Consider the following 144,179-nt stretch of genomic DNA (forward strand, 5'->3'; position numbering starts at 1 on the left):
GTGTAGCATGAATTAAGGTTTTATGAAATACGGACTCATTGGTGGTATTGCGCATGCTCATGCATAGATAATTAGGAGAGGGACCGGTCACGTGAGAGGGTTTAACCAATAAAAGGGGAAAAGAGTCTGATTTTCATACGAGTCAGAGTTTCATACGACACCAGCACAGCTGCATTCTGCGCGACATCTCGCATTACGCGCGACATCTCGCATTACGCGCGACACGCCGCGCCAATCTCCATGTAAGGAGTTGTGTACGACATGGACACTACCATAATAAAGCTACATGGGTGTTTCGAAAAGCATGAAGTATCATTGTTGAAAAAAAAATCGTAGGAAATGTATGATTTTTGACTTGTTTTTACTTTTGGACGGGAGAGGACTAAGTTGCGTCAACGCTGGTTCATATATGGCGCTTGCCACAATAGAGATTTACCGCACTGGTCAATCACTCAGGATCTAATTCTACCTCCATGGTCCGTCGAAGGAAACCATATTAATGCAGAGCGAGGATTTTTTTTATACCAGTTGGTTTTGTCTCTTTTTGTAGAACACATGCGATACAGGTTGGACACAGTACACGGTGGCCGTGAATGCAATTTTCTCGGCTGGGCTGGTTGCGTGTATCGATACTGTTAATCCAAATTTCTTTTTGGTATACTCTTCGTAGGTTTTGCTTTTCATGTTTATTGGGGATTTTCAAAAATGTTTGATCAAAGCTTGATGAAATAGCACATACGCTACTGCAATAGTTTTGAAAAGGGCGAAAATAAATTACGCCTACTCATGGCCACCGTAGGCATTCTCATCCCGTAATATATGTGATCTACGTGAACAATCATTTATATTGATCCCGTGCAGCTGCTGTCGTTTGAGAAGGGTGGGTACTTTATTTTTCGCGATAAATAATGCTCGACTATTAAGCGATTCTGTAAATTACAGAATTTTAATTTCGATTTCAATACAATTTTATGTCTGCATCAATCTTAAGAATCCATTGCCAGCTATTTAGAATTCAGTGATCATGATATTGATGTTAATTGTCATTCACTCATTGTCGTCTGTTTTAAAATTTCTTCTCAATTTTCAGAAGTTTAGCAACTTTAGGCCTAGTACTGCTACTACTACTTAGGCCTAGTCTTAGTAGTCGTACTCGTGTCGACGCGAAGGCTACATGTATGCAGTTTGTTTGGCGATCGTGTAGTGTAGGGCCCGGTTCCTAGGGAACAAAATCCAATATTACTGACCAAACTACATGTACAGGTAGTTGGCGACATTTTATCTCAATAAACAGTTAGGCCTATGTCATTGATAATGATAGAAGGCAGGGTTTTGATTTTTGGGGGGAAATTTTGGGGTAAGACATGGTCATGGTAAGATGACGATGACTGCGCGGCGACAACACGCAACCCGAAAATAAAGATGGCAATCACAGCGCGATGTACCGTGAGCACGCACTGTGCGCTGAATCACAAGGTACAAACCGCGCAGGAAAATCGTGATTTTCCCCCCCCCCCCCAAAAAAAAAAACTCTTCAAAATTGCAAAACGGGTGTCCTTAGAATTGAGAAAAGTCTGCTTTTGATTGTAAAGGTGATTTTAATTTGAGCAATAAAAACATTTTTGACTCTAAATTTGATCAAAACAAAACAGGGGCCCTACACTACACGATCGCCGTTTTTCAGGGGTTTGTGTAGTTGAGGACGCCTCAGTTTTTTGTTTTTGAGAAAGTTTTGTCGCTCCCCCACCTCTGCATGCACCTCAGGTTCTCTTAATTATGTGTCTATTAATTGTTTCCCCCACCCCTCCCCTCCCGGGCTGCCCCACCAAAGACGTGGGGATTACCGATTGTCACTTTTTAAATGACAAAATCCCCACCCCTCGGGCAGAATTTAAGTGACAATCCCCGACCATGCCCCGACTTACATATGTGGAGTGCACTAGTGATTGCCTTTCCATCAGTACCCCAATGTTAACAATGTAATTTGAGTGACCAAAATCCCCACCCTGGGGCATGAAAAACGTGACCAAATCCCGACATTGGACCTGGGGTAGCGGGGGCGGGGGGGGGGGGGGGGGAACATTTGATAGGCACATTCTACGGACCCTAATTTGGTTAAGACGTCTATTAAAAATGTAAGGCCAAGTAAAAAAAAATCAGTCAGTTTCTCGTACAGGCTTTTTGACCAAAAAAATGAAGGAGTAGGCCCCTACTACACTTTAACATTTGGGTCTAACGTCTTTCCATTTTTTTTAACTGTTTTTCTGATCAATACTAACTTGTGTCCAAAGTCCAAACGAGCTGTAACCTTCCTACACGGGCCTAGCATGCCTAGGCACCGGCTTCAAATTTGTTGGAAACAATTAACCAGTTCGCATCGGAGGATGTGATATTAACACGCACCAGCTGTAACAAAAACAGTCTAGATTTCATAATCAGGAAAATTAGCATGTGTCGCTGTGTCCAGCATTAGTGACGGTAAGAATGTAGCATCCTGACGCCATTGTAGCAACTGACAAACTCCATAAACTATTCGCATTTTAAGTAATATTTTTGTTGACCTATTCTGCCAGGCTTGTACATCTAGAGTTGGTAATCTTCATGTTCGTACGTGAGTGATGTCTGACCGAAAAGCAGAGCTTGAACGCAAGAAGCTGCGGCTTCAGCAAATACGAGAGGAGAAGAAACGCAAAGAAGAAGAAAAAAAGAAGAAGGAGGTAAGAAACTAGAAACAAACTTTCATGCGTGAGGTACGAACTTCCATGCGCGAGGTAAGTACTTTCATGCGCGAGGTAAGATTTATCAGAAAAATTCTGTCAAAAATACTGTACTGAATTCAAACCCTTAGTACATGTAGATGATCCACACACAAATATACTTTTGCCGCCCTTGTCCCATAGCCCATCTTGGTGATTAGCGTGTGTTTACTTTTTCTATGTTTGTGTTTTGGCTGAAACAAAAATGGTTACTGAACATGTACATCAAGTCCAGCCCTCTTGACCCTACTTCCAGAACTGTAAGGCTTTTTACAACCTTACAGAAAGACCAATTGAAAGTGCTGCAGAAAAAAATTCAGCTAAATGCAACAAAGTGCACACATACTTTTCCACCTGATGCAGTGTTGCATCTGGCAGGGTTAGGGTCAAGATACTTCCAGAACTGTAAGGTTTTTTACAAAGGATTCTTAAAGACCAATTGAAAGTGATGTAGAAAAAAATTGTCGATTTTTTCCGACCTCCAATCTCTCCTGCCACCAAATGTTTGACCTCAATATTTCACAAGTATTATCTTGATGTGGATTAGTACCTTCTCTTGACCAACCACAGTGCGGCTTTCATTTCATCGTGTGAGGCACGAAAACCCTCTAGGAATGGAAGCCAAGCTGTAGTTGATCAAGAGAATTAAAGCGCCCTCAGTCGACGGCAAATGGTTACAGACGGCCGAGTTCGAGACTCCTACGATCCTGGTGAATGCAATTCTGGAAAATTTAACATTTTTGTTTGACATTTGAGGGATTTCAACCCACCCTAGAGGTACTAATCCACATCAAGATAATACTTGTGAAATATTTCGTGGCAGGAGAGATTGGAGGTCGGAAAAAATCGAGAATTTTTTTCTACATCACTTTCAATTGGTCTTTAAGAATCCTTTGTGAAAAACCTTACAGTTCTGGAAGTATCTTGACCCTAACCCTGCCAGACGCAACACTGCATCAGGTGGAAAAGTACGTGTGCACTTTGTTGCATTTAGCTATCAACACTAGTGCATTAACGAACGTCAAGTACTGAATCAATGAGAGCTAATCCCATTGAACCACAGATCCTCTACACAAGCATAAACGACTTATGTACAATGTGTACGAAACGGTTTGGTTAGATGCGTGATAACGGCCTGTGCGCATATAGAACATACAATGCGCGAGACTCGGCGCGCGCCCCCTTCATGAAACCCAATCACGCAAGACTTGACAGAAATTCAACTGCAGTTGCGTGCCAAGTCTAGTCTCGCTCGAGCGCATTGTTTGTTCTATATGTGCACAGGCCGTTATCACGCTTCTAACCAGAAGTTTTGGAAGTCGTTTATCCTTGTGTAGAGGATCCGTGATTGAACTATGCCACAGTTGTATCTTGCTGCATTCAGTGACCACAGACTCTGAGGCAGTTTAGCCTTGGGACTTTTGACTTGCTGGATCTTGCTACACTGGTCAGGCTTGTCACTTAAGCAAGTTTTGCTTGAGTTTGTTTCTGCATTCAATAGGGGACGTTGAACAATAGAGGACAATAGGGTCCCCAATTCCCAAAGGTCCCCAATTTGGCAATCGTTTACAAAACATATGGGAGGTCTTCTGTGTTTGGAATGTTCGGAAGGGTTTCTGGCCAAAATACCCTTGATGGTTAGGGTTTTAGAATATCTTAGAGCTGATAAGAAAATACATGTTAATTGTTGTATTGAATTTTCTTGTGCATTGTTGTTCTGTTGTTTTATTTTCACACAGAAAGAGCTGCAAAATCAGCAGTGGAATGCCACTTTAAATAAACTTGAGGTGGTAATTTTGTCTGAAGTTGTTGTCATGACCATGTAACGTGCTTTGTCCGATCCATTCCTGCTCAAACATCAGCCCATTTTGCTGTAGTACAAATATTGTCTCTGCAAAGTGCAAGCTAAACATTTTCCACACAATTTTAAAACGTACAGAAAATGTTCAAATGGTAGGTTCATACAAGTGAAATGTACAACAGGCTGTAATAGCAAATAATTGTAGGAGTAAAAACTTGCCCAAGATCAAACAATGTTTTAGGAATGTGCCATACATTGTAGGTAAATTTAAGTGTTGACAAAACTAAATGTATTGTCACACTGAAAAAGATACATCTACATGTATGTACATACATTTACACCTTCTAACATACACTTTTAGCTTTGGCTGAGCAGCTCAACAAATGGTCGTGTTTCTCCGTTAATTGGTTCGTTGGTTAGTTGGTTAGTAACAAACGTCACCAACAGCCTTGCATGGCTATAAATCACCTCGTCCCTCAGGCCCTTAATGGGTCTCCACTGACCGCCTACCAATATATGCAGTCCTGGAAAATTGGGTCATTGGGGTCCAAAACCTGATGTTTGTACTGAAAACACTACTCATACATGGCACAATCACGTCACACATGCATGAACACATTGGCCCGCAGCTTCAGAGATTATTTCGAGCTTGATTTGGTTTGTTGTAAGGGGCTTAAGGAGGGGAATTTTCAATGTTCCCCTCCCCACAGTATTTCCACTCATGATTCAGCTACTGGTACACGATTCAGTACACGTACCCTCTACCCACCTGCTGGCATCCATAATCAGTGCATAATTGGATTCTTCAGTATAACGAGTGTATCACAGGGTTCCTGCACAGTGATGCATTTTTAAGAGTTCAGAAAGATTCCCAGCAAAAATGCTGAGGGGAATGAGGGTTAAAGGAAATGTACAACATTTGCTTTAGCTGTAATTTTCAGAAATGGATGTAATTGGGAGGGTTATTATTTTATATCAAATATTGTTACACGACGTTTTGGGTTTGTAGATACTGGAAAAAAAACAAGAAAAACAATCATGATCTTGTAGTCTGGTTCCCTGGCCCCACTTAATATGAACTTGGGCAAGTTATAGACGTTGGGTAATTATCAGGTCAGGGAATCAGTCTGGCTGGCTTGTATCCGTTCACAGTTGTGTAATCAATTGCAAAGAAAACACGGACAAACTAAATATGATCAAGTTGGAACAGAATTGGAAAAAATAACAATTTGGAAGTTTTTGATAATTGCAAATGTTGTATATTCCCTTTAATAACATAGTGCTTTTATAGCGCTTTATACCAAAGTCTTAAAGTGCTTCATCATTACCCGTGTACATCAGACCACGAGACCAGCCTCCTACAGTAGCTCGAGATCAGTGATATCCGATCTCAATCCTCGCAGGTACCCTTTTCGAGATCAGTGATATCCGATCTCAATCCTCGCAGGTACCCTTTTCGAGATCAGTGATATCCGATCTCAATCCTCGCAGGTACCCTTTTCGAGATCAGTGATATCCGATCTCAATCCTCGCAGGTACCCTTTTGTACTCCTGGATGGAGTATATCGTAGTAAAATATCTTGCCCAAGAACACCATCACCATGTTCCCCTGTCGGGTTCAAACCTGCCTACCATCACACACATGAGTCAAACACAGTAACCATTGGACCACAGCGCTCCATTGCTAGGTTAATGCATTTGTGGTATTCTATGTTCTTTGTTTTGCCGTGGATTGCCAGGCTAATGATGCAACCAAGGCAGTAGCTGATGCAGCGGGGGCGGGTGATAAGAACCTGGAGAGGAAACGACAGGATGCAGACGCCCTCCTACAAGAGTTAGGCTTGCCTCAATCTGGTAAGTGCCACAGCTCGTCAAATCTTAGATGTTGGCTGCGGTTTGTTAGATAATCTCCCCATTCCATATTGGCTTTTGGTGTGCGTGGGAGGGGGGGGGGGTAGGATAAGGGGGATGTTTAGACAGAGCAATGGGCCAGAAACTTACAGGGTTTTGATTATATAACTGTTATTTCACATTCAAAGTTAAAGTACATGAGCATGTATCTGGTAATGTTTTGTTAATCTTATTTTTTATAGCTGGGTCGCCACCCTCACCTTCCAAATCATCTGTAAGTGATGGAGGAAGTCAGGACTCCAGTACACCAGATACGACACCATATATCGCCAGGTACTATGTTGTCCAGATTTGATATTATGCAACGATATTATGTCAAATTGTTCAAGTGCTGAATTCAAATCTTAATCATCATTTGGTTTGGAGTGACTCTAGCATGCCAGTCTGAAATGTGTGTTTTGGGTGGCATTGGTGGCTTGTGCGTAAAGCGCTCGCCTCTCACCAAGGTGACCACGGTTCGAATCCTGGCCGCGGATCGCATGTGAGTAGAGTTGTGTGTTGGTTCTCTCCTGTGCCACGAGGGTTTTTCTCCGGGCCCTCCGGTTTTCCTCCCTCCGGAAAAATCAAACACTTTCGATCTCAGGCTGTGCTCCGTGGTCATATATGGGTCGATGTGGCCGGCAGCCATAGGCGCCTTTACGTGCCAGCGGCCCGACAACGTTGTAGCCGCGTCCTTTGCAATTTAGCATTCCAGCTGCGAGTAAGGATGATTAGCCTCCCAACTTATTATTATTATTATTATTATTACATATTTTTCAAATAAACCTCGACGGGAAACTGACTAGGTACATTATAATTTGTTTTTAAAAAATTGAACAAAGAAATTGACTGAAGCGGGGTTTGCACCTGTGACCACCGGATATCCAGACCTATATTAGCGATAACCATTTTGTCAATGTCTTTGTTCAAGGAGTGCTAGTCAGAAGCCATGTAGCCAGGGACCATACCCAAAGTCATAATGCTAGCAACATTAGCAATGCTGCAAACCTAGGGGTTATAACAAACGGGGATCACTGAAAGAGAATACGGCTTTCTATTACGAATTTCTCAAATGAACCACAGAGAAACCAACTAAGTGCAATATCGAAAGTCTCAATTATCCCTTTGCAGTGCCAGCCCAAGACATAAGCTCAAACTGGGACGGTCCAAGCCTACCATCATGGGCTTCCCACCCAAGGAGGTAGTGACATACGCAAAGGAGACTCAGACACCGACAGAGACGCAGGACAAGGAAGGTGGGTACACATCCTAGCGGCTAGTTTCTCTGAAAATGCGAGCGTAAAGCCAATTTTGCAGCACAGAATGTTCACAACGAAAGTTGCCGGAATCGAATGTGTTTAACTAGTGAGAATTTGCAGTGTACTAGTGATGTCGAGTCCTTTACAGTTTCTCACATACTCCGACTCTGTGCCAAATTCAATGCTTGTATCATCAAAGGCACAATCCCATCACCTATCTGCCGTACTAAATGTTCCAATAATCTGCCACAAAAGCATCCCTGTGATTGGGCTTGTGATGGACTTGTGACTGGACAAATCTGGTACAGAATCACCGAACGCTCACACAACCGTAACGTGGTGGAAGCTTGGGCCAGCTGTGAATTATAACCTCCATGGAGCCTTGCTCTCTATGACTTGCAAAAATGTGTCCACCAGTTTAAGGGGCCTCTGTGAATGTGCAGTGATTTTTTTTGTGCCTCGTGATTGCTACTAAACAACCTTTTATCACTGATGGGTGAAATTTGGCGGCTGTTTGGACAAAACTGGTTTTTAACACTGTATTTAACACATATCTATTTATTTCCCAAGAAATTTGGGATGTGAAATTTTAATTCACAGGTTGTGGAATTTCTTCTAAAAATTTAAGCTGCCATTGCACTAAATACAATTAAAGCACAAGGCTTAAAAGCATCAAGTTTTCCTCAAAAGCTGCACCAGAAAAGCGGCACGCATATCTGAAGCTGCTACAAACGATACGCTGCAAAAAATATGCTTAAAAATGTGTGCATCCTTTGTTGCAAATGCCGAATGCCTAAAGTCTCAACAAAATATCTGAACTTTCTTAGATTTGTAAATACATCCACTATGCATGATGTCATTCCTACTATTATATCTGCCATTTGAAATTGTATTTGTTTACGGAAACAAAATGTGTGTGTGTGTGTGCGCACCTCTTTCTCTTCCAGTGTATATCATTAATTTTTGCGTCTCTGTGATTTTTCTTTGGATATCTCTTTTGTGGTCACCAATGCTATGCCCACACACTTGGCTTGCCACAGATCGATCAGACAGTGAAGGTATAATGGTCCAACTGGAATCGCATGATGCACTCTGCATGTTGTTGTAGTTGAATATGAGATTGTTGTGCGTGATGACACAAGTGATTCACTTTATTTCATTTTATTTTGTCCTTTTTTGGGACTGGGAAGAAGCTTGCTTCTAAAGTGTTACGATTGAAGGAAATTGGTGAATGAAGGTTTTTCAATTTGGTGCAAATTTTGATTTGGTTTTGGAGATGGAGTTTTGATTTGGTGATGGAGTTAATTTAATGAACTAAAATAGGACTTAACATTCAGTGCCTTTTTTTTTTTTTTAAGTGTGCAAAATATAAGGTTCAGAAATGCAATCCACTATTTAAGGATTCAAGATTTAAGGATTCAAAGAATTTGCCGCTTTTCACCTTTAGCTACCATAAGCTCAAAATAAAGGATAAATATACACTAATTCGTCAAACAATTGGAAGCCATTTTTTTTAGTGGTGGAACCATGTTTGCACGCATGCCACATGCGCTCTTAAAGACGAGGCACGCGCACACTTTGGTAATCCTATTGGTGGAAGGGGAGTGCGTGCGTACTACCTGAGCGCAGGCCTGGTTCCACCTCAAAAAAATGGCTTCTAATTTTGTTCGCCGAGTTAGTCCATACCATAGACATATAATAAAACCTAGACACGACATTATCTGCTTTTACGTTGTGAATTCTGTGAGCAAAACGGGCTGCGTCACGCGGCTTAATTACGCGATGCGCGAATGTAATGCATATGGCTTCGATTTACGCATACTTCATAAGTTATTCTATACGCGCAGCATTTTGCTCACAGGCGCAATAGCAAATGTCGTGTCTAGGTTTTATTATATGTCTATGGTCCATACAAACCTGGTTTTGCAGGATGTGGTTGAATACATGCACATAGGCTATGGCCCTGACCTATAGACACTGTGCATGATGGGGCTCTCTGACCACTCGTGAGAGCTTGCAAGGAGGATTGCATTGCAAAGAATACACATAATTAAGTTTATTCTCATAACCCTAACCCCTTGAGTGATGTACTAGGAACCGTCACCACTCTTGCAAAATCCAACACCATATGGTAAACTCAACACACAAACTGTTGGACTCTGATTATGGTGGCCTGCCTGACCCCATGTAAAGCATAATCAGTTTACCAAGTGCAGTACTCACTCCAACAGATTCCAACAAAACATGCAGTTGGATTTTGAAGGGTTGGGGGTGGTTAGGGTTAAATAAAAAAGTGAACTGGGGAGCATGATCTGCATGTTGGTTGATGCTTGTATGCATTTCAGAGTGAACTGAATGTTATCCTAGTGAACATCGAACGAGTTTTCATCCATCCGAGTTGGATTTGTCCATGATGTCAGATGATGCAGTATCATAGAGCTGTATTAAAGTACTAGAGCACTGACTTGATACACAAAGTGATGCCTGCTGGGCGCATCCATGTTTGTGCACAAACTATGGAAAACTCTAAATTTTGTAGGGCTTTTTGCATATCTGCATTTTTATTCTATACAGGTGCGTTATCGAAGCAGATACGCCCAAGACCGAAAAGCACAATCAGTAAATGAGCATTTCATTTTACTCTGCGCAAACAACGCAATGCGTGCGCGCATCCGCTGCAGATGTTTTTTTTACCGTGATGTGTTTTAACCGTCATGGCAATAAGTTGTTTGTGTATGTTGTTCTTGCGCGTTGCACTTAGAGTACACTTTCAAAATTCACTCCATCTATTTAAATTGTATTATTTTCTACAAACACGCACATGAGTTCAAAATGTCTGCGCGCAGGAAGGATTCAACGCAACTCCGAGTGCAAAAATGAGGAGTTAGCGCTCTAGTAATTTAATACAGCTCTATATGCTTTGAAATGCAGTATGCAGATTTGAAAAAAAGGCATTTGCAAAGGCATTTTTGTTCACATGCATTCCAGAGCACTTTGTATTCGTGTTTTCTTTTGAGTTAGAATGTGAGGCAAGTTGTCAGTTGTGAGGCAAGTTGTCATTAAATTGTCTGTGGCATGATTTATTCCATCCAAAGTGTGTTAAAGTGTTGGTGCTGGATGTATATAATTTGCTCATTTAGAATGATATCCAAGGATGCTGGTCACAATACGTCTCACAAGAAATTCTGTGAAGGAAATGCAAGATTCACGAAGCATTCTGGGTAGCTTACCAACATCATCAATGCGTGTGCATGGAATGCAAACATCACCTGCGCACAAAGAAGACTTGACCCTAGGGAGTTGGTCAAACGTAATAGGGACCGTTAGAAATGGTGTGCGTATGGGAGACGTATGCTCCTCGGAAAACAATAGCTGGTTATATCACCATTTTGCTGCAGTCATATCCTATACAAGCACCATTTCTAACGGTCCCTAATGTCTCAAGAGCTGAGAGAAATTAGAGGTTACCAGCCTCCGTTGATGCATCGGTGAGGACAAGCAAAGTTGTGTTTGCCATAACCTGAAATGCTTCCCTTCATTAAGCTGTTTATGAGTAATGGTGTATGTGTACAATCCCTATATATCCATTTAGCAGCATTCCCTCGACCTTTACCGTTCCCAAGTCTTCAAAATCCACCTGCAGATTTGTAGTGTTTTTTTTGTGGGATAGAGGATTTTTTTTGGGGGGGGGGAAGTTTTGAAAGAACATTGTAGCTGTCATAGATCTCCTTAAAGCTTCAAAGGGTTTTTTGTATGAAGTTTCATAAAGTCAAGGAATGAATTGTAATGATTGTAATGGTTTGTGTGACAGATGATGACGAGGAGATGCCATTGAGTCAAGCACCGGCCACGGTCACTCCGGTTCCTGAGGCACCACCAGCCGAAGAAGAGAAAGAAGAAGAACCAAAAGGTTTGAACACTTCAAACATTAACATATTCTGCGACTGTGACTCTACATTTCATGTTTTAACCAGTCCGCGTCGGAGCACTGGTTGTTTTGATACAAAGGCACGGCTGACGCTGTAATTGTCAGAAATGAACTATTTGAGGGGTTAGTATAATAGATCAAAATATTGTTACACTGACATGTTTGAAGTTTTGTGTTCGAAAATGCTTGAAAAACCAAGAAAAACACAACTGTTTATGTAGTCTGGTTCCCTGACTCCACTAAAGATAAAATGGATCAATTATAAATGTCGGAAAATTGTTAGATAAGGGAACCAGTCTAGCTGGCCTGCACTCGTTCATGAACATGTAACCAATAGCAAACAAAATTTGAACTGAACAAAAATTGTAAATTTGGAGCAGTAGTTGAAAAATAGTTAGGTTTTTCCACCGGTGGTCAGCCGACCACCGTTGGAAATGTATACAAAAATACCATTTTCTTGAAAATGACTCGACACCAGGTGCCATATTTTACAGGATGCTTTAGACTGTCATTTACCAACATCCTAGTAAGGTATTTCGTAAAAACTTGGTAGTTTTATTTTTCGATGTTTGCAAATGTTGTATATTCCCTTTAAGATTGCCTTGACTCGCCAGCAGGTGAGGTCTAAACATGCTAATCCCTTGTGCCTTTTGTACACACACACAAAGTCCTAGAGGTCTGTGGAGTCTGACCGTATGTATGTTGAACTTGAATTGGCCGTTAGGCACGGCCTGTTGTTGTACAATTTACGCTCCAGTGCCCACCTGGAGTATTGAAACATACCATATGAGGTTTCAGCAATAAAAAACCTATTTGAGCAGATTTCCAAATTTATTTTTTGAATGTTTTTTTTTTACTTTTACAGTACAAGAACTGACTGAGGAAGAGATTGATCAGATCCTGGCATCAGAGGAGTTCTTGAACTTCTTCAGTCAGAGCACCAAGGTGGTGGAGAGAGCGTTGACGGAAGACAAGAACATCTTCATTGACTACCGAGGCAAAGGGGACGAGGATGGCGAAGGGTAAGTGTCTGGACAAAATCCTTCAATCATCATTACTGAAGTGGCGCGACTTTCGTGCGCAAGCCACACAGGTGCGCGTGTAATTTGAAAACCCTATTGGTTGATGGAGCACTGATTGTGTATTTTTGCAGTGATCAGTGACCCAGCAGTCAGATGACGGGGATTTATTCAGGTGGTGTTTAAAACCGATTCAATAATGTTCCTTCTTTTGTTCACATGCCTCATGCACAAAACACATCTCTAATTGTGTGGATATCATTCCTGTATGGTATTTTCTTTTTTCTTCTTACAGGGACAAGGATGCAGGAGCCAAGTTATCTCTGAACTATCAGTTTTTTGATGAGCGTTGGTCTCGTCACCGCACCGTCACCTCACTGGATTGGTCATCTCAGGTACTGCCACGTTGCGCGATGTCACGCACAACACACCTGGGCTGATGTAGTGTGAATTTCGGACTATGACATACTGATTCACTGGTAGTATTGCGCATGTATACGTGAGGAACGTGAACATTCAACCAATGAGAAGTTAAAAGGCACCGGATTTCATGGGAGTCCAAATTTCATGTGACACTGGAAAAGTGTTTAAGACCAGCCAGCCGTGTCTTTAGCATCCCTTTAAGACCGGCCACTAGATGGCTCTCGACCAATAGGAATGGGTAAACTGTATTAGATATTTATGAATTCCCTCTCAAATATTATTTCCTTTGTAGTTCCCAGAGCTGGTGGTTGGATCCTACAACAACAATGAAGAATCTCCCCATGAACCCGATGGCGTGGCCCTTGTGTGGAACATGAAATTTAAGGAGGCTTCTCCAGAGTTTGTCTTCCACTTCCAGGTAAGAAATGCTGTCAAGAACTCCTCATCACCAGCCAGCCTACCCTGGCAAGCTAGGTGGCTGAGTGGTAAGACACCTGTACTAGTGAGCAGGACGTGGTGGGGTTGAGTCTCACCCGAGGTAGCTTACAAATTATGTTTTATTATTAATTATTATTGCTGGTAATGAAACCAAGGGTTCCTCAAAAGCATCCTAGGCACTGTAGACTGCAAGCCTGAAGAAACCTGTAGAGAGAAGACAGTGAGATGAAATTACAGTTTTAGAGGTGGGAGGAAAACCCCAGAAGAGTATTCTTGGGAAAACCCACGGAATCAATAAATCCAATCCACATGTGGTCTGGGCAGGAATCGAACCCGGATCACAGCTGTGGAAGGCGAAGACAGTAACCACTGCGCCAACCTGATCTCACAAGCCCACTGACAGCCCTGCTTCGCACTGACAGCACTGAGTATGCAGTGCTTAAGACATTTTGTAATAGAGCAACATGCAATGAAGGTTTTTCCTCAAATTCTCCTAAAAATCACCCTGTACATAAGCGGTTATTATTTGTAAAATAAGAGAAAAGGCCATGATTTTAGAATGACCACCACTCAATGCAACATTCCATAAGGGCCCGTCTCACCCACACCCAGGACGAGTTCTGGACAAGTTGCAGGTAGAATCATTCACTTGGTCCGAAAGAAGCTTGGCATTTGTCCTGGACATGTTCCGGGGACATTTTCATTAGCAACTGCTTGACTCACCAATACTGATAACTTCATTGCGGGAAGATTGCAGGAAAGTTGTTCAGAATACTGCAAGTTATACCCAATACAAAATGTCCGCAACTTGTCCAGAACTCGTCACGGATATGAATTGAGACGGGCCCTAATTGTACTGAAGTACTGTGGATGTTCATTCGATCATGTTAGTGTCTTTGTGTTCTGTCTGTAGTCTGCAGTGATGTCAGCGGCGTTCGCCCGTTTCCATCCAAACCTTGTGATTGGGGGAACTTACTCTGGTCAGATCGTCTTGTGGGATAACCGTAGCACCAAGCGCACTCCGGTCCAGCGGTCACCGCTATCAGCAGCTGCACATACAGTGAGTTCTATACCATGCTTTGTTTCTTGCTAACCCATTCTCTACTACAATGGCGGCGTCATCATCGTTGGGCTGCAATTTGCAGGCAACAACAATTTGAAAAACCAAATTTAAAAGCCAAAGTAAACATTCATCAAATCAATGGGAAAAATAGCGTACAATGATGTAAAATGAACACTGATTGTCACTGGACAGTTGCCATCTCCTTCCATGCGCTGTGATCACTGGCGAGGTGGGTTATCTGCCTTGTTCTTGTTGCTATACCCTACGAAAAACTTCACCAATCACAACAAGAAAATGCCCCACATTTATTGCATGGACATTCCTATAGTTAGGGATGAGAAGCCACACACTCCCATGGAATGCAACGCTAATCCGCTGAAATACAAGTGGGCAATTCCGATTCAAAATTACTAGCACCATAACCTCAAATGTGGTATCAAATTAAAGGGAACAACAATACCTTGTAAAAAATAATAGTTTTTCAGCTATTTTCTTTTTCTCAGAACTATAACTGTTTGACTAGAGTATGACTGGTTTTTATTGTGATCGTTTCGTCCACAGCACCCAGTGTACTGCGTGAATGTTGTGGGCACCCAGAATGCACACAACTTGATCAGCGTATCAACCGATGGCAAGATGTGTTCCTGGAGTCTGGATATGCTCTCACAACCTCAGGTACATCTCGTAAAAATAATAATCATGTGACTACGTGACGCTTAACACAAATATCTAAAAGGGCTTCACAATTATTACCCATGTTCATCAAGCTATGAGATCATTTTTAATGCAGCAGTTAAGATCAGTACAATGTCGTCTCTACAAGCAGGTACTTATTTATATTCCTGGATGCAGAGAGAGGCAATTGTAGTAAAGTGTCTTGCCCAAGAACACAAATATCACGATTCTCATGAGTTAACAGAAGGCTTCAGGATGGTTCCCCTAACAACATAACCTGCAATGGCATAGTTAGAAGTCGAGGAGCTAACCCTAGGGTATCAGTTAATAGTACTACGTACCGGATTGGAATATGCGCATCATGCGTCAGAAAGTTTACTAAAAGTACTTTTTTTTTACTACTCTTGGAACATAGACCAATAGGAGAAGTTCATTTGGCTCAAGAATATACATGAGTTGTAATAATAATATTGCTTGCACTACCAGTCTTGCCAAATCCAAAATAAATAGTCTACTTTCCATGCTTTTTCGAAAATTTCTGAAAACCTCCAACTATACATCAGTTCAACAAATGCATTTGTCTTTAACTCGTGCTTAATATAACACTGTCTTCAGTCTGTTCTTTTGGTGATTTTTTTTTTTTGGCGGTACAGGACAGTATGGAGCTACACTACAAACAGTCCAAGTCAGTGGCTGTGACTAGCATGACATTCCCCAGCAATGACGTCAATAACTTTGTGGTTGGCAGCGAGGATGGGTCTGTCTACACGGCATGCAGACACGGAAGGTAAGATAACGGGAAAATTCTTGCCTCGATTAACCATTTATTGAAGATGGCTTAAAGTAACTGTACCTATTTTTACATTTTTTTTCCCTCAACTTAAATTGAAATCTCCTCAATGCAAAGTTTCATCATGCCAGATACACATATATACTTAAGGGAAAATGAGTGTGTATGGCCATGAGAGGTTGGGACCCAACTTCTGATTTTCAAGTAAGGATACAAGTAGCCCTTCCAGTTCCAGGTCAAACAGATCAAGTCGTCGGGTGCCCGGCAGAAGGGCATATAAGCGTTCTGACTCAAAAATCATTTTTACGAAAATTGCATTGAAAGGTTCCATTGTTCCTCCGCGCGCATCATGAATCCAATGTTCTCCAACAGGTAATGTAAATCATACGAATTTTAAATTTGTCGCACGTATGAATCATAAAATTTGGAGCAACTTGTATTAATTTCTGACAAAAATGTTTGTATTTCATTAAAATAGGAGCAGTTTTTTTGGATATGACCTTTTGCTGGGAACATTTTGGTGATTGCGCGCTATTGCATAAGGGCATATGCACATATGCCCTTCTGCCGGGCACACGACGAAGTTGTAACTGATTCAAATAATTCAAAAAGATGATTAGACAGTTCTGAATATATAATGAAGAGGGAGCAAATGAACACACATACTTTTTCCGTAGTTGTGGGGTCTACACACGAGTTGTCCCATGGTACTATGGGGACCGAAGCACGCTATGGGGACAGCAGAAAGTCCCCATAACTCGGTCCTAATTTCCCTAACAATAAAAAAAACTTACCCATAACACGGTGATGGCCCGCCCATTCTTACTGATTCACTGCCCAATGGGTTTGCCTATATACATTTTGCCTGTTTTTGGTCATCCGAATGTTTCCAAATCTTATCAAAAGAAGTTGATATTTGTTATGTAAATGAAGCCATGACAACACATTTTAAAATATTGAATTTCACATTTAATCTTTGCATTATATTTTTAAGTTGGAAATCTTATACCCATCCCTTGTTGACAGTAGCCTTTTCATGTAGGTATTTTGTGATTGATTTTCTCCCACAGTAAGGCCGGTATTAACGAAGCATATGAGGCACACCAGGGTCCAGTGACAGGCATTGACTGCCATCACGTCCAAGGACAGTTGGACTTCTCTCATCTCTTCCTGTCCTCGTCGTTTGATTGGACCATCAAACTATGGAGCCTTAAAGTGAGTAGTCTGGAGTTGTTGTTGAACCCTCACAAGTCCATCACAAGGCCTCCAGTCCCAAGCCAAGTCACAAGCTATTCAAATGAACTGTGATGAAGGCATATTGCCTTGTTACTGTTCATCAGTCTTATGTCGGGCATTCTATAAAGGTGGAGTCCGCTTTTTGTCCTGTCCCTGTTACATCTGACATCCATGATTTTATAATAATGATGCTCTCCTTAAAGGGAATGTACATCATTGGTTTTTGCTGTAATTTTAAAAAATGAACTATTTGAGGGGTTAGTATAATAGATCAAATATTGTTACACTGACATGTTTGAAGTTTTGTGTTCAAAAATGCTGGAAAAACCAAGAAAAACAAAAAATGCTTAAGTAGTCTGGTTCCCTGACTTCACTAAAGATGAAATGGATCAATTTATAGATGCCGGAAAATTGTAAGGTAAGGAAACCAGTCTAGCTGGCCTGCACCCATTCATGATTTTGTAACCAATAGCAAACAAAATTTGGACTGAAAAAATATGGTAAATTTGGAGTAGTAGTTGAAAAATAGTTAGGTTTTTCCAACGCTGGTCGGCCAACCACCGTTGGAAATTGATACAAAATACAACTTTTCTTGAAAATGGCTTCACACCAGGTGCCATAATTTTACAGGATGCTTTAGACTGTCATTTACCAACATTCTAATAAGGTATTTCGTAAAAATTTGGTAGTTTTGTTTTTCGATGTTTGCAAATGTTGTATATTCCCTTTAACCCTAACTCCCTAGGCCTTTTTGCTAAGATGTAGCCTCAATCCTGCAAAATCCTCCAATTGGCCTCATGGAAAAATAGCATATAGCCTCAATCCTGCAAATTCCTCCATTATTTCCTGAATATGGTCTGTGGAGGGGTAAGCACTGCTTGAATCATGCAAAATACTGCAGCAGTGACTGTCGATATGTTGAGGCTTGGCCAGTGACATCCTGGAGCAGTACGGAGGATTTCAAGCATAAACCAGGCCTCTGTTTGTGCATGGCTGAGCAAAAACAACACAAGGTCTGGCCCAAGACCTTGACAAAATGCATCCTACGAAATCAATAACACACTTTTGCCATGTAACCGCAATCCTCCAAATTCCTCCACTTTGGCAAAGACGATTTTGAAGGATTTGGGGCGGTTAGGGTTAATGCAGTCGTCTTCCAAGTGTTCTTACGATTTAGCAAACTACCAACCCCCCAAAAAATAATAATAATTTGAAGTAATTCTTAATGATTCTTGAATAATAAATTACAAAGTACCAAGGTAACAGGGACAGGAAAAATGTCCCACTTTGGACCCTAGATTTAAAGAATGACCCATGTAGCCGTATGAGCTAGTCAATTGAAACTCAAGTCACTATTATGTCAAGTGAAATCAACATAAATCATCAGGCAATACAAATAAATTATAAGTAGTTTGGTTGCAGTACTGGCTTCAAGGTCAGACATGAAATGGCTAAGATCGAGTAAGCAAAAGGTTTTGGGTTCGAGTTCTCTCGAATAAACTTGTGAATTTTTTTTTGTGCAAACCGGACAACACTGAGTATGCAGGGTTCATAAAATACGTCGGTGAAGGGCAAAACAAAATATTGAATTTACATCACCCCGACGGAAATTCCATCTTATAACGAAATAAGAGCTAGCATTGAAACGCGGCTTTGGATAGAAAACTCTTGTTGTCAAAACAATTTGACTTAGACCATCCCTTTTTGTTGGTAAATACTTATTAACCCTAACAGAACTCAACCCATCAAACCCCAACGGCATGTTTTGTTGGAATCTGTCAGGATGGGTACAGTACCCCTAAACTGACAGTCTTTTACACTGGATTGGCACACCCCCAGAATCAAAGTCAGAAATATGCGTGCGCAGTTTCCCATATGGTTGGAATATGCCAGGATGGGTATGGTTCCTAGTAAACCATGCTGGGAAGTTAGGGTTAAAAAGGTCAGAAAATGTGTGATGTCCAACAGTAATTTTACCCTCGTCATCTTTAAGGTACACCACCTTTATTGTTTTTTGTTTTGATTTTTGTTCTCCGTAGCAATCCAAGCCACTGTACTCGTTTGAGGACAACAGTGACTACGTGTATGATGTGCAGTGGTCTCCGGTCCACCCTGCCTTGTTTGCCACCGTGGATGGGATGGGCAAGCTGGACCTGTGGAATCTCAATAATGAGACGGAGGTAAAACAAACATTCACTTTATTGTCATGTTAGGTAGAGTGCCATGGCCTTGTGGTCTGGAGCATTGAATTTGGTGGTCTGCGGGTAATTCTGCAGGCTGTGGGTTCGAGTCCAGCCTGGGGTCATAGTACGTGTGCCCTTGGGCAAGGCACTTTTGTCACTCATTGCTTCTCCCCACCCAGGAGTAAATGGGTACCTGTGAGGCTAGAGATGGTTATTGTTATTGTGATTGATTTTAGCTGCTTTGCGCCAAAATGGCAGCATCGGTCTGTATACATGTACTCCCCAAGGAGCTAAGATTGTCTTTGGAATGTTTCATTGGCCCATGCACTTTATAAATACATATTACTATTTTTCTATTTTTATTGATTATTAGTATTGTGAATATTAATGAATGTGAGAATGTCCCATATATGGTGAACATTATCCCTTAATTTCAAACTTAAGATATTCTTTGAACGTTATAAATTGTATTGAGGATATGCAGACGACGTCCCTGGAAAACTTAGTGTGTTGGCCAGTATAACCAAACACACTTTCTACATGTCTACAATCAGAAGACAATTGATAGCCGCGTGACTGCATTCCTCTTAAGCAATGAAACAAAAAACAACCAAAATGTATGACTTGTAGGTGTATGTATGATGGGGCGTGCCACCTAATCTTGTTATACCTCTGTCTTGAAAACTGTATTTTCATTGGCCTTGAACGATCATGTGTTGGGTTTATAAAAAGTCACGGCACACGGCCCTGTGGGATATCACGTATGTGATATCCCACAGGGAGTGTGCTATGACTTTGTACGTATGTTACGTACGGTGTGAAATGCTTGTATCGTTGGTACCCGCGCTGTTTCCACCATGTTTCACACATGAGTGGGAGCAGTGAACTAGCAGACAATCAGCTGTTTAGCAAGCAACATGCATGTGAGTTGACAATCAAAATCCAAAGAATCCAAGACAGAGGTATAACAAAACAATTATTGACTGCTGTGATGTGGGATATAACATTTTGAACACCCTCGGGGTGCATAGCACCCGAGGCGAATATGCGGCTCTCGGGTGTTCAAAACGTCATATCCCACATCACGGCAGTCAACAATTGTTAAATACTGCAGTAACGGCATTGTATTTTTGCAGAATATGTAATGGAATAATTAGATATAAAGCCCCCCAAAAATTGTCAGTCTCTGGTCAGCGCACGCGTCGATTTTAATCATGCTCTTCAATCCTTTTTTCCCAAAATTTTCCGCGTTAGCTCCAACAGCGCCCTCTATTGCTGCACCTCCTCAAATTTTTGTACCAAGGAGCACCAAGGAATCAGGCATGCAACTTTTCCTTGGATCAGCTGATTTCCTCTTTTTTGACCTCCCATGTGTGTCATTGAAAATAGAAAAACACTTTACAAAGTCTGGGAAAAATTTGAATTTCCTCTTTTTTGTGTGACCTTCCAGTTGCATGCCTGAGGAATGAGAAATTGTACCAAGGCAAATGATCGAGGGCACCAAGGCAAATTATGGAGGACACCAATGTACATGAGGACACAAAAAAGCAAAAATAGTACCCCACCTTGTCTGTACAATCCAAGCTTAAAAAAATAAAAGAAGAAAAAAAACCCCAAAAAACGCGTCGCCGCATCAATCCCGGAACTTTGGTCTGACCAGAGACCTAGTATTTTTTTTTTTTGGCCTAAGATCAATTGTTGTAACATCACGAGACTTGGTTCAGAAGTACAGGCTCATCAATCCAAGTTTTCGTCTTTATCATCCATCGTGATTTTTCTTTGATGATTTTCTTAATTTTGTTGTGTCGTTGACAGGTGCCAACGGCCAGTGTGACTCTGGACGGACAGCCTGCAGCAAACCGTGTGCGCTGGTCTCACAACGGCCAGCAGATAGCAGCCGGAGACGCGGAGGGCAGGGTCTTTGTCTACGATGTGGGGGAGGTAAGGCACCAGACATGACAATAAAGAACCAGTCTACTGCACGTAGAGGGCGCTCTGTTGTCTACGCATGAACGTGAAAAATGTGACGTGGGCAGGGCTTATGATCAAATACAGAGGGGTCCATTATCTCCATTTCTGTACAAATTAATTTTTTTTAATTTTTCAACTCACTTTATTTTTGACTGATTTATCACTACCTGAATTCATGAAATTCCTCAGAATGCTTTTTTTTTTGGTCCTAGGTCTTCTTTATAACTTCTATTGATGAGTTAAGATTGAGTCATTAAGGGTACACCCCAGTAAATAGGCCCAAAATCCGTTCGCCGAGCTCATGAGTAAAAGTTAAACACTCCAATTGTTTTATATTAGAGAGTTCCGAGAGCCATGGAATTGGGGAATTGAAGAGATATGGCAATGAACCTCTGGCCTGGACTTGGGGCTTCCAATTCTGAGCACTTTGGATGCAATTGGGTCCGAAAAGGACGCTATTTAGCCATGTTGTGGAGGGATCCTTTTTCAAAATGTCTGCTTTTCCAGTTTGGAAAGCACCATTTGTTTTAAGGATGGTGTTCTTCGGGTGAGAATTTCTCCCCAAAAAAGTCAATGGTCAACCCACCAAAACTTGAAAAGAAAAGGAAAGATGACATGTTGATGACAATTTGTCCGTCAGCCTGAACACCTGTTTTTATACTAGGGTTCACCCTTAAGCCCTGCCCCATGACGTTTTGACCAATCACAGCTGTGATTTTTTGTGTGTGAAAAGTCCAACTTTCATGCGCTGGCGCAAAACACACGCGGCTGGAACATGCAGAGCGGCAAATGGAGATCTACCCACAGGGTAGCACTGGGTGGAGCCCATTGGAATGGCTGTGACTCTTGTTGTGGTGTTTGTTGGTTCCAGAGGGCAGCGTGAAGTCCTCTTTGAACCTGACTGACTGACTGACTCCCCGTCAATGGTGAATTAGGCTTGCTTAACCCCTTTAAACTCAGCCCTAATTTGGAGGGTTTTTTTGACTGAGTTAAATTCTTGCACTCTTTTCAGTAGTATTTTTTATCATGTCTGGGTAACTTATGTACCATCTGAAAGTTTTTGAGCTAGGCAATAAAACATTTTGAATGAAAGATCCAAGATTTTAGTAGGAGTTTTCCCGGGCAGATCTCGGCAGGAATTAGGGCAAAAGAGGTGACAAAAGCGTACTTGAATTCATAAACGTCACAAGACAAATCGCAAAGCACGCACGGTATACAACAGAGGTCTGGCGTCTTTCTCACTTCACCTATGAAAACGTAACGTTCCCATACATAAGCAAACAACACCACTGGGTAGCCAGTCTATAAAGCTGAAAAATGGGATCAAACATGAGTCCAAAGTGGGCGGCAAACACAAAGTACAATATTTTGAAAATTTTGATTGCCGGCAATCAATTTTACACAGGGCTGAGTTGAAAGGGTTAAGTCTCACCTTGGCCCAAGAGTTTGAAACAGGATTTTCCGATAACTCTAACGAATGGGCAAAATACGGCCCATCGTGTAGACTAACATGCTTAAAAAGGTTTCCGCTAAACAGCCATTTTCAATCAATTGAATGGTGCACTCTGGGACAGCTTTACTAGGCTGGCCTCGTCCTGTTTCACAAAATGCCCTGTAGAAGACTTAGCACACTCCCGTGAGCAACCCATGTCCAATGCCTCAGTCCACAGGTACTGCTTTTAAGTTGGTTTCTACTAACCTATCAAACTAACAACAGTCGAGCATGTTTTCATAACACAGAGGTTTGACCTCAAAAATTGATGCTTTTATATTCTGTTCAATTGTTTTGAGAGCTACTGTGAGGTTTCTTTTTATTGATTGTGAATCCATTACACAAGCACCTGAACTACATTGTATGAGATTGTATTTATTAAGTATTCACTGAAGGATTCATACAAATTATTGAGTGCTCCTGTGGTTTTTGAGGTAGTCAAGATCATTTGTCATTTGTGCATTTTTTCCTTTGAAGCAACAAAAGTGTTCAAAATCAATTCAATTCAATCAGCATTTATATCCATAATGCCGCAACTTTTATAAAACAATGTAACAAAGTCAAGTAATAAATACTATCATTAAGATTATACATGTAGATCTTATGGATAAGAAAGAAAGGACAATAAATCAATAGGCAATTATGGAGGCATTTTCCGAAAGAAGGGTGCTTAACAACTAACCTGATGAAGTTTTAGCTCAGTGAATGCTGTATATTCCAAGAAAACAATATTGTAGGATCTTGGTTTGCCGAGTCATGATTTGAAATGTGCCAGCAATCAGCGTCTGGGACACATGTCACCCACTGAACCGAAGAATTATAGCAACCATGCGCCTGTGTGCATCGTGTCTACATTTGCGCGCACCCATTTACGGCTTCGCTGAATTGAAAATGAAAATTCCAAAAATGACAGCATGCCAGAAAGTATTTTTTTACAGGGAGGTTTAGTGCCGTTACTATCTTTAAACCAAGTATGCATTTCAACGATTATTTCCTCAGTTACTTTTTGGATAACTGCAAATGATATACTCTACCTTTAAAGAAAGTCACTAGATAAGTGTTTCTTGTTTTATTTTCCCCGACAGAGTCTTGCCACACCCAGACACGACGAGTGGTCTCGGTTTGTCCGCACGCTAGCTGACATCAAGGCAGTGACTGCAGACGCTGAGGAGGATGACCTATCTAGATAAATGGAATAGCCCAACTCATGAATATGCATGAGGCACAGTCAGCCAATGGCACTTTGCTTGCTTTTTAGGACAACGTATCCGATCAAGATAAATGAAATACCTATATGAATAATAATTGGAGTACCCTGTTAAGGCCTGTTTCACGAATAGATGCATAATAAATGGAATATCCCGGGTCATGAATATGCATAATGAATGCATACCCAGGCTCATAAATATGCATGAGATAATATCAGCCAATGACAATTGGCTGGCATTAGCACAATGGTTTACCCTACTGGGTAGGTTTTGAAAAAAAATGAAAGGCACAGCACAATGCACCAGGCATAAAAGTTTTACTTGGGTCAGCTAATTACTTCATTGTTTCCTTCCACATTCGTCATGAAAAAAAAAATAGAAACAAAACTTTAGAAAGTCTGGTGCAGCTAGAAATTTCCCAATTTGTTGATGCTCCTATGGACTATATGCCATTGGTTTTCATTAAATACAGAATATGCAAATTCGTGAAGTAATCCTCTATTCAATCATCCAGTTTTAAATTATTACATTTAATGTAGGTTTTCATCCATGTATGGCAATTGACCTATCGCTGTTTGCGAGTGTGCCACGCCCCTTAGACAACCCTATGAAACTTTTGTACGTTTAGTTTTGTTTTGTCTCAGAATTTGCGCGTTCTGCGTTCATTTGTACATCATGTAATTGGACAATATTTCACTAGCTGCATTGACGCGATTCTACCGCGATAGGTCAATTTAGATTAGTCCTGAATTATTTTTAACTATTATTTTCATAGCCTGTGGGTGATCTTATTTTTTTCGTCCCTCCACTTCAGGAAGAGACAAATTAGTGCTGTGATGGTAATCTAAGTAGAAGTCATTCAGTACAGATAACTGGCCAACTTTAGAATAGAGACTCGGACTTTGAACTACTTGTCCGCTTCTGCCCAAACAAGACAAGATCATGTAGTTGAATTCAATGGGTACTGTCGATCTTATCTGTCAAGTAGTTTGTTTGGATTGGATCTTGTTGAGCGGCCCTCCTGTTTGTTATACAGTCCTGTAATTTGTGGGTGAATTGGGTCATTGAGTCAACGCATCAGGAGTTAACTCTGTCACACGTCGTTATAAAAACAGGGAAACAAGATTAGGGTTTACCTGTTCAGCTGGTTTTGGAAAGTCTTGGTTTCGGTCATTATTTACACTCGGTGACTCGGTCAGTCAGGCAGGCAGTCAGTCGGTCTGTCTGAGGTCAGTCAGTGACTCAGTAAGAGGACACTAAGCTGGACCTTCGGTTCCATCAAAAACAACCTTAATTACAGTTATTTCTATGTATAGCGGTCACAGTAAATGTATTGACATGCTTCCGAATCTTGTATTAATTTGCAAGAAATTGCATGGAACATTCAATCCTTGCTGTCCAATTTGAAATATTTTCAAAATGACGGATGTCCTTGTGGCTGCTTAGTTTCACAAAACCGAAATTGAAGGAATAATGTAATTTATTTATATTATAGTGAATGTGTTTGATGAATAAATACAAACAAAAGCCAAAATTGTATGCATCATAATGATCGAAGTTGATGGTAACAAAAACAAAAAAATGATAACAATGAATCAAACTCGATAAGACAAGAGCAAAATATTTGTCGTGTGTACTGTCTGTGAAGTTTCTTATGCGCATGTGCTTCATCAAAATTAAAAAAAAAAATATTACTAAAAATTACTTAAAAGCCTTTGGGTGAAATTCTCTAACCAATTGTTGTCTCAAAATCCTGTCATATTTTGGTTTTCAATTATTTTTGGGTATGGTCCATAATTCTTGCCATTTATTTGGGTAAAAAGCACCTTATACATTTCATTTTTTAAATTTTTTGCAAAATGTATTAACACTCCAGTAAAGGTTGTGATAAGTTTCATGTGAGAAGTAATTTGTTTCTTCTTACAAAAAAAAAAAGTATGTTATGTAAAACACGGTCATTGTCATTTACAGATTCATAACTGTCTTTGCATTTGGGATTTGTTTAGAAATTTATTTTCTTGAATTTTCGTTAAATTATGGTAAATTGAAATGGCTAAATAGAATACATTAACTTTGACAACTTTTTTAAGTGTTGGGTCATTCCTACTGGTTTTATCTCAATTTTGGAAGACATTCAAGCCAGATTATTCATTAAATTTTGCATTGGCTGTAACATGCAGAAATACTGTCAACATTATATAAAACTCCTGGAAAATAATTGAAATTTATCATATACTTTTGGAGAAGTACACTTTTTTAAAATAGAAATGTTACTGAATAACAACAGTGGAATTACAAAAGGTTCAATTTATTTTTAATCATGGCTTAGATTTCATAGGATTCATTAGTTCATTATGGAGTTGATTTAAAGACCTTTGCATGCTGGTATTTATGGTTGTATATTTTAAGTTTTGGCAGTTCTATTAAATGTCCAAAGGAAACGCTGTTGTGTTTTCAGACGTATGTTTTATTGCTATTTGTCTCAATAGAGCCTTTGCGTTCTGCAACCCTCGCTGGGGTTTTTGTAATTTTTAATTCAGTATCAATACATGTACATGTGGTCTACCCATGTGTTTACATGTTAAAAGCGCAAGAATTATAAGATGGCTCTAACGCAAAAGATCTGTACGCCAGTCTTGTAAATTGATATTTGTCTTGCTTAGAATTTGACCGTGAGTGCTTTGTTCCATGGCAGAATATGTCACATTTTATCAAGGCTGTGATGACCTCAGAAAATAAATTTTGGAAATGTGACAGTTTGTTAAAAAAAAAATTAATTTTCATTATTCTGTCTCTTTCCACTTTTATGCTTTTCAAAATTTGTTTTTGTGTCGAGAACTGTATAATATCTTAAGATAATATATACCTAAACAAATTTATGCGGCTTGACATTGCAACTTAACAAATTCTTCTTCAGAGGCTAAATGACGAAGATGCAAGAAACAAACATGTAGGGACTCACCATGTTTGTTGCTTGTACCTTCGCCATTTAGCCTCTATGGAAGAACTTGTTAAGTTCTCAACGTCGGGCCGCATTCATTTTTTAGATTTGTATATTTCAGGTCAACCCACTCAGTAAGCAGTTTGCAGCAATCCTATTAATTTTCATAACTTAAACCTGAAATGTTTGTTGTTGAAGATAGCTGTATGCATTTCAGGCAACTGAGAACATTAAATGCAGTGATGTGATGAAAATGAGTGGTTAAAGGTAAGAGTATACAAATTAGCCTTTTTATATTTAAGTACGTTTAACCTGTCCCAAAAACCAGTGCAGTCATTAGACGGTCTCATGCTGTTTGCTTCAGTATTTTTCAAAGCTACTCGAGGTTTTTAGATGCAACTACTTCTTTTTACTTGGACTTTAAATCTGAAAGCCTTGTATGTTGTGACTCGGATTGGAGAAATTAAAGAAGGATTACGAGAATACTTTTTAGAAAATTTGGAATAGGGAGGAAAGTTTTGGAGTTAAATATCCTTTTTTTAAAGTTTACTCATAAGACCACTCGCATCCCTATGAATAGTGTTTCCAATCCGCCTAGTCAAACTGCCTCGATAAGGTTTCATAACTGTACAGTACTTCTGCTATTTTAAAGTTTCCGGACATTAGTTCCAGTACCCAAATTCTTGTTTCAACATTTTTGGGTGATTATCCTGCAATTACCGACAGTACTTTGTACCATTTGGGCGGTAATTTCCATTTTTTATCAGTCATCATGTCAATGATTAATCTACCTCCCAAGTTTTCTGTTGTGCGTTTTTACCCTCTTTTTTCAGCAAAGTGCTATCAGGGAAACTTTGTCCTCGGCCATTAGGGAGTACACCAGTGCCAGGCATCGCTAAACAAGGAAAGACAAAAGAAAAGAACCGAGCGAGCCAACTTGGTGCGGAAATTAGAATCACATCTGGGTTTTGCTGCCGGTGATGAGTGCCGTTTCCATATAGTGGGCTATTTCTGTGATGCTTTCTTGAGACGATGCTACGACTAAGTGTCATTTTGCTCCTGTGCACCATTGGTAAGTTCACAAATTGTAAAAATTACTCAGAATTATCTGAGGTTGGGTTTTTTTTTCTCAGGACGATACTAAAACTGCATGGGACATTCCGGCAAAACATTCTTGTACACAGAGCTGCCCAGCAGAAAATATTGCTTAGAAAATTTAATTGTGAAGTATAACTCAACCAGAAACAGTCACAGGAATTATACATAACAAGGCATTATTACTGGGAAACTGTTTTGCCTATTGCTACAAATATGTATGCATTTAAAATGTTTTAGGGAAAGAATGTTGCAACCCGACGCCACTTCAGCTGTTGTGTACAAGGTCTATGGAGAGTCAAGAAAATTGTCTAAGTGTTTCCTAACAAAATGGGAAATGTTTCTCAGTCCCAGATTCATGTCTTCTCATAATTTTTGCAATGAATGTACTTCATTGAGATGATATATGAAGAATATGAAGAGAAAAAAGTGGCATCAGGTTGCAACATTCTTTCCAATTATAGTTTGTGGAAATTTGTTTTCTTTCCGTAGGTCTTGCTGAACTTAAAGTTATTGACATTGTATTTTAGCCCCAAAATAGTCTTTGAATAAAAAAAGCAGCTGATGAGGACGGGAACTATAATATTTTTGAAGAACACTGCTTGAGCATTTTCTTTTTTTGGGAGGGGCAGGTGTTTTTTTTTTAATCTTTTAAATGTCTGGTCTCTCTATAAGACTTTCTTTGAGTTGCATTCAAACTACACAGAATAACATGTTAATACGTTGAAGATATGGGTTCTTTCTGCCTTTTCTCTCCAGTATACATTCACTTCTGTGGCAGAGTATCTTTTCAACTATTTCAAGATCATTTAAAAAAATAAAGAGAATTCAAAATCATTTCAAAAAGAATTCAAAATCATTTTCCTACATATGTGTTCTTGAAATTGGTCAACAGTGGCTAACTTAAAGGGAAAATACAACATTTGCAAACATCAAAAAATAAAACTACCAAATCATTTTGAAATACCTTGCTGGACTGTTAGTGAATGACAGTGTAAAGCATCCTGTAAAATCATGGCACTTGGTATACTGTCATTTTCAAGAAAAGTGATATTTTTGTATCAATTTCCAACGCTGATCAGTCGATCAGCGTTGGAAAAAACTGGCCTTTTTTCAAATACTGGCCCCAATTGACCATCGCACTTGTTTGCAATTGATTACAAACCTATGAACGGGTACGAGCCAGCTAGACTGGTTCCCTGACCTTACAATTCCCCAATGTATGTAAACTGCTCTGTTTCTTCTTATATGGAGTCAGGGAACCAGACTACAGGAAAATGATTGTTTTTCTTGGTTTTTATAGCATTTTCGAACCCAAAACCTCAAAAAAGTAAGTGTAACTATATTTGCTATAAATTTCCAACCCCCCAATTCCATCCATTTCTGAAAATTACAGCAAAAGCAAATGATGTATATTCCCTTAAAGCAAAAACTTAATTCATAATGTTAAATTGTTTTGGCTTTAAACCCTTGAAAATTAAAGTCGTTTTCCCAGTGCTCTTCAATAAATTCCACTTTATTCTTATTATAACTTTCAACTTGTATGTTTTATTCCAATAAAAAAATACTCCTTTTTTTCCCTTTTTTTTGAGGGGTCTGCAATCCTTGTGAGCAGACTGGTTCCCGGTCCGTAAATTATCAATACTGATTATGGGGCAGGAACCAGCCTACCCCGTGAGAACGGAACTATTGTCAGGCCGCAAGTAATGCCAAATTTGCAAAATACTTATTCAGTGACTATTAATGTGGGCCATGTTTGGGGGTCGATGGCTCATTTGAAAATGAATAACATATTGCTAAAGAAAATGCCAATTGAAAAAAGGAATCTAATTTTCATGATGAAACACGAAAAATACGACTTCAACGAATGCAACTTTAGAAATCTTACGATAAGATGAGTTGTAATTCTCTGTGGTTCTGTTTTCTTTATATTAAAGAACATCCACAAGTCTCGTGGCCACATTTGTGTTCTTGTTTGCAAACTTGGCCTGAGCAATCTAGGCGTGGATCTAATTGACTCGCCGAGGGAAAAGTCCAAGGGGTGTGACCACATAATCATAAAAAGTAAACAAAACCTTAGCCTCATTCAAAATATTGCACAAATAATTGATACAGCTGAATAATTTTGAAGTTTTTGTTTACTTTTGTACTGTAAGTGGTTAAGATTAGTGGTCTGTAAACCCATTTTGGTTGACTACAAGTATTCAGTTTCCTAATCAAGATCTAAAAATTAAAAAGAAATAAGACATGTTTTTAGGCCAAAAAAAAAATCTCCGGTTTCTGATATGCACGCGCGTCGCCGTAGCCATGCACATCGGCAAAATGAAAAAAAAAAAACCCGCCAAACTCACTGGTTTGACTGGAATCCTGCTGCTGCACAATTTTAACATGTTTTTAGACGGGGTTACGATCGAGTGTCTTTATGTGGCCTCTCTGGACTCCCATATATTTTGCACTAAATTTAGTCAGGCACCATTTGCAGTCATCAGCCGACATTTGAAGTAAAAAAAAGCTGCAAAAACTGCAAAAGATTAAATAGTTGAAAAAAAAAATTGAAAATGGTATATAAAGAAAGAAAAAAAAACCCATTGAACTAAAAACATTGATAGAATATCGAGCAATTTTCAAATTTTTCAAAATGGCCGCCATTGGCTGTTTTTGTCAACTACATGTTTTTGAGACTATATTTTTGTCAAAGAACAAATCTGTGATGGCCTTTTAGCCAAATATCTTTCTCATGACATACTCTGCAGACATGCAACTTTTCCTCGGATCAGCTGATTTCCTCTTTTTTTTACTTCCCATGTGTGCCATTCAAAATAGAAAAACACTGTACAAAGTCTGGGAAAGATTTGAATTTCCTCTTTTTTTGTGACTTCCCAGTTGCATGCCTGACTCTGACTGTGTGCCAAATGCCATGCTTGTATCATCAAAGGCACAATTCAATCACCTATCTGCCATACTATTCCATCAAATCACAGTGTCCATGTTTTGCCCAATGTTCTATCTGGGATTTCTGCTCCCAATCCCATTGCAACTGTTTTTTTCTTTTTTGGTCTTCTTTTTCACAAATATCCATCTTTTAATTGCAGTTCAGGTGCAGGGAACGTGCCTAGACGGTTACTCCCAATTCTCTGGTACATCAAAATGCTTTGCCTTGAAACCTACTGGGGCTGCACAAACCAGGGTAACATGGGATGAAGCATCCGCCCAGTGCGCCCTAGATGTGGGAGCCACTCTTGCCTCTATCCACAGTCTTAATGACCAAGGTAACATGTTGTGCTGTTTAGTGGACTTGTAATGCTCAGTTTCCTTAAATCCGTACACTATATTTGGGTCAAAAAATTAGAAAGGTAACCAATGTTTTAGTAATTACAAGGGAAATGATGTCTTGACTGCAATAACTACAATATTTATTAGACCACTTCAATAATGTACCTGTACTTACGGAGCATTTTTAATTATGTCAGGCATCAAGCAGAACAAATAAATCAGCATATTGTATGCTTTCGTAAAATGTGCTTGGGTGACAGCAATATTATCAGTGAAAGTACCCAGATTGTGGACAATATTACTTTTGATATTGTTCAGTGCGCCCTCATCCAGGCACTTTTGCTGGTTTCTGCAGGATTAAGAGCGTAGAAACTCACAGTTGTCAACCAGTCAACAGAGCGTATTATAACACCTCACCCACAGATTCTGTGTCTTGATTGGCCGAGAGCGAGTCACATGTTACTTTCTAATTTTGCTATCTTTCTGTGCACAGCCAAAAGTACTATGCGCATAGCAACCAAAGTACTATACCATTAGCAACCAAAGTACTATTTCCACGGCACGGTATTTGTGTGCAAATGCATGCTGGTGTGCGCATTGTGCGTAGCGCGGACGTATTATTCTAAAGAGAGCGTGCCGCAGACTTGGGTTCAAACATTTCGTGAAGGGGTAGTTTTTAAGAGAGAAATACATTTTCCACCAATTTTGTATTGAAATTGAAGTTTATTTCAACTGTGTTCAGATTTAAATAATTTAAAATATTAAAATCAAGCAGAATCTGTGGGTGAAGTGTTATAAAACAAATATTGAATGCTTTATCTCGTGGTGAAGTAAAACTAGCCTCCCTCGGTGATCCATGGACCATTCTATTTTCCCTCGGCTTCGCCTCGGGAAAATAGAATGGTCCATGGATCACCTCGGGAGGCTAGTTTTACTACACCACTCGAAGCATTCAATATTTGTATAATATTGCACTTGCTATGACAATACTGCACTCATCTTCGACTCGTGCAATATTGTCATAGCTCATGCAATATATTCTTGTTTTCACCTCAAAGCCATCCAATATTTAAAAAATATTTCAAGTATTTATATAACATTCATTGTAATGTTGTTAAGAGATAAGCAGGGTCCCCAAGGTCATGTAAAAATTCCTTGAAAATCCTAGAATTTTAAATCCATCCAGTAAAGTCTTGAAAAGCTCATTGAATTTTGTTATTTTACAAGGAGGCCTTGAAAGTTGGTATTCCAAGAAAAAAGTCTTGTACCAGTCAGAAACCCGCACGTGATCATGCATAATATTTGAGAAAGGCAGTATAAGCTTCCAGCTTGCATTGCAGTTTATTATACTTTCTCCTCCATGTACGTTTCTATCTTTCCATGGTCTGTGCACCAACTGTGGTCCTTTTCTGGTCTTGTGTCAAACTCGAAGGTAGTGAAAGGAAGTGGCATCCTAATGGGAGACTTTTGAGACGTTGGTGGCAGCAAACATACCGCTCCTTTTTCAGTTGTTTACGTCACGTTTAAGACAAAGCCCGCATGCTCAATGTGACGCAAACAATGGCAAAAGGACCGGTATGTTTGCTGCCACCCTCGTCTCAAAAGTCTCCCATTGTCTCAGTGTGAAGACTGGCTAGTGTGGTGTGTGAAGTGGTCATAGAAAGCCCTAATTTTGTCCTTGAAAGTGGTGATTTCTTTTTAAAAGATTTCAGTGGGAAGATAAAACAAAGTTATTTAACGTAACAAAATGAAGAGTAAAAGAATATCGATAAGATAAGAAATCGGCCATGCACTTAAAGGTACAGTCCATCATTTGTAATTTGTGCATTTTGTTCGTTTGAAGTAACAAAAGTTCTCAAAATCTAAAGAGGGTTCTGAACAAATTAACTAACCTGATGAAGTTTCAGCTCAGCTTCAGCTGTATATTTGGAGAAATACAACATTCTAAGAGCTCGCTTTCAAATCAGAAGTTGCTGAATCATGTTTTGAATTTGGCCTGAATTCAGTGTCCGAGACACGTTCACACTGAGCTGATGTCACGCACTGATCTGAAGAATTATAGCAAGGGCGCACGTGTGCATCATGTCAATGCTTGCACGTGCTTCGCCGAATAAAAGAAAATGAACTAACCGAAATTTCCAACGTTGGAAAGACCTTAAATTGTTGATTTCGTCAAAATGACAGCGTGCCATAAAGAATAATTTCACAGGGAGTTTAGTCCCCTTACTATCGTTCAACCTAATAATTATGTTTTTCAACAATAATTACTTCAGTTACTGCAAATGATGGACTGTAGCTTTCAGATTTGTGAATTTGTTGTTGGGTTGTTGCCAATCTCTGAACCGTGAAACCCTTCTCTACTGTTTGTAGTGTACCTGAATGTGTTTCTGAAGACTGCGTCTCAGTCTGATGGCGTATGGATGGGACTGAGTGACACAGCCGTTGATGGCGAATACAGATGGCCAGATGATACTAATACCTCTGGTTACAACAATTGGGATCTAAATCAACCAGACGATAATATACCTGCGGGGCAGCGGGTAAGCACTGTGTACATATTTCTGTGATATACTATAAATATTATTACCGGGAATGGGTCATTTGGGAGACATACCCATAGACTTGTGCAAAATTTTTCAAACTTAAATGTGCCCTAACCCACTATTTCCTTGTCCTTTTTCCACGCATTTCGGTATGCTTACTTATTAGACCACGAGCAACAAATATAACTTAATTGCGACACCAAAATTTTGCCTCTAAATGGGGGCTGTGACATTAGGGAGACAGTTATGTGTCTCCCTAATGACCGGTGTCTCCCTATTATTGAAGGAATTACAATAACGCGTCTCCCTAATGGTACATTTAGTAATATAATGAACACTATAGCGCTGGTATCTACCAGGTGAGACCCTCATGGCACATTACACAGTCACCTCTCGTTAGTACAAACACTGTTAATACAAATTCTGGTTATGGCAAACACAAAGCCTTGGTCCCGACTGTGCATTTATGTGCGCAATGAATGGGACCGATGCTCCTCTAAATACAGAATTCCTTCATTGTCATGCCATCGCCATGCTAAATTCAAAACGTACAATTCGGGCAATTCACAATGCAGTGCGCCACCAAGTGTTTGCCATGGAGTGACCATTTCTCAAATTTACAGTCAACACAACACACGGCCCATTTAAATGTGTGTCAGTAGACTACTTGAGCTAATTTGTTATAGATTGGGGCATAGCGTTTGGCTGCCTTACAAAAAACACCGTGTCGATAAAAAGAAAAGAAAAGGAAAACAGATACTCGAATCATACGCTTATGAAACTACTGACTGGAAAAACAGTTTCAAATAGCCTGCGCTGCGAATTTTTCAACCATTTCAATGAATTGGGAAAAATAAACTCTCCATGGCAAAATCTTGGTGGCGCACTGTATTTTGAATCGCCTCAATAAATTGAGTGTGGCATTGCAGTAGCTCGGTGTCCAGAATGGGCCTTGGGGTATTGATGTGACAGTGGCAGGCAAAACCTCAGGCAACACAGAACCTTCCTTTTTCTCATGCAGTGTGTTCGGCTAGTTCCTGATGATAGAACACCGGGTTTGTGGAAAACATTCCAATGTAATGTAGCAAGCACGCCCTATTTCCTCTGCGAAATAGCTCCTACAGGTATGTACAAAACAATAAAGATAACGTGTCTGCTAAGGGCCAGTTTGGCTGAGTTTTGGAAGGGAAGTGATTATTCTGTGTTGACCACTTAATGCCGGGATAATTTTTGTCGAAAATTAAAGCAAAATTTTCCAGCCAACTTCTGATGTCCAGGCAAATGCCACAAATACTGATTCGCAAAAGTCATTTCAACAGTATTTGTACGATATTTCTTGCCGAAACCGCAAAAAAGTTTCAATACTCCGGGTGTGCACTGGAGCGTCAATTGTACAATACGCCATGCACCACGGCCATTTCAAGTTCAGCACACATCCCGACTCCACAGACTTCATACACAGACTTCGTGTGAGTGTACAAAAGGCACAAGGGATTAGCATGGTTAGACGTCACCCGGAGGCCAGTCAAAGCCATCTTAGCGTCTTAACCAGTCGACCGTGCATGTGTATAAAAACAGCCTGTGCGTGTTTACGCACACCTCTGGCGTTAACTGGTTAAATAATATAAAGAGAAGAGAGAAGACATGCCAAAATAAATCATTTTTTAAACTTCCATTCTTATTTTCTGACTTCAGACAATACTGATCCGGTACAGCCATCATGTCCAGTAGATGGCAGTGATGCCGACTATTTTGTTTATGACGGGGCTTGCTTCAAAATCACCAGCAGCGGAATGTCATCAGCTGATGCTGAAGAAGCGTGCCGGGCAACCGGAACTAATGCACATCTGGCGACAGTGAGCAACGCGTATCATAACAATGCCATCCGTCTGTTGTTGCTGGGTGCGGGCGAAACAACGTCATGGATTGGGCTGAGGAGCACCCGAGGGGTAAGAATAGATATTCTGAAAGTCATGAGAGTGAAAGTTACGGTTAAATTCAATGGGAAGGCTCAAAGGGAGTGGATATGATGTGTATGAAAGGTACACCGCGCTTTGTGACCGCACACCAGAGTACACTGCAAAAAAACAATGTGTAACTTTAATTGGCTTGTTTATGCTTATAAGGCAAAACAAAAAGTCTTCGGTTTCTGGTATGGAGCTTGCCCCAAAAGTGGTGCAGCGACGTGGGTTTCTTTTCTTCTTCAAATGCCGGCTGATGTTGCAGATGACGTTTTGATCCCCCTAAAACTCTCAAAAATATCCTTCTGGGTGGAGCTTGAGGTGACCTCAGTAAGGCCATAAGACTTAAGAATTCTGCACCCACTTACGATCTCGACAGACACAAACATTCTTTGGGAAATTTGGATGGTCAAGACAAAAATCAGAGAAAATGGTAACGTCAGACCATACAGCGACATCGTGCATGTGCTGCCAGGCTGGTCATTTAGTCTGCACCCTTACATATTGCGCTAATTAAAAAGCGTTTATTACAGGTTCCAGATACACGACCATTACTCCCTCAGTCTGGCTCCCAGATGCACAATTACAAAATTATAATACCATCTGCAAATGGTGCCCTAAATTTAGTGCAAAATATACAGGAGCCCAGAGACGCCACATAAAGCTTATTCTCGATTGTAACCCCATCTAAAACATGTCAAACTTGTACAGCAGCAGGATTCTTAAATTTGCCGACGTGCATGGCTACAGCGATGCAATAGGGGTTAAGGCCAAGGATAAAGAGTAACTGCACAATTAAAAGATGTCAAAATTGACTCCATGGTTTTGTAGTTAGTTTAAAAAATAGTCAGACGGACACTTTTTGGGGGACATACTGCATAGGTGCAAACGGCATTTCAAAAACAAGTACCTCTGCCCTATTTAGTCTTGGTAAACTGGATTGCCTGAGGACACACGCTTCACAACCAATCAGTAGATGATTGAGGTGGATGCTCCGCACCCATGGTAACACCACTCCAGAGTCGTTCCAAGAGCAAACTGTTTGATTCTCCGCAAGTTTTCTTTGTTTTTGTTGTCCCCTACAGGCGTTCACCTGGATTGATAGATCTCAACTCGTCGTTTATACCAACTGGGCTGCAAGGGAACCTCAGCCTTCCGATACCAAATCCTGCGTTTCTACAGACGGTGACATGTGGACCACTGAGGATTGCGAAGGGAACATGACAGCCATCTGCTCCATCTCATTAGGTAGGATCCTGGTCACTGGACTTAAACGGACACTAGGTCCTGGAACAGCCCAATCGGGCTACAAAACGCGCTTTAAATGAGATGATGTTAATCGGAAATAACATTTAAAAGTAGGATATAAACATCCACACAACTATCCTTTCAAACTGGGCGTTTTTGTGTTATTTCTGTATAACTGAAGGAATTTCGGGGTCCACTTTTGCAACCCTATAAATTCGAGCTATTTGGGATGCTAGTTGTGATTTCATTCGTGATGTGTTCGCCTTTTGCGGACCTTGAAGAAACCATTTTTTTTTTTGCATTGGTGATTGGTCACAGCTGTTCCAGAGACACACAACATGTATATCGTATACTGAAAACAACACGAAAGACGTATTCGTTCTCCGTCATGTCCGATGTAAACAAGCAGGTTTTTTTTTTTTTTTTCTCGGGAGCAGTGAGGCATTAGGTTGGTTTCCTTTCAACCAGATGTATGAAATAGGCCAATAAACAATCCAAAACATAAAATTTTCAGGGATTTCAGGACCTAGTGCCCCTTTAAGCTTAGTTGAACCATTACCGGCAAATGTCTTTGCTCAGGTGCAGGCTTCACGCAGTGGAGCAGATTTCCTGACATACCTCAACAATTGCAATTTCAATGTGACCTTTGCCATTACCCTAAATAAAGTCCACTAAATTCTGTTGCATGAGTTATGAACCAGCCTGAAGAGTGACACATGTCGCCGTCTTAGAATGACTTCAATCGCCTCGAGTCACTGTCTGATATATTGACTGGACTCAATTGACCCAAGTCACCGCCTAAGAATGACTCAACTTGATTCGAGTCACTGCTTAAGAATGACACATTAAGAATGACACAACTCGACTCGAGTCACTGCCTGAGAATGACTCGCTCAAGTCTCTGTCTTAAAATGACTGGACTCAACTTGTTTCAAGTCACTGCTCAAGAATGACACAATTGACTTGAGTCACTGCCTAAAAATAACTCTACTCACTTGAGGCACGGCCTAAGAATGATCCAACTCGACTTGAGCCGCTGCCGTAGAATGAATTTACTCAACTCAACTGTAGTCAAAATGACTCGACTTGATAAGACAACCTACTTGACTCTGGTCACTGTCATAAAACGACTCGCTTTGACTTGAGTCACAAAATTTAGATACTCGTTACGACTATTTGCCTTAGAAAAACCTTAACTTAACCGACTCTGTGCTGTGCTTATAGGCCTACTGCTCACAGTTTCAGCGAAAAGGATAGAGGCTCTGTTATCAAAAAAAAAAAACCAGACTATATGAGAACGGGTACTTGTCTGATTCAATCTAACAGTTTCCATTACTAATTAGAAAACAATTGGAAAACTCTCCTATCTCAGATGAGGGCCCCGAACGTCCACAGGAAGGTGAATGCCCAGCAGGCTGGAGTTTCATAGGCCTCTATGAGTTTTGCGTCCAGTACGTCAGCGAAGGCATGAATTGGACGGCAGCACTGCAAGAATGCACCGCCAGGTACCCCTTCGCTTCCCTGTATGCTCCGCACAGGGAGATGCCAATCAACTGGGCTGAATACGAAATGGCCGTTGGTACAGAATTCTGGCTCGCAATGAGGAGAAATGAGGGTAAGCACAATCGGTTGCTCCGCCCATCGTCTGGAGACTGAGTGAAAGAAAGGGGGGGGGGGGGTCAGAAAACGTGAATGAACATTAAACATTCTCGGAAGAGAAATATGCTTCAGATATTTCCAGTGTTGAAGTCCTGTCTACCACAAGTCAATCGCAAGTTTGTACATAAACATATATATATGTATCATTTTTGTTGTAAAATTCCAAAATGAAAACTTCTCAAAACACAAACATTACCTGGACTTATATGTTTATGTATAGTCAGCCTCCTAGTACAGTCTCCCTACGATGAATAGAGCATACTGTGCGAAAGTTGTTAAAGAGGTTGTGGAATGCTCGAAAACATTTCCGTTATTTTTCGGGTATATGTAGCCTAAGGTGTGATGAAATAAAAACGACTATTGTGTCCGTCATGAAATGAGTACAAAAGGTACTTTTAAGAGCTGTTTTCAGGTCCTGTTTCGACCCGAACGTGCGATTTGTGTAAAAGTCGTCGTTGGGGGCAGCAAACAAAACATAGTAAATCGTAATAAACAGGACTCCCGATGCAGCGTAGTATAAACGAGTCCTGTTTATTTCGTCACGATTTACTATGCTTTGTTTGCTGCCCCCAACGACGACTGTTACACAAATCGCACATTCGGGTCGAAACAGGACCTGAAAAACAGCTCTCAAAAGTACCTTTTGTACTCATTTCATGACAGACACAATAGTCGTTTTTTTAAATTTTATCACACCTTAGGCTACATATACCCGAAAAAATGACCGAAATGTCTTCGAGCATTCCACAACCTCTTTAATGGTATTTCCTGGTTCTTTTCAGAACCTCACAAACTCACAAAAGGATGTGTCGCGTGATGTAACTGCAACTTTACTCATTGCTAACTTCACAGTACAAACCTCTTATCTCATAGAACCCATAGCAGTGGAAGTGCAGGTGACCGTTTTGTGCTTTCTTACGGGGAGTAAAAGTAGATTTAGAATAATAAAGCGGGCCTCGTCTTTGAATCTGAGAGGGCAGTGTTTAGATTTCAAATTATGTGAAAGTGGAAAACTACATTTTTCACTTAATTTCTTCATTTGAATAAAAGTGAGAAGAAAAAAAACACGGGGGAAAAAAATCTGAATGGGTAGGGTCCCCTTGCCCAACCCTCAGCTTAATACTTCAATTAGTTTGGTCACACATAACATGTGTGTTTACTTGGAGAACTAAATATGCATGTAGTGTGTGCCAGCATGGTGTTTTGTGTGCCGGTATTGTCTTCCAGCAGTGCCTTTTTTTTATAAATCTATAGAACTGCCATTAATCTTAAAATAACCACACCAGATGGAATTTTTTTCAAAGGGAGATTTTGTGCAAGAGCCTGTCAGAAGCAACTTACGACCTCCTGCTCATAGTAAAGAAACAAATTGGAAAGTCTGTCGCGAGCCAATATGGCCCAACATCATCAGGCCAGCGTTTATCTCTGGTTTTCTTGGCATAAAACAAGTGGGATATTTCTATTCCCCCCCCCCCCCCCCCCCGATGGGATGCCAGTCCATTGCAGGTTGCTCCCTACAGCTAATGTCAATACCCATTTGTACTCCTGGGTGGAGAGTGTTATGTGGTTCTTATCTAAGATTGAGGCTTGGAAAGACGACACATATCCAGTCAGGATTCTGACTAACAACTGTGTATTCTAGAACTCTCTTGCAACTGCAAGTCTGGTTAACATAGCAACAAACTCCAGAGGGCGCTATACAGTTTTAGTGGTTATGAGTAACTCCTACATATATCCCAGACAGAGAGAAGCGGCAGAGACAAGTAAGGGTAAAGTGGTGTGTCCAAGGACACAACATGTGACCAGCAGCATGAATTTGAGACCCTGACCTCTGATCATAAGTCACAAACCCTAACCACTAGGCCACACTCCCTAGTAATATGGGTGTCTTACTGTCTTCCACTCGACCTCTGAGCTTGTCGAGGTCGATTGGCTAATTTGAATCTAATATAGCAGCGGCAATAAGAAGTTGATGGTATGTTTCGTGTCTCCTCACCAGATGACAGGTATCAAATGGCTGATGGGAGTGCGATAGATTACGTTAACTGGGCAAACAATCAACCTTGTTGTTGGGATTCTAATCAGGACTGCGTTGTTGGAACTGTGCAAGCCTCGGATGCTCTCTTTGAGTGGTCAGGTCGTGACTGTGATCTCCAGAAACCCTTCTTCTGTGTATTTCCTTCAAGTGAGTGGCACTTTTATGTTTTGTCATGATTGTCAAATCGTAAAGACATGGTTATTTTGTTTTTTAATTGGTACTGCATTTAGCACTTAGCGCTGTGTACTGCATATTCAGGGTTTAAAATTGGAATATTGATAAGGAAACCTTGTGAAATTATGGCAGCTAGTGCTGTTGTCAAGTCCATCACAAGTCTGGTCACAAGTCAGGTCACAAGTCACGTCACAAGTCTGGTTACAAGTCAGATCACAAGTCCGGTCACAAGTCTGGTTACAAGTCAGGTCACAAGTCTTGGCACAAGTCCTGTCACAAGTCTGGTCATAAGTCCAGTCACAAGTCACGTCACAAGTCCTGTCACAAGTCCTGTCACAAGTCCAGTCACAAGTCCTGTCACAAGTCCTGTCACAAGTCAGGTCACAAGTCAGGTCACAAATACGGTCACAAGTCAGGTCACAAGTCAGGACACAAGTCCCGTCACAAGTCATGTCACAAGTCCAGTCACAATAACCCAAGATTTTTTTAGCGAGGACACTTATATGAAGTATTTACACGAAATGACTCTTAAGAGTCATTTTGTGTAAATACTTCATATAAGTGTCCACGCTAAAAAAAACGAGTTTTTTTTACACTTATATGAAGTATTTACACAAAATGACTTTTAAGAGTCATTTCGTGTAAATACTTCATATAAGTGTCCACGCTAAAAAAATCGTTGTTTTTTTTTTGGTACCTTGTGGGATGAAAGGACTTTGGGAGCAAGTAACCAAATTAGACTTTTTAAACCGATATTTTCCCCGATGATTTTACCGACAAAGCCAAGTTATTGGTTGGTGGTCACACCCCACCCTGAAACAATTCTTGGCACAAGTCCGGTCACAAGTCAGGACACAAGTCAGGACACAAGTCCTGTCACAAGTCCGGACACAAGTCAGGTCACAAGTCCGGTCACAAGTCTCGTCACAAGTCTTGTAACAAGTAACAAGGGATGAACAAATAACAAAGGAATGAGTTGTCACAGTTTATGTGAACAGCTACTGGATTGACTTTAGAATGGAAGGCTCGTGATTGACTGGTAGTGCACTTGTGGTGAATTTGACTACCCTACTAGAAAATCTGAAACACATTTTCCAGATTTTTCCCCTTGGGAGGATATTATTCATTCATCTGTACTTTTACTTTTCTTTGCCTCCACCCATTCTCTCCGCCCTCTCTTTTGCACCCCTCCCTGTAAACATTGTGATCTTGCAGTTACGGGCCCCCCACCATATGGCGAGTGCCAGGAGGGTTGGTTTAAGCTTGGCCAGAAATGCTACGGATATTTTCCCGAGGAAGTAACATTTGGCGAGGCCCGGAGTAACTGTGAGAGTAATGCCATCGGTGGACACCTTGCCGCTATCAGCTATGCGAGTCTACAGGGTTAGTTTGAGTGTGGTAGATGGGCTCTTTAAGTGGAGTTGGGAGGATGCCAGAAGTTGCAGTTAACAGGCAGGGCAGTCACTGTGTGGACCTCTGAACAAAAGATGTCCACACAGTGCAGGTGGTGGAGACGTTGTGTGGACTTGCCCAGGTCCACACAAGGTTGCTCTATCTCTGAAAAAAAAAAATGGTTTTAGAGGCATTTTTGGGCGAGGGTTATCCATCTCAAAATGAAGAGGATCACTTAAGGAAATCATGATGACAAATTTGGGGTTGAAAGAATGTTCATTGCGAGTAAATTGAGGTTTTTTTTTCCCTCGATTTTCTTAACTACACGAAACCAAAGGGATGTTCACACTGGGTATGTGATTGGTAAACATGGATGTGTAAACGTCACAATTTCACAATCTTCACAATGTTACTCAACCCAAGTACTCAATCTCCATGAGTACGAGTATAAGTACGAGAAGTAGTACTTTCCATGAGCATACTTCAATGGGTACGCGTGTTGTCAAGGGTTTTGTGCTGTCAAACTCAGCATATGACAAATGCAAAAGCCTCCCAAACGGTAAAATTGGTTCTTTTCCTGCGTGTACCTCTTCAACAAATTTAAAATTCCAGCAGGAAAACATTTGCATGAGTATGAGTACTAATATGAGTACTTTGTCGTGAGTACAAGTACGATAAGAGTACTGGTAACTTGTTTCTTACGAGTACGGGTACTAGTACATTCTCACGAGTACGAGTACAATAAGCCATTTGCAAATTAAAGTCGAGTAACATCAGGGGCCAATTTCACGGCGCTGCTAAGCACAAAAATTTGCTTAACACAAAACAAGTCTGGCTTGTAAAAGGTTATCAGCCAAAAGTCCATGTAGTCATGCTAGAAGTGAACAACAGCTGAATACTAATCACAAGCAATATACATCACATGGAGTTTTGGCTGGTACCTGCTTATATAAGCCAGTCTTGTTTTTGTGCTCAGCAAATTTTTGTGCTTAGCAGCGCCGTGAAATTGGACCCTGTACACTGACCTGCTCAAATGCTTGGCACATTTTCACTTTGAATTCTCCAGACCAAAGAGACTGTCACTATATCACGTGATTTCGGGGCGAGCCTTTTGCTAGCAACCCCCAGCTCTGGCATGGTCTGGTGTCTTTTGTGCCATTCTCACCCATCGTGAACAATGTATTGGTGCTGAGCATCTCTTACGTAACTATGGAAGAGCTTGCCCCAAATCATGTGATGTAGCAACAGTGTCTTTGGTCTGGAGAATTCAAAGTTAAAACGTGCCAAGCATCATGAGCAAGTCAGTGTACCAGATGTTATTCAAATTAATTTTAAGTCGCAAAGTGTATAGGCTATTCGCAAATGTCTTATTACATTCTCATGAGTACGAGTTCGAAAAAATGTTGATACTGATCTTTGTTTTCTCATTATTATTTGGTTGAAGATATGCTGGTCTACTTCATGAAAAGCTACGCCAAAAATGTCTGGATCGGCCTTTTGGATACCACCAACAACAAAGAATTCAAATGGACAAACGGAGACAGCGTACTGTTTACCAACTGGGCACCGGGCCAGCCAGATGGGTACTTGGACTTCTTTGATGAAACTGAGGTGAAAATAACAAAGTGTATGATTATTAGGGGAGGGGGTGCTGGTCTGCCATGGAGTGCAGTGGCCTCGTGCTCTGGTACATCGGAATTTGTGGCCTAGTGCGGGTAATTCTGCAGGTTGTGGGTTCGAGTCCAGCCTGGGTTTATGGTGCCTGTGCTTTTGGGCAAGGCACTTCGTCACTCGTTGCTTCTCCATACAAGTAAATGTATACCTGTGAGGGCAGAGATGGTCATTGTGATTGATTTTAGCTGCTTTGCCCTGAAATAGCAGCTTTTAGCTGCATTTACTCCCCAGGGAGCTGAGATTGTCTTTGGAATGTTTCATTGGCTCAATGAGCAGGGTAATAACAATGTAGCGCCTTGAGCACCAATTTTAATGTCTCCCTATTGTCTCCCTATTGTCACAGCCCCCTTTAGATGCAAAATTTTATTGTCGCAATTACATTATTTTTGTTGCTTGTGGTCTAATTAGTAAACATACCAAAATTTGTGGAAAAAGGACAAGGCAATATTGGGGTTGGGCTCATTTTAGTTTGAACAATTTTGTGCACAAGTCTATGGAAATGTCTCCCAAATGTCCAATCCAAGGTAATTATTATTAGTAGTAGTAGTATTACGGGAAATGGGTCATTTGGGAGACATCCCCATAGAATTGTGCACAAAATTTTTCAAACTTCAATGTGCCCTAACCCAATATTCCCTAACCCAATATTTTCCTCAAATTTTGGTATGTTCACTAATTAGACCACGAGCAACAAACTTAATCTAATTGCGACAGAAAAATGTTGCCTCTGAAGGGGGGCTGTGACATTAGGGAGACATGATAATGTCTCCCTAATGACCGATGTCTCCCATCGCGCGAAGAAATTACGATAACATGTTTCTTTAATGGTACCTTTACATGTATTATGATTATTATTTTTATTACTGTTGGTCTTGGTTAAAGACTGGCTTGGGATTTTTGTTTTCCTGATGGATGCGTTTTGGGGAACAAAAATCAATACTTAGTCTGGGACTAAGGCTAGCAGCTGGTATGTTCATGTGCACATTGTAGCTCCATCCGTGAAAGTATGACAATTATCACAAAAAGGGAACCAATGTGAAGAGTCGCAGTCTTTATTTGAATCCTCCGTGTAGTACAAGAATGACTGCGGGATGATGATGGCCGATCCAATCACACCTGGCTTATGGGACGACGTCAGCTGCGGAGGGACCAAGCTGCCTTACTTGTGCGAAAGCTACATCGGTGAGTTCAGTGTATTAAAACCCTCCTATGCAAACATACGTTCTGTGCCAAGTTGTCCTTTCAGTCAAAAATCAATCAGGTGACTGTTTTCAACAGTTAAGAGCTCCCAGCCTACATAAAGCCGGATTGACTGGCTGTGACTGTTTATGTAACTTGATACAGATATGCCTTGACTGTAGGTAATTGATAAGCCAGCTGTGCCTACCACTTGCCATTTTTTTTGTCTGTTGACTGAATTTGACTAGTCACAGTGCTTACTTGAAATATGATCTGACTGTTGGTGACTAGCCTGTGTAATGATTTTTATTTCCACATCTGGATTTGGGATGACAGGTCCTCAACCATAGTGCTTTTTATTACTCTTGTTTTCCCAATGCCCATCTAGATTGTGATATATTATACAAATATTGAATGCTTCGAGTGGTGTAGTAAAACTAGCCTCCCGAGGTGATCCATGGACATTCTCGCCGAGGGAAAATAGAATGCTCCATGGATCACCGAGGGAGGCTAGTTTTACTTCACCACGAGATAAAGCATTCAATATTTGTTTTATAACACTTCACCCACAGATTCTGCTTGATTTTAATATTTTAAATTATTTAAATCTGAACACTGTTGAAAAAAACTTCAATTTCAATACAAAATTGGTGGAAAATGTATTTCTCTCTTCCAAACTACCCCTTCACGAAATGTTTGAACCCAAGTCTGCGGCGCGCTCTCTTTGGAACAATACGCGCAACGCGCACACCAGCATCCCATTTGCACACAAATACCGCGCCGTGGAAATAGTACTTTGGTTGCTAATGGTATAGTACTTTGGTTGCTACGGGTATAGTACTTTTGGTCGTGCACAGAAAGATAGCAAAATTAGAAAGTAACATGTGACTCGCTCTCGGCCAATCAAGATACAGAATCTGTGGGTGAGGTGTTATAAATTTTTATATGGCTTGAATAAATAATAATAATAATAAGTTATTATTGTGACTCTCTTGTGTTCAGATCCTGTGATAGCCCCACAGCCGCCCCCAAACTCGTGCCCCCCGGGCTACATTGAAGATTTTTACGGGTCGTGTTACACCTTGTTGCCATTCAACCTGGAATACGACAACGCCTTGGCAGCGTGTCAGAGTAACGGATCTAGTCTGGCCTCCATTGCAGACGGATACGAGCAGGGTTTTTTGCAGTATGTCATGACAGTTTTCAGTGACATACCCACGTCTTTGTGGATTGGGATAAACGATAGAGATGTAAGTATACATTCGCATTGAAGGACCTTTCCTCCCCCCCCCCCCCCCCCTAAAAAAATTAAAATTATCCCAGTGCAGATTAGGCCAATCAACATTGATTCTTAGGTTTTCATCACTCAAATTGAAAAATTGGTTGGGAGGGGAATATATATTTTATATTTTATAAATTTCACTTGAATTGAGGGGACAACTTGGAAAACAGTCAGCTGTTAAATGACCTAGGCAGTGGCACACCCAAGGGGGGCTCTCTGAGTGCTTGAGCCTTCCCCCACCCCAGGTTGTCAATTTTTCTTTGGGGGGGGGGGTAAGTTTTTGTTTATTTGAGTGCCATGAGTTGACCTTGGTGATATGTATGTGGCCTATTGTCAAGTAGTATATTAGGGGTGTAAGTGGTGCCACCAACGTTAGAATAGTGTGCCCCCGAAAAAAAAAAACTTTCTTTTTCTGCGGCCAACAATTTTGGGCAACATATTTGGGAAAAAATTAGAGCCCCCCTGCAGCCAAATCCTGGGTGCGCCACTGGACCTAGGGTTTTTCGTCTAGAATCTCAAAAGGGTAATGAACCTCACAGTTTACAGCGGATTAGAGTTACTGTTAAATGGACACTAGGTCCTGGAACAGCCCAATTGGGCTACAGAACCCGCTTTGAACGAGATGATGATAATCGGATATAACATTTAAAAGTAGGATATAAACATCCACACAACTATCCTTTCAAAACTTGGCGTTTTTGTGTTATTCCTGTATTATGCATGCGAGAACGAATTTCGGGGTCCACTTTTGCAACCCCATAAATGCGAGCTGTTTGGATGCTAGTTGTGATATCATTCGTACGGGTAAAGTGTTCGCCTTTTGCGGATGTTGAAGAAACCACAATTGTTTGCATTGGTGATTTGTCATCGCATGCTGTCTCCGAGACACACAACGTGTATAGCGTACACTGAGAACGACACGAAAAACATATTCGTACTCCGTCATGTCCGACATAAACAAGCAGGGTTTTTTTGTCTTTTCTCGGGAACGTAAGGTTGGTCTTTTCTCGGGAACGTAAGGTTGGAACATTAGGTTGCTTGCCTTTTAACCAGATGTTTGAAATAGGCCAAGTAAACAATCCAAAACATAAAATTTTCGGGGATTTCAGGACCTAGTGCCCCTTTAACAAAAATGCAACAATGGCCTACCCTTGACAGATGTCAAACTTTGAACTTCAATACTTTGCGACCACGAGTTCTGTATGGTGCCTAGAGCATTGTCGTATCAATACCACATCGACTTGTCATTTTTCCCGACTATACGATGACGTACACGTTGTGCTCAGTATGCGTGTAAATCAGTGCGACTGTGCCTGTGGATTTGGCAAGAAACTTGTCTGGAACATACGCTTTTCTTTGAGGAAAAAAACACCCTTTCAGAAATATATCAACTATTGAAAAAATCTGGGCTGGATTGAAAATCAAGACGGCCGGTGATGAAAACCTAAAAAGATTGTTGATTGGCTTGAACAATCTTCCTATTCACGGAGCCAGGGGTGGGGGGGGGGGGGTGGGGCAGCCTGATTTTGCGTGATGAGTGACTAATCTCATGTCATATCTGCCAACATTTCTGGTGCAGATTGCTGCAAAGCTTTATTCAGCTCTCAGCTCTTGATCCTCCTGTTTAATTTTGTTAACACCTTTGCTAGTCCTCGACATAAGGAACAACTCCTGTATACATTTCTTGTGGAGCTGAAATGTCCCTGCTCGTTTCTAGTAAAGATGCAATCTTCCAAATGAGTCCGAAGCTGAGATTTTTGGGTTCATCTCGACCAATATTTTTTACTTCTGTTTTTCCTTTGATAAATTAGTCCATGTCTTTGTCAATCACAGGGTGACGGTGAATACACCAATACAGATGGGACTCCAGTCACCTATGTGAACTGGCTTGACACTAACTCACCGCAAGCCGGAATGTGTGTCGCTGCTCAGAAAGGCTCAAAGTGGTTGGAGAGTAATTGCACCGAAGGACGTGCGGCCATCTGCAAAATACCTGGTGAGGGTAGTGGCACTTGTTTGTCTTCTTTTTTTTCTTTTTTTTTATAAGCATGGTGGGCAACTTTTGAAGCTTGGCGGCAGCTTTTGAAGCTTGGCAGGTGCCTCAGAAAGCTTGGCAGGGCACCAGGTTATTTTTACAGGTTGGAGAACACAGGGTACATCTGAGGTTTTGTAAGCTAAATCACTTTGAAAGCAGTTCTAATTATTATTTGTGTCTGCGCTATGCTTGTTTATGGTGTAACTCAAAGGAAGACTGTGATAACGTAGATCCATGTTATAAAATTCATGGTGTGACTTACTAAAATCCAAAGTTTCTATGTAATAATTCCATCATTTTATGTCAAACCCATGTCTTTTCTTTCCCCTGTATAGCTGCACCTGTTACCCCTGCTCCTCGTGAAACACATTGCGATGAAGGCTGGATAAAATACGAAGGCGACGGCTTGTGTTATCTGATCAACACGTATCGCCTGCCCGACGATCTCACCGACACTGTTTTCGTCTCGTATGCCGACGCAAAGCGGCTGTGTAAGACCCAGGGGGCCACACTCGCGAGCATCCACACTGCTGCGCAGAATGACTGGCTGTATAAAGTGTCTCGTGTCACCTTGGGACAGAGAAACATCTGGATAGGCATGCATCGGTCGACTGAGGGTAGGTTCATGGTGGAGTAGGGATGTAGAACTTTTGCACTGAAGGGTAGGAGATGCGCTGAAGGGCACTGAAGGGTAGGAGATGTGACTGAAATCAGCCTTCCAGGGCTATTGCTAGGGCTATTTAAAGGAAGAGTATGTCATTTTTCATTTGTGCATTTTTTTCATTTGAAGCATTAAAAGTGCGAGAAAATCTATAGGAGTGTGCTTATAACAACTAACCTGATGAAAGTTTAGCTCAGTGAATGCTGTATATTCCGAGAAAAACAATATTCTAGGATCTCGATTTCAATTAAAAAGTTGCCTAGTCATTCTTTGAATTGCGACTGAAATCAGCGTCTGGGACATGATCTTATTGAACTGATTGCATCTACGTGATGTCGTGCACTGAACCAACAGATAATAGCAACCCTGCGCGTGTGTGCTTCATGTCAAGGCTTGCGCAGCCATTCGCGGCTTTGCCAAAATTAATAACGAATTACAAACAGAAATTTCCAAATAGTCCTTAGACACATTTTGGAAATGACATTCTTCGATTGTTTTCTGCAAAATGACAGCATGCCAGCAAGAATAATTTCACAGGGACTTTAGTGCCATTGCTATAAACCAAGTAAGCTTTTCAACAGTAATTCGGTCAGTTACTGTTTGGATCGCTGCAAATGATGGACTCTACCTTTAATTGAACTTCTTTGCGCAAGGGCACATTGGGCGTGTTTGAGTAGCTTCTCCAGGTCGACTCGGGTTAGCTATGAGAGCCGGACTAATCGAACGCCCAACCGCCCTCTTGTGATCCGCAAGCAAGTAAATACCAAAGGTCAACCAGTTACGTGACTTGTGGATGTGGACATCAGTAGGCATTTCACGGACCGTATCCAAACAGCTTACGTTTTCAACACGCTTTTGTTAAAAGCCACAGACATAAAAAGACATAAAGAGACCATTCTGGACAAAGCTGTCCAATTGTACCATCATTTTATGCAGTCACGGGGAAATGAGACAAACAGTTAGATGAAAAATAAAGTTGACTTCTGGTCCACTTACCCTCTCGACATTTTCACATTTTTCTCCCTGTCGAATCTTCCACAGTTTTGGTTGATTAATTTGGGCCATTTAAATTTACCTAGCTTTTTATCGGCATTCTGTTAATTAACCAGCTTACAGTTAAGACACCTGCACCAGCAATCAGTAGGTCTCGGGTTAGCATCCCACCAGAACATGAATGATTGTTTTTTAGATTGTCCAATGTTCCATATCATGGTTTTGTTTTGTTTTTGCCCGCTAATTCTTTTTGTGAATGATTTGCGTCTTTGTTATCAGGTATGTTACAATGGGACGACGGTTCTGTGGTGAACTATATATTCTGGGACGAAGGGGAGCCCAGCTCTGGTCAGGAGGGGACGGACTGCGTGTCATTATTCGCTGGGAATGACGGTGTAGGACCATGGAAGGACGAGAGGTGCTTCAAACTCAATGCCTTCATTTGTCAAAAGCCGGCCAGTAAGTCATGCTTTGCCCATAGATACTGTCAAATCTAGAGTGCCGTTTCTGGGGGGGGGGGGGGGGGGTCGGCTGCCTTTCTCAGGGGCCTGCTGGCAGCCTATTTTAATTTTGAGGGGTGGGTGAGTAGGTGAAACTAAGACAGCATAATGAAGGATGGCCCCAAAAAAATAACCAAAAAAAAAGACCAAAAGGCCTTGTGTTGTGTAATGCACGTTAAAGAACCCAGTAACGCTTGTCGCTAATGAGAAGGGGTTTTTAGTTTTGCTGACGTGCATGGCTACGGTGAGGCATGCGCATACCAGAAACCGGAGACTTCTTCTTTTTTTTGGCCCAACAGTCAGCAATTGATTTGTTTACATTGTGTCAATAATTCGAAAAGCAAAGTTTGTTTTTTACTGCTCAAGATATGATTTAAATTATTGCAGTATATAATATTAGATTGGTGTGATGCTCTGTGTCAGACGCTGTGTCAAACTCTGTGTTTCAAAATTGTTTACAAGTGCTCAAACTTTGACTTTTCAAGGAGACAAAACATATAGAGATCGACCACGGTCGATCAAAGGCGACACATGCCATTTCGCGGAGCACTTGTTACAAATTTAGATTGTAAACATTTCCGGCAATGACATTTCAACAGTTCACAAGACATGAGAAAACACTGAATTTGTTCCCTTTTTTAAATTGAATTTTTTTTTTTTTTTTTTTTTTTTTTTTACAGATGATGGACCTGAGCCACAATGTAAGTGTTACACATAAAATATTTCATTTGTCACAACATTTGCCTCGTTATTGTTGGGAGTGCAGACCCTTCAATATACAGTCGACTCTCGTTAGTACAAACTCTGTTAATACAAAATTCTGGTTATAACAAACATAAAGCCTTGGTCCCGACTGTGCATTTATGTGCACAATGAATGGGACTGATGTTCCTCTTAATACAAAATTCTGATATAACAAACAATTTGGCTAGGTCCGAACGAGTTTGTTATAACGAGACTCGACTGTAGTTTCAACAATTCAACCATCATATTGCAAGTTCAACTTAGAAATTTGCATGAAAACTACTACATTCCAACCAGCCTGTTCTAAATTAAATTGAAATTAAAAAAAAAGAAGTTTTTTTGCTTAAAATTTAAAGCATATGGAAATAAAATCCATTTAAAAAGCACAGTCTCTCTCTAAAGAAACCCAAATGTTTTGAAAATTATGTAAAATTCAAAATTTACAATTCATGGACATTTATCCATCAAGTTAAGCACCTTTTAGCACCTCAACTTCTAACTTTCCTGCTTAAAAGTGCCTACTCATGAACAGTTATTTGTCTTGAAAAACAAATTTGTTACTCTACCTGGCGTGGTATTGTTATCATCCAGTAAAGTACTCACTTAATTTTGCTTGAAAAATGAAACTTTTCCGTAGTTTTGATACCATGTGCACAGTAAAAATAATTTAGTTCAAAACTTCGTTCTCGTGTCTGAATCCCGGTGTTTTATTATCTGGGCAATTCCAGTTTCATGGACATTAAAAATAAGATGTTTTTAACTTTAAAGGGAAAATACAACATTTGCAAACATCAAAAAATAAAACTACCAAAGCATTTTGAAATACCTTGTGGACTGTTAGTGAATGACAGTGTAAAGCATCCTGTAAAATCATGGCACCTGGTATACTGTCATTTTCAAGAAAAGTGGCATTTTTGTATCAATTTCCAACGCTGATCGGCCGATCAGCGTTGGAAAAAACTGGCTTTTTTTTTCAAATACTGGCCCCAGTTGACCATCGCACTTGTTTGTAATCGATTACACACCTATGAACGGGTACAAGCCAGCTAGACTGGTTCCCTGACCTTACAATTCCCCAATATATGTAAACTGCTCTGTTTCTTCTTAAATGGAGTCAGGGAACCAGACTACAGGAAAATGATTGTTTTTCTTGGTTTTTATGGCATTTTCGAACCCAAAACCTCAAAAAAGTCAGTGTAACTATATTTGCTATATATTTCCAACCCCCCAATTCCATCCATTTCTGAAAATTAAAGCAAAAGCAAATGATGTATATTCCCTTTAAAGGTATAAGGTAGATCATTTGTCATTTGTGCATTTTTTCGTTTGACGCAACAAACATGCTGAAAATCTAAAGACGGGTGCTTAACAACTAACCTGATAAACTTTGAGCTCAGTGAATGCAGTATGTTCCGAGAAAACAATTTTCTAGGATCTTGGTTTCAATTCATAAGTCGCCGAGTCATGTTTTGAATTGTGCCCGAAATCAGCGTCCAGGACAGGTTCTCATTCAGCCAATTGCAGCTACTCAACATGCTCAATGTCACACATTAAATTGACAAACAATATAGCAACTGCGCTAATGCATGTGTGTCGTATCAATACTTGCACTTCGTGCACCTTTTCACAGATTCGTTGAATTACAAACCAACAGAATGTACGGAAATTTCCAAAAATGCGCACTTTTACGCATCTTTGGGCACAATTGCAGAATACAACTCGATCTATGCACCTCGTAGCCGGCTACGGAGTCACGGTTGATTGCCCTCAATAAACATTCTCAGCGCTACCTGTATACTGCTAGTACTAGGCCTACACACGTCATGCTCCACTGCACTTCCACTCTGTATCCGCGTAGCCGGCAACAGGGTAGTTGGTTTGGACTTAGAATTTTTTTCAGCAACTCCCATTCATTTTGTGTTTCTTCGTTCTCAAGGGGACCCCCACTCAGTATCCGCGTAGCCGGCAATGGACTTGAATTGTTTATTTTCCAGTGATTCCAACCACGTAGCCAGAGATTTTAGGGGTGTATTTCCAAGTGGCGGCGTATTCTGCAATTACTCCCTTCTTTGAAAATGGCCTTTTATTTTTATTGTTTGATTCAAAATGACAGCATGCCAGAAAGAAAAATTTCACAGGGAGTTTAGTATATAACCATCTTCAAGCAAGTAAGATTTTAACAATAATTTTGTACGTTACTTTTTGGATAGCTGCAAATGATTTATTCTACCATAAAGAGCTCAGTGAATAACCATGAAAAAAACATATTTTTTAAACATTATACATCTATCATCTAGTAATGGTCAAGGAGATGACAGACTAGGAGTTTTGGATCATTTCCCTGAATCCTTGATTAGATATCATGGTTAATTGTCTCTGTCATGGACATTACATTTTGCTTCATAACACTGGAATTGACCATCTGTTTTTATTTGTATTTTTATTATTTTTTAAGGTGAACCGGAATGGCAGTTCGGTGGACAAAATTGTTTCTACTTTGCGATGGAGATGATGAGCTGGGAGGAGGCCGAGATGTCTTGCAATCAAATGGGAAGCAACCTTGCAAGTCTCGACGATGAAGTTGAGCGAAGGAATCTCTCCACCATCGTAAGTTTTGGTCCGATTCAACTGAGTAGTTTCGCAGTACGAATATTTTGAGGATCGATGGCACAGTAATGCCAGCACGGTGTTGTTTTTTTAAAGATCAAAAATACTTGACCACTTCATGCCGGAATTATTTTGACACTGACCGGACCAGGGTGCTGGATTTCTTTTCACGAACCTCCATGCCAGATGGGTTTAGGCCGTTCTCTGCTGGTAGCACTGGGATATTTCCCGCCTCGCTCGTTGCGAGCGGCCTGGCTCACAGATATTTCCAGCCTCGCTTGTTACGTGCTTACCCGTCAGCCTTTCTGAATACCGCAAAACCTTTGCGTGTGAACAAGGCCTCCGGCGCGAAGTCGTTCAATCGTATTTGAAACTAATAAGGGTTTGCGGTAACACCAAATGGGAGAATCTCTTTTTGAGAAGACGTGTGGTTCTGAAAAGAATCGGTTGGTTGTGAAACCCGTCCTGATGATCAGTATGCTCTGATCGTTGTCAGGGAAAAGCCGAACAGAAAGCCGGAATAACAGAATTGTCTGTGTTCACGCCCTGTTAGATATTGTCATGACTTGTGGTTGTGTGCATTACATCTCTACTGTCTAATTCTGTTTACGTTGTGCCCTGGTAGCCCTGGAAGAAAGTTATGCATAAATTTAGTCAATACATTAAGGAGAATACACAAGAAAGTGTGGATTCGTAATTTAAGAATCACCGAGGTACGAAGCGCCGAATGAATTCGTAAATTAAGAATCCACATTCTTCGACTTAAACCATTGCGTCAAAAGAAGTATTGTCATTAATTAACAGTCCAGTGAGTGGGGATGAAAAGACTGGCATATCTCGTGTCGAGTCATGGCCATTAGGGTAATTTTCAAGGGAGTTTTTCGAGGCTCATAAATCAAACATTCTGGCGTGTTTAGCATGTGTATCGCCACACCCGTACAACAGATTAATTTTGTGTGTAGGCTCCTTCCGCTAACATGGATAGTTCAGACGACGATTTCTTTCCGACTCAAAGTAGGTTTTGCAGTGACGGCGGAGAATCTGACAGTGAAGATGCATTTGTTATTTTTGGAAGGAAACTTTTCATGCAGACGGTCCTATTCATGCTCATTATGGAGAACAATTGTCCGACGTGTTCAAAGTGTGGATTCGTAATTCCTAATCCACACTTTACTAAAGATTCTTCGTTCCGAATCCACACATTGTGACCAGTGTAACAGATTTGTAGTTCCGAATCCACACTTTTAACAATAGTGTGACATCATAGCAATGGTTTAATGATACAGATTGGTCATGCTATAGAGTTAAGGTCTAAAGTGGGTCATTTTTTTCCTGTCCCTGTTACATTGGCACTTTGTAATTTGCCATTCAAGTATCATTAAGAATGGCTTCATCACACGATTTTTCATTTGTTTGGGAGGTAGTTTAATTTGCTATTCATAATCACTCTTGGAGGACGACTGCATTAAGGGAGCCCATCAGAATTATCAATCATCGATGTCAGATGTAACAGGGAATGGAAGGAAACAAAAAGTGGAATCCTAAATTTATAGAATCACCCAATCTCGGACTCGGAGTATGAATTGAGAATAAATAAATTGGCTTAAAATTGGACCGTCTATGATGGTTATGTTGTTTTGCTGAAGGCCAGCAGAGTGCTGCAAACTTTGATCCTTTTCATTTTTTTAATTCGTCAGCTCATCTATGAACTCCCAGAGATTGTAGAGTACTGGCCTTGGATTGGATTCCGTCGATTACCAAACGCCGCAGACTTTACGTAAGTACTTGCACGTTTTTCCTACCTACTACTAAATGGCCGATTAAATAGAACTTTCTTTCCCATTTGGATGCTGTCCAAAGTTCATTAAGCAGTTGAGGTTTTGTTTAGGACAGAATCCATCCTGGTTTTGGGACTGAAAGGGCTAAAAGACAAATGTGGAGGTCATTACGGCCACAGAAATATTGTTGTGTTGCCCTCACAAATCTTGAAATCTCTGGTCTTGTTTTTTTTTTCACTTGAATACAATTTTTAATCTTGCTGTTACTGTTTCTTTGTAATGCCATACTTTTGCATTTCGTTACAAAATATGCATACCTAAATGGTAGCGCAGTTCGAATTTAGGTGTACGTGTAACTGAGGCCATGACCTCGTTGTGCTGCTTGTGCCAAGATGGATAGCCAAGACGGACGTCTACGCGGTGTTCTTATTAGGAGCAAAGCAACTAGGCCTATATCTTTTAAATATATATCTTTGAATGGGGATTTTGCCGAATTATTCGGGAAGAACAGCAAAAGGTACCCCGAAGTTGTTTTGTCGGATGTTTTTGGTTTCACTATCGCATGAAGTGCCCTTACAAACTGTCTTGCCGACTGAACCTGACACTTTGTAAATTCTTCAATAAGAAGAAAGGTTAGATCTATAAAAATGTGTTCTATGTATACCCACCCTCCTCCCAAAAAAAAAAATCCTCTTGCTGTTTTAAAGGTCACAAATGGTCAAAATTTTCTTCCACTTCCCCTGGTATACTTTTAACACACCAATGGGTCACTTAACCAATATTGACCCAAGTAACAGCATGGCTCAGAATGCATGTTAGCATACGAGAGTTAAGCTAAGACTGAATACTTGGCTAATAAATTTTTAGCAGCTCACTCTTTTTTTGTGAACACATAGCTGAATCCATTTTGACATATTGATCAATTGGTCATAACTATGAATCTTTAAGTCAACCATTACCTCAAAATGGATTTTCACAAGTTAAGTGCATTGCAATGTGATTTCAGTGCTGTAATTTATTTTCTTTATATGCGTGTGATGAATGAGTCTGGTGTATTTTCAGATGGTCCGATGGCACTCCTACCAGTTCTGATGAAAGGGCTACATCATGGAGCCTAGGCCAACCGGACAGTGATGACGATGACTGTGCCGTCATTGAACTCAAAGGTAAGGGGAGTGGGTGGGGCTAAATGCGTGAACCCCTCCCCCCTTGTGTCCCCCGCTCAGAAATCTGTATGAGGACCGTACACACCAGAGCTGTTTGTGGGGTCCTCGTACAAAGGGAACGGTAATCCACAAGTGATATGTTTAGGAAAAAACGGTATCCCAGAGGTAAAATCTTTAGAAAAAGGGATAAAAGGACAACAATGCTCCTACCCCCAGAATTCCCATCCGCTGAAACATCCGTAAGACCAGCTGGCAGTAACTTCGTTCTCATGGTCTACTATCATTCATTCAACGTCAACCTCATACCGAATCTATCACTAGGTACGAGCTGCCATTTGAGGGGATGCGGCAATAGAGGGGGCTGTTGTAGCTAGCACAGAAAATTTTGAAAAAAAAAATTGGCGCGCACGATCAAAATCCACGCGCGTGCTGACCAGACACCGACCATTTTATTTTGCCTTACTAACGGCAAGATTGAAGACAACCAAAGCCAGTTCTTTACTTGACAAAGCTCAACATCTCCCATCACAAACCAAAGTCCCTTGTTCCTTCACTTTAAGGTACCTATGAAGAGTGGAACGACATCAACTGTGGTCTATCGCGGCCCTTCATTTGCAAGAAGGCACCCGACTCTCCAGGCCTGCCTACCCCAGCGATGACACAAGAGCCGCAAGGGGGATGTCAGTCTGACGGAACGCGCATTGGCACTCATTGCTATAAAATGAACTGGGATCCACTCAACTGGGACGCTGCTCGCACGGAGTGCGCCAAGTTTCCCAATGGCGATCTAGCCTCCATACCTATCTATGCTGTGCAAGGTAAGGTCACCTGAATTGCAGTTGATTTTAAAGACTCTGGAAACGTACTTCACTAAAAATCTTCTGAAATATTGTGAACTTCTGAATTCTCGACCACACGTGTACTCCCTGTGTGGCATGAGTAATATTAATAGAATTGTTGCCCTTCGAAAAAAAAAAGCTCTGGGAATAATTAACCATACTGACTTTTGGGCCCACAGCAATCCTTTATTTTATAAACACAAACCACTAAAGGTCAATGATATTTACCTTCTACAGCTTGGGACCTTCATGTGCCAGCTTTCCAACAGTAACCTGCCTAACACTATCTGTTCAGTGTTTTGTAAAAATCATGTTCACCATCAGGCGTTGTCTGACATTCATCGGACCTGAGCTCGTACAATTTTAGCTGAAAAAACTGTTGAACATGGAGGGCCCAGGCTGTGGAATTCTCTTAATTATTCTCTTAAAAATGTATCAAAAGTATCATTATTCAACCGCAAACATAAAAACCAATTCATCAACAAATATTTGGTGGAATAATGTCCTTTTATAACACCAAATAATCATAATTTTAATTCCTATTACTAGCTTTTTAGCAACTTTTATGTTATTTAACTTCTGTCGTTGCCCTGGTAATTGTAATTGTTAATTTCACACAGTTGGGTTTCCACTCGATTAGCTCAGTGCTTTTTGGAGACCTCCATTCATACACAATAATTTGAATGTAAAATAAGTGTATATGCATGCACATTTATGTGTTGGTAAAAATTAAAGATCTTGATTGATTTATTGATTGATTGATTGATTGTTTGAAAAAAACAAAAAGTTAAATAGGATACCATTACGTTTCAGCCCTGATGGCGTCACTGCAAAGTCAGGTCCCAGTTGACAGCATCTGGATTGGACTGACCTCCCGGATGCCTAACAGTGACTTTGTCAGGGTATTCCACTGGATTGATGGCAGCACCTTGAACTTCCAAAACTGGGGAGCTGGACAGCCTAGTTTACCCACGGATGAGGTTCGTTTGCAGTTATAAACCTTCGCTGAGTAACTGGGGATCCAGACAATGTAGCTAATATCAACTACAGTAAACTCCGGCCACCAGTCGACATCGTACAACTTGTCAAATCGCTCAAGTCGGCCCTCTGACTAAAGTCCCAATTGTCTGAAATGCATTTCCATTGAATTTTTTATTTCTAAGTCGGCTTTTATAAGTCGCCATTTCGCTCAAGTTGTTGTGTTACTCTCGGTCCCCTTTCCATAAAAAGCACAACAAAATCCTTTGTGTAAAAGTCGGCATTCCAAAAAAATCACGCATTGGCATCGACTTCCTGCACTAGCGGTTGGCAAGAAGTGTCGAGTGAAAAGTGGTTTGGCATGGCCGGTGATCGCTGCATTGGTGTCGCTGCACAGCCAAGCCAAGGGGTTGCCCCCTACCGCCTGCATCGTGAGCATATCAATACTAGTACCCCCTCTAGCTAGTCCTGTACGCATGCACTCTGTCCATTTTGGAGGACATCTTATTGAATGATGCAGTCAATAACATGCACGCATTAAATACGTAACTGTACACATACATATATTACTATTTTGTACACGTGGTCTCCACTATCAATACCCCAAACGTGATGATAAAATTTGAGGATTAACCCTAACTCCCTAGGGGGTGTGCAAAATCGTATTGAAATGGGAGGATTCAGGACTGTTAGGGCTAATTTGCTGGAATCAACTCAAGCCTTAAGGAGATAAACCAGGGTAAATTCAAGCCAATGAGTGCAATGAATCATATGTACAAAAAGGCCATTCATGTAAGTCGGCAAAATGATGACTTACAGCAGATGTCGGCATTTGCGGAAGTCGCACAAATTTCCGGGGCCCAAGAGTGCCGACTTGGCCGGAGTTTACTGTATATGAGGTTTAAACTGGCAATATACCTTTCACTAACTGGAAACTCTGCTACTTAGTTTAACAACAGATGATATGTTGGTTAAACCCTTGATGCTCTTGAAGGTTAACCATCAATATCGCCGACCAGACTGTAAAACTGCCCTTCCACACTGCTATCCTGCTATTGAATCACTGGGGATTCAGACAAATTAGTTTGTCGACTATTGAGGCCTTAATTGTGCCTTTTTTCCTACCTAACTTATTTACTGTAAGTTGTCCAGATCTGCTAGATAAACATACAATTTTAACAAACCTCATACGCGTGGAGTGCCATGGCCTAGCGGTTAAGAGCACCGGACTTGTGCTCTGGTGTTTCAGAGGCAACAGTGGCGTGGGTTCGAGCCCACCGGGTGGACACTTGTGCCCTTAACGAAGGCACTTAACCATTATTGCTTCGCCCTTCGGATGGGACGTAAAGCCGAAAGTCCCGTGTGCTGTGTAATGCAATGCAAGTAAAAGAACCCAGTGACACTTATCGCTAAGAGAAGGGGTTTGCCCCGGTGTTTCTAGTCTCCGGTTTAAACTCCCACGCGGAGTATTTAGGAGAAGAACCAACCAAAAACCAGAACGTGCTTTGTTAAAATATCTAGGAGAACTGGACAACCTTGATCAAGTCTTGAGATTAACTTGAACACGAGGCTTACTGGTAATAATCTTTTAACTGAGGATCTGTTTAGATCAACTTTGGCTTTCTGGCAATAACTTTCAGTTACTATGTGTAGGAGATCAGAACAAACTAATTGACCAGTTTACTGGGACCTTCACTTAAACTTGATGGTTTCTTCCTATGACTTGAACTTTCCCTAACTGGACAAACTGGTTGATCAACTTGGATTTGACGCTTCTTAAAAATGGTTTCACCTCTATGTTCCGACACCCCTATGTTCCGACTGCACATATTCCTATTCCTAACCCTAACCCTAACCCTAACCGGGAGTAACACAATCTAGGTTGTCGGAACATAGGGGTGTCGGAACATAGAGCAGTCACCTTAAAAATAACCGTCACGAAATAACTTGGAGTGTGGACAACGTAGTTCATCAGGCAGCAAGGCTTTCATGCGTAAAAGAATTTCTATCATCTGAAAACTAGTTTATCGACAAATAACGCACAATTACTCCAAACTTAAGGCTTTGCCTTTTGTATGACTGTTGATTTAATTATCCCTGGAGATAAAACTGATAAATCAGAATTCAAATAAACATTTTTGATCACAGTTTTAGTCAAATATTCATATATTGATGTGACAGGATAACTGTGTGAAGATGTTAACTGATCCTGATGCGCCAGGCAAGTGGTATGACGACGACTGCAGCAAAGAATATACATCTGTCTGCAAATATGACTTGGGTGAGTTCAGGTTCATTTGTTAATTTTTTTTTACAGTAATTCTAATTGATAAAAATGAACCAGTTATGAATAATGAATTGCAGCTTTTGCTTGTTTAGAGGATATATTGTGGTCAGCAGAAAGATAATTCCAGTCGGAACTGATTGAAACTTCTCTTTATTTGCCTCATTGCAACAGATCCAAATTCTCAGCCTGTACCACCCGCGACTTTTGCACCGTGCCCGAATGGTTACTCCGGCTCGGCACCATCATGCTTCAGGATCGAAACGACCGAACGTACCTTCTCCAATGCAATGGATGCATGCACGAGAGTTGGCGGTATCCTAGCTCCAGTCATGGACGGCTATGAGAATGCTTTCACCGAACTGCTTATGTACAATAGCGGCATTGAGTCGGCGTGGGTCGGCCTCCGTTCAGATTCTGTAAGTTCGTCTTTGTATTTTGAGATTATGTTGTGAATGTAATTTTTTGCCAATCAGCAAGATGTGCTAGTGAGCTTCTCATGGAGTGATTTGGAGGATTAACCCCAATGAGGGTAAACTTCCAATTGAGTGATTCTTAGGCGCGGTTCTATGGAGAGGGGGGCTAGAAATTTTGTTTAGCCCCCCCCCCCTCCAAAACATATGCCATAACAAAAAATCAAACAGCAATGAGATGGAAAATTTATAATAAGACAGCACATGTCTCCATCAGAAGCGTAGCCAACCCCCCGCCACCCCCCCCACCCCCCCACCCAACCACCCCCCCCCCCCACCCCCGATCAGGGTAGACTTCCAAAGGAGTGATTTGGAGGATGCAAACTCCAATCAGGGTAGACTCCCAATGGAGTGATTTGAAGGCTGCTCTCTCCCCTAAAAATGTCTAAGCAGTAGGGCCTAAACATGGGGCGTGTTCTCAAGGCAATGCTTGTTTTGGAGGGTTTAGTAGAGCATGGGCTGATCAGTCAACTCAGTGATAACTTGAAATTAGACTCGGACTCTTTGTTCAAGGACTTTAAAGTTGTGAAGATTGTCCGTCACAAGGTTTGTCCTTTCTCTATTGTTTCCTTGGTTTTTTTTGTAGAGTACCTCAGGAACTTATGAGTGGATTTCTGATCAGTGGCCTAAGAAATACCTCAACTGGGCTGGCCAGGAGCCGGTGCTTGAGCTGGGATGTGCGGCGTCCATGTACTCCGAGGGCTGGAAATCTATGGGCTGCACTACTGCGAGACCGTCCATTTGCAGATCCAACCAGGGTGAGTCGAAACTGATGAACGTTATGCAGTGCAAGTCAAGCTTACAGAAGGAACTCAAAGTGTTTGGTTTGCTCCTATCCTCCTCCAAAAGTTGTTGCCTTCCTTATTCCTATCGCCGTGTCTGTGCAACACGGTTGTATCTCCTAAAATGGTGTGTGACGTCATGTACGTGAAACGTGAGTTTTCACTGTCAAAAGATCATATGTCACTTAAAATAACTGGAATGTACACACAAAATCAATGAACATAGCGATACGTGAGAAACGACCTTGTTGCACGGAGCGTATGTGGGCGAGATACGACTTGTTGCAGAATCGAGTTACGACCTTGTTGCACTGACACAACAATGTTCTGTTCAGCCATTCCTGCAGTATGATGGAGAAAAAAGCATTCTTACAAACCTCAATTCCCAAAGAATTGAAACATTTAGGAAACTTTTTAAATGTTTGCACTTGTTGAAAAACTCATGTGCCTATATACTCTTTAATATTGTACATCATGGCTTGGCTTTGAGAACGAAGATTGATGAAGGCTGTCCACGTGGAATGCAGGCACGCTGGTGGCTTAGGGGACCTATCCGGGAGAGCCAGATCCTACTGTAGCGGCTGCAGATAAGAGATTGGTCATTGGGCTTGGCCTGGGGGTTCTTTCAACAGTCTCTCTTGTCCTCAGAGCAAGCGCATTATTGCACATAGCCATGATACACTCAACCAAAAAGAGAGTCCCCCTTGATACTTTGTTGTCTAACTCAAAAACTTCTGGGCACATCTTGCTCAAATTACGACTGATCAGTACAGAAATTCCTTAGCAATCCAGCCATACTCTTTGTTTGGCCCCAAAACAGTGATCATGTGTACAAAATTATGCAATTTTAATTGCATAATGTCGTACACATTATCAGTGTTTTGGGCCAAACAAAGAGTATGGCTGGATTGCTAAGGAATTTCTTTACTGATTAGTCGTTATTTGAGCGAGAGGTGCTCAGTAGTTTTTTAATGTTAAACAAAAAAAGTATTGGAATGGGGGACCTTTTTTTTTTGTTGTTGAGTGTATTAAACCCATGCAAGTGAACTATGCCCTTTTACGAATCCCCGTACTTTCCATCATGTTTACTCATTCAACTTTTCCTTTTTTCTTTGCAATCCAACCAACCCCTCAAGATTGTCATCACTTGTCTGAGTATATACTCACTAGTCTAAAACATGTCACACTTTTTTTTTTATCCAGACATACCCCCGACTTTCCCCCCTGTTGGCCCGGGTCTGGAATGCCCAGAGAACTGGTATCCATTTGAGAACCAGTGCTACCTGATTGACACCGGTTTCACCAGTGACAACCTGCTGAACACGTACTTCAAGTGCGCGACGATCAGCGCCTTGCCACCAAGCATTCACAGCCGGGATGAAAACACCTTCATCAGGATCAATTCACTCAATGAAAAGACAGGAAAATTTGTCTGGATTGGACTGGTCACACAAGGAGGTAACTTTAGATTAATAATGCCAGTGAATTTTCCGTTTAGAAAAAAAAGTCACGTCACTCATCGGAGGGAATTTGGCATCGGGGGATTTAAATCCAATATTGGGTTTTGCCCTTTACCGACACAATGTCGTTTGTGAAGTTAAGTTGGCGAAGGGAAAATCCCAATATTGTAATGTCATGTGCTCTATGGGCAATTCCACGGTTACTCACGTTACATTTTCGTAACGTGAGTAACCGATTTTGTGCGTCTTGTTAATCATACATAACACATTTTTCTGGATGTCATCTTTGGTGCTTAGGTAGATCTAGGTCTACTCTATCTACCATAAGGATAACAGATATTAAACCTTTTCAGTAAGGTAATTACAGCCCAAGGAAACTAAAAAGTACATCAAAAATGTAACGTGAGTAACCGTGGAATTGCCCCTATGATTTTTCATATAATGGTTCCTTACACGGCTTAAGATACATATGAGTATGAAAGACATGCTTACTAATATACTTTGAATGGCTCCACAATTCATTTTGCCAAAAGTACGGAGCCTAAATCAGCATTTGGATGTAGCAGCAAGTACTTTAAAAGATACAGAATTACACTTAAAATTGAAAGGAAATGACATTTGTTCAATCATTCAATCATTGATTGTGGGATGTGCAAACATCGAAATGAGCTCACATCCAAATATTTGTCGTTCACTGTGCTGAAAACTATTTTATTTTTTGTCTGTCTGTATAAAAATAGGCTTTAGAAATCGTCTAAAAGTTGGGTTTTGTTGTTGTTAATTTTGTACCATTTGTAGGCACATATGCCTGGATGGATGGTAGCGTTGTTGATTTCACCTACTGGGCGGACGGGGAAGAGCCGACGCCTAACGACGGGAAGGAATGCGTAGCGATGGTCCCTGAACTGGACGGCAGATGGCAACGGAAGGAATGCAGTCTACAAGCTGAAGTAGTCTGCATGCTGTTTGAACCAAGTCAGTGTTGAACCCAATAACACTTGTATTACATTGTATTACATTGTATTACATTGTGCTACATTGTATTACATTGTATACATGCCTGATGAATCAATATAACCATACAGTGCTGGAGTAGTCTTGGGCAGTATAGGGTGTAACTGGCAGGGTGGGGTGGCACAGGGACTAATGGTTTAAAAACTGGAAAACAATAAATGGATTTGCGACATATGTTGAAAATCCAGGATTTTTATAATTGCTGAGGTGGGTTTTTTTCTACACAATCTGACAAGGCCAAAAAAAGGAAAAAAGTTCTACTTCTGGTTACTTAACCCACCCTATTTTTATGGCTGCGACCCTAACATATTTATTGGAAAATAAAAAAAAAAAAAAAAAAAAAAATGCTGTAAATGCTGAAGGCACGATGGAAATGCGGTAACCAGTCTATGCATATGGCTGACCAACATAGCCTAACACTGCAGAGTGCACTGCAGTTGCAGGTCGGATTGACATTGTCAAAATGCCAAGTAAACACCGATGGAGAAAGAAGATTTCTGCAAGTTAATTCACAGAACTTGATCTCCCTTGTCTGTGTATGTATTTTCCGTGTTCATGAATTTATTTCGAGGTTGTACCGCTCGTACTTACAGCGCAGCGTGTTTCCCCTACATTTCCTGCCGCAACACGAGGTTCGTCGCCCGCCATACATAGTGCATCACGCATACTTACACCGCGCGATATACGGACAGTGTTGGCCAGTTTTCCGTTGTTATGAGCATTGTACATATGGTGTGTAGGACCTGAATTCTCCATTATTTTTCAAAATTATTGACAGTAAATATTTTTGACGTTATTAAGGCAAGTTTTTGTCACTTTTTGTGGCCATTTTATGTGCAGCTTTTGAAGCGCAAATGGAAACAGTTCGGGCTGAAATTGGCATGTAATAGGATCCCCCATTCAATTATTACAAAACAAAATTGGCCAAAAGAAAATTGTCCAACCTACCTACCGTATTTTGGAAAGCATGTAATCGGAAGCAGAACTGTTTTGAGGGTTTTTTTTTGCTTAATCTAACAAATTGTGTTCTTAAAGCTGCAAATGATATACTCTACCTTAAAGCATTTTCTCGTTTATTTGAAGGCATACCTACTGCTACCACAAAACTTACAGACAAGCCAGAACCACCAACCGATAGTGTTGTCACGGAGCAACCCCCTAGTAAGTTTTCAATTATTTAATGGTTTTATATGTATATATATCTTGTTTAGCATTGAAATTTAAAAACTGAGAAACAAAATTAAAGGTTTTTTTTTGGAAGCTGAAAGCATTGAATAAAGTTGAAAGTTGAGCGTTGGAGAAATGGTACAAAATGATGATTTTCCCTAATTATGTTTCAGCAGTAGTAAATATATGTATTGATATGCAACTAGGAGGCGGAGTTTGTACTCTGTATTTAACAGTGTTGTTGTACTCGTACTCGGTACTACTTTTTTTCAGAGTACTCGTACTGGTACTCGTACTCAAATGTCATCAAAGTACTCGTACTCGAAATGACGGTACTCGTACTCGGGCAGCAAAGTACCCGTACTCGAATAGCTGTGCTCGAAAACAAAATGGTATAGCTTTACTTACCACGGCCTTATTTTATTGATACTTTCAGTTTGAAAAGGTTGATTCACTTGATTGGCTTGAGGAGAAATCGAAGTTTCTTGATTTTCTTCTGTGCGCGTCCGGCCGGACAAACATATTTAACAGCTAGCCGTGAGTGGGTCTGTATTTCGGTCTGACCGGGCCTGGGCCAATTACGCACAATGAAACATTTGCCGTATGGCTGTATTCAGAAATAATTCTCGTTATCGGAATACAAGTACTCGTACTCGTGCTTGTACTCGGTAACCTATAGTACTCGGCAGTACTCGGAAACTCGGAAAAAAGTACTTGACTACAACACTGGTATTATATAAGACAATCAGTATTATCCGGTTCCAGATGTTGGTTTTTTTTTTCAAGCTTGGTCAAAGAAAGACTTATATTACTGTGGCAGTGGAACAAATGGGTGGGGAAAAAGAGAAAGCAAAAAAGAGGCCTACTACCAAGAAGCTGCTAGCTCTTAAAAGTAATATAAAAAAAAATAAAAATAAAAATAAAACCAAACAATAAATCATTCCTCAGGTTGATGCCTCATATTCATTTTGTCTCTTTAGTTGGTTTTTCTACAAGTTATTAAAGTGCATTCACCTTGAATGAGTTATCTGTGTACATTACTGGACCTAAACCGAGATTCCACGTCCAGACTCGTCAAGTCTGGCCTTGTTAGTATCAAGGGCGGATCCAGAACACAATTTTTGGGGGCCAAAACAATTTTTGGTCCCCCCAAAAAGTGGGTCAAAAAAATTACGGCGTGGGGTTCGGGGCCCACTTAAGGGCCCCGAAAATTTTTTGGATTGTAGATGCTCTGTGGTGCGATCTGAGGCAATTTCTGACCACTTTAACCAATGTTTTTTGAAGAAAAGATGGTGGTGTACTCATTGCCTGCCTTTATTGCGATGTCACATAAAAAAAAAAAAAATTGATTTCGTTTTTGGGGGGGGCCATGGCCCCCTTTGGCCCCCCCCCCCTGGATCCGCCCTTGGTTAGTATGTGGATCTGCGTTGAACCTGTCTCATGTTTCTTGGCTACACAGTCCTAAGCACCGGCGCCATCGTTGGTATCAGTGTCGGCGGCGCTGCGATTCTCCTACTCTTCATCATCTGGCTCTGCTACTTCTGCGAGAAGCAGATGAACAACAGAAAAGAGTGGGAGCAGCATCAACGAGAGGACAACATCGATGTGGACTACGGCGTCGAAAACGTCCAGTACAGCGAAGATATTGAGCTCCGGAAGAAGAAACCCGAGCAGGTCGCCGTCAAGGTTGAAACCGAGTCGGATGGGAGCGAGGACTCCTCATCGGTGTCCAGTGGTTCCTCTGGAGGATCTGGGAAGGGTGCGTCCGGAGGAAAGGGTGCGCCCGGAGGAGGAAAGGGTGCGCCCGGAGGAGGAAAGGGTGCGCCCGGAGGAAAGGGTTCGGCTGGAGGAAAGGGTTCCACCGGAGGAGAGGGTTCAGCTGAAGAAAATGAGTATGAAGAAAAATTGTAGATGCTCACGCTCGATTACAAATTGTTTTGGTCTGAAAAATCAATTTATGGTTTTATGTAGGGGGTTGATAATGAAACTTTGTTGTGGTACATGATACGATCAAATGAGCATTATTTCAAAATGCTCAAAATAGATAATTAAAAAAATGATGACTGGTTTTGTATTCAAAGGCAATTGATACTCTGATTGCAAAACGTTTGATTAGACGGTTTTGTTTAAAGGGCCCATGCAATGTAATCATTGTTAATGCAATGGTTGAATTGAAAATACACCTTTACTTGATGTCCCATTTAAGTTAACCTTATTTCAATTTTCATTTTGCCACTTTCAAGGGTTTTTTGGAGCCTTTGAGGTTTTTATACTAATGTAAATTTCCATATATGAGCAAAAGTGTGATGTCATTTCAGACAAAAACCTGTTACGTTACCAAAAGCACCGAAGAATTTTTGATATTTTGCTGTCGTAAATTGTCTTTTTTCGAGTGATTCATTGTTGTGTCAGTATAGCCAGTGAGCAAACTTTTCTCACAAACGTTTTCAATTAGCAAATTTTTGGTTCACAATTTGAACAGAAGTGTCTTCCTGAAATGACATCACAGCAACAGCGCCCTCAGTTGTCCGGAGAAAAACATGGATCATTTAAAAGTTTAAAGAAGTGCGCTTTTCAATCAATTTATCCCAAAAGGGATGTCAAATAGTTTTCATACATTCAAGAGGAGTACAAAGTTGCACAACATATGTTCCTAAGAAAAATTCACTTCATGCACCCTTTGTGTGTTTAAAATTGAAATATTAATGTATTGTATGTAGAATATTTGAACGTTTAAAGGGAAAATACAACATTTGCAAACATCGAAAAATAAAACGACCAAGTTTTTATGAAATACCTTACAGGATGTTGGTAAATGACAGTCTAAAAGCATCCTGTAAAATTATGGCACCTGGTGAGAAGTCATTTTCCAGAAAATTGCATTTTTGTATACATTTCCAACGGTGGTCGGCCGACCACCGTAGGAAAAACCTAACTATTTTTCACTACTGCTCCAAATTTACCATTTTCTTTAGTCCAAATTTTGTTTGCTATTGGTTTCTTGTTCATGAATGGGTGCAGGCCAGCTAGACTGGTTCCCTAATACATACAAATTTCCGGCATCTGTAAATTGATCCATTTCATCTTCAGTGGAGTCAGGGAACCAGACTACTTGAACATTTTTGTTTTTCTTGGTTTTTCCAGCGTTTTCCAACAAAATTTCAAACATGTCAGTTTAACAATAATTTGAGTATTATACTAACCCCTCAAATAGTTCATTTCTGAAAATTAAAGCAAAAGCCAATGATGTACATTCCCTTTAACATCTTGGTTTGATTTTTGAAAATTCTTTCTTTGCATCGAATAATTTTTTATTAAAAAACAATTTGGTTTGTTTTTAAATTAGTTAAAACGGGAGAATGTGCTTAGGCCGAAATATTTAACAAAGGAAAGAGAATTATAAACAATCGAAATAAATTGACAAATCATCAATCAAAGCAGCTTGTAAATACGCATAAGTAGGAACTCTTTAAAATGAGTTGCTTAGAAACAAAGAAATTAAAAAACAAAAGCAAAAAAAGTTTGTGTGTGTTACATCGATCTTGATTAACCACTTAGTCAGTCTTCAAAAGTGTCAGATACTTAGCTTTCGTTGTAGGCCGTAGAGTTGTTTGCATTTATATTATAACATTTGTTATAGCAGTATTAATCAGCTTTTGATAAAAATCGAATTAGTAAAAAAATGACATTTGTGTTAAGTTTATCAAGTCATGTAATTTGTCATGTAATAGATGTCGGACAAATAATGTTCTTTAATTGTGTACATTTTTTATACAGTATTCATTAGCTTTTGATAAAAGTTGAATTACATTTTAACTCTACTCTTAAAGTGTATGTAGTTTCATTGAATATCACCAGAATGACTTCGAGACAAGCTGCGGAAAATATTGAATTCAATTATTTGCTGATTTTTTTTTAAACCTGTTCCTCTGGTTAAAAGTTAATCAATCATTTTCCCCCCACTACTTGGAAATAAATTATCTAGTGTGGACTTTTACTGTTAGGAAAACAACTTGTTGAAAATTTGTGGAGATTGATGTAAAAATAAATTCCCCATTTGAAAAAATCAGATCCCCAAATTTTGGTGAAATTGTCTTTATTTGTCTAAACCACTTTTTAATTTCATTTTGTGTTTTTTTTTTATGAAAGCTGCTTAATTATTCTGTATCAGTATTGAATCGCTCATTTGATGCATGAGAATAAATATTAAGGAATCATAATGCTGTGCTTGTAATGTTGCATTTTATGGTAACTCTCAACTGGATGAGGTAAGCTAAAATGGCATCAGCTCCTAAATATACCCCCCCCCCCAAAAAAAAAAAAACACACACACCAGATATTGATAATGATAATAATAATAAAATAATAATAATTAATACATAAATATGTGTCATGCTCTCCTGGTGCTGAAATGACAGTTGTTTCAATATCTCTATTGAAACTGCCTTATACCCTCCATATGTTGAGCTTTGTTTTGTATATCTTTGGTAATTTTAAGGCGAAGTAAAACAAAAAACATGTTTCTCGTCCCCGCCCGCTTCCTTTTTGGAGGCCGCCTGGATTTGTTTATTATTTTTTATTTTTTGAAAAATGCAGTAAAAATAACCACCGAAAAAGTCCACAAATTCATCGGAAAATTAATTGTAGACCAATACAAGTCGAAAATGACACTGTAAATATGTTCAGTTCTCTTGTCCAGCTTATCTTTCATTTTAAAAGTGTCTTTGAACAGTGGAAACACCAACAATTGCAGGAAATTTTTAAATGGCGGCCATCTTGAAACAAATAAAAAATAAAAAGCCCCGCTTCCTCCTTTTTTTCGAAAACCCCGACGAGAAACATGTTTGGTTTTTTTATTCGGCCTTATAGAATGTACCAGGGTGACAACTGTAATGGGCATGGGAGCACCTCACCCCCTCCCTCAAGCTATATGGAGAGAATTTGAAGACGAAATGCGCAAAATGTATTTTTAAAACTATGATCAAACCCAGAAAATGAGGAGTAGGACCACCAATGCCCCCCCCCCCCAACTTGCAAACAATTATAGGACTCTTACATTGCGAGGTCTACAATCCCGGCCAAAATGGTTGGGACACTTCTTGAGCCTGCCACGGTCACCCACTCCCCCGCTCCTCCCCGGTCAATGTTGTTCTCCCCAGCTGATGGAGCACACACACCGCAATGAGAGACAACATTGGACGGGGGCCTGGGGATCGCGAGGGTGCATGAGGGCCCAGCGAGATTTGGCCAGGATTTGTAGGTACAGGCCAGTAAATCGGTCCGAAATTGCCTACGCCGGCCAAATCACGATTTACTATGCCCTCATAATTATTCAGTATTTGAGCACATTGAGGATTCGTACATAATAAGGATGGGAGCCGTGCACTGGAACGTGAGCTTGTATTTCTGTACAATTTGGATGAAATTGGGGCCCTAGTAAAAGCGCTCTCTTTTGCAATGGAGTGTAGGCGCCGTTTTTCAAAATGGCGATGGGTTTCAGGACTATATTTTAAGGGATGATCATATTCGGGAGGAAATTTCTCCAAAAATTCATCAAGTTAAAGAAAAAACATGAAATAAGCTTTAAGTTTGATGTGTGTCTCGAACACCTTGGAGAGTAAATTGTAAGTATATTTCCTGACTTTCTGAAGTGGGGCCATTTATCATTGGGGTCTTTATTGCACCCATAGGGGCACTGTTATTAAAGCGGGCCGGCCGGGAAGGGCTAGGCGGATGAGCTTCACAGAATCTTGTGAAGGAAGTACTGGGATGGCATTCGGGGTAACTTATCAGGGTGCACACCTGTAAATAGTCCAACAATTAGAGAGTTTTGAGAGCCATAAAATTGGGGAATTGAAGAGATATGGTAATGAACCTCTGGCCCGGACTTGGGGCTTCCAATTCTGAGCATTTTGGATGCTATTGGGCTCGAAAGTGGCGCTATTTTGCCATGTTGTGGAGGAATCGTTTTTCAAGATGGCTACTTTTCCGCTTTGGGGAAAATAGGGGTCGTCTAGCTTCTTTGGGTGAGAATATCTCGAAAAGTCAATGGTCAACCCACCAAAAAATGAAAAGAAAACGAAAGATGACACATTGATCATTATTTTTCTGTGCAGCTTGAATACCTGTGAGAGTTCTGAGTATTTTTAAAAGAATTTTGAAGTATGCGCATTTAGCACAAGTGTCTATGGGATTTTGTTGCAGGGTTGCACCCATCATGCCCTATATTATAAAGACATAATTAACGCTGCTGTAGCTTTTTAAGGGTGCAACAGTGCCAAAAAAAAATCCCATAGCCACTAGTGCTAAATGCCCATACTTCAAAATTCTTTTAAAAATACTCGCACAGGTATTTAAGCTGCACAGAAAAATGATGATCGACATGTCATCTTTCAATTTCTTTTCATTTTTTGGTGGGTTGACCATTGACTTTTCGAGAAATTCTCACCCAAAGAAGACGACCCCTATTTTCCCCAAAGCGGAAGGTAGCCATCTTGAAAAACGATCCCTCCACAACAAGGCAAAATAGCGCCACTTTCGAGCCCAATTATATCCAAAATGCTCAGAATTGGAAGCCCCGAGTCCGGGCCAGAGGTTCATTGCCATATCTCTTCAATACCCCCTATGTTATGGCTCTCAGAACTCTCTAATATAGAATATTTTGAGGATACACCTTTTATTCATGAGCTCGCTCGGCACAGTCCTGTGCACGGCTTCCACCCATATTTTTCCACAAACCCTCAAGTTCATGGCCCACAGCATGCTCAAATACTGAAGATTTTGAGGGCATGCAAATCGTGATTTGGCCGGCGTAGGCAATTTCGGGCCGATTTACTGGTCTGCACCCTTAGGTGGGGCCGGGAAACAGTCTACAATCCCGGCCAAAATGATTGGGACACTTCCTGAGCCTAGCAACAGTCACCCGGCCACTCCCCCGCTCCCCCGGTCAATGTTGTTCTCTCCAGCTGATGGAGCACACACACCGCAATGAGAGACAACATTGAACGGGGGCCGGCCGGGAGGGTGGGGGCCCAGCGAGATTCGGCCAGGATTGTAGCTAGTGTTGGGCCTTGAGCCCAACACCTATTGGTTTTGTAAGAATTTACTGGTTTTTTTCTTCTCAGCATATTCTTAGCAAATCCTTCTCCAGAACTGTTTGGAAAAATGGAAACATATATGAACTTGTCAATGACCAGTCCACCGCAGATGTGGTTTTTTGGCAATTACGTAATCATGACGTCATCATGGGTCACGTGACGTCACTTGAAAGTTTAATAAATTTAATCTTTGAAATTCCATATAAAATCAACCGTAAGAGCTAGACCGGTGTGGAAGGTAATTCTGTCCCCCGGTAAAACTGTCTGGGGACACAGAATTACCTCCCCCGGCCCGTTAATTCTGTCCCCCTCCAGGTAATTCTGTCCCCCAGGGTTTTTTTTGTCTCCCTCTTTTGAAACCCGGAAGGCCAGTTCTCTTTATTGTTTTTATGAATTCACTATACAAGGTATACATTTTGGACTTTTAGTCTGCCCTTCATGAATATAAAATTTAATATTTAATTTGGTCTATTAGATGATATATGTTTCGATTCGGAGTACAGTGAAATCTACCGAGATTCTACCGCGATGGGTCAATACAGCGGCGATGCGTGGCGATGGCCCTCGTCTCATTGATACAACACCTACTTGGATTGGTCTGTGTTCCCATCATAGCGCGTAACAAAATTTCCTATTGGATGAATTTCCATTGAGAGAGGGAGACGCATGTACACATGTGATAATCACTGCCACAAATCTTGCAGCATGTACTGGCACGCGCGACACGCTGCTGCTCTCAGTACATACTGCTTGGGTATGGCGTGTCAAACGTTGCAATATTCAATATTTTGCAATATATATGTTGGATGTTCAATATGTGTTTGTTATCTTTTACATTTATGTGCGATGTTCTATATAAGTGTGCGATGTTTTTCATCATTTTCGCGATGTTTAATATATTTGTGCGATGTTTTACAATATATGTGCGATGTTCAATATATGTGTGCGATGTTTTACATTTATCATGTTTATATGCGATTTTCAATTTATATGTGCGATGTTTTGACGATATATATGTGCGATGTTTTCAATATTATGTTCGATTTTTTGCATTAAATGTGGGATGTTTTTCGATACAATTGTGTGTGTTGTTTTACAATATATTTGCGATATTCTCAAATATGTGAGCAATGTTTTACACATATGTTTGACATTTCGAGCTATTTGTATTCGATGTTTCATCGGTATATTTGCATTCGATCTTTCTGCAATATGCATTTGATGTTTCCCTTTTCATTCGATGTTTCGTTAAGAGTCAAAGTCTGGTTACTAGACCGCGAAAGTCTTACTATTTTGCCTAAAGTCAGTGTATGAGACGTCAGGGGATCGCGTAAAGTGATTAGAGCCAGACCTTAACGGTAAAAACCGGAATTGTGGGTAATTCTTTAAGCATACGCAATGCGTTCATCATTGTTTGGGCAGTACCCCCAACTGTGCCTGTACTACCCATAGTGTTATGTGCATCATCCATGCATTGAGGAGTGCATGGCACATGGTCTGAACTCCAAGGCACCTGTCCCGTTTAATGATCCAGTTACCTGGTAATTTGTTAGCATAAGCTGATGTAAAATTGGGCAAAAGTAGATGTTTATGAACAAAAATCAAATTGTAAGGGGTTAACCTTGCATTTTTTTTAGCAAAATGGGGAAAAATCAGATGTTTCTGGAAAATTGCAGATTGTATGGGGTTAGATGTTTATGAAACATTTCAACTTGTAAGGGGTGAACATTGCATATTTTAGCGAAATTGGGCAAAATCAGATGTTTCCGAAAAATTTCAGATGTAAGGGATTAGGCCAAAAAAAAAAAGTCTCCGGTTTCTGGTATGCGCGCGCGTCGCCGTAGCCATGCGCGTCGGCAAAATGAAAAAGTTTTTTTTTCAATGAAAGATGATGTCTCAAAACCGCCAAACTCACTGGTTTGACTGGAATCCTGCTGCTGCACAATTTTAACGTGTTTTTAGATTGGGTTATGGTCGAGAATAAGCTTTATGTGGCCTCTCTGGACTCCCATATATTTGCACTAAGTTTAGTCGGGCACCATTTGCAGTCATCAGCCGCCATTTGAAGCAAAAAAATTAGGTAAAAAAAAAAGCCGCGTCGCCGCACCACTTTTTGGGCAAGCTCCATACCCGAAACCGGAGACTTTTTTTGGGCCTTAACCTAGCTTTTTTAGTGAAATTTGCAAAGTTAGATGTTACGAAAAATTTCAAATTGAAAGGGGTTAACCTCGCATTTTTTTAAAGCGAAAATGGGAAAAAATCAAATGTTTCTGGAAAATTGCAGATTGTAAGGGGTTAACTTTGCTTTTTGAATAAGATTAGGAAAAATTAGATGTTCATAAAAAAATTCAAATTGTAAGGGGTTAACCTTGCTTTGTTTTTTTAGCAAAATAGGACACAATCAGATGATTCTGGAAAATTGCAGATTGTTAGGGCTTAACCTTGTATTTCTAGCAAAATTGGGCAAAAAGAAATGTTTATGAAAAAATTTAAATTGTAAGAGGTGTACCTTGTATATTTGGTAAAATTTGGCAAAATCAGATTTGTATGAAAAATCTAAAATGGTAAGGGGATAACCTTGCTTTTTTAGCAAAATTTGGAGCATATTTTATAAAAATTGGGCAAAATCAGATGCTTCTAAAAAAATCCAGATGTAAAGTTTCCGCAAAAACAGCTGTTGAAAAAGAGCCCAATGTTGAACTTTACTGAGTCTGAGGTCTATCGAGGGGACGATCCTTATTTCAACTCCCGGAGATTCGCTGACAGTCTCTATTTTTCTTTTTAAGAAAGTCGAAATAGCTGAAGAGGGAGGTGAGAATCTATATGTGCCCAGATACAAAGAGTAGGAATCTACGCGTCTGCCTTTTGAAAATACACAATTGCGGTGTTCATTGTTGCGTAATGATCCGCCTAGCACACGACTGTTTTGCACATTAGGCTGTGTTATGCAGCTTCCTAACAAACCAAACACACTGGGCTCATTATATCGACTTGTTTTTACCCATTAAGGTAAAGCAAATGGACCCAGTAATCTTCCTGGCGCGTTTGCTCACCTATAAAGACAACTTTTCTCAGTTTAAGGAAAATTCTAAGGTAACGAAATGGCCGAGTGGTTACGATTCGTCGTCCACGGTTAGCGGGGTCCCGGGTTCGAATCCCGCTGGTGTCTTTTTGGTTTTTAACGTATGAGTTCAATCATTCACTATAAGAGATTTAATTTCCCGTCGTAAAGTACCAACAGTACCTTAGCTTAATCGGTAAGCACTGCTGCTGGTACTGTCCGCGAGTTCCAGGTTGGCGCCTTCGTACAGGTTCAGGGCATGTGGTCCACTCGGAGGATCAGGGCTTAGGGGCCGCGCTGTTCCTCCCTTAGCTCTTTGCTTTTACATGGTGCCTGGCCCTCCGGGGTTATATGGATGGATAGGAAAGGAAGTGTGTATTGGTCGGGGACGCCGAGACCCCGGAAGAGAACTAAGGGATCGGCTGGGGCATTGTTATGGCTCAGACCGATCCCTGAAAGCTTGACTAGCACATAACTTTTTGATATTTTTTCCCCCTATCTTTTATACTTTGGTTTAGTTTTATATCTACAGCTGCTCGGCAGGTCTACGGTTAGTATCAAAATTGAAACAAAGGTATATGTCATCAATCAATGAATATTTCATAATTGACTATAATCAAAACGGAGTTTTGTTTGATCAATTTGACTATCATTATATAATGACGCGATTGCCAATTGACGTAAGAAACGCCATAATTTACACCGAGACACATGAGAGCCATGTCGGCTGGCGCCGACAGCCCTTGCTATGGGACTTACTGCACAAAAACGAAACTGGGGGCATCATGTACCTACGTCTGGAGCGCACTCCAAAAGTTTCAAGTCTGAAGCCTTGCCGATTTGTCAGCTTGTTGGCCTATTCATGCGCCATCCAACAAGCTATAGTTTGTCAAAATCCATCCATGTTAAGGTACATTTAGACCGAGACACATGAGAGCCATGTCGGCTTGCGCTGACAGCCCTTGCTATGGGACTTACTGCACAAAAACGAAACTGGGGGCATCATGTACCTACGTCTTGGGCGCACTCCAAAAGTTTCAAGTCTGAAGCCTTGCCGATTTGTCAGCTTGTTGGCCTATTCATGCGCCATCCAACAAGCTATAGTTGGTCAAAATCCATCCATGTTAAGGTACATTTAGACCGAGACACATGAGAGCCATGTCGGCTGGCGATGACAGCCCTTGCTATGGGACTTACTGCACAAAAACGAAACTGGGGGCATCATGTACCTACGTCTGGGGCGCACTCCAAAAGTTTCAAGTCTGAAGCCTTGCCGATTTGTCAGCTTGTTGGCCTATTCATGCGCCATTCAACAAGCTATAGTTTATCAAAATCCATCCATCTTAAGGTACATTTAGACCGAGACACATGAGAGCCATGTCGGCTTGCGCTGATAGCCCTTGCTATGGGACTTACTGCACAAAAACGAAACTGGGGGCATCATGTACCTACGTCTGGGGCGCACTCCAAAAGTTTCAAGTCTGAAGCCTTGCCGATTTGTCAGCTTGTTGGCCTATTCATGCGCTATCAAACAAGCTATAATTTGTCACAATTCATCCATGTTAAGGTACATTTAGACCGAGACACATGAGAGCCTTGTCGGATGGCGCTGACAGCCCTTGCTATGGGACTTACTGCACAAAAACGAAACTGGGGGCATCATGTTCCTACGTCTGGGGCGCACTGCAAAAGTTTCAAGTCTGAAGCCTTGCCGATTTGTCAGCTTGTTGGCCTATTCATGCGCCATCCAACAAGCTATAGTTTGTCAAAATCCATCCATGTTAAGGTACATTTAGACCGAGACACATGAGAGCCATGTCGGTTGGCGCCGACAGCCCTTGCTATGGGACTTACTGCACAAAAACGAAACTGGGGGCATCATGTACCTACGTCTGGGGCGCACTCCAAAAGTTTCAAGTCTGAAGCCTTGCCGATTTGTCAGCTTGTTGGCCTATTCATGCGCCATCCAACAAGCTATAGTTTGTCAAAATCCATCCATGTTAAGGTACATTTAGACCGAGACACATGAGAGCCATGTCGGCTGGCGCTGACAGCCCTTGCTATGGGACTTACTGCACAAAAACGAAACTGGGGGCATCATGTACCTACGTCTGGGGCGCACTCCAAAAGTTTCAAGTCTGAAGCCTTGCCGATTTGTCAGCTTGTTGGCCTATTCATGCGCCATCCAACAAGCTATAGTTTGTCAAAATCCATCCATGTTAAGGTACATTTAGACCGAAACACATGAGAGCCATGTCGGCTGGCGCTGACAGCCCTTGCTATGGGACTTACTGCACAAAAACGAATCTGGGGGCATCATGTACCTACGTCTGGGGCGCACTCCAAAAGTTTCAAGTCTGAAGCCTTGCCGATTTGTCAGCTTGTTGGCCTATTCATGCGCCATCCAACAAGCTATGGTTTGTCAAAATCCATCCATGTTAAGGTACATTTAGACCGAAACACATGAGAGCCATGTCGGCTGGCGCTGACAGCCATTGCTATGGGACTTACTGCACAAAAACGAATCTGGGGGCATCATGTACCTACGTCTGAGGCGCACTCCAAAAGTTTCAAGTCTGAAGCCTTGCCGATTTGTCAGCTTGTTGGCCTATTCATGCGCCATCCAAAAAGCTATGGTTTGTCAAAATCCATCCATGTTAAGGTACATTTAGACCGAGACACATGAGAGCCATGTCGGCTGGCGCTGACAGCCCTTGCTATGGGACTTACTGCACAAAAACGAAACTGGGGGCATCATGTACCTTGGTCTGGGGCGCACTCCAAAAGTTTCAAGTCTGAAGCCTTGCCGATTTGTCAGCTTGTTGGCCTATTCATGCGCCATCCAACAAGCAATAGTTTGTCAAAATCCATCCATGTTAAGGTACATTTAGACCGAGACACATGAGAGCCATGTCGGCTGGCGCTGACAGCCCTTGCTATGGGACTTACTGCACAAAAACGAAACTGGGGGCATCATGTACCTACGTCTCGGGCGCACTCCAAAAGTTTCAAGTCTGAAGACTTGCCGATTTGTCAGCTTGTTGGCCTATTCATGCGCCTTCCAACAAGCTATAGTTTGTCAAAATCCATCTATGTTAAGGTACATTTAGACCGAGACACATGAGAGCCATGTCGGCTGTCGCCGACAGCCCGTGCTATGGGACTTACTGCACAAAAACGAAACTGGGGGCATCATGTACCTACGTCTGGGGCACACTCCAAAAGTTTCAAGTCTGAAGCCTTGCCGATTTGTCAGCTTGTTGGCCTATTCATGCGCCATCCAACAAGCTAGAGTTTGTCAAAATCCATCCATGTTAAGGTACATTTAGACCGAGACACATGAGAGCCATGTCGGCTGGCACTGACAGCCCCTGCTATGGGACTTACTGCACAAAAACGAAACTGGGGGCATCATGTACCTACGTCTGGGGCGCACTCCAAAAGTTTCAAGTCTGAAGCCTTGCCGATTTGTCAGCTTGTTGGCCTATTCATGTGCCATCCAACAAGCTATAGTTTGTCAAAATCCATCCAGGTTAAGGTACATTTAGACCGAGACACATGAGAGCCATGTCAGCTGGCGCTGACAGCCCTTGCTAAGGGACTTACTGCACAAAAAAGACACTGGGGCATCATGTACCTACGTCTGGAGTGCACTCCAAAAGTTTCAAGTCTGAAGCCTTGCCGATTTGTCAGCTTGTTGGCCTATTCATCCGCCATCCAACAAGCTATAGTTTGTCAAATCATATCATGTTAAGGTACATTTAGACCGAGACACATGAGAGCCATGTCGGCAGGCGCTGACAGCCCTTGCTATGGGACTTACTGCACAAAAACGAAATTGGGGGCATCATGTACCTACGTCTGGGGCGCACTCCAAAAGTTTCAAGTCTGAAGCCTTGCCGATTTGTCAGCTTGTTGGCCTATTCATGCGCCATCCAACAAGCTAGAGTTTGTCAAAATCCATCCAGGTTAAGGTACATTTAGACCGAGACACATGAGAGCCATGTCAGCTGGCGCTGACAGCCCTTGCTAAGGGACTTACTGCACAAAAAAGACACTGGGGCATCATGTACCTACGTCTGGAGTGCACTCCAAAAGTTTCAAGTCTGAAGCCTTGCCGATTTGTCAGCTTGTTGGCCTATTCATCCGCCATCCAACAAGCTATAGTTTGTCAAATCATATCATGTTAAGGTACATTTAGACCGAGACACATGAGAGCCATGTCGGCAGGCGCTGACAGCCCTTGCTATGGGACTTACTGCACAAAAACGAAATTGGGGGCATCATGTACCTACGTCTGGGGCGCACTCCAAAAGTTTCAAGTCTGAAGCCTTGCCGATTTGTCAGCTTGTTGGCCTATTCATGCGCCATCCAACAAGCTATAGTTTGTCAAAATCCATCCATGTTAAGGTACATTTAGACCGAAACACATGAGAGCCATGTCGGCTGGCGCTGACAGCCCTTGCTATGGGACTAAATGCACAAAAACGAATCTGGGGGCATCATGTACCTACGTCTGGGGCGCACTCCAAAAGTTTCAAGTCTGAAGCCTTGCCGATTTGTCAGCTTGTTGGCCTATTCATGCGCCATCCAACAAGCTATAGTTTGTCAAAATCCATCCATGTTAAGGTACATTTAGACCGAAACACATGAGAGCCATGTCGGCTGGCGCTGACAGCCCTTGCTATGGGACTTACTGCACAAAAACGAAACTGGGGGCATCATGTACCTACGTCTGAGGCGCACTCCAAAAGTTTCAAGTCTGAAGCCTTGCCGATTTGTCAGCTTGTTGGCCTATTCATGCGCCATCCAAAAAGCTATAGTTTGTCAAAATCCATCCATGTTAAGGTACATTTAGACCGAGACACATGAGAGCCATGTCGGCTGGCGCTGACAGCCCTTGCTATGGGACTTACTGCACAAAAACGAAACTGGGGGCATCATGTACCTACGTCTGGGGCGCACTCCAAAAGTTTCAAGTCTGAAGCCTTGCCGATTTGTCAGCTTGTTGGCCTATTCATGCCCCATCCAACAAGCTATAGTTTGTCAAAATCCATCCATGTTAAGGTACATTTAGACCGAGACACATGAGAGCCATGTCGGCTGGCGCTGACAGCCCTTGCTATGGGACTTACTGCACAAAAACGAAACTGGGGGCATCATGTACCTACGTCTTGGGCGCACTCCAAAAGTTTCAAGTCTGAAGCCTTGCCGATTTGTCAGCTTGTTGGCCTATTCATGCGCCATCCAAAAAGCTATAGTCCGTAAAAATCCATCTATGTTAAGGTACTTTTAGACCGAGACACATGAGAGCCATGTCGGCTGGCGCCGACAGCCCTTGCTATGGGACTTACTGCACAAAAACGAAACTGGGGGCATCATGTACCTACGTCTGGGGCGCACTCCAAAAGTTTCAAGTCTGAAGCCTTGCCGATTTGTCAGCTTGTTGGCCTATTCATGCGCCATCCAACAAGCTATAGTTTGTCAAAATCCATCCATGTTAAGATACATTTAGACCGAGACACATAGAGCCATGTCGGCTGGCGCTGACAGCCCTTGCTATGGGACTTACTGCACAAAAACGAAACTGGGGGCATCATGTACCTACGTCTGGAGCGCACTCCAAAAGTTTCAAGTCTGAAGCCTTGCCGATTTGTCAGCTTGTTGGCCTATTCATGCGCCATCCAACAAGCTATAGTTTGTCAAAATCTATCCATGTTAAGGTATATTTAGACCGAGACACATGAGAGCCATGTCGGCTGGCGCTGACAACCCTTGCTATGGGACTTACTGCACAAAAACGAAACTGGGGGCATCATGTACCTACGTCTGGAGCGCACTCCAAAAGTTTCAAGTCTGAAGCCTTGCCAATTTGTCAGCTTGTTGGCCTATTCATCCGCCATCCAACAAGCTATAGTTTGTCAAAATCCATCATGTTAAGGTACATTTAGACCGAGACACATGAGAGCCATGTCAGTTCGCGCTGACAGCCCTTGCTATGGGACTTACTGCACAAAAACGAAACTGGGGGCATCATGTACCTACGTCTGGGGCGCACTCCAAAAGTTTCAAGTCTGAAGCCTTGCCGATTTGTCAGCTTGTTGGCCTATTCATGCGCCATCCAACAGGCTATAGTTTGTCAAAATCCATCCATGTTAAGGTACATTTAGACCGAGACACATGAGAGCCATGTCGGCTGGCGCTGACAGCCCTTGCTATGGGACTTACTGCACAAAAACGAAACTGGGGGCATCATGTACCTATGTCTGGGGCGCACTCCAAAATTTCAAGTCTGAAGCCTTGCCGATTTGTCAGCTTGTTGGCCTATTCATGCGCCATCCAACAAGAAATAGTTTGTCAAAATCCATTTATGTTAAGGTATATTTAGACCGAGACACATGAGAGCCATGTCGGCTGGCGCCGACAGCCCTTGCTATGGGACTTACTGCAAAAAAACGAAACTGGGGGCATCATGTACCTACGTCTGGGGCGCACTCCAAAAGTTTCAAGTCTGAAGCCTTGCCGATTTGTCAGCTTGTTGGCCTATTCATGCGCCATCCAACAAGCATAGTTTGTCAAAATCCATCCATGTTAAGGTACATTTAGACCGAGACACATGAGAGCCATGTCGGCTGGCGCTGACAGCCCTTGCTATGGGACTTACTGCACAAAAACGAAACTAGGGGCATCATGTACCTATGTCTGGGGCGCACTCCAAAAGTTTCAAGTCTGAAGCCTTGCCGATTTGTCAGCTTGTTGGCCTATTCATGCGCCATCCAACAAGCAATAGTTTGTCAAAATCCATCCATGTTAAGGTACATTTAGACCGAGACACATGAGAGCCATGTCGGCTGGCGCTGACAGCCCTTGCTATGGGACTTACTGCACAAAAACGAAACTGGGGGCATCATGTACCTACGTCTGGGGCGCACTCCAAAAGTTTCAAGTCTGAAGCCTTGCCGATTTGTCAGCTTGTTGGCCTATTCATGCGCCATCCAACAAGCTATAGTTTGTCAAAATCCATCCATGTTAAGGTACATTTAGACCGAGACACATGAGAGCCATGTCGGCTGGCGCTGACAGCCCTTGCTATGGGACTTACTGCACAAAAACGAAACTGGGGGCATCATGTACCTACGTCTGGAGCGCACTCCAAAAGTTTCAAGTCTGAAGCCTTGCCGATTTGTCAGCTTGTTGGCCTATTCATGCGCCATCCAAAAAGCTATAGTTTGTCAAAATCCATCTATGTTAAGGTACATTTAGACCGAGACACATGAGAGCCATGTCGGCTGGCGCTGACAGCCCTTGCTATGGGACTTACTGCACAAAAACGAAACTGGGGGCATCATGTACCTACGTCTGGAGCGCACTCCAAAAGTTTCAAGTCTGAAGCCTTGCCGATTTGTCAGCTTGTTGGCCTATTCATGCGCCATCCAAAAAGCTATAGTTTGTAAAAATCCATCTATGTTAAGGTATATTTAGACCGAGACACATGAGAGCCATGTCGGCTGGCGCTGACAGCCCTTGCTATGGGACTTACTGCACAAAAACGAAACTGGGGGCATCATGTACCTACGTCTGGGGCGCACTCCAAAAGTTTCAAGTCTGAAGCCTTGCCGATTTGTCAGCTTGTTGGCCTATTCATGCGCCATCCAACAAGCTATAGTTTGTCAAAATCCATCCATGTTAAGGTACATTTAGACCGAGACACATGAGAGCCATGTCGGCTGGCGCTGACAGCCCTTGCTATGGGACTTACTGCACAAAAACGAAACTGGGGCATCATGTACCTACGTCTGGGGCGCACTCCAAAAGTTTCAAGTCTGAAGCCTTGCCGATTTGTCAGCTTGTTGGCCTATTCATGCGCCATCCAACAAGCTATAGTTTGTCAAAATCCATCCATGTTAAGGTACATTTAGACCGAGACACATGAGAGCCATGTCGGCTGGCGCTGACAGCCCTTGCTATGGGACTTACTGCACAAAAACGAAACTGGGGGCATCATGTACCTACGTCTGGGGCGCACTCCAAAAGTTTCAAGTCTGAAGCCTTGCCGATTTGTCAGCTTGTTGGCCTATTCATGCGCCATCCAACAAGCTATAGTTTGTCAAAATCCATCCATGTTAAGGTACATTTAGACCGAGACACATGAGAGCCATGTCGGCTGGCGCTGACAGCCCTTGCTATGGGACTTACTGCACAAAAACGAAACTGGGGCATCATGTACCTACGTCTGGGGCGCACTCCAAAAGTTTCAAGTCTGAAGCCTTGCCGATTTGTCAGCTTGTTGGCCTATTCATGCGCCATCCAACAAGCTATAGTTTGTCAAAATCCATCCATGTTAAGGTACATTTAGACCGAGACACATGAGAGCCATGTCGGCTGGCGCTGACAGCCCTTGCTATGGGACTTACTGCACAAAAACGAAACTGGGGGCATCATGTACCTACGTCTGGGGCGCACTCCAAAAGTTTCAAGTCTGAAGCCTTGCCGATTTGTCAGCTTGTTGGCCTATTCATGCGCCATCCAACAAGCTATAGTTTGTCAAAATCCATCCATGTTAAGGTACATTTAGACCGAGACACATGAGAGCCATGTCGGCTGGCGCTGACAGCCCTTGCTATGGGACTTACTGCACAAAAACGAAACTGGGGGCATCATGTACCTACGTCTGGGGCGCACTCCAAAAGTTTCAAGTCTGAAGCCTTGCCGATTTGTCAGCTTGTTGGCCTATTCATGCGCCATCCAAAAAGCTATAGTCTGTAAAAATCCATCTATGTTAAGGTACATTTAGACCGAGACACATGAGAGCCATGTCGGCTGGCGCTGACAGCCCTTGCTATGGGACTTACTGCACAAAAACGAAACTGGGGGCATCATGTACCTACGTCTGGGGCGCACTCCAAAAGTTTCAAGTCTGAAGCCTTGCCGATTTGTCAGCTTGTTGGCCTATTCATGCGCCATCCAACAAGCTATAGTCTGTCAAAATCCATCCATGTTAAGGTACATTTAGACCGAGACACATGAGAGCCATGTCGGCTGGCGCTGACAGCCCTTGCTATGGGACTTACTGCACAAAAACGAAACTGGGGGCATCATGTACCTACGTCTGGGGCGCACTCCAAAAGTTTCAAGTCTGAAGCCTTGCCGATTTGTCAGCTTGTTGGCCTATTCATGCGCCATCCAACAAGCTATAGTTTGTCAAAATCCATCCATGTTAAGGTACATTTAGACCGAGACACATGAGAGCCATGTCGGCTGGCGCTGACAGCCCTTGCTATGGGACTTACTGCACAAAAACGAAACTGGGGGCATCATGTACCTACGTCTGGGGCGCACTCCAAAAGTTTCAAGTCTGAAGCCTTGCCGATTTGTCAGCTTGTTGGCCTATTCATGCGCCATCCAACAAGCTATAGTTTGTCAAAATCCATCCATGTTAAGGTACATTTAGACCGAGACACATGAGAGCCATGTCGGCTGGCGCTGACAGCCCTTGCTATGGGACTTACTGCACAAAAACGAAACTGGGGGCATCATGTACCTACGTCTGGGGCGCACTCCAAAAGTTTCAAGTCTGAAGCCTTGCCGATTTGTCAGCTTGTTGGCCTATTCATGCGCCATCCAACAAGCTATAGTTTGTCAAAATCCATCCATGTTAAGGTACATTTAGACCGAGACACATGAGAGCCATGTCGGCTGGCGCTGACAGCCCTTGCTATGGGACTTACTGCACAAAAACGAAACTGGGGGCATCATGTACCTACGTCTGGGGCGCACTCCAAAAGTTTCAAGTCTGAAGCCTTGCCGATTTGTCAGCTTGTTGGCCTATTCATGCGCCATCCAACAAGCTATAGTTTGTCAAAATCCATCCATGTTAAGGTACATTTAGACCGAGACACATGAGAGCCATGTCGGCTGGCGCTGACAGCCCTTGCTATGGGACTTACTGCACAAAAACGAAACTGGGGGCATCATGTACCTACGTCTGGGGCGCACTCCAAAAGTTTCAAGTCTGAAGCCTTGCCGATTTGTCAGCTTGTTGGCCTATTCATGCGCCATCCAACAAGCTATAGTTTGTCAAAATCCATCCATGTTAAGGTACATTTAGACCGAGACACATGAGAGCCATGTCGGCTGGCGCTGACAGCCCTTGCTATGGGACTTACTGCACAAAAACGAAACTGGGGGCATCATGTACCTACGTCTGGGGCGCACTCCAAAAGTTTCAAGTCTGAAGCCTTGCCGATTTGTCAGCTTGTTGGCCTATTCATGCGCCATCCAACAAGCTATAGTTTGTCAAAATCCATCCATGTTAAGGTACATTTAGACCGAGACACATGAGAGCCATGTCGGCTGGCGCTGACAGCCCTTGCTATGGGACTTACTGCACAAAAACGAAACTGGGGGCATCATGTACCTACGTCTGGGGCACACTCCAAAAGTTTCAAGTCTGAAGCCTTGCCGATTTGTCAGCTTGTTGGCCTATTCATGCGCCATCCAACAAGCTATAGTTTGTCAAAATCCATCCATGTTAAGGTACATTTAGACCGAGACACATGAGAGCCATGTCGGCTGGCGCTGACAGCCCTTGCTATGGGACTTACTGCACAAAAACGAAACTGGGGGCATCATGTACCTACGTCTGGGGCGCACTCCAAAAGTTTCAAGTCTGAAGCCTTGCCGATTTGTCAGCTTGTTGGCCTATTCATGCGCCATCCAACAAGCTATAGTTTGTCAAAATCCATCCATGTTAAGGTACATTTAGACCGAGACACATGAGAGCCATGTCGGCTGGCGCTGACAGCCCTTGCTATGGGACTTACTGCACAAAAACGAAACTGGGGGCATCATGTACCTACGTCTGGGGCGCACTCCAAAAGTTTCAAGTCTGAAGCCTTGCCGATTTGTCAGCTTGTTGGCCTATTCATGCGCCATCCAACAAGCTATAGTTTGTCAAAATCCATCCATGTTAAGGTACATTTAGACCGAGACACATGAGAGCCATGTCGGCTGGCGCTGACAGCCCTTGCTATGGGACTTACTGCACAAAAACGAAACTGGGGGCATCATGTACCTACGTCTGGGGCGCACTCCAAAAGTTTCAAGTCTGAAGCCTTGCCGATTTGTCAGCTTGTTGGCCTATTCATGCGCCATCCAACAAGCTATAGTTTGTCAAAATCCATCCATGTTAAGGTACATTTAGACCGAGACACATGAGAGCCATGTCGGCTGGCGCTGACAGCCCTTGCTATGGGACTTACTGCACAAAAACGAAACTGGGGGCATCATGTACCTACGTCTGGGGCGCACTCCAAAAGTTTCAAGTCTGAAGCCTTGCCGATTTGTCAGCTTGTTGGCCTATTCATGCGCCATCCAACAAGCTATAGTTTGTCAAAATCCATCCATGTTAAGGTACATTTAGACCGAGACACATGAGAGCCATGTCGGCTGGCGCTGACAGCCCTTGCTATGGGACTTACTGCACAAAAACGAAACTGGGGGCATCATGTACCTACGTCTGGGGCGCACTCCAAAAGTTTCAAGTCTGAAGCCTTGCCGATTTGTCAGCTTGTTGGCCTATTCATGCGCCATCCAACAAGCTATAGTTTGTCAAAATCCATCCATGTTAAGGTACATTTAGACCGAGACACATGAGAGCCATGTCGGCTGGCGCTGACAGCCCTTGCTATGGGACTTACTGCACAAAAACGAAACTGGGGGCATCATGTACCTACGTCTGGGGCGCACTCCAAAAGTTTCAAGTCTGAAGCCTTGCCGATTTGTCAGCTTGTTGGCCTATTCATGCGCCATCCAACAAGCTATAGTTTGTCAAAATCCATCCATGTTAAGGTACATTTAGACCGAGACACATGAGAGCCATGTCGGCTGGCGCTGACAGCCCTTGCTATGGGACTTACTGCACAAAAACGAAACTGGGGGCATCATGTACCTACGTCTGGGGCGCACTCCAAAAGTTTCAAGTCTGAAGCCTTGCCGATTTGTCAGCTTGTTGGCCTATTCATGCGCCATCCAACAAGCTATAGTTTGTCAAAATCCATCCATGTTAAGGTACATTTAGACCGAGACACATGAGAGCCATGTCGGCTGGCGCTGACAGCCCTTGCTATGGGACTTACTGCACAAAAACGAAACTGGGGGCATCATGTACCTACGTCTGGGGCGCACTCCAAAAGTTTCAAGTCTGAAGCCTTGCCGATTTGTCAGCTTGTTGGCCTATTCATGCGCCATCCAACAAGCTATAGTTTGTCAAAATCCATCCATGTTAAGGTACATTTAGACCGAGACACATGAGAGCCATGTCGGCTGGCGCTGACAGCCCTTGCTATGGGACTTACTGCACAAAAACGAAACTGGGGGCATCATGTACCTACGTCTGGGGCGCACTCCAAAAGTTTCAAGTCTGAAGCCTTGCCGATTTGTCAGCTTGTTGGCCTATTCATGCGCCATCCAACAAGCTATAGTTTGTCAAAATCCATCCATGTTAAGGTACATTTAGACCGAGACACATGAGAGCCATGTCGGCTGGCGCTGACAGCCCTTGCTATGGGACTTACTGCACAAAAACGAAACTGGGGGCATCATGTACCTACGTCTGGGGCGCACTCCAAAAGTTTCAAGTCTGAAGCCTTGCCGATTTGTCAGCTTGTTGGCCTATTCATGCGCCATCCAACAAGCTATAGTTTGTCAAAATCCATCCATGTTAAGGTACATTTAGACCGAGACACATGAGAGCCATGTCGGCTGGCGCTGACAGCCCTTGCTATGGGACTTACTGCACAAAAACGAAACTGGGGGCATCATGTACCTACGTCTGGGGCGCACTCCAAAAGTTTCAAGTCTGAAGCCTTGCCGATTTGTCAGCTTGTTGGCCTATTCATGCGCCATCCAACAAGCTATAGTTTGTCAAAATCCATCCATGTTAAGGTACATTTAGACCGAGACACATGAGAGCCATGTCGGCTGGCGCTGACAGCCCTTGCTATGGGACTTACTGCACAAAAACGAAACTGGGGGCATCATGTACCTACGTCTGGGGCGCACTCCAAAAGTTTCAAGTCTGAAGCCTTGCCGATTTGTCAGCTTGTTGGCCTATTCATGCGCCATCCAACAAGCTATAGTTTGTCAAAATCCATCCATGTTAAGGTACATTTAGACCGAGACACATGAGAGCCATGTCGGCTGGCGCTGACAGCCCTTGCTATGGGACTTACTGCACAAAAACGAAACTGGGGGCATCATGTACCTACGTCTGGGGCGCACTCCAAAAGTTTCAAGTCTGAAGCCTTGCCGATTTGTCAGCTTGTTGGCCTATTCATGCGCCATCCAACAAGCTATAGTTTGTCAAAATCCATCCATGTTAAGGTACATTTAGACCGAGACACATGAGAGCCATGTCGGCTGGCGCTGACAGCCCTTGCTATGGGACTTACTGCACAAAAACGAAACTGGGGGCATCATGTACCTACGTCTGGGGCGCACTCCAAAAGTTTCAAGTCTGAAGCCTTGCCGATTTGTCAGCTTGTTGGCCTATTCATGCGCCATCCAACAAGCTATAGTTTGTCAAAATCCATCCATGTTAAGGTACATTTAGACCGAGACACATGAGAGCCATGTCGGCTGGCGCTGACAGCCCTTGCTATGGGACTTACTGCACAAAAACGAAACTGGGGGCATCATGTACCTACGTCTGGGGCGCACTCCAAAAGTTTCAAGTCTGAAGCCTTGCCGATTTGTCAGCTTGTTGGCCTATTCATGCGCCATCCAACAAGCTATAGTTTGTCAAAATCCATCCATGTTAAGGTACATTTAGACCGAGACACATGAGAGCCATGTCGGCTGGCGCTGACAGCCCTTGCTATGGGACTTACTGCACAAAAACGAAACTGGGGGCATCATGTACCTACGTCTGGGGCGCACTCCAAAAGTTTCAAGTCTGAAGCCTTGCCGATTTGTCAGCTTGTTGGCCTATTCATGCGCCATCCAACAAGCTATAGTTTGTCAAAATCCATCCATGTTAAGGTACATTTAGACCGAGACACATGAGAGCCATGTCGGCTGGCGCTGACAGCCCTTGCTATGGGACTTACTGCACAAAAACGAAACTGGGGGCATCATGTACCTACGTCTGGGGCGCACTCCAAAAGTTTCAAGTCTGAAGCCTTGCCGATTTGTCAGCTTGTTGGCCTATTCATGCGCCATCCAACAAGCTATAGTTTGTCAAAATCCATCCATGTTAAGGTACATTTAGACCGAGACACATGAGAGCCATGTCGGCTGGCGCTGACAGCCCTTGCTATGGGACTTACTGCACAAAAACGAAACTGGGGGCATCATGTACCTACGTCTGGGGCGCACTCCAAAAGTTTCAAGTCTGAAGCCTTGCCGATTTGTCAGCTTGTTGGCCTATTCATGCGCCATCCAACAAGCTATAGTTTGTCAAAATCCATCCATGTTAAGGTACATTTAGACCGAGACACATGAGAGCCATGTCGGCTGGCGCTGACAGCCCTTGCTATGGGACTTACTGCACAAAAACGAAACTGGGGGCATCATGTACCTACGTCTGGGGCGCACTCCAAAAGTTTCAAGTCTGAAGCCTTGCCGATTTGTCAGCTTGTTGGCCTATTCATGCGCCATCCAACAAGCTATAGTTTGTCAAAATCCATCCATGTTAAGGTACATTTAGACCGAGACACATGAGAGCCATGTCGGCTGGCGCTGACAGCCCTTGCTATGGGACTTACTGCACAAAAACGAAACTGGGGGCATCATGTACCTACGTCTGGGGCGCACTCCAAAAGTTTCAAGTCTGAAGCCTTGCCGATTTGTCAGCTTGTTGGCCTATTCATGCGCCATCCAACAAGCTATAGTTTGTCAAAATCCATCCATGTTAAGGTACATTTAGACCGAGACACATGAGAGCCATGTCGGCTGGCGCTGACAGCCCTTGCTATGGGACTTACTGCACAAAAACGAAACTGGGGGCATCATGTACCTACGTCTGGGGCGCACTCCAAAAGTTTCAAGTCTGAAGCCTTGCCGATTTGTCAGCTTGTTGGCCTATTCATGCGCCATCCAACAAGCTATAGTTTGTCAAAATCCATCCATGTTAAGGTACATTTAGACCGAGACACATGAGAGCCATGTCGGCTGGCGCTGACAGCCCTTGCTATGGGACTTACTGCACAAAAACGAAACTGGGGGCATCATGTACCTACGTCTGGGGCGCACTCCAAAAGTTTCAAGTCTGAAGCCTTGCCGATTTGTCAGCTTGTTGGCCTATTCATGCGCCATCCAACAAGCTATAGTTTGTCAAAATCCATCCATGTTAAGGTACATTTAGACCGAGACACATGAGAGCCATGTCGGCTGGCGCTGACAGCCCTTGCTATGGGACTTACTGCACAAAAACGAAACTGGGGGCATCATGTACCTACGTCTGGGGCGCACTCCAAAAGTTTCAAGTCTGAAGCCTTGCCGATTTGTCAGCTTGTTGGCCTATTCATGCGCCATCCAACAAGCTATAGTTTGTCAAAATCCATCCATGTTAAGGTACATTTAGACCGAGACACATGAGAGCCATGTCGGCTGGCGCTGACAGCCCTTGCTATGGGACTTACTGCACAAAAACGAAACTGGGGGCATCATGTACCTACGTCTGGGGCGCACTCCAAAAGTTTCAAGTCTGAAGCCTTGCCGATTTGTCAGCTTGTTGGCCTATTCATGCGCCATCCAACAAGCTATAGTTTGTCAAAATCCATCCATGTTAAGGTACATTTAGACCGAGACACATGAGAGCCATGTCGGCTGGCGCTGACAGCCCTTGCTATGGGACTTACTGCACAAAAACGAAACTGGGGGCATCATGTACCTACGTCTGGGGCGCACTCCAAAAGTTTCAAGTCTGAAGCCTTGCCGATTTGTCAGCTTGTTGGCCTATTCATGCGCCATCCAACAAGCTATAGTTTGTCAAAATCCATCCATGTTAAGGTACATTTAGACCGAGACACATGAGAGCCATGTCGGCTGGCGCTGACAGCCCTTGCTATGGGACTTACTGCACAAAAACGAAACTGGGGGCATCATGTACCTACGTCTGGGGCGCACTCCAAAAGTTTCAAGTCTGAAGCCTTGCCGATTTGTCAGCTTGTTGGCCTATTCATGCGCCATCCAACAAGCTATAGTTTGTCAAAATCCATCCATGTTAAGGTACATTTAGACCGAGACACATGAGAGCCATGTCGGCTGGCGCTGACAGCCCTTGCTATGGGACTTACTGCACAAAAACGAAACTGGGGGCATCATGTACCTACGTCTGGGGCGCACTCCAAAAGTTTCAAGTCTGAAGCCTTGCCGATTTGTCAGCTTGTTGGCCTATTCATGCGCCATCCAACAAGCTATAGTTTGTCAAAATCCATCCATGTTAAGGTACATTTAGACCGAGACACATGAGAGCCATGTCGGCTGGCGCTGACAGCCCTTGCTATGGGACTTACTGCACAAAAACGAAACTGGGGGCATCATGTACCTACGTCTGGGGCGCACTCCAAAAGTTTCAAGTCTGAAGCCTTGCCGATTTGTCAGCTTGTTGGCCTATTCATGCGCCATCCAACAAGCTATAGTTTGTCAAAATCCATCCATGTTAAGGTACATTTAGACCGAGACACATGAGAGCCATGTCGGCTGGCGCTGACAGCCCTTGCTATGGGACTTACTGCACAAAAACGAAACTGGGGGCATCATGTACCTACGTCTGGGGCGCACTCCAAAAGTTTCAAGTCTGAAGCCTTGCCGATTTGTCAGCTTGTTGGCCTATTCATGCGCCATCCAACAAGCTATAGTTTGTCAAAATCCATCCATGTTAAGGTACATTTAGACCGAGACACATGAGAGCCATGTCGGCTGGCGCTGACAGCCCTTGCTATGGGACTTACTGCACAAAAACGAAACTGGGGGCATCATGTACCTACGTCTGGGGCGCACTCCAAAAGTTTCAAGTCTGAAGCCTTGCCGATTTGTCAGCTTGTTGGCCTATTCATGCGCCATCCAACAAGCTATAGTTTGTCAAAATCCATCCATGTTAAGGTACATTTAGACCGAGACACATGAGAGCCATGTCGGCTGGCGCTGACAGCCCTTGCTATGGGACTTACTGCACAAAAACGAAACTGGGGGCATCATGTACCTACGTCTGGGGCGCACTCCAAAAGTTTCAAGTCTGAAGCCTTGCCGATTTGTCAGCTTGTTGGCCTATTCATGCGCCATCCAACAAGCTATAGTTTGTCAAAATCCATCCATGTTAAGGTACATTTAGACCGAGACACATGAGAGCCATGTCGGCTGGCGCTGACAGCCCTTGCTATGGGACTTACTGCACAAAAACGAAACTGGGGGCATCATGTACCTACGTCTGGGGCGCACTCCAAAAGTTTCAAGTCTGAAGCCTTGCCGATTTGTCAGCTTGTTGGCCTATTCATGCGCCATCCAACAAGCTATAGTTTGTCAAAATCCATCCATGTTAAGGTACATTTAGACCGAGACACATGAGAGCCATGTCGGCTGGCGCTGACAGCCCTTGCTATGGGACTTACTGCACAAAAACGAAACTGGGGGCATCATGTACCTACGTCTGGGGCGCACTCCAAAAGTTTCAAGTCTGAAGCCTTGCCGATTTGTCAGCTTGTTGGCCTATTCATGCGCCATCCAACAAGCTATAGTTTGTCAAAATCCATCCATGTTAAGGTACATTTAGACCGAGACACATGAGAGCCATGTCGGCTGGCGCTGACAGCCCTTGCTATGGGACTTACTGCACAAAAACGAAACTGGGGGCATCATGTACCTACGTCTGGGGCGCACTCCAAAAGTTTCAAGTCTGAAGCCTTGCCGATTTGTCAGCTTGTTGGCCTATTCATGCGCCATCCAACAAGCTATAGTTTGTCAAAATCCATCCATGTTAAGGTACATTTAGACCGAGACACATGAGAGCCATGTCGGCTGGCGCTGACAGCCCTTGCTATGGGACTTACTGCACAAAAACGAAACTGGGGGCATCATGTACCTACGTCTGGGGCGCACTCCAAAAGTTTCAAGTCTGAAGCCTTGCCGATTTGTCAGCTTGTTGGCCTATTCATGCGCCATCCAACAAGCTATAGTTTGTCAAAATCCATCCATGTTAAGGTACATTTAGACCGAGACACATGAGAGCCATGTCGGCTGGCGCTGACAGCCCTTGCTATGGGACTTACTGCACAAAAACGAAACTGGGGGCATCATGTACCTACGTCTGGGGCGCACTCCAAAAGTTTCAAGTCTGAAGCCTTGCCGATTTGTCAGCTTGTTGGCCTATTCATGCGCCATCCAACAAGCTATAGTTTGTCAAAATCCATCCATGTTAAGGTACATTTAGACCGAGACACATGAGAGCCATGTCGGCTGGCGCTGACAGCCCTTGCTATGGGACTTACTGCACAAAAACGAAACTGGGGGCATCATGTACCTACGTCTGGGGCGCACTCCAAAAGTTTCAAGTCTGAAGCCTTGCCGATTTGTCAGCTTGTTGGCCTATTCATGCGCCATCCAACAAGCTATAGTTTGTCAAAATCCATCCATGTTAAGGTACATTTAGACCGAGACACATGAGAGCCATGTCGGCTGGCGCTGACAGCCCTTGCTATGGGACTTACTGCACAAAAACGAAACTGGGGGCATCATGTACCTACGTCTGGGGCGCACTCCAAAAGTTTCAAGTCTGAAGCCTTGCCGATTTGTCAGCTTGTTGGCCTATTCATGCGCCATCCAACAAGCTATAGTTTGTCAAAATCCATCCATGTTAAGGTACATTTAGACCGAGACACATGAGAGCCATGTCGGCTGGCGCTGACAGCCCTTGCTATGGGACTTACTGCACAAAAACGAAACTGGGGGCATCATGTACCTACGTCTGGGGCGCACTCCAAAAGTTTCAAGTCTGAAGCCTTGCCGATTTGTCAGCTTGTTGGCCTATTCATGCGCCATCCAACAAGCTATAGTTTGTCAAAATCCATCCATGTTAAGGTACATTTAGACCGAGACACATGAGAGCCATGTCGGCTGGCGCTGACAGCCCTTGCTATGGGACTTACTGCACAAAAACGAAACTGGGGGCATCATGTACCTACGTCTGGGGCGCACTCCAAAAGTTTCAAGTCTGAAGCCTTGCCGATTTGTCAGCTTGTTGGCCTATTCATGCGCCATCCAACAAGCTATAGTTTGTCAAAATCCATCCATGTTAAGGTACATTTAGACCGAGACACATGAGAGCCATGTCGGCTGGCGCTGACAGCCCTTGCTATGGGACTTACTGCACAAAAACGAAACTGGGGGCATCATGTACCTACGTCTGGGGCGCACTCCAAAAGTTTCAAGTCTGAAGCCTTGCCGATTTGTCAGCTTGTTGGCCTATTCATGCGCCATCCAACAAGCTATAGTTTGTCAAAATCCATCCATGTTAAGGTACATTTAGACCGAGACACATGAGAGCCATGTCGGCTGGCGCTGACAGCCCTTGCTATGGGACTTACTGCACAAAAACGAAACTGGGGGCATCATGTACCTACGTCTGGGGCGCACTCCAAAAGTTTCAAGTCTGAAGCCTTGCCGATTTGTCAGCTTGTTGGCCTATTCATGCGCCATCCAACAAGCTATAGTTTGTCAAAATCCATCCATGTTAAGGTACATTTAGACCGAGACACATGAGAGCCATGTCGGCTGGCGCTGACAGCCCTTGCTATGGGACTTACTGCACAAAAACGAAACTGGGGGCATCATGTACCTACGTCTGGGGCGCACTCCAAAAGTTTCAAGTCTGAAGCCTTGCCGATTTGTCAGCTTGTTGGCCTATTCATGCGCCATCCAACAAGCTATAGTTTGTCAAAATCCATCCATGTTAAGGTACATTTAGACCGAGACACATGAGAGCCATGTCGGCTGGCGCTGACAGCCCTTGCTATGGGACTTACTGCACAAAAACGAAACTGGGGGCATCATGTACCTACGTCTGGGGCGCACTCCAAAAGTTTCAAGTCTGAAGCCTTGCCGATTTGTCAGCTTGTTGGCCTATTCATGCGCCATCCAACAAGCTATAGTTTGTCAAAATCCATCCATGTTAAGGTACATTTAGACCGAGACACATGAGAGCCATGTCGGCTGGCGCTGACAGCCCTTGCTATGGGACTTACTGCACAAAAACGAAACTGGGGGCATCATGTACCTACGTCTGGGGCGCACTCCAAAAGTTTCAAGTCTGAAGCCTTGCCGATTTGTCAGCTTGTTGGCCTATTCATGCGCCATCCAACAAGCTATAGTTTGTCAAAATCCATCCATGTTAAGGTACATTTAGACCGAGACACATGAGAGCCATGTCGGCTGGCGCTGACAGCCCTTGCTATGGGACTTACTGCACAAAAACGAAACTGGGGGCATCATGTACCTACGTCTGGGGCGCACTCCAAAAGTTTCAAGTCTGAAGCCTTGCCGATTTGTCAGCTTGTTGGCCTATTCATGCGCCATCCAACAAGCTATAGTTTGTCAAAATCCATCCATGTTAAGGTACATTTAGACCGAGACACATGAGAGCCATGTCGGCTGGCGCTGACAGCCCTTGCTATGGGACTTACTGCACAAAAACGAAACTGGGGGCATCATGTACCTACGTCTGGGGCGCACTCCAAAAGTTTCAAGTCTGAAGCCTTGCCGATTTGTCAGCTTGTTGGCCTATTCATGCGCCATCCAACAAGCTATAGTTTGTCAAAATCCATCCATGTTAAGGTACATTTAGACCGAGACACATGAGAGCCATGTCGGCTGGCGCTGACAGCCCTTGCTATGGGACTTACTGCACAAAAACGAAACTGGGGGCATCATGTACCTACGTCTGGGGCGCACTCCAAAAGTTTCAAGTCTGAAGCCTTGCCGATTTGTCAGCTTGTTGGCCTATTCATGCGCCATCCAACAAGCTATAGTTTGTCAAAATCCATCCATGTTAAGGTACATTTAGACCGAGACACATGAGAGCCATGTCGGCTGGCGCTGACAGCCCTTGCTATGGGACTTACTGCACAAAAACGAAACTGGGGGCATCATGTACCTACGTCTGGGGCGCACTCCAAAAGTTTCAAGTCTGAAGCCTTGCCGATTTGTCAGCTTGTTGGCCTATTCATGCGCCATCCAACAAGCTATAGTTTGTCAAAATCCATCCATGTTAAGGTACATTTAGACCGAGACACATGAGAGCCATGTCGGCTGGCGCTGACAGCCCTTGCTATGGGACTTACTGCACAAAAACGAAACTGGGGGCATCATGTACCTACGTCTGGGGCGCACTCCAAAAGTTTCAAGTCTGAAGCCTTGCCGATTTGTCAGCTTGTTGGCCTATTCATGCGCCATCCAACAAGCTATAGTTTGTCAAAATCCATCCATGTTAAGGTACATTTAGACCGAGACACATGAGAGCCATGTCGGCTGGCGCTGACAGCCCTTGCTATGGGACTTACTGCACAAAAACGAAACTGGGGGCATCATGTACCTACGTCTGGGGCGCACTCCAAAAGTTTCAAGTCTGAAGCCTTGCCGATTTGTCAGCTTGTTGGCCTATTCATGCGCCATCCAACAAGCTATAGTTTGTCAAAATCCATCCATGTTAAGGTACATTTAGACCGAGACACATGAGAGCCATGTCGGCTGGCGCTGACAGCCCTTGCTATGGGACTTACTGCACAAAAACGAAACTGGGGGCATCATGTACCTACGTCTGGGGCGCACTCCAAAAGTTTCAAGTCTGAAGCCTTGCCGATTTGTCAGCTTGTTGGCCTATTCATGCGCCATCCAACAAGCTATAGTTTGTCAAAATCCATCCATGTTAAGGTACATTTAGACCGAGACACATGAGAGCCATGTCGGCTGGCGCTGACAGCCCTTGCTATGGGACTTACTGCACAAAAACGAAACTGGGGGCATCATGTACCTACGTCTGGGGCGCACTCCAAAAGTTTCAAGTCTGAAGCCTTGCCGATTTGTCAGCTTGTTGGCCTATTCATGCGCCATCCAACAAGCTATAGTTTGTCAAAATCCATCCATGTTAAGGTACATTTAGACCGAGACACATGAGAGCCATGTCGGCTGGCGCTGACAGCCCTTGCTATGGGACTTACTGCACAAAAACGAAACTGGGGGCATCATGTACCTACGTCTGGGGCGCACTCCAAAAGTTTCAAGTCTGAAGCCTTGCCGATTTGTCAGCTTGTTGGCCTATTCATGCGCCATCCAACAAGCTATAGTTTGTCAAAATCCATCCATGTTAAGGTACATTTAGACCGAGACACATGAGAGCCATGTCGGCTGGCGCTGACAGCCCTTGCTATGGGACTTACTGCACAAAAACGAAACTGGGGGCATCATGTACCTACGTCTGGGGCGCACTCCAAAAGTTTCAAGTCTGAAGCCTTGCCGATTTGTCAGCTTGTTGGCCTATTCATGCGCCATCCAACAAGCTATAGTTTGTCAAAATCCATCCATGTTAAGGTACATTTAGACCGAGACACATGAGAGCCATGTCGGCTGGCGCTGACAGCCCTTGCTATGGGACTTACTGCACAAAAACGAAACTGGGGGCATCATGTACCTACGTCTGGGGCGCACTCCAAAAGTTTCAAGTCTGAAGCCTTGCCGATTTGTCAGCTTGTTGGCCTATTCATGCGCCATCCAACAAGCTATAGTTTGTCAAAATCCATCCATGTTAAGGTACATTTAGACCGAGACACATGAGAGCCATGTCGGCTGGCGCTGACAGCCCTTGCTATGGGACTTACTGCACAAAAACGAAACTGGGGGCATCATGTACCTACGTCTGGGGCGCACTCCAAAAGTTTCAAGTCTGAAGCCTTGCCGATTTGTCAGCTTGTTGGCCTATTCATGCGCCATCCAACAAGCTATAGTTTGTCAAAATCCATCCATGTTAAGGTACATTTAGACCGAGACACATGAGAGCCATGTCGGCTGGCGCTGACAGCCCTTGCTATGGGACTTACTGCACAAAAACGAAACTGGGGGCATCATGTACCTACGTCTGGGGCGCACTCCAAAAGTTTCAAGTCTGAAGCCTTGCCGATTTGTCAGCTTGTTGGCCTATTCATGCGCCATCCAACAAGCTATAGTTTGTCAAAATCCATCCATGTTAAGGTACATTTAGACCGAGACACATGAGAGCCATGTCGGCTGGCGCTGACAGCCCTTGCTATGGGACTTACTGCACAAAAACGAAACTGGGGGCATCATGTACCTACGTCTGGGGCGCACTCCAAAAGTTTCAAGTCTGAAGCCTTGCCGATTTGTCAGCTTGTTGGCCTATTCATGCGCCATCCAACAAGCTATAGTTTGTCAAAATCCATCCATGTTAAGGTACATTTAGACCGAGACACATGAGAGCCATGTCGGCTGGCGCTGACAGCCCTTGCTATGGGACTTACTGCACAAAAACGAAACTGGGGGCATCATGTACCTACGTCTGGGGCGCACTCCAAAAGTTTCAAGTCTGAAGCCTTGCCGATTTGTCAGCTTGTTGGCCTATTCATGCGCCATCCAACAAGCTATAGTTTGTCAAAATCCATCCATGTTAAGGTACATTTAGACCGAGACACATGAGAGCCATGTCGGCTGGCGCTGACAGCCCTTGCTATGGGACTTACTGCACAAAAACGAAACTGGGGGCATCATGTACCTACGTCTGGGGCGCACTCCAAAAGTTTCAAGTCTGAAGCCTTGCCGATTTGTCAGCTTGTTGGCCTATTCATGCGCCATCCAACAAGCTATAGTTTGTCAAAATCCATCCATGTTAAGGTACATTTAGACCGAGACACATGAGAGCCATGTCGGCTGGCGCTGACAGCCCTTGCTATGGGACTTACTGCACAAAAACGAAACTGGGGGCATCATGTACCTACGTCTGGGGCGCACTCCAAAAGTTTCAAGTCTGAAGCCTTGCCGATTTGTCAGCTTGTTGGCCTATTCATGCGCCATCCAACAAGCTATAGTTTGTCAAAATCCATCCATGTTAAGGTACATTTAGACCGAGACACATGAGAGCCATGTCGGCTGGCGCTGACAGCCCTTGCTATGGGACTTACTGCACAAAAACGAAACTGGGGGCATCATGTACCTACGTCTGGGGCGCACTCCAAAAGTTTCAAGTCTGAAGCCTTGCCGATTTGTCAGCTTGTTGGCCTATTCATGCGCCATCCAACAAGCTATAGTTTGTCAAAATCCATCCATGTTAAGGTACATTTAGACCGAGACACATGAGAGCCATGTCGGCTGGCGCTGACAGCCCTTGCTATGGGACTTACTGCACAAAAACGAAACTGGGGGCATCATGTACCTACGTCTGGGGCGCACTCCAAAAGTTTCAAGTCTGAAGCCTTGCCGATTTGTCAGCTTGTTGGCCTATTCATGCGCCATCCAACAAGCTATAGTTTGTCAAAATCCATCCATGTTAAGGTACATTTAGACCGAGACACATGAGAGCCATGTCGGCTGGCGCTGACAGCCCTTGCTATGGGACTTACTGCACAAAAACGAAACTGGGGGCATCATGTACCTACGTCTGGGGCGCACTCCAAAAGTTTCAAGTCTGAAGCCTTGCCGATTTGTCAGCTTGTTGGCCTATTCATGCGCCATCCAACAAGCTATAGTTTGTCAAAATCCATCCATGTTAAGGTACATTTAGACCGAGACACATGAGAGCCATGTCGGCTGGCGCTGACAGCCCTTGCTATGGGACTTACTGCACAAAAACGAAACTGGGGGCATCATGTACCTACGTCTGGGGCGCACTCCAAAAGTTTCAAGTCTGAAGCCTTGCCGATTTGTCAGCTTGTTGGCCTATTCATGCGCCATCCAACAAGCTATAGTTTGTCAAAATCCATCCATGTTAAGGTACATTTAGACCGAGACACATGAGAGCCATGTCGGCTGGCGCTGACAGCCCTTGCTATGGGACTTACTGCACAAAAACGAAACTGGGGGCATCATGTACCTACGTCTGGGGCGCACTCCAAAAGTTTCAAGTCTGAAGCCTTGCCGATTTGTCAGCTTGTTGGCCTATTCATGCGCCATCCAACAAGCTATAGTTTGTCAAAATCCATCCATGTTAAGGTACATTTAGACCGAGACACATGAGAGCCATGTCGGCTGGCGCTGACAGCCCTTGCTATGGGACTTACTGCACAAAAACGAAACTGGGGGCATCATGTACCTACGTCTGGGGCGCACTCCAAAAGTTTCAAGTCTGAAGCCTTGCCGATTTGTCAGCTTGTTGGCCTATTCATGCGCCATCCAACAAGCTATAGTTTGTCAAAATCCATCCATGTTAAGGTACATTTAGACCGAGACACATGAGAGCCATGTCGGCTGGCGCTGACAGCCCTTGCTATGGGACTTACTGCACAAAAACGAAACTGGGGGCATCATGTACCTACGTCTGGGGCGCACTCCAAAAGTTTCAAGTCTGAAGCCTTGCCGATTTGTCAGCTTGTTGGCCTATTCATGCGCCATCCAACAAGCTATAGTTTGTCAAAATCCATCCATGTTAAGGTACATTTAGACCGAGACACATGAGAGCCATGTCGGCTGGCGCTGACAGCCCTTGCTATGGGACTTACTGCACAAAAACGAAACTGGGGGCATCATGTACCTACGTCTGGGGCGCACTCCAAAAGTTTCAAGTCTGAAGCCTTGCCGATTTGTCAGCTTGTTGGCCTATTCATGCGCCATCCAACAAGCTATAGTTTGTCAAAATCCATCCATGTTAAGGTACATTTAGACCGAGACACATGAGAGCCATGTCGGCTGGCGCTGACAGCCCTTGCTATGGGACTTACTGCACAAAAACGAAACTGGGGGCATCATGTACCTACGTCTGGGGCGCACTCCAAAAGTTTCAAGTCTGAAGCCTTGCCGATTTGTCAGCTTGTTGGCCTATTCATGCGCCATCCAACAAGCTATAGTTTGTCAAAATCCATCCATGTTAAGGTACATTTAGACCGAGACACATGAGAGCCATGTCGGCTGGCGCTGACAGCCCTTGCTATGGGACTTACTGCACAAAAACGAAACTGGGGGCATCATGTACCTACGTCTGGGGCGCACTCCAAAAGTTTCAAGTCTGAAGCCTTGCCGATTTGTCAGCTTGTTGGCCTATTCATGCGCCATCCAACAAGCTATAGTTTGTCAAAATCCATCCATGTTAAGGTACATTTAGACCGAGACACATGAGAGCCATGTCGGCTGGCGCTGACAGCCCTTGCTATGGGACTTACTGCACAAAAACGAAACTGGGGGCATCATGTACCTACGTCTGGGGCGCACTCCAAAAGTTTCAAGTCTGAAGCCTTGCCGATTTGTCAGCTTGTTGGCCTATTCATGCGCCATCCAACAAGCTATAGTTTGTCAAAATCCATCCATGTTAAGGTACATTTAGACCGAGACACATGAGAGCCATGTCGGCTGGCGCTGACAGCCCTTGCTATGGGACTTACTGCACAAAAACGAAACTGGGGGCATCATGTACCTACGTCTGGGGCGCACTCCAAAAGTTTCAAGTCTGAAGCCTTGCCGATTTGTCAGCTTGTTGGCCTATTCATGCGCCATCCAACAAGCTATAGTTTGTCAAAATCCATCCATGTTAAGGTACATTTAGACCGAGACACATGAGAGCCATGTCGGCTGGCGCTGACAGCCCTTGCTATGGGACTTACTGCACAAAAACGAAACTGGGGGCATCATGTACCTACGTCTGGGGCGCACTCCAAAAGTTTCAAGTCTGAAGCCTTGCCGATTTGTCAGCTTGTTGGCCTATTCATGCGCCATCCAACAAGCTATAGTTTGTCAAAATCCATCCATGTTAAGGTACATTTAGACCGAGACACATGAGAGCCATGTCGGCTGGCGCTGACAGCCCTTGCTATGGGACTTACTGCACAAAAACGAAACTGGGGGCATCATGTACCTACGTCTGGGGCGCACTCCAAAAGTTTCAAGTCTGAAGCCTTGCCGATTTGTCAGCTTGTTGGCCTATTCATGCGCCATCCAACAAGCTATAGTTTGTCAAAATCCATCCATGTTAAGGTACATTTAGACCGAGACACATGAGAGCCATGTCGGCTGGCGCTGACAGCCCTTGCTATGGGACTTACTGCACAAAAACGAAACTGGGGGCATCATGTACCTACGTCTGGGGCGCACTCCAAAAGTTTCAAGTCTGAAGCCTTGCCGATTTGTCAGCTTGTTGGCCTATTCATGCGCCATCCAACAAGCTATAGTTTGTCAAAATCCATCCATGTTAAGGTACATTTAGACCGAGACACATGAGAGCCATGTCGGCTGGCGCTGACAGCCCTTGCTATGGGACTTACTGCACAAAAACGAAACTGGGGGCATCATGTACCTACGTCTGGGGCGCACTCCAAAAGTTTCAAGTCTGAAGCCTTGCCGATTTGTCAGCTTGTTGGCCTATTCATGCGCCATCCAACAAGCTATAGTTTGTCAAAATCCATCCATGTTAAGGTACATTTAGACCGAGACACATGAGAGCCATGTCGGCTGGCGCTGACAGCCCTTGCTATGGGACTTACTGCACAAAAACGAAACTGGGGGCATCATGTACCTACGTCTGGGGCGCACTCCAAAAGTTTCAAGTCTGAAGCCTTGCCGATTTGTCAGCTTGTTGGCCTATTCATGCGCCATCCAACAAGCTATAGTTTGTCAAAATCCATCCATGTTAAGGTACATTTAGACCGAGACACATGAGAGCCATGTCGGCTGGCGCTGACAGCCCTTGCTATGGGACTTACTGCACAAAAACGAAACTGGGGGCATCATGTACCTACGTCTGGGGCGCACTCCAAAAGTTTCAAGTCTGAAGCCTTGCCGATTTGTCAGCTTGTTGGCCTATTCATGCGCCATCCAACAAGCTATAGTTTGTCAAAATCCATCCATGTTAAGGTACATTTAGACCGAGACACATGAGAGCCATGTCGGCTGGCGCTGACAGCCCTTGCTATGGGACTTACTGCACAAAAACGAAACTGGGGGCATCATGTACCTACGTCTGGGGCGCACTCCAAAAGTTTCAAGTCTGAAGCCTTGCCGATTTGTCAGCTTGTTGGCCTATTCATGCGCCATCCAACAAGCTATAGTTTGTCAAAATCCATCCATGTTAAGGTACATTTAGACCGAGACACATGAGAGCCATGTCGGCTGGCGCTGACAGCCCTTGCTATGGGACTTACTGCACAAAAACGAAACTGGGGGCATCATGTACCTACGTCTGGGGCGCACTCCAAAAGTTTCAAGTCTGAAGCCTTGCCGATTTGTCAGCTTGTTGGCCTATTCATGCGCCATCCAACAAGCTATAGTTTGTCAAAATCCATCCATGTTAAGGTACATTTAGACCGAGACACATGAGAGCCATGTCGGCTGGCGCTGACAGCCCTTGCTATGGGACTTACTGCACAAAAACGAAACTGGGGGCATCATGTACCTACGTCTGGGGCGCACTCCAAAAGTTTCAAGTCTGAAGCCTTGCCGATTTGTCAGCTTGTTGGCCTATTCATGCGCCATCCAACAAGCTATAGTTTGTCAAAATCCATCCATGTTAAGGTACATTTAGACCGAGACACATGAGAGCCATGTCGGCTGGCGCTGACAGCCCTTGCTATGGGACTTACTGCACAAAAACGAAACTGGGGGCATCATGTACCTACGTCTGGGGCGCACTCCAAAAGTTTCAAGTCTGAAGCCTTGCCGATTTGTCAGCTTGTTGGCCTATTCATGCGCCATCCAACAAGCTATAGTTTGTCAAAATCCATCCATGTTAAGGTACATTTAGACCGAGACACATGAGAGCCATGTCGGCTGGCGCTGACAGCCCTTGCTATGGGACTTACTGCACAAAAACGAAACTGGGGGCATCATGTACCTACGTCTGGGGCGCACTCCAAAAGTTTCAAGTCTGAAGCCTTGCCGATTTGTCAGCTTGTTGGCCTATTCATGCGCCATCCAACAAGCTATAGTTTGTCAAAATCCATCCATGTTAAGGTACATTTAGACCGAGACACATGAGAGCCATGTCGGCTGGCGCTGACAGCCCTTGCTATGGGACTTACTGCACAAAAACGAAACTGGGGGCATCATGTACCTACGTCTGGGGCGCACTCCAAAAGTTTCAAGTCTGAAGCCTTGCCGATTTGTCAGCTTGTTGGCCTATTCATGCGCCATCCAACAAGCTATAGTTTGTCAAAATCCATCCATGTTAAGGTACATTTAGACCGAGACACATGAGAGCCATGTCGGCTGGCGCTGACAGCCCTTGCTATGGGACTTACTGCACAAAAACGAAACTGGGGGCATCATGTACCTACGTCTGGGGCGCACTCCAAAAGTTTCAAGTCTGAAGCCTTGCCGATTTGTCAGCTTGTTGGCCTATTCATGCGCCATCCAACAAGCTATAGTTTGTCAAAATCCATCCATGTTAAGGTACATTTAGACCGAGACACATGAGAGCCATGTCGGCTGGCGCTGACAGCCCTTGCTATGGGACTTACTGCACAAAAACGAAACTGGGGGCATCATGTACCTACGTCTGGGGCGCACTCCAAAAGTTTCAAGTCTGAAGCCTTGCCGATTTGTCAGCTTGTTGGCCTATTCATGCGCCATCCAACAAGCTATAGTTTGTCAAAATCCATCCATGTTAAGGTACATTTAGACCGAGACACATGAGAGCCATGTCGGCTGGCGCTGACAGCCCTTGCTATGGGACTTACTGCACAAAAACGAAACTGGGGGCATCATGTACCTACGTCTGGGGCGCACTCCAAAAGTTTCAAGTCTGAAGCCTTGCCGATTTGTCAGCTTGTTGGCCTATTCATGCGCCATCCAACAAGCTATAGTTTGTCAAAATCCATCCATGTTAAGGTACATTTAGACCGAGACACATGAGAGCCATGTCGGCTGGCGCTGACAGCCCTTGCTATGGGACTTACTGCACAAAAACGAAACTGGGGGCATCATGTACCTACGTCTGGGGCGCACTCCAAAAGTTTCAAGTCTGAAGCCTTGCCGATTTGTCAGCTTGTTGGCCTATTCATGCGCCATCCAACAAGCTATAGTTTGTCAAAATCCATCCATGTTAAGGTACATTTAGACCGAGACACATGAGAGCCATGTCGGCTGGCGCTGACAGCCCTTGCTATGGGACTTACTGCACAAAAACGAAACTGGGGGCATCATGTACCTACGTCTGGGGCGCACTCCAAAAGTTTCAAGTCTGAAGCCTTGCCGATTTGTCAGCTTGTTGGCCTATTCATGCGCCATCCAACAAGCTATAGTTTGTCAAAATCCATCCATGTTAAGGTACATTTAGACCGAGACACATGAGAGCCATGTCGGCTGGCGCTGACAGCCCTTGCTATGGGACTTACTGCACAAAAACGAAACTGGGGGCATCATGTACCTACGTCTGGGGCGCACTCCAAAAGTTTCAAGTCTGAAGCCTTGCCGATTTGTCAGCTTGTTGGCCTATTCATGCGCCATCCAACAAGCTATAGTTTGTCAAAATCCATCCATGTTAAGGTACATTTAGACCGAGACACATGAGAGCCATGTCGGCTGGCGCTGACAGCCCTTGCTATGGGACTTACTGCACAAAAACGAAACTGGGGGCATCATGTACCTACGTCTGGGGCGCACTCCAAAAGTTTCAAGTCTGAAGCCTTGCCGATTTGTCAGCTTGTTGGCCTATTCATGCGCCATCCAACAAGCTATAGTTTGTCAAAATCCATCCATGTTAAGGTACATTTAGACCGAGACACATGAGAGCCATGTCGGCTGGCGCTGACAGCCCTTGCTATGGGACTTACTGCACAAAAACGAAACTGGGGGCATCATGTACCTACGTCTGGGGCGCACTCCAAAAGTTTCAAGTCTGAAGCCTTGCCGATTTGTCAGCTTGTTGGCCTATTCATGCGCCATCCAACAAGCTATAGTTTGTCAAAATCCATCCATGTTAAGGTACATTTAGACCGAGACACATGAGAGCCATGTCGGCTGGCGCTGACAGCCCTTGCTATGGGACTTACTGCACAAAAACGAAACTGGGGGCATCATGTACCTACGTCTGGGGCGCACTCCAAAAGTTTCAAGTCTGAAGCCTTGCCGATTTGTCAGCTTGTTGGCCTATTCATGCGCCATCCAACAAGCTATAGTTTGTCAAAATCCATCCATGTTAAGGTACATTTAGACCGAGACACATGAGAGCCATGTCGGCTGGCGCTGACAGCCCTTGCTATGGGACTTACTGCACAAAAACGAAACTGGGGGCATCATGTACCTACGTCTGGGGCGCACTCCAAAAGTTTCAAGTCTGAAGCCTTGCCGATTTGTCAGCTTGTTGGCCTATTCATGCGCCATCCAACAAGCTATAGTTTGTCAAAATCCATCCATGTTAAGGTACATTTAGACCGAGACACATGAGAGCCATGTCGGCTGGCGCTGACAGCCCTTGCTATGGGACTTACTGCACAAAAACGAAACTGGGGGCATCATGTACCTACGTCTGGGGCGCACTCCAAAAGTTTCAAGTCTGAAGCCTTGCCGATTTGTCAGCTTGTTGGCCTATTCATGCGCCATCCAACAAGCTATAGTTTGTCAAAATCCATCCATGTTAAGGTACATTTAGACCGAGACACATGAGAGCCATGTCGGCTGGCGCTGACAGCCCTTGCTATGGGACTTACTGCACAAAAACGAAACTGGGGGCATCATGTACCTACGTCTGGGGCGCACTCCAAAAGTTTCAAGTCTGAAGCCTTGCCGATTTGTCAGCTTGTTGGCCTATTCATGCGCCATCCAACAAGCTATAGTTTGTCAAAATCCATCCATGTTAAGGTACATTTAGACCGAGACACATGAGAGCCATGTCGGCTGGCGCTGACAGCCCTTGCTATGGGACTTACTGCACAAAAACGAAACTGGGGGCATCATGTACCTACGTCTGGGGCGCACTCCAAAAGTTTCAAGTCTGAAGCCTTGCCGATTTGTCAGCTTGTTGGCCTATTCATGCGCCATCCAACAAGCTATAGTTTGTCAAAATCCATCCATGTTAAGGTACATTTAGACCGAGACACATGAGAGCCATGTCGGCTGGCGCTGACAGCCCTTGCTATGGGACTTACTGCACAAAAACGAAACTGGGGGCATCATGTACCTACGTCTGGGGCGCACTCCAAAAGTTTCAAGTCTGAAGCCTTGCCGATTTGTCAGCTTGTTGGCCTATTCATGCGCCATCCAACAAGCTATAGTTTGTCAAAATCCATCCATGTTAAGGTACATTTAGACCGAGACACATGAGAGCCATGTCGGCTGGCGCTGACAGCCCTTGCTATGGGACTTACTGCACAAAAACGAAACTGGGGGCATCATGTACCTACGTCTGGGGCGCACTCCAAAAGTTTCAAGTCTGAAGCCTTGCCGATTTGTCAGCTTGTTGGCCTATTCATGCGCCATCCAACAAGCTATAGTTTGTCAAAATCCATCCATGTTAAGGTACATTTAGACCGAGACACATGAGAGCCATGTCGGCTGGCGCTGACAGCCCTTGCTATGGGACTTACTGCACAAAAACGAAACTGGGGGCATCATGTACCTACGTCTGGGGCGCACTCCAAAAGTTTCAAGTCTGAAGCCTTGCCGATTTGTCAGCTTGTTGGCCTATTCATGCGCCATCCAACAAGCTATAGTTTGTCAAAATCCATCCATGTTAAGGTACATTTAGACCGAGACACATGAGAGCCATGTCGGCTGGCGCTGACAGCCCTTGCTATGGGACTTACTGCACAAAAACGAAACTGGGGGCATCATGTACCTACGTCTGGGGCGCACTCCAAAAGTTTCAAGTCTGAAGCCTTGCCGATTTGTCAGCTTGTTGGCCTATTCATGCGCCATCCAACAAGCTATAGTTTGTCAAAATCCATCCATGTTAAGGTACATTTAGACCGAGACACATGAGAGCCATGTCGGCTGGCGCTGACAGCCCTTGCTATGGGACTTACTGCACAAAAACGAAACTGGGGGCATCATGTACCTACGTCTGGGGCGCACTCCAAAAGTTTCAAGTCTGAAGCCTTGCCGATTTGTCAGCTTGTTGGCCTATTCATGCGCCATCCAACAAGCTATAGTTTGTCAAAATCCATCCATGTTAAGGTACATTTAGACCGAGACACATGAGAGCCATGTCGGCTGGCGCTGACAGCCCTTGCTATGGGACTTACTGCACAAAAACGAAACTGGGGGCATCATGTACCTACGTCTGGGGCGCACTCCAAAAGTTTCAAGTCTGAAGCCTTGCCGATTTGTCAGCTTGTTGGCCTATTCATGCGCCATCCAACAAGCTATAGTTTGTCAAAATCCATCCATGTTAAGGTACATTTAGACCGAGACACATGAGAGCCATGTCGGCTGGCGCTGACAGCCCTTGCTATGGGACTTACTGCACAAAAACGAAACTGGGGGCATCATGTACCTACGTCTGGGGCGCACTCCAAAAGTTTCAAGTCTGAAGCCTTGCCGATTTGTCAGCTTGTTGGCCTATTCATGCGCCATCCAACAAGCTATAGTTTGTCAAAATCCATCCATGTTAAGGTACATTTAGACCGAGACACATGAGAGCCATGTCGGCTGGCGCTGACAGCCCTTGCTATGGGACTTACTGCACAAAAACGAAACTGGGGGCATCATGTACCTACGTCTGGGGCGCACTCCAAAAGTTTCAAGTCTGAAGCCTTGCCGATTTGTCAGCTTGTTGGCCTATTCATGCGCCATCCAACAAGCTATAGTTTGTCAAAATCCATCCATGTTAAGGTACATTTAGACCGAGACACATGAGAGCCATGTCGGCTGGCGCTGACAGCCCTTGCTATGGGACTTACTGCACAAAAACGAAACTGGGGGCATCATGTACCTACGTCTGGGGCGCACTCCAAAAGTTTCAAGTCTGAAGCCTTGCCGATTTGTCAGCTTGTTGGCCTATTCATGCGCCATCCAACAAGCTATAGTTTGTCAAAATCCATCCATGTTAAGGTACATTTAGACCGAGACACATGAGAGCCATGTCGGCTGGCGCTGACAGCCCTTGCTATGGGACTTACTGCACAAAAACGAAACTGGGGGCATCATGTACCTACGTCTGGGGCGCACTCCAAAAGTTTCAAGTCTGAAGCCTTGCCGATTTGTCAGCTTGTTGGCCTATTCATGCGCCATCCAACAAGCTATAGTTTGTCAAAATCCATCCATGTTAAGGTACATTTAGACCGAGACACATGAGAGCCATGTCGGCTGGCGCTGACAGCCCTTGCTATGGGACTTACTGCACAAAAACGAAACTGGGGGCATCATGTACCTACGTCTGGGGCGCACTCCAAAAGTTTCAAGTCTGAAGCCTTGCCGATTTGTCAGCTTGTTGGCCTATTCATGCGCCATCCAACAAGCTATAGTTTGTCAAAATCCATCCATGTTAAGGTACATTTAGACCGAGACACATGAGAGCCATGTCGGCTGGCGCTGACAGCCCTTGCTATGGGACTTACTGCACAAAAACGAAACTGGGGGCATCATGTACCTACGTCTGGGGCGCACTCCAAAAGTTTCAAGTCTGAAGCCTTGCCGATTTGTCAGCTTGTTGGCCTATTCATGCGCCATCCAACAAGCTATAGTTTGTCAAAATCCATCCATGTTAAGGTACATTTAGACCGAGACACATGAGAGCCATGTCGGCTGGCGCTGACAGCCCTTGCTATGGGACTTACTGCACAAAAACGAAACTGGGGGCATCATGTACCTACGTCTGGGGCGCACTCCAAAAGTTTCAAGTCTGAAGCCTTGCCGATTTGTCAGCTTGTTGGCCTATTCATGCGCCATCCAACAAGCTATAGTTTGTCAAAATCCATCCATGTTAAGGTACATTTAGACCGAGACACATGAGAGCCATGTCGGCTGGCGCTGACAGCCCTTGCTATGGGACTTACTGCACAAAAACGAAACTGGGGGCATCATGTACCTACGTCTGGGGCGCACTCCAAAAGTTTCAAGTCTGAAGCCTTGCCGATTTGTCAGCTTGTTGGCCTATTCATGCGCCATCCAACAAGCTATAGTTTGTCAAAATCCATCCATGTTAAGGTACATTTAGACCGAGACACATGAGAGCCATGTCGGCTGGCGCTGACAGCCCTTGCTATGGGACTTACTGCACAAAAACGAAACTGGGGGCATCATGTACCTACGTCTGGGGCGCACTCCAAAAGTTTCAAGTCTGAAGCCTTGCCGATTTGTCAGCTTGTTGGCCTATTCATGCGCCATCCAACAAGCTATAGTTTGTCAAAATCCATCCATGTTAAGGTACATTTAGACCGAGACACATGAGAGCCATGTCGGCTGGCGCTGACAGCCCTTGCTATGGGACTTACTGCACAAAAACGAAACTGGGGGCATCATGTACCTACGTCTGGGGCGCACTCCAAAAGTTTCAAGTCTGAAGCCTTGCCGATTTGTCAGCTTGTTGGCCTATTCATGCGCCATCCAACAAGCTATAGTTTGTCAAAATCCATCCATGTTAAGGTACATTTAGACCGAGACACATGAGAGCCATGTCGGCTGGCGCTGACAGCCCTTGCTATGGGACTTACTGCACAAAAACGAAACTGGGGGCATCATGTACCTACGTCTGGGGCGCACTCCAAAAGTTTCAAGTCTGAAGCCTTGCCGATTTGTCAGCTTGTTGGCCTATTCATGCGCCATCCAACAAGCTATAGTTTGTCAAAATCCATCCATGTTAAGGTACATTTAGACCGAGACACATGAGAGCCATGTCGGCTGGCGCTGACAGCCCTTGCTATGGGACTTACTGCACAAAAACGAAACTGGGGGCATCATGTACCTACGTCTGGGGCGCACTCCAAAAGTTTCAAGTCTGAAGCCTTGCCGATTTGTCAGCTTGTTGGCCTATTCATGCGCCATCCAACAAGCTATAGTTTGTCAAAATCCATCTATGTTAAGGTACATTTAGACCGAGACACATGAGAGCCATGTCGGCTGGCGCTGACAGCCCTTGCTATGGGACTTACTGCACAAAAACGAAACTGGGGGCATCATGTACCTACGTCTGGGGCGCACTCCAAAAGTTTCAAGTCTGAAGCCTTGCCGATTTGTCAGCTTGTTGGCCTATTCATGCGCCATCCAACAAGCTATAGTTTGTCAAAATCCATCCATGTTAAGGTACATTTAGACCGAGACACATGAGAGCCATGTCGGCTGGCGCTGACAGCCCTTGCTATGGGACTTACTGCACAAAAACGAAACTGGGGGCATCATGTACCTACGTCTGGGGCGCACTCCAAAAGTTTCAAGTCTGAAGCCTTGCCGATTTGTCAGCTTGTTGGCCTATTCATGCGCCATCCAACAAGCTATAGTTTGTCAAAATCCATCCATGTTAAGGTACATTTAGACCGAGACACATGAGAGCCATGTCGGCTGGCGCTGACAGCCCTTGCTATGGGACTTACTGCACAAAAACGAAACTGGGGGCATCATGTACCTACGTCTGGGGCGCACTCCAAAAGTTTCAAGTCTGAAGCCTTGCCGATTTGTCAGCTTGTTGGCCTATTCATGCGCCATCCAACAAGCTATAGTTTGTCAAAATCCATCCATGTTAAGGTACATTTAGACCGAGACACATGAGAGCCATGTCGGCTGGCGCTGACAGCCCTTGCTATGGGACTTACTGCACAAAAACGAAACTGGGGGCATCATGTACCTACGTCTGGGCGCACTCCAAAAGTTTCAAGTCTGAAGCCTTGCCGATTTGTCAGCTTGTTGGCCTATTCATGCGCCATCCAACAAGCTATAGTTTGTCAAAATCCATCCATGTTAAGGTACATTTAGACCGAGACACATGAGAGCCATGTCGGCTGGCGCTGACAGCCCTTGCTATGGGACTTACTGCACAAAAACGAAACTGGGGGCATCATGTACCTACGTCTGGGGCGCACTCCAAAAGTTTCAAGTCTGAAGCCTTGCCGATTTGTCAGCTTGTTGGCCTATTCATGCGCCATCCAACAAGCTATAGTTTGTCAAAATCCATCCATGTTAAGGTACATTTAGACCGAGACACATGAGAGCCATGTCGGCTGGCGCTGACAGCCCTTGCTATGGGACTTACTGCACAAAAACGAAACTGGGGGCATCATGTACCTACGTCTGGGGCGCACTCCAAAAGTTTCAAGTCTGAAGCCTTGCCGATTTGTCAGCTTGTTGGCCTATTCATGCGCCATCCAACAAGCTATAGTTTGTCAAAATCCATCTATGTTAAGGTACATTTAGACCGAGACACATGAGAGCCATGTCGGCTGGCGCTGACAGCCCTTGCTATGGGACTTACTGCACAAAAACGAAACTGGGGGCATCATGTACCTACGTCTGGGGCGCACTCCAAAAGTTTCAAGTCTGAAGCCTTGCCGATTTGTCAGCTTGTTGGCCTATTCATGCGCCATCCAACAAGCTATAGTTTGTCAAAATCCATCCATGTTAAGGTACATTTAGACCGAGACACATGAGAGCCATGTCGGCTGGCGCTGACAGCCCTTGCTATGGGACTTACTGCACAAAAACGAAACTGGGGGCATCATGTACCTACGTCTGGGGCGCACTCCAAAAGTTTCAAGTCTGAAGCCTTGCCGATTTGTCAGCTTGTTGGCCTATTCATGCGCCATCCAACAAGCTATAGTTTGTCAAAATCCATCCATGTTAAGGTACATTTAGACCGAGACACATGAGAGCCATGTCGGCTGGCGCTGACAGCCCTTGCTATGGGACTTACTGCACAAAAACGAAACTGGGGGCATCATGTACCTACGTCTGGGGCGCACTCCAAAAGTTTCAAGTCTGAAGCCTTGCCGATTTGTCAGCTTGTTGGCCTATTCATGCGCCATCCAACAAGCTATAGTTTGTCAAAATCCATCCATGTTAAGGTACATTTAGACCGAGACACATGAGAGCCATGTCGGCTGGCGCTGACAGCCCTTGCTATGGGACTTACTGCACAAAAACGAAACTGGGGGCATCATGTACCTACGTCTGGGGCGCACTCCAAAAGTTTCAAATCTGAAGCCTTGCCGATTTGTCAGCTTGTTGGCCTATTCATGCGCCATCCAACAAGCTATAGTTTGTCAAAATCCATCCATGTTAAGGTACATTTAGACCGAGACACATGAGAGCCATGTCGGCTGGCGCTGACAGCCCTTGCTATGGGACTTACTGCACAAAAACGAAACTGGGGGCATCATGTACCTACGTCTGGGGCGCACTCCAAAAGTTTCAAGTCTGAAGCCTTGCCGATTTGTCAGCTTGTTGGCCTATTCATGCGCCATCCAACAAGCTATAGTTTGTCAAAATCCATCCATGTTAAGGTACATTTAGACCGAGACACATGAGAGCCTTGTCGGCTGGCGCTGACAGCCCTTGCTATGGGACTTACTGCACAAAAACGAAACTGGGGGCATCATGTACCTACGTCTGGGGCGCACTCCAAAAGTTTCAAATCTGAAGCCTTGCCGATTTGTCAGCTTGTTGGCCTATTCATGCGCCATCCAACAAGCTATAGTTTGTCAAAATCCATCCATGTTAAGGTACATTTAGAACGAGACACATGAGAGCCATGTCGGCTGGCGCTGACAGCCCTTGCTATGGGACTTACTGCACAAAAACGAAACTGGGGGCATCATGTACCTACGTCTGGGGCGCACTCCAAAAGTTTCAAGTCTGAAGCCTTGCCGATTTGTCAGCTTGTTGGCCTATTCATGCGCCATCCAACAAGCTATAGTTTGTCAAAATCCATCCATGTTAAGGTACATTTAGACCGAGACACATGAGAGCCATGTCGGCTGGCGCTGACAGCCCTTGCTATGGGACTTACTGCACAAAAACGAAACTGGGGGCATCATGTACCTACGTCTGGGGCGCACTCCAAAAGTTTCAAGTCTGAAGCCTTGCCGATTTGTCAGCTTGTTGGCCTATTCATGCGCCATCCAACAAGCTATAGTTTGTCAAAATCCATCCATGTTAAGGTACATTTAGACCGAGACACATGAGAGCCATGTCGGCTGGCGCTGACAGCCCTTGCTATGGGACTTACTGCACAAAAACGAAACTGGGGCATCATGTACCTACGTCTGGGGCGCACTCCAAAAGTTTCAAATCTGAAGCCTTGCCGATTTGTCAGCTTGTTGGCCTATTCATGCGCCATCCAACAAGCTATAGTTTGTCAAAATCCATCCATGTTAAGGTACATTTAGACCGAGACACATGAGAGCCATGTCGGCTGGCGCTGACAGCCCTTGCTATGGGACTTACTGCACAAAAACGAAACTGGGGGCATCATGTACCTACGTCTGGGGCGCACTCCAAAAGTTTCAAATCTGAAGCCTTGCCGATTTGTCAGCTTGTTGGCCTATTCATGCGCCATCCAACAAGCTTAGTTTGTCAAAATCCATCCATGTTAAGGTACATTTAGACCGAGACACATGAGAGCCATGTCGGCTGGCGCTGACAGCCCTTGCTATGGGACTTACTGCACAAAAACGAAACTGGGGGCATCATGTACCTACGTCTGGGGCGCACTCCAAAAGTTTCAAGTCTGAAGCCTTGCCGATTTGTCAGCTTGTTGGCCTATTCATGCGCCATCCAACAAGCTATAGTTTGTCAAAATCCATCCATGTTAAGGTACATTTAGACCGAGACACATGAGAGCCATGTCGGCTGGCGCTGACAGCCCTTGCTATGGGACTTACTGCACAAAAACAAACTGGGGGCATCATGTACCTACGTCTGGGGCGCACTCCAAAAGTTTCAAGTCTGAAGCCTTGCCGATTTGTCAGCTTGTTGGCCTATTCATGCGCCATCCAACAAGCTATAGTTTGTCAAAATCCATCCATGTTAAGGTACATTTAGACCGAGACACATGAGAGCCATGTCGGCTGGCGCTGACAGCCCTTGCTATGGGACTTACTGCACAAAAACGAAACTGGGGGCATCATGTACCTACGTCTGGGGCGCACTCCAAAAGTTTCAAATCTGAAGCCTTGCCGATTTGTCAGCTTGTTGGCCTATTCATGCGCCATCCAACAAGCTATAGTTTGTCAAAATCCATCCATGTTAAGGTACATTTAGACCGAGACACATGAGAGCCATGTCGGCTGGCGCTGACAGCCCTTGCTATGGGACTTACTGCACAAAAACGAAACTGGGGGCATCATGTACCTACGTCTGGGGCGCACTCCAAAAGTTTCAAATCTGAAGCCTTGCCGATTTGTCAGCTTGTTGGCCTATTCATGCGCCATCCAACAAGTTATAGTTTGTCAAAATCCATCCATGTTAAGGTACATTTAGACCGAGACACATGAGAGCCATGTCGGCTGGCGCTGACAGCCCTTGCTATGGGACTAACTGCACAAAAACGAAACTGGGGGCATCATGTACCTACGTCTGGGGCGCACTCCAAAAGTTTCAAGTCTGAAGCCTTGCCGATTTGTCAGCTTGTTGGCCTATTCATGCGCCATCCAACAAACTATAGTTTGTCAAAATCCATCCATGTTAAGGTACATTTAGACCGAGACACATGAGAGCCATGTCGGCTGGCGCTGACAGCCCTTGCTATGGGACTTACTGCACAAAAACGAAACTGGGGGCATCATGTACCTATGTCTGGAGCGCACTCCAAAAGTTTCAAGTCTGAAGCCTTGCCGATTTGTCAGCTTGTTGGCCTATTCATGCGCCATCCAACAAGCTATAGTTTGTCAAAATCCATCTATGTTAAGGTACATTTAGACCGAGACACATGAGAGCCATGTCGGCTGGCGCTGACAGCCCTTGCTATGGGACTTACTGCACAAAAACGAAACTGGGGGCATCATGTACCTACGTCTGGGGCGCACTCCAAAAGTTTCAAGTCTGAAGCCTTGCCGATTGGTCAGCTTGTTGGCCTATTCATGCGCCATCCAACAAGCTATAGTTTGTCAAAATCCATTTATGTTAAGGTACATTTAGACCGAGACACATGAGAGCCATGTCGGCTGGCGCTGACAGCCCTTGCTATGGGACTTACTGCACAAAAACGAAACTGGGGGCATCATGTACCTACGTCTGGGGCGCACTCCAAAAGTTTCAAATCTGAAGCCTTGCCGATTTGTCAGCTGGTTTGCCTATTCATGCGCCATCCAACAAGCTATAGTTTGTCAAAATCCATCCATGTTAAGGTACATTTAGACCGAGACACATGAGAGCCATGTCGGCTGGCTCTGACAGCCCTTGCTATGGGACTTACTGCACAAAAACGAAACTGGGGGCATCATTTAACTACGTCTGGGGCGCACTCCAAAAGTTTCAAATCTGAAGCCTTGCCGATTTGTCAGCTTGTTGGCCTGTTCATGCGCCATCCAACAAGTTATAGTTTGTCAAAATCCATCCATGTTAAGGTACATTTAGACCGAGACACATGAGAGCCATGTCGGCTGGAGCTGACAGCCCTTGCTATGGGACTTACTGCACAAAAACAATACTGGGGGCATCATGTACCTACGTCTTGGGCGCACTCCAAAAGTTTCAAGTTTGAAGCCTTGCCGATTTGTCAGCTTGTTGGCCTATTCATGCGCCATCCAACAAGCTATAGTTTGTCAAAATCCATTCATGTTAAGGTACATTTAGACCGAGACACATGAGAGCCATGTCGGCTGGCGCTGACAGCCCTTGCTATGGGACTTACTGCACAAAAACGAAACTGGGGTCATCATGTACCTACGTCTGGGGCGCACTCCGAAAGTTTCAAGTCTGAAGCATTGCCGATTTGTCAGCTTGTTGGCCTATTCATGCGCCATCCAACAAGCTATAGTTTGTCAAAATCCATCCATGTTAAGGTACATTTAGACCGAGACACATGAGAGCCATGTCGGCTGGCGAAGACAGCCCTTGCTATGGGACTTACTGCACAAAAACGAAACTGGGGGCATCATGTACCTACGTCTGGGGCGCACTCCAAAAGTTTCAAATCTGAAGCCTTGCCGATTTGTCAGCTTGTTGGCCTATTCATGCGCCATCCAACAAGCTATAGTTTGTCAAAATCCAGCCATGTTAAGGTACATTTAGACCGAGACACATGAGAGCCATGTCGGCTGGCTCTGACAGCCCTTGCTATGGGACTTACAGCACAAAAACGAAACTGGGGGCATCATGTACCTACGTCTGGGGCGCACTCCAAAAGTTTCAAGTCTGAAGCCTTGCCGATTTGTCAGCTTGTTGGTCTATTCATGCGCCATCCAACAAGTTATAGTTTGTCAAAATCCATCTATGTTAAGGTACATTTAGACCGAGACACATGAGAGCCATGTCGGCTGGCGCTGACAGCCCTTGCTATGGGACTTACTGCACAAAAACGAAACTGGGGGCATCATGTACATACGTCTGGGGCGCACTCCAAAAGTTTCAAATCTGAAGCCTTGCCGATTTGTCAGCTTGTTGGCCTATTCATGCGCCATCCAACAAACTATAGTTTGTCAAAATCCATCCATGTTAAGTTACATTTAGACCGAGACACATGAGAGCCATGTCGGCTGGCGCTGACAGCCCTTGCTATGGGACTTACTGCACAAAAACGAAACTGGGGGCATCATGTACCTACGTCTGGGGTGCACTCCAAAAGTTTCAAGTCTGAAGCCTTGCCGATTTGTCAGCTTGTTGGCCTATTCATGCGCCATCCAACAAGCTATAGTTTGTCAAAATCCATCCATGTTAAGGTACATTTAGACCGAGACACATGGGAGCCATGTCGGCTGGCGCTGACAGCCCTTGCTATGGGACTTACTGCACAAAAACGAAACTGGGGGCATCATGTACCTACGTCTGGAACGCACTCCAAAAGTTTCAAGTCTGAAGCCTTGCCGATTTGTCAGCTTGTTGGCCTATTCATGCGCCATCCAACAAGCTATAGTTTGTCAAAATCCATCTATATTAAGGTACATTTAGACCGAGACACATGAGAGCCATGTCGTCTGGCGCTGACAGTCCTTGCTATGGGACTTACTGCACAAAAATCGAAACTGGGGGCATCATGTACCTACGTCTGGGGCGCACTCCAAAAGTTTCAAGTCTGAAGCCTTGCCGATTTGTCAGCTTGTTATCCTACCCATGCGCCATCCAACAAGCTATAGTTTGTCAAAATCCATCTATGTTAAGGTACATTTAGACCGAGACACATGAGAGCCATGTCGGCTGGCGCTGACAGCCCTTGCTATGGGACTTACTGCACAAAAACGAAACTGGGGGCATCATGTACCTACGTCTGGGGCGCACTCCAAAAGTTTCAAGTCTGAAGCCTTGCCGATTTGTCAGCATGTTGGCCTATTCTTGCGCCATCCAACAAGCTATAGTTTGTCAAAATCCATCCATGTTAAGGTACATTTAGACCGAGACACATGAGAGCCATGTCGGCTGGCGCTGACAGCCCTTGCTATGGGACTTACTGCACAAAAACGAAACTAGGGGCATCATGTACCTACGTCTGGGGCGCACTCCAAAAGTTTCAAGTCTGAAGCCTTGCCGATTTGTCAGCTTGTTGGCCTATTCATGCGCCATCCAACAAGCTATAGTTTGTCAAAATCCATCCATGTTAAGGTACATTTAGACCGAGACACATGAGAGCCATGTCGGCTGGCGCTGACAGCCCTTGCTATGGGACTTACTGCACAAAAACGAAACTGGGGGCATCATGTACCTACGTCTGGAACGCACTCCAAAAGTTTCAAGTCTGAAGCCTTGCCGATTTGTCAGCTTGTTGGCCTATTCATGCGCCATCCAACAAGCTATAGTTTGTCAAAATCCATCCATGTTAAGGTACATTCAGACCGAGACACATGAGAGCCATGTCGGCTGGCGCTGACATCCCTTGCTATGGGACTTACTGCACAAAAACGAAACTGGGGGCATCATGTACCTACGTCTGGGGCGCACTCCAAAAGTTTCAAGTCTGAAGCCGTGCCGATTTGTCAGCTTGTTGGCCTATTCATGCGCCATCCAACAAGCTATAGTTTGTCAAATTCCATCCATGTTGAGGTAAATTTAGACAGAGACACATGAGAGCCATGTCGGCTGGCGCTGACAGCCCTTGCTGTGGGACTTACTGCACTAAAACGAAAATGGGGGCATCATGTACGTACGTCTGGGGCGCACTCCAAAAGTTTCAAGTCTGAAGCCTTGCCGATTTGTCAGCTTGTTGGCCTATTCATGCGCCATCCAACAAGCTATAGTTTGTCAAAATCCATCCATGTTACCCTACATCTAGACCGAGACACATGAGAGCCATGTCGGCTAGCGCTGACAGCCCTTGCTATGGGACTTACTGCACAAAAACGAAACTGTGGGCATCATGAACCTACGTCTGGAGCGCACTCCAAAAGTTTCAAGTCTGAAGCTTTGCCGATTGGTCAGCTTGTTGGCCTATTCATGCGCCATCCAACAAGCAATAGTTTGTCAAAATCCATCCATGTTAAGGTACATTTAGACCGAGACACATGAGAGCCATGTCTGCTGGCGCTGACAGTCCTTGCTATGGGACTTAATTACTGCACAAAAACGAAACTGGGGGCATCATGTACCTACGTCTGGGGCGCACTCCAAAAGTTTCAAGTCTGAAGCCTTGCCGATTTGTCAGCTTGTTATCCTACCCATGCGCCATCCAACAAGCTATAGTTTGTCAAAATCCATCCATGTTAAGGTACATTTAGACCGAGACACATGTGAGCCATGTCGGCTGGCGCTGACAGCCCTTGCTATGGGACTCACTGCACAAAAACGAAACTGGGGGCATCATGTACCTACGTCTGGGGCGCACTCCAAAAGTTTCAAGTCTGAAGCCTTGCCGATTTGTCAGCTTGTTGGCCTATTCATGCGCCATCCAACAAGCTATAGTTTGTCAAAATCCATCCATGTTAAGGTACATTTAGACCGAGACACATGAGAGCCATGTCGGCTGGCGCTGACAGCCCTTGCTATGGGACTTACTGCACAAAAACGAAACTGGGGGCATCATGTACCTACGTCTGGGGCGCACTCCAAAAGTTTCAAGTCTGAAGCTTTGCCGATTTGTCAGCTTGTTGGCAATGGTATATGATAGCACGATCAATGCGTCTCTATTACATTTAAAAAAATATAATTTAGGCCCCTATGTGTGAAATATTCTTTGATTGACTATGAGCATTCCATACGAATGAGGTAATTCGCAAAATATAGCAACAACAAAAGAGAAAGGAAAAAGAGAAAATTACTTTACCCTAAAAACTGGAAAAATAATTTGTTTTAAAAAAGTCAAATGGGACACTTCATGTATTGATTGAACAGTTTGCAAGGAGTTAGCCTTACATTTTAGCAAAATTGGGGAAAAGCAGATGTTTCTGGAACATTGCAGCTTGTAAGGGGTTAACCTTAGATTTTTAGTAAAATTTAGATGTTTATGAAACATTTCAAATAGTAATGGGTGAACCTTGCATTTTTTAGCGAAATTTGGCAAAATCAGATCTTTCTGGAAAGTTTCAGATTGTAAGGGGTTAACCTTGCTTTTGTAGTAAAATTTTGAAAATTTAAATGTTTATGAAAAATTTCAAATTGTCAGTGGTTAACCTTGCATTTTTTAGCAAAATAGGGCAAAATCAGGAGTTTATGGAAAATTTCAGATTGTAAGGGGTTAACTTTGCATTTTTAGCAAAATTGGGCAAAATCAGATTTGTATGAAAAATCAAAAATTGTAAGAGGTTACACACCTTGCCAAATTAGAGCAAAGTCAGATGTTTCTGGAAAATTGCAGATTGAAAGGGTTTAACCTTGCTTTTTTAAGCGAAATTGGGAAAAACCAGATGTTTCTTGAAAATTGCAGATTGTAAGGGGTTAACTTGGCATTTTTAGCATAAATGGGCAATATGAGATTTATATGAAAAATCTCAAATTGGAAGGGGTGAACCTTTGATTTTTAGCGAAATTGGGCAAAATCAGATCTTTCTGGAAAATTTCAGATTGTAAGGGGTTACAACCTAGCGTTTTTAGTGATATTTGGCAAAATAAGATGTGAATATAAAATTTCAAATTGTAAGGGGTTAACCTTGCTTTTTTAGTAAAATTGGGCAAATTTAAATGTTTATGAAAAATCTCAAATTGTAAGGGGTGAATCTTGCATTTGTTTAGCAAAATTGGGCAAAATCAGATGTTTCTGAAAAAATTCCGATATAAGAAATTAACCTTGCTTTTTTAGTGAAATTTGGTAAATATTAGATGTTTATGAAAAATTTCAAATTGTAAGGGGTTAAGATTGCATTTTGTTTAGCAAAATAAAGCAAAATCAGATGTTTCTGATTATCCTTGCTATTTTAGTGAAATTTGGCAAAGTTATATGTTCATGAAAAATTTTAAATTATAATGGGTTAACCTTGCATTTTTTAAGCGAAATTGGGAAAAAAACTGATGTTTCTGGAAAATTGCAGACTGTAAGGAGTTAACTTTCTTTTTGAATAAGATTGGGAAAAATTAGATGTTTATGAAAAAATTCACATTGTAAGGGGTTAACCTTGCTTTTTTTTTTAGCAAAATAGGGCACAATCAGATTTGTATGAAAAATCTAAAATTGTAAGGGATTAACCTTGTTTTTTAAGCAAAATTTGGTGCATATTTTATTAAAATTGGGCAAAATCAGATGCTTCTGAAAAATTCCAGATGTAAAATTGGGCAAAATTAGATGTTTATGAAAAAAAATCAAATTGTAAGGAGTTAACCTTGCATTTTTTTAGCAAAACCGGGAAAAATCAGATGTTTCTGGAAAATTGCAGATTGTATGGGGTTAGATGTTTATGAAACATTTCCAATTGTAAGGGGTGAACATTGCATACTTTAGCGAAATTAGGCAAAATCAGATGTTTCTGAGAAAATTTCAGATGTAAGGGATTAACCTTGCTTTTTTAGTGAAATTTTGCAAAGTTAGATGTTATGAAAAATTTCAAATTGAAAGGGGTTAACCTCTTGATTGTTCATAAACATTTAAATTTGCCCAATTTTACTAAAAAGGCAAGGTTAACCCCTTACAATTTGATTTTTTTTTCATAAACAATCTAATTTTGCCCAATTTTACATCTGGTATTTTTCTTAAGCATCTGATTTTGCCCAATTTTAGTAAAATATAAACCAAATTTTGCTAAAAAAGCAATGTTAATCCCTTGCAATTTTAGATTTTCATACAAACAAAACATGAATGTGTTCTTTTTTGCTAAAAAAGAAAATGCAAGGTTAACCCCTAACAATGTGAATTTTTTCATAAACATCTAATTTTTCCCAATCTTATTCAAAAAGAAAGTTAACCCCTTACAGTCTGCAATTTTCCAGAAACATCAGATTTTTTTCCCAATTTCGCTTAAAAAATGCAAGGTTAACCCCTTATAATTTGAAATGTTTCATAAAAATCTGATATTGCCCAGTTTTGCTTAAAATGCCAGGATAACCCCTTTCAATCTGCAATTTTCCAGAAACATCTGATTTTGCCCTAATTGGGCGAAGGTAAATCCACTTACAATTTTTGATTTTTCATACAAATCTGATTTTTCCCAATTTTGCTAAAAATGCAAGGTGAACCCCTTACAATCTGACATTTTTCATAAACACCTGATTTTGCCCTATTTTACTAAAAAAGCAAGGTTCACCCTCACAATCTGCAATTTTCCGCACACAAAAAATGATTGTGCCCTATTTTGCTAAAAGAGAAAATGCAAGGTTAACCCCTTACAATCTGCAATTTTCCAGAAACATCAGATTTTTTTTCCCAATTTCGCTTAAAAAATGCAAGGTTAACCCCTTAAAATTGGAAATTTTTCATAAACATCTAACTTTGCCAAATTTCACTAAAATAGCAAGGATAATCCCTTACATCTGAAATTTTCCAGAAACATCTGATTTTGCCAAATTTTGCTAAAATGCAAGGTTAACCCCTTACGATTTGATATTTTCCATAAACATCTGATTTTGCCCTATTTTGCTAAAAAAAAATGCAATCTGAACCCCAAACAATTTGAAATTTTTCATAAACATCTAATTTTTTACCAAATTTTACAACAACAAAAAAGTAAGGTTAATTCCTTACATCGGAATTTTTTTCAGAAACATCCGATTTTGCCCAATTTTGCTAATATATGCAAAGTTCACCCCTTACAATTTGAGATTTTTCATAAAAATCTCATTTTGCCCAATTTTGCTTAAAATGCAAGGTTAACCCCTTTCAATCTGCAATTTTCCCGAAACATCTGATTTTGCCCTAATTTGGCAAAGGTTAACCCCTTACAATTTTTGATTTTTCATACAAATCTGATTTTTCACAATTTTGCTAGAAATGCAAGGTGAACCCTTTTCAATCTTAAATTTTTCATGACCACCTGGTTTTGCCGTATTTGCTAAAAAATGCAAGGTTAATCCCTAACAATTTGAAATTTTTCATGCACATTAAAATTTGCCCAATTTTACTAAAATAGCAAGGTTAACCCCCTTACATCTGAAAATTTCAGATGTAAGGGGGTTAACCTTGCTTTTTAAGTGCCCTAATTTGGCAAAGGCTAACCCCTTACAATTTTTGATTTTTCATACAAATCTGATTTTTCCCAATTTTGCTAAAAAAGCAAGATTAACCCCTTACATCTGAAATTTTTCAGAAACATCTGATTTTACCCAATTTTGTTAAAAATGCAAGGTTACCTCTTACAATTTGAGATTTTTCATAAAAATCTGATATTGCCCAGTTTTGCTAAAAATGCCAGGTTAACCCCTTTCAATCTGCAATTTTCCAGAAACATCTGATTTTGCCCTAATTGGGCAAAGGTTAACCTCTTACAATTTTTGATTTTTCATACAAATCTGATTTTTCCCAATTTTGCTAAAAATGCAAGGTGAACCCCTTACAATCTGACATTTTTCATAAACACCTGATTTTGCCCTATTTTGCTAAAAAATTCAAGGTTCACCCCTTAAAATTTAAGATTGTTCATAAACATTTAAATTTGCCCAATTTTACTAAAAAGGCAAGGTTAACCCCTTACAATTTGAAATTTTCATTCACATCTATTTTGCCAAATATCACTAAAAAAGCAAGGTTAACCCCTTACAATTTGAGATTTTTCATATAAATCTGATATTGCCCAGTTATGCTTAAAATGCCAGGTTTACCCCTTACAATCTGCAATTTTCAAGAAACATCTGATTTTGCCCTAATTTGGCAAGGTTAACCCCTTACAATGTTTGATTTTTCATACAAATCTGATTTTGCCCAATTTTGCTAAAAATGCAAAGTTAACCCCTTACCATCTGAAATTTTCCATAAACACCTGATTTTGCCCTATTTTGCTAAAAAATGCAAGGTTAACCACTGACAATTTGAAAAGTTTCATAAACATTTAAATTTTCCCAATTTTACTAGATAAGAAAGGTTAACCCCTTACAATTTGAAATTTTTCATACACATCTTATTTTGCCAAATTTTGCTACAAATTTTCCAGAAAGATCTGAGTTTGCCCAATTTCGCTAAAAAATGCAAGGTTCACCCCTTACAATTTGAAATGTTTCATCAACATCTAAATTTTACTAAAAATGCAAGGTTAACCCCTTACAAGCTGCAATTTTCCAGAAACATCTGATTTTTCCAAATGTTGCTAAAATGTAAGGTTAACCCCTTGCAAACTGTTAAATCAATACATGAAGTGTCCCATTTGACTTTTTTAAAACAAATTATATTTCCAGTTTTTAGGGTAAAGGAATTTTCTCTTTTTCCTTTCTCTTTTGTTGTTGCTATATTTTGCGAATTAACTCATTCGTATGGAATGCTCATAGTCAATCAAAGAATATTTCACACATAGGGGCCTAAATTATATTTTTTTAAATTAAATAGAGACGCATTTATCGTGCTATCATATACCATTCTATTACTATTGCGAATTACTGTATTGTTTGGAATGCTCACAATTAAAGACACGTAATTTGAAAGATGTATAAATACATGTAATATTTATATTACAATGTACATCTTTATTCTTTCCCGGTATAATTTATGGCGTTTCTTACGTCAATTGGCAATCGCGTCATTATATAATGATAGTCAAATTGATCAAACGAAACTCCGTTTTGATTATAGTCAATTATGAAATATTCATTGATTTATGACATACACCTTTGTTTCAATTTTGATACTACCCGTAGACCTGCCGAGCAGCTGTAGATATCAAACTAAACCATAGTATAAAAGATAGAGGGTAAAAAAAATCAAAAAGTTATGTGCTAGTCAAGCTTTCAGGGATCGGTCTGAGCCATAACAATGCCCCAGCCGATCCCTTAGTTCTCTTCCGGGGTCTCGGCGTCCCCGACCAATACACACTTCCTTCCCTATCCATCCATATAACCCCGGAGGGCCAGGCACCATGTAAAAGCAAAGAGCTAAGGGAGGAACAGGGCGGCCCCTAAGCCCTGATCCTCCGAGTGGACCACATGCCCTGAACCTGTACGAAGGCGCCAACCTGGAACTCGCGGACAGTACCAGCAGCAGTGCTTACCGATTAAGCTAAGGTACTGTTGGTACTTTACGACGGTAAATTAAACCTCTTATAGTGAATGATTGAACTTATACGTTAAAAACCAAAAAGACACCAGCGGGATTCGAACCCGGGACCCCGCTAACCGTGGACGACGAATCGTAACCACTCGGCCATTTCGTTACCTTAGAATTTTCCTTAAACTGAGAAGAGTTGTCTTTATAGGTGAGCAAACGCGCCAGGAAGATTACTGGGTCCATTTGCTTTACCTTAATGGGTAAAAACAAGTCGATATAATGAGCCCAGTGTGTTTGGTTTGTTAGGAGGCTGCATAACACAGCCTAATGTGCAAAACAGTCGTGTGCTAGGCGGATCATTACGCAACAATGAACACCGCAATTGTGTATTTTCAAAAGGCAGACGCGTAGATTTCTACTCTTTGTATCTGGGCACATATAGATTCTCACCTCCCTCTTCAGCTATTTCGACTTTCTTAAAAAGAAAAATAATAATAATAATAATAATAATAAAAGAACATTTGTAAAGCGCCGGTATCCGCCAAAAATAGGCGCTCATGGCGCTCGAGGAGAAAGTCAAGTTAGGATTGTGTATTGTGAGAGTAAGCTTGTTTGTACAGGTGAGATTTTATGTTTGTCTTAAATGTTGTGATGGATGGAGATGATTTGATAGCCAGAGGGAGTTGGTTCCACACTCGGGTTGACGCTGCAGCAAAGGATCTGTCACCCCATAGAGTGGAGGTCCTGGGCTCGTGAAGCATCATGAGCTCACTGGAGCGGAGTCCGGTGCGTGCTGTTGAGTACGGGTGGATGAGGTCGATGAGATACTCCGGTGCATTGTTGTGGAGGATTTTGAACACGAATAGGCCAAGTTTGTATTTAATTCTGTATGATACTGGAAGCTAGTGGAGATCTGCTAGTACGGGAGTGATGTGAGAATGTTTACTAGTGAGAGAGATTAGTCTGGCACTGATGTTTTGTAGTCGCTGCAAACGGTTTAGTTGATTTAGGTTAATGCCATACAATAGTGAATTGCCCATGTCAATTTTGGATGTGATGAAAGCGTGAACAAGTATTTCAGTTGTGTGTTTGTCAAGATATTTTCGTATGTGTCCGATGTTACGGATCGACATGCAGACTGATCTAGAGATTGATGTAAGGTGAGGTTCCATGGATAGAGATGAATCAAAGATAATACCAAGATTTCTGACTTGATTTGATGGCATGATGGTTGAATCACCAACCCTTATGGATGGAACATGAACTTTGCACGATTGCTGCTTTGAACCTATGATGATAAATTCGGTCTTTTCATCGTTGAATTTGAGCCAGTTGTGAGTCATCCAAGAACGTACGTCATCAATGCATGTTTCCATCTGCCGGATTGCTGAATCAACCTTAAGTTGTTGAGGGTCTACTGACATATATAATTGGGTATCATCTGCATAACAATGATAGGATATACCATGCTTTCGAATGATTTCACCAAATGGCATTGTATACAGAGAGAACAAGACGGGCCCTAGGACTGATCCTTGAGGTAGCCCAAAATCAAGAGAGACAGTAGATGAACTTGAATCATTGACCCGGACAAATTGAGATCGGTCATTAAGGTATGATTTAAACCAGTCTAATGCAACTCCATCTATCCCAATACGAGTGTTGAGGCTGTCAGCAAATCTCCGGGAGTTGAAATAAGGATCGTCCCCTTCATAGACCTCAGACTCAGTAAAGTTCAACATTGGGCTCTTTTTCAACAGCTGTTTTTGCGGAAACTTTACATCTGGATTTTTTAGAAGCATCTGATTTTGCCCAATTTTAGTAAAATATGCTCCAAATTTTGCTAAAAAAGCAAGGTTAACCCCTTACCATTTTAGATTTTTCATACAAATCTGATTTTGCCAAATTTTACTAAATATACAAGGTACACCTCTTACAATTTAAAATTGTTCATAAATATTTCTTTTTGCCCAATTTTGCTAGAAATACAAGGTTAAGCCCTAACATTCTGCAATTTTCCAGAATCATCTGATTGTGTCCTATTTTGCTAAAAAAAAATGCAAGGTTGACCCCTTACAATTTGATTTTTTATCATCAACATCTAATTTTTCCCAATCTTATTCAACAAGCAAGGTTAACCCCTTACAATCTGCAATTTTCCAAAAACATTTGATTTTTTCCCCATTTTCGCTTTAAAAAAATGCGAGGTTCACCCCTTTCAATTTGAAATTTTTCTCAACATCTAACTTTGCAAAATTTCACTAAAAAAGCAAGGTTAATCCCTTACATCTGAAATTTTTCGGAAACATCTGATTTTGCCCAATTTCGCTAAAATATGCAATGTTCACCCCTTACAATTTGAAATGTTTCATAAACATCTAACACCATACAATCTGCAATTTTCCAGAAACATCTGATTTTTTCCCGATTTTGCAAAAAAAATGCAAGGTTAACCCCTTACAATTTGATTTTTTTTCATAAACAATCTAATTTTGCCCAATTTTATATATGGAATTTTTCAGAAGCATCTAAGTTTGCCCAATTTTAGTAAAATATGCACCAAATTTTGCTAAAAAAGCAAGGTTAATCCCTTACAATTTTAGATTTTTTATACAAATCTGATTTTGACAAATTTTGCTGAATATAGAAGGTTCACCCTCACAATCTGCAATTTTCCAGAAACATCTGATTGTGCCCTATTTTGCTAAAAAGGAAAATGCAAGGTTAACCCCTTACAATGTGAATTTTTTTTCATAAACATCTAATTTTTCCCAATCTTATTCAAAAAGAAAGTTAACCCCTTACAGTCTGCAATTTTCCAGAAACATCAGATTTTTTCCCCAATTTCGCTTAAAAAATGCAAGGTTAACCCCTTATCATGTGAAATTTTTCATAAACATCTGACTTTGCCAAATTTCACTAAAACAGCAAGGATAATCCCTTACATCTGAAATTTTCCAGAAACATCTGGTTTTGCCCAATTTTGCTAAAATGCAAGGTTAACCCCTTACAATTTGAAATTTTCCATAAACATCTGAATTTGCCCTATTTTGCAAAAAAAAATGCAATCTTCACCCCTTACAATATGAAATTTTTCAGAAACATCTAATTTTTACCAAATTTCACTAAAACAAAAAGTAAGGTTAATTCCTTACATCGGAATTTTTTTTCAAAAACATCGGATTTTGCCCAATTTTGCTAATATATGCAAGGTTCACCCCTTTCATTTTGAGATTTTACACAAAAATCTGATATTTCCCAGTTTTGCTTAAAATGCAAGGTTAACCCCTTTCAATCTGCAATTTTCCAGAAACATCTGATTTTGTCCTAATTTGGCAAAGGTTAACCCCTTACAATTTTTGATTTTTCATACAAATCTGATTTTTCCCAATTTTGCTTAAAATGCAAAGTGAACCCTTTACAATCTGAAATTTTTCATGAACACCTGGTTTTGCCGTATTTTGCTTAAAAATGCAAGTTTAACGCCTAACAATTTGAAATTTTTCATGCACATTAAAATTTGCCCAATTTTACTAAAAAAGCAAGGTTAACCCCCTTACATCTGAAATTTTTCAGAAACATCTGATTTTGCCCAATTTTGCTAAAAATGCAAGGTTCACCCCTTACAATTTGAGATTTTTCATAAAAATCTGATATTGCCCAGTTTTGCTTAAAATGCCAGGTTAACCCCATTCAATCTGCAATTTTCCAGAAACATCTGATTTTGCCCTAATTGGGCAAAGGTTAACCTCTTACAATTTTTGATTTTTCATACAAATCTGATTTTTCATACAAATCTGATTTTTTCCAATTTTGCTAAAAATGCAAGTGAACCCCTTACAATCTGACATTTTTCATAAACACCTGATTTTGCCCTATTTTGCAAAAAAAATGCAAGGTTCACCCCTTACAATTTGAGATTTTTCATAAACATTTAAATTTGCCCAATTTTACTAAAAAAGCAAGGTTAACCCCTTATAATTTGGAATTTTTCATTCACATCTTATTTTGCCAAATAAAAAAGCAAGGTTAACCCCTTACAATCTGACATTTTCCAGAAAGATCTGATTTTGCCCAATTTCGCTAAAAATACAAGGTTCACCCCTTACAATTTGAGATTTTTCATCAACATCTAACTTTGCCAAATTTCACTAAAAAAGCAAGGATAATCCCTTACATCTGAAATTTTCCAGAAACATCTGATTTTGCCCAATTTTGCTAAAATGCAAGGTTAACCCCTTACAATTTGAAATTTTCCATAAACATCTGATTTTTCCAAATTTCACTAAAGAAAAAAGTAAGGTTAATTCCTTACATCGGAATTTTTTTCAGAAACATCTGATTTTGCCCAATTTTGCTAAAATGCAAGGTTAACCCCTTACAATTTGAAATTTTCCATAAACATCAAATTTTACCAAATTTCACTAAAGAAAAAGTAAGGTTAATTCCTTACATCGGAATTTTTTTCATAAACATTTAATTTTTCCCAATCTTATTCAAAAAGAAAGTTAACCCCTTACAGTCTGCAATTTTCCAGAAATATCAGATTTTTCCCCCAATTTCGCTAAAAAAATGCAAGGTTAACCCCTTATCATGTGAAATTTTTCATAAACATCTAACTTTGCCAAATTTCACTAAAACAGCAAGGATAATCCCTTACATCTGAAATTTTCCAGAAACATCTGATTTTGCCCAATTTTGCTAAAATGCAAGGTTAACCCCTTACAATTTGAAATTTTCCATAAACATCTGAATTTGCCCTATTTTGCTAAAAAAAATGCAATCTTCACCCCTTACAATATGAAATTTTTCAGAAACATCTAATTTTTACCAAATTTCACTAAAACAAAAAGTAAGGTTAATTCCTTACATCGGAATTTTTTTTCAAAAACATCGGATTTCGCCCAATTTCGCTAATATATGCAAGGTTCACCCCTTACAATTTGAGATTCTACACAAAAATCTGATATTTCCCAGTTTTGCTAAAAATGCAAGGTTTACCCCTTTCAATCTGCAATTTCCAGAAACATCTGATTTTGCCCTAATTTGGCAAAGGTTAACCCCTTACAATTTTTGATTTTTCATACAAATCTGATTTTTCCCAATTTTGCTTAAAATGCAAAGTGAACCCTTTACAATCTGAAATTTTTCATGAACACCTGGTTTTGCCGTATTTTGCTTAAAAATGCAAGTTTAACGCCTAACAATTTGAAATTTTTCATGCACATTAAAATTTGCCCAATTTTACTAAAAAAGCAAGGTTAACCCCCTTACATCTGAAATTTTTCAGAAACATCTGATTTTGCCCAATTTTGCTAAAAATGCAAGGTTCACCCCTTACAATTTGAGATTTTTCATAAAAATCTGATATTGCCCAGTTTTGCTTAAAATGCCAGGTTAATCCCTTTCAATCTGCAATTTTCCAGAAACATCTGATTTTGCCCTAATTGGGCAAAGGTTAACCTCTTACAATTTTTGATTTTTCATACAAATCTGATTTTTCATACAAATCTGATTTTTCCCAATTTTGCTAAAAATGCAAGTGAACCCCTTAAAATCTGACATTTTTCATAAACACCTGATTTTGCCCTATTTTGCAAAAAAAATGCAAGGTTCACCCCTTACAATTTGGAATTTTTCATTCACATCTTATTTTGCCAAATAAAAAAGCAAGGTTAACCCCTTACAATCTGACATTTTCCAGAAAGATCTGATTTTGCCCAATTTCGCTTAAAATACAAGGTTCACCCCTTACAATTTGAGATTTTTCATCAACATCTAACTTTGCCAAATTTCACTAAAAAAGCAAGGATAATCCCTTACATCTGAAATTTTCCAGAAACATCTGATTTTGCCCAATTTTGCTAAAATGCAAGGTTAACCCCTTACAATTTGAAATTTTCCATAAACATCTGATTTTACCAAATTTCACTAAAGAAAAAAGTAAGGTTGATTCCTTACATCGGAATTTTTTTCAGAAACATCTGATTTTGCCCAATTTCGCTAATATATGCACCCCTTACAATTTGAGATTTTACACAAAAATCTGATATTTCCCAGTTTTGCTAAAAATGCAAGGTTTACCCCTTTCAATCTGCAATTTTCCAGAAACATCTGATTTTGCCCTAATCGGTCAAAGGTATAACCTCTTACAATTTTTGATTTTTCATACAAATCTGATTTTGCCCAATTTTGCAAAAAATGCAAGGTGAACCCCTAATCTGACATTTTTCATAAACATCTGATTTTGCCCTATTTTGCTAAAAAAATGCAAGGTTCACCCCTTACAATTTGAGATTTTTCATAAACATTTAAATTTGCCCAAATTTACTAAAAAAGCAAGGTTAACCCCTTACAATTTGAAATTTTTCATTCACATATTATTTTGCCAAATATCACTAAAAAAGCAAGGTTAACACCTTACAATCTGAAATTTTCCAGACAGATCTGATTTTTCCCAATTTCGCTAAAAATACAAGGTTCACCCCTTACAATTTGAGATTTTTCATATAAATCTGATGTTGCCAAGTTTGCTAAAAATGCCAAGTTAACCCCTTACAATCTGCAATTTTCAAGAAACATCTGATTTTTCCCAATTTCGCTTAAAAAAGCAAGGTTAACCCCTTTCAATCTGCAATTTTCAAGAAACATTTGATTTTGCCCTAATTTGGCAGGGTTAACCTCTTACAATTTTTGATTTTTCATACAAATCTGATTTTCCCAATTTTGCTAAAAATGCAAGTGAACCCCTTACAATCTGACATTTTTCATAAACACCTGATTTTGCCCTATTTTGCAAAAAAAATGCAAGGTTCTCCCCTTACAATTTGAGATTTTTCATAAACATTTAAATTTGCCCAATTTTACTAAAAAAGCAAGGTTAACCCCTTACAATTTGAAATTTTTCATTCACATCTTATTTTGCCAAATAAAAAAGCAAGGTTAACCCCTTACAATCTGACATTTTCCAGAAAGATCTGATTTTGCCCAATTTCGGTAACAATACAAGGTTTACCCCTTACAATTTGAGATTTTTCATCAACATCTAACTTTGCCAAATTTCACTAAAAAAGCAAGGATAATCCCTTACATCTGAAATTGTCCAGAAACATCTGATTTTGCCCAATTTTGCTAAAATGCAAGGTTAACCCCTTACAATTTGAAATTTTCCATAAACATCTAATTTTACCAAATTTCACTAAAGAAAAAGTAAGGTTAATTCCTTACATCGGAATTTTTTTCATAAACATCTAATTTTTCCCAATCTTATTCAAAAAGAAAGTTAACCCCTTACAGTCTGCAATTTTCCAGAAACATCAGATTTTTCCCCCAATTTCGCTAAAAAAATGCAAGGTTAACCCCTTATCATGTGAAATTTTTCATAAACATCTAACTTTGCCAAATTTCACTAAAACAGCAAGGATAATCCCTTACATCTGAAATTTTCCAGAAACATCTGATTTTGCCCAATTTTGCTAAAATGCAAGGTTAACCCCTTACAATTTGAAATTTTCCATAAACATCTGAATTTGCCCTATTTTGCTTTAAAAAAATGCAATCTTCACCCCTTACAATATGAAATTTTTCAGAAACATCTAATTTTTACCAAATTTCACTAAAACAAAAAGTAAGGTTAATTCCTTACATCGGAATTTTTTTTCAAAAACATCGGATTTTGCCCAATTTTGCTAATATATGCAAGGTTCACCCCTTTCATTTTGAGATTTTTCATAAAAATCTCATTTTGCCCAATTTTGCTTAAAATGCAAGGTTAACCCCTTTCAATCTGCAATTTCCAGAAACATCTGATTTTGCCCTAATTTGGCAAAGGTTAACCCCTTACAATTTTTGATTTTTCATACAAATCTGATTTTTCCCAATTTTGCTTAAAATGCAAAGTGAACCCTTTACAATCTGAAATTTTTCATGAACACCTGGTTTTGCAGTATTTTGCTTAAAAATGCAAGGTTCACCCCTTACAATTTGAAATTTTTCATGCACATTAAAATTTGCCCAATTTTACTAAAAAAGCAAGGTTAACCCCCTTACATCTGAAATTTTTCAGAAACATCTGATTTTGCCCAATTTTGCTAAAAATGCAAGGTTCACCCCTTACAATTTGAGATTTTTCATAAAAATCTGATATTGCCCAGTTTTGCTTAAAATGCCAGGTTAACCCCTTTCAATCTGCAATTTTCCAGAAACATCTGATTTTGCCCTAATTGGGCAAAGGTTAACCTCTTACAATTTTTGATTTTTCATACAAATCTGATTTTTCATACAAATCTGATTTTTCCCAATTTTGCTAAAAATGCAAGTGAACCCCTTAAAATCTGACATTTTTCATAAACACCTGATTTTGCCCTATTTTGCAAAAAAAATGCAAGGTTCACCCCTTACAATTTGAGATTTTTCATAAACATTTAAATTTGCCCAATTTTACTAAAAAAGCAAGGTTAACCCCTTACAATTTGGAATTTTTCATTCACATCTTATTTTGCCAAATAAAAAAGCAAGGTTAACCCCTTACAATCTGACATTTTCCAGAAAGATCTGATTTTGCCCAATTTCGCTTAAAATACAAGGTTCACCCCTTACAATTTGAGATTTTTCATCAACATCTAACTTTGCCAAATTTCACTAAAAAAGCAAGGATAATCCCTTACATCTGAAATTTTCCAGAAACATCTGATTTTGCCCAATTTTGCTACAATGCAAGGTTAACCCCTTACAATTTGAAATTTTCCATAAACATCTAATTTTACCAAATTTCACTAAAGAAAAAAGTAAGGTTAATTCCTAACATCGGAATTTTTTTCAGAAACATCTGATTTTGCCCAATTTTGCTAATATATGAAAGGTTCACCCCTTACAATTTGAGATTTTACACAAAAATCTGATATTTCCCAGTTTTGCTAAAAATGCAAGGTTTACCCCTTTCAATCTGCAATTTTCCAGAAACATCTGATTTTGCTCTAATCAGGCAAAGGTATAACCTCTTACAATTTTTGATTTTTCATACAAATCTGATTTTGCCCAATTTTGCAAAAAAATGCAAGGTGAACCCCTAATCTGACATTTTTCATAAACACCTGATTTTGCCCTATTTTGTTAAAAAATGCAAGGTTCACCCCTTACAATTTGAGATTTTTCATAAACATTTAAATTTGCCCAATTTTACTAAAATAGCAAGGTTAACCCCTTACAATTTGAAATTTTTCATTCACATATTATTTTGCCAAATATCACTAAAAAAGCAAGGTTAACACCTTACAATCTGAAATTTTCCAGACAGATCTGATTTTGCCCAATTTCGCTAAAAATACAAGGTTCACCCCTTACAATTTGAGATTTTACACAAAAATCTGATATTTCCCAGTTTTGCTAAAAATGCAAGGTTTACCCCTTTCAATCTGCAATTTTCCAGAAACATCTGATTTTGCCCTAATCGGGCAAAGGTATAACCTCTTACAATTTTTGATTTTTCATACAAATCTGATTTTGCCCAATTTTGCAAAAAAATGCAAGGTGAACCCCTAATCTGACATTTTTCATAAACACCTGATTTTGCCCTATTTTGCTAAAAAATGCAAGGTTCACCCCTTACAATTTGAGATTTTTCATAAACATTTAAATTTGCCCAATTTTACTAAAAAAGCAAGGTTAACCCCTTACAATTTGAAATTTTTCATTCACATATTATTTTGCCAAATATCACTTAAAAAGCAAGGTTAACACCTTACAATCTGAAATTTTCCAGACAGATCTGATTTTGCCCAATTTCGCTAAAAATACAAGGTTCACCCCTTACAATTTGAGATTTTTCATATAAATCTGATATTGCCAAGTTTGCTAAAAATGCCAAGTTAACCCCTTACAATCTGCAATTTTCAAGAAACATCTGATTTTTCCCAATTTCGCTTAAAAAAGCAAGGTTAACCCCTTTCAATCTGCAATTTTCCAGAAACATTTGATTTTGCCCTAATTTGGCAGGGTTAACCTCTTACAATTTTTGATTTTTCATACAAATCTGATTTTGCCCAATTTTGCTAATAATGCAAAGTTAACCCCTTACTATCTGAAATTTTCCATCAACACCTGATTTTGCCCTATTTTGCTAAAAAAATGCAAGGTTAACCACTGACAATTTGAAATTTTTCATAAGCATTTAAATTTTCCCAATTTTACTAAAAAAGAAAGGTTAACCCCTTACAATTGAAAATTTTTCATACACATCTTATTTTGCCAAATTTTACTACAAAAGCAAGGTTAACCCCTTACAATCTAAAAGTTTCCAGAAAGATCTGATTTTGCCCAATTTCGCTTAAAAATGCAAGGTTCACCCCTTACTATTTGAAATGTTTCATCAACATCTAACTTTTACTAAAAATGCAAGGTTAACCCCATAGGCCTACAAGCTGCAATTTTCCGAAACATCTGATTTTTCCCAATTTTGCTAAAACGTAAGGCTAACTCCTTGCAAACTGTTAAATCAATACATGAAGTGTCCCATTTGACTTTTTTAAAACAAATTATTTTTCCAGTTTTTAGGGTAACGGAATTTTCTCTTTTTCCTTTCTCTTTTGTTGTTGCTATATTTTGCGAATTAACTCATTCGTATGGAATGCTCATAGTCAATCAAAGAATATTTCACACATAGGGGCCTAAATTATATATATTTAAATTTAATAGAGACGCATTGATCGTGCTATCATATACCATTCTATTACTATTGCGAATTACTGTATTGTTTGGAATGCACACAATTAAAGACACGTTATTTGATGTATAAATAATATTTTTATTACAATGTACATCTTTATTCTTTCCCGGTATAATTTATGGCGTTTCTTACGTCAATTGGCAATCGCGTCATTATATAATGATAGTCAAATTGATCAAACGAAACTCCGTTTTGATTATAGTCAATTATGAAATATTCATTGATTTATGACATACACCTTTGTTTCAATTTTGATACTACCCGTAGACCTGCCGAGCAGCTGTAGATATCAAACTAAACCAAGGTATAAAAGATAGAGGGTAAAAAAAATCAAAAAGTTATGTGCTAGTCAAGCTTTCAGGGATCGGTCTGAGCCATAACAATGCCCCAGCCGATCCCTTAGTTCTCTTCCGGGGTCTCGGCGTCCCCGACCAATACACACTTCCTTCCCTATCCATCCATATAACCCCGGAGGGCCAGGCACCATGTAAAAGCAAAGAGCTAAGGGAGGAACAGGGCGGCCCCTAAGCCCTGATCCTCCGAGTGGACCACATGCCCTGAACCTGTACGAAGGCGCCAACCTGGAACTCGCGGACAGTACCAGCAGCAGTGCTTACCGATTAAGCTAAGGTACTGTTGGTACTTTACGACGGGAAATTAAATCTCTTATAGTGAATAATTGAACTCATACGTTAAAAACCAAAAAGACACCAGCGGGATTCGAACCCGGGACCCCGCTAACCGTGGACGACGAATCGTAACCACTCGGCCATTTCGTTACCTTAGAATTTTCCTTAAACTGAGAAAAGTTGTCTTTATAGGTGAGCAAACGCGCCAGGAAGATTACTGGGTCCATTTGCTTTACCTTAATGGGTAAAAACAAGTCGATATAATGAGCCCAGTGTGTTTGGTTTGTTGGGAAGCTGCATAACACAGACTGATGTCTATGGAATAAACGCTGTGTAAAAATGAAATAGCGCCACCATGCGATGTAATTTGATTTCATTGCTAGGAACGCTTTACGTTGGAGATCATTTTCGATATTTCGCGGTTTCGGTTAGAATTTTGTTCCTTAAAATATGCCTAGTTGAATGCCCTTCCCAACCAAAGACTTTATGCTGCTATGGTTTGTGATATGATTTCGGCCTGGTCTTCTCGAAGGTAATGCATTTTTGTAGATTTATGTCGTAAAAATGTGGTTCGTGATTGACGATAAATAAATGAGCAGAGATGATATGAGATGAAACGTCACTGCACTTCGTGTACTCCACCCAATCGGGTCGATATATCGGATATGCCATTGTTTGCTGCTGGGACTGACTGGGTCGTCAGTCCTTTGAGTCAATACATTTGTACTAAACTAAACACAGTCGAATGGAAAGAGTTCCAAACCCATGATACCTGGACATCACTTGACACTATCTGCACAAACCCGTCCCTATATGCTATGCTATGATGAGTATGACGAGTTGGTCTGAAAAAAAGTGTTTGGGCGATCGTGTAGTGTAGGGCCGCTGTTTTGTTTTGAACAAATTAGATTTGAAAATGTTTTTTTTATTGCTCAAAAATCACCTTTACAATCAAAAGCAGACTTTTCTCATTCTAAAGACACCCATTTTGCAATTTTGAGCAGTTTCTAGGGGTAGAAATCACAATTTTCCTGTGCGGTTTGTGCCTTGCGTGTTGCTGTCGCCGTGCTGTCATCGGCATTTTTACCCTCAAATTTCCCTCAAAAAATTAAAACCCTGCCCTCTATCTATGAGTATGAGTGACATACCTGTTTATTGAGAATGTTGCCAACTAATAATTTTAAAGTGGATTTCGTTCCCTTACACTGAACCGGGCCCTAAACTACACGATCGCCAGTGTTTTCTCAGTAAATAAATACTTCAATATTTTCCCTGGTAGGCCTAGGCCTTAATCATTTTGTAAATTTGACGTTTAAGGACATGTTATCGCTTTTGATGGCTGAGGTCACTGCAGGGAAAAATTAATGATGTCCACATCCAGGTATGGAAGTCTTCCCGGCAAATAATATTTACAAGATAAATTAATCAAGTAAGAAGTCTGTGATCTTTTTAGGCCTACATGTACATCTCTTGCCTTCAGTTTCCTTGAATAAGATTGTTGTGGAATGTGTTAAAATTATTAGATCATTGGAAATCAATCAGATGTCGGACATTGACAATGTCATGAATGTTGTCGAAATGGGAAAGATTTCCATATACGAAGTTCACTAATTTTCCTCTGTATTGACCGGTCATACTAAACAGCGTCAACCAGCGTCAACACACTCCAAAGCGTCAACACAGCGTCAACACAGCGTCAACACATCCAAAATGCATTAAAATTGACAAAAGCAGTATGTAACCCATACAGTATGGACAGAAACAAGATTTGTGCTTAAAATCAATAGGTTAAACGTCTGAAAATCGCGATTTTCAGTTCAAGAAAATTGGCTCTCCGTGCCGCTCCGAAATCGGCTGCCGAACACCCGCCATGTTGCCTCAGTGGCAGCGCGGACCATACCATTATTCTAAAGGGTGATAGCGTTGTACAATAAACCAACAGAGAGGGACGCGGCCGGGCCGGGGTTGCCAGTGTTAAAAATATCTGCAAAGACTAACAATTTAATGCTGTGTTTACGCTGCAATTGCCTTTGTTGTTTAATTTTCTTTACTTGTTCGTTGGTATTTACATTAGGCGCCCTCTGTTGTTTATGACAAGATAATGTCATTACCTACACACCCCTACTTGAAATGGTGTAGTCCAAGCTTTGTGCGAAGTCAAGATGGCGGACAACGGCCGTGCAAGTTAAGGTCATTTTTTTCGCGTGAAAATACGATATTTTTAACAACGAAATGGAAACTCAATCCAATGGAAATTCTCTTTTATTGTATGTTTCACAATTATATGCCCTTTTTGTCAATTCAGAATGTGTTTTGGATGTGTTGACGGTGTGTTGACGCTTCTGTCATGTGTTGACGCTGTGTTGACGCTGTGTTGACGCTGTTTAGTGCGACCCGTATTGACTAACAAGCCCCCAGATAGCAATTTCATGTCATCAAAGTCAATTTGAGCAGTGAGAAAATACAAGCATTTTCTTAGAAAACACTTAGAATTTTTCAGTCCAATCTCATAGGATTTGTACACAGGGTGTTGAGTGAACTTCGTATATGGAAATCTTTCCGTCGAAATGTTTATGGAAATTGACCATTGCACACAGACACTATTAGCCACTACCTCAATGGTATACAAATAGCAACAGTTGTATTTTTATCGTAACCACAGGCCATGGGACTCATAGCAGAGATTGACTTGTTTGAAGACTAACTAGCAAACCCAGAGGGAGGCCATCATGAAGCGTTTTCTGTGCACGGACAGCCTGCTGATGCTGCCCATATCCGGAGCATTCCTCACGTTGCTAGGGATTCTTCTAATAATCCTGTACATCGTTGCTAGGGGACTGACTGCCTCACTGTACTACGTAGAGGGCGCCCTACCAACATATGTTGTCGCTGTTTTGGTTAGTGTGATTCAGTGTGTATAATTGGAACAATTCACTTTACCGGCACCACGAACAGTTTTTACCATGCAGACATGCCAGTTTTGCAGTATGGGAAAAAAATTGACTTCAATATGGACAACTCTGTCAATTTGGAAATGATTTATGAAATATATTAACAAAATGACAATGCTTGTCAATAAATTATAGTATTATAGTTATAATAATATGTAGAAATGTTTATAATATATTCACACCCGAGGCAGTTTGCCTTTGTTCCTGTCTCAAGCATCCAGTGAAATGATGGCACCTGGTGTGCTGTCATTTTCAAGAAAAGTGTAATTTTTGTGTCGATTTCCAACGATGGCCAGACAACCATCGCTGGAAAAACCCTGATTTTTCTCAAATACTGCCCTCAATTTACCAAGCCAGCTAGTCTGGTTCCCTGACCTGACAATTCCCTGACGTCTATAAATTGCTCCCTTTCGTCGGAAAAAGGATCAGTGAACCAAGCATCTATGAACACAAAACTTTAAACAGGTCAGTGTTACAATATTGGCTATAAAATACTAAATCCCAAATCCATCCATTTCTGAAAATGACAGCAAAAGCAAATGTTGTTTTATCGTACTTGTTTTATTCCCCTTGATTTATAGCTGATTTTGACCGGTGCTGCAATGATTGTTCTTCTCAAGAAACGACCAAATCTTCTGGTAAGCTCTTGTGAAATTTATCTTTGATTATTCATACAATTCTTTCTTGACATGTGAGAGCCAAGTCAAACAAAAACAAGTTTGGTTGTGTTCTTGACTAGTTTGTGCACATACCAACTTAAAGCTCCAAGCACAGATCAGCAATACCTAATCACGTAGTCTAGGGGCTAGACATTGTTATGGTTTGATACGCAATAACCCTCCGCCGTGATAACCCGCCGCGGTGAGAGGGCGTTATCACGACCAACCAAAATCACCCACGAACCTGTCAGGATCAACTCTAGGGAAATTTGAAAAATCTCCCCCGAAAAAATGGGGGAAACTAGTGCGCATGCGCTACTTCTGCAGGCAATTATGGTCCATTTTCAGTCCCACGCACACTACACACCACAAAAGAGCTGACCAGTGAAGTTGCACAAAAGTCTTTCTGCATCTTTTATACCACTACAAGAAATTTAAGAGTTTGGTTTGGATCTACATTGATATGTTTGGAATGCGCTGCATATATTAGGCCAAACAGGTGTCACGTATTACACAACCAATACAAGTTTCCCTAGATGTTGTTCCTGACAGGTTCGTGGGTGATATTGGTTGGTTGTGATAACGCCCTCTCGCGGCGGCGGGTTATCTCGTATTACTATACCTCATACATATTCATGATCGAGAGCCGAACGTTCACTGGTCAATTCACCATCACGTGCCAGATGTTATTCTTGCTGTTTACCAAAAGCGCGCGCGAGGATTCACGCACATTGTAAATACGCATGCGTAGTAGACTGTCGCATGGGTTACCCGTGCGACAGTCTACTACGCATGCGCTTTACAGAGCAATCGAGGAACTGTCGCACGGGTGCCCAGGAGAGATGCATGGTTGCATGGTTCGCGTAAATGTTAATTTCCAGAGCTCAATGATGCCGTACTGGAGAAAATTTATAGACCGTGTAAAGATGTCTCCTGTACAAAAGAAAGTTGGACACATTGCAAACATTTGTATTTACAACTGTAGTAACTGTATTATATTGCAAACGAACCGAACTAGTAATTGAAGTTGAATTTTTTGATGAGCTGTACAAGTTTCCCCGAATTTTGTTTTAGGTGCGTAATAATTAAACAAAATTCGGCAACTGAATTATGTATGAGGTATAGTAAAACAAATATAACATGGTTAGAGGGTGGACAGTCGATATTCGCTCCCCGAGGTATTGGAAGTTGACAAACTAGTTCCCTCGGCTTCGCCTCGGGAACTAGTTTGTCAACTTCCAATACCTCGGGGAGCGAATATCGACTGTCCACCCTCAAACCATGTTATATTTGTATATCAAACCATATCAGCGTCTAGCCCCTAGACTACTACTTACCACGATAAGAGTGTACAAAAACAAACTCTGAGTGTACTTGTACTGTTCACCCTTGAAGAATGTACACAGACAACAAGATGAATTTGTGTTGAAGATAGACCCTTTTTATTAAGAGCAATTTCATTCGTGTTTTTTTTTGTGCTCTTTGAATTGTGGGGTCTGAAAAAAAAGGTGGTTATGGAAAGACAACATTACTCAACAAATACCATTGACATTTTTCAATCACAAGTCCAGTCATAGGGAATGAACGACGACAGAAGTATCTCTATTATTTTGTGTCAGGGTTTATTTGCATGGTTCCTAACTCGACTTGAGGCCAGATGACTCTGACAACAAAATGTCATATAGTCATTCTCAGATCATGTTTGATCATTCTCAGAACGATCATTCTCAGAACGATATTTTGATAGCTTTTGACCCATACATATCTTTCTCTTGGTATAGATCTACTTAGCCATTGGACTCAACTGCATAGTATTCAGTCTATCTGCCCTCCAGGCTATCTCTGTAGGAATCGTGTCCATCCCATTCCTGGGTAGTTTCAGCGCTTGTGTTTACCACAGCTCACTGTCGGAATGCCAGTGCTATATACTGACAGCCAAGGAGAACAATAGCACGGGGATAATAGTACCCGGAGGTGAGAATAGAAACTATTATATAACACCTGAATGAATCGCTGTCGTCTAACGGACCGATCCAGTAAGCACCACTCCATGGTGTAATTCTGACCAATCACAACCGTGATTTATGTCCCATGTGCGTGCACAAAAGTCTGACATGCGTGCACGCGCGTTTGATGCGCGCGGCAGGAAAACGCAGTGTGGCACTGGAGAAGAGCACGTGTTAATTTGCCCAGTGCGCAATGGGCGGAGCTTACTGGATCGGT

The 144,179-nt window shown here is 42.2% G+C and overlaps 3 protein-coding genes across 12 annotated transcripts in view; all 3 read left to right on the plus strand.

The window, feature by feature from the left end:
• Nucleotides 1-223: 223 nt before the first annotated feature.
• LOC119729636 (cytoplasmic dynein 1 intermediate chain 2-like) lies at nt 224-26,577 on the plus strand. 4 transcript variants are annotated; one of them, XM_038202288.1, is made up of 18 exons: nt 529-880; nt 2,574-2,717; nt 6,297-6,411; nt 6,651-6,741; nt 7,579-7,703; nt 8,747-8,764; nt 11,518-11,616; nt 12,500-12,656; nt 12,949-13,048; nt 13,369-13,494; nt 14,428-14,574; nt 15,139-15,252; nt 15,906-16,039; nt 17,113-17,257; nt 19,318-19,458; nt 21,277-21,402; nt 24,010-24,121; nt 24,155-26,577. In XM_038202288.1, exons 2-17 carry the CDS (start codon nt 2,619-2,621, stop codon nt 24,112-24,114), a joined length of 1,842 nt encoding a protein of 613 aa, XP_038058216.1. In that variant the 5' UTR covers nt 529-880; nt 2,574-2,618; the 3' UTR covers nt 24,115-24,121; nt 24,155-26,577. The 4 variants fall into 4 exon arrangements, with proteins under 4 accessions (XP_038058217.1, XP_038058216.1, XP_038058215.1 ...); XM_038202289.1 differs by lacking the exon at nt 529-880 and adding an exon at nt 224-332 and having other exon boundaries at nt 24,010-26,577; XM_038202287.1 differs by having other exon boundaries at nt 24,010-26,577.
• Nucleotides 26,578-27,900: 1,323 nt separating this feature from the next.
• On the plus strand, nt 27,901-68,496 carry LOC119729764 (macrophage mannose receptor 1-like). Of its 5 annotated transcripts, XM_038202500.1 has the most exons (28): nt 27,901-28,145; nt 31,261-31,437; nt 33,812-33,981; nt 35,006-35,108; nt 35,680-35,933; nt 37,031-37,193; nt 38,566-38,808; nt 40,852-41,037; nt 42,280-42,447; nt 43,901-44,067; nt 45,204-45,312; nt 46,312-46,559; nt 48,425-48,587; nt 48,962-49,243; nt 50,560-50,739; nt 51,461-51,481; nt 53,980-54,131; nt 55,829-55,908; nt 56,972-57,075; nt 57,636-57,893; nt 58,728-58,894; nt 61,074-61,173; nt 61,351-61,595; nt 62,236-62,407; nt 63,635-63,889; nt 64,690-64,866; nt 65,989-66,066; nt 67,532-68,496. In XM_038202500.1, the coding sequence occupies exons 1-28, from the start codon at nt 28,106-28,108 to the stop codon at nt 67,981-67,983; spliced, it is 4,914 nt and encodes a 1,637-aa protein (XP_038058428.1). In that variant the 5' UTR covers nt 27,901-28,105; the 3' UTR covers nt 67,984-68,496. The 5 variants fall into 5 exon arrangements, with proteins under 5 accessions (XP_038058428.1, XP_038058427.1, XP_038058429.1 ...); XM_038202499.1 differs by lacking the exon at nt 27,901-28,145 and having other exon boundaries at nt 31,069-31,437; XM_038202501.1 differs by lacking the exons at nt 27,901-28,145; nt 31,261-31,437 and adding an exon at nt 32,979-33,240.
• A 70,201-nt stretch (nt 68,497-138,697) lies between these two features.
• Nucleotides 138,698-144,179, plus strand: part of LOC119729702 (serine/arginine repetitive matrix protein 1-like) — a 10,931-nt gene continuing 5,449 nt past the window's right edge. The window contains exons 1-5 of one of the 3 annotated variants that reach the window (XM_038202387.1): nt 138,698-138,878; nt 139,664-139,727; nt 141,009-141,243; nt 141,879-141,935; nt 143,738-143,930. In XM_038202387.1, the coding sequence (XP_038058315.1) occupies nt 141,076-141,243; nt 141,879-141,935; nt 143,738-143,930 (418 nt within the window). In that variant the 5' untranslated portion in view covers nt 138,698-138,878; nt 139,664-139,727; nt 141,009-141,075. Of the gene's footprint in view, nt 138,879-139,029; nt 139,177-139,663; nt 139,728-141,008; nt 141,244-141,878; nt 141,936-143,737; nt 143,931-144,179 lie in introns of those variants that run through there. The other 2 variants (XM_038202385.1, XM_038202388.1) reach the window with 2 other exon arrangements.

This window comes from Patiria miniata, unplaced genomic scaffold (genome assembly GCF_015706575.1).
Source record: "Patiria miniata isolate m_02_andy unplaced genomic scaffold, ASM1570657v1 HiC_scaffold_21, whole genome shotgun sequence".
NCBI lineage: Eukaryota > Metazoa > Echinodermata > Asteroidea > Valvatida > Asterinidae > Patiria > Patiria miniata.

Bases quoted from the DNA above. Each gene is read 5' to 3' on its own strand.
- LOC119729764 (XM_038202499.1), top strand. From the start codon at position 31,086: ATGCTTGTATCATCAAAGGCACAATTCAATCACCTATCTGCCATACTA. The intron at 46,560-48,424 runs GTAAGTATACAT...TGTCAATCACAG, and splicing joins TTGGGATAAACGATAGAGAT to GGTGACGGTGAATACACCAA. The intron at 48,588-48,961 runs GTGAGGGTAGTG...TCCCCTGTATAG, and splicing joins GGCCATCTGCAAAATACCTG to CTGCACCTGTTACCCCTGCT.
- LOC119729636 (XM_038202289.1), top strand. From the start codon at position 2,619: ATGTCTGACCGAAAAGCAGAGCTTGAACGCAAGAAGCTGCGGCTTCAG. The intron at 6,742-7,578 runs GTACTATGTTGT...ATCCCTTTGCAG, and splicing joins ACGACACCATATATCGCCAG to TGCCAGCCCAAGACATAAGC. The intron at 17,258-19,317 runs GTGAGTAGTCTG...TGTTCTCCGTAG, and splicing joins TCAAACTATGGAGCCTTAAA to CAATCCAAGCCACTGTACTC.